Source organism: Mytilus californianus, unplaced genomic scaffold, assembly GCF_021869535.1.
Source record: "Mytilus californianus isolate M0D057914Y unplaced genomic scaffold, xbMytCali1.0.p SCAF_5, whole genome shotgun sequence".
In the NCBI taxonomy this organism is placed as follows: domain Eukaryota; kingdom Metazoa; phylum Mollusca; class Bivalvia; order Mytilida; family Mytilidae; genus Mytilus; species Mytilus californianus.
This window is the reverse complement of record NW_026262701.1, coordinates 118,230,641-118,352,536: the sequence shown is the minus strand read 5'-3', so window position 1 is coordinate 118,352,536 and position 121,896 is coordinate 118,230,641. Positions and strand designations below refer to the sequence as shown.

The 121,896-nt window shown below is 32.0% G+C and overlaps 2 protein-coding genes and 2 long non-coding RNA genes across 4 annotated transcripts; 2 read left to right on the top strand and 2 right to left on the bottom strand.

Annotated features, from left to right (window-relative positions):
* Window positions 1-900: 900 nt before the first annotated feature.
* Window positions 901-28,831, bottom strand: LOC127700842 (uncharacterized). Its single transcript, XR_007981738.1, has 5 exons — window positions 28,700-28,831; window positions 23,464-23,631; window positions 20,560-20,847; window positions 16,593-16,625; window positions 901-5,596 (listed from the first exon to the last, which is right to left on the bottom strand). It is a non-coding gene; the product is annotated as an uncharacterized LOC127700842 (long non-coding RNA).
* Window positions 28,832-49,104: 20,273 nt separating this feature from the next.
* Window positions 49,105-117,791, top strand: LOC127700839 (uncharacterized). Its single transcript, XM_052204524.1, has 11 exons — window positions 49,105-49,629; window positions 53,432-53,495; window positions 63,049-63,104; window positions 81,327-82,512; window positions 103,894-103,942; window positions 105,104-105,148; window positions 108,729-108,873; window positions 109,254-109,395; window positions 109,932-110,000; window positions 115,892-115,986; window positions 117,176-117,791. Exons 4-11 carry the CDS (start codon window positions 81,404-81,406, stop codon window positions 117,214-117,216), a joined length of 1,695 nt encoding a protein of 564 aa, XP_052060484.1. The 5' UTR covers window positions 49,105-49,629; window positions 53,432-53,495; window positions 63,049-63,104; window positions 81,327-81,403; the 3' UTR covers window positions 117,217-117,791.
* LOC127700840 (uncharacterized) lies at window positions 64,696-66,684 on the top strand. The gene is made up of 2 exons (XM_052204525.1): window positions 64,696-65,123; window positions 65,694-66,684. Exons 1-2 carry the CDS (start codon window positions 65,039-65,041, stop codon window positions 66,206-66,208), a joined length of 600 nt encoding a protein of 199 aa, XP_052060485.1. The 5' UTR covers window positions 64,696-65,038; the 3' UTR covers window positions 66,209-66,684.
* On the bottom strand, window positions 110,427-112,257 carry LOC127700841 (uncharacterized). Its single transcript, XR_007981737.1, has 2 exons — window positions 111,425-112,257; window positions 110,427-110,906 (listed from the first exon to the last, which is right to left on the bottom strand). It is a non-coding gene; the product is annotated as an uncharacterized LOC127700841 (long non-coding RNA).
* Window positions 117,792-121,896: the final 4,105 nt, after the last annotated feature.

The window sequence follows — 121,896 nt, the reverse complement described above, 5'->3', positions numbered from 1 at the left end:
AATTGTTACTTGGATGGAGAGTTGTCTCATTGGCACTCATACCACATCTTCTTATATCTAGTTATAATTCTTTCCAGTAAGTTTGCTACTACACTGGTTAAACTGATAGGTCTGTATGACGATGGTAAATTGTAATTTGGTTTATTTAATTTTTTTTATAAATTTGACATTTGCTCTTCTCCAATTTAAAGTTATAATTCCTTCTTCCCATGACTGATTAATGATTTCTAAAAGTTTGGATTTTAATTGTGTTCCACCATTGATGAAAAGTTCTGTAAAGATGATGATCCGACAAAAATGTCTAGCGGCTCTCATACGGTAGCGGAACCTTTTTGGTCACTATTTATTAGGGATGTCAAAAGATCTGAAATATAATACTCGGGTACTCGGTCATGATACTCGCGAGTACTCGAGTACTCGAGTACTCGGATAAATCTGTAACTTCCAGTGAAAAGTATTGATAATTTTTGGGATGTGGTATTTTGGTTATTACCTTTCAAAAACTTAATTATGATATGATGACATCGCTAGACATCTTAACGAAAGACCAACGTATTGTTGCAGAACTCAAACTGTGTGGTTACAAAAAATAACTCGATCCTTAGTTATGTGTATCGCTAGTCCTTTTTTTTTGTGCCAATAGAACAATGAATAATGCACCACCGTTTCTAAAAAGTAACCTATCATAATAGCAATTATTGTTTGTGTGTTCGCGAACCAAATCAGAAACATGCCAATGAAACCATCAATATGTTCATCAAGTCCGACTTGATAGAAAATCTGTATAAGCTGTTCCTGTGGAGTTTTCATATTACGACTTGTCTCATAATTTGTCAACAAAATATTGGACTTCAAATTACTTTTTTGAAACGATATTTAATTATAAATCAAACAATGATAAAATTTCAAATATGCATTTATTACATTAAATGTAGATCTCATACCAATCACGTTAACAAAGATGTCTTGATTAACAAACAAAGACAAGTAGTAATTAGATAAATAGTACTAAGTTTACAACTATTATTAATTCATGCAAGTGTTAATCCGTGTAGAAAGACCGTTACAAATGTCTCTAATCAGTTAAGTAAGGTTCACCGCAGGGCACTTTGATTTTGTTTTTGTACCCACAACTACAGATGAAAGATGTTTCTAAATTTTGTTACAACAAGTCCTGCACATGAAAAAAAAATCCTCTCGAAAGGAACGGGCTATGCTGGTACTGCTGAAACACGTTTAATTTTGCGATTATAGATAAAACTGAGATAAAGCTATAACACATAGGAGTAAGGATAAACGAATTTACGTTGTGAATAGATATTATTTTTATTAGTATTACGAAGGATATTCAAAAGGGAACTAAAGTCAGGGGAAATATATAAGCAAGATTTATAAAAGGCAAACGAGTATCCGAGTACTAAAATTGCACTCGAGTACTTGACCTTCCGAGCGAGTACTCGAGTACTTGTTGCCAAACCTACTATTTATGTGTTGCGTTTAAATATGAATTGTAACACTTTATAGTGACTGAACAGGTTATAAAATACTTTTCAAGAAGCAAAAAAAGAAGACATCTTGGAACAGCACCAGACTATGAAGGAATAAAAACTCAGATCGGCATAGCATAGACGATATGCTAGTTATACGACGTCCTTGTGAATATTAAGGTAAGCTACCAATAATACTGCAGAAAACGCAAATTTGTCGGGTTTTTCGTACATTTTCTGTTCAAATTTTCACACAATCGTTCGAAAAGGCTAAAATAACTTTTTCTGAAAGTTTCAAACAATGACAAGTGTTTTATTCACCAAAAAACTCGTGCGTTTCTGCGAAAAAAAATCACGCGCGATTTTGTGAATGAAAGGGAATTTGCGAACTGACCCAATAATTTTTTTATCACGACCTCTCCACTGATACTGACATTATCAGCGAGTACACATCATAGGGAAAATGCACAAATTACCGATAAATAGACTAAACTTTTCCCGTTTTAACAAAATATCATTATAGAAACTAAACTTATTTAGTAAGCGTTTCGTCTACATAAGACTCATCATTGAAGCTCGAATCAAAACAGTTGAAAGGTTAAATCAAATACTAAATGCAACATTTTATAAACACTAAATTCACAGAAAATGAAAATATTAATGATATATTACGTCAACAAAAAAGCACTGACTACTGTGATACTACTGGGACCGAAACAATCGCCAGCAGTGGCATCGTACCTGTAGTTGTCAAAAACGCAGGAAAAAATACCAGGCTTATAACTTGTTACACCGGACGGTCCTTTCGTCTACATAGACTCCTCGATGACGCTCAAATCAAACCGGTTGGAAGGTCAAATCAAAATCAAATTTGAAAAGCATTAAATATATGTACCCTAAATTTCATAAAAATTGATCCAGATACGAAATATATTCCGAACAGTACATTTACAGAAAAGGAACATATCAATGATATTTTATGTGAATATAAAAGTATTGATTACTAGACTGGTGATACGTCCACCAGCAGTGGCAATGACCCAGTGGTTGAAAAGCTCATCTAAAACACCAGTTATATATTTTGTTTCTTCTACAAAAGACTCATCGTTGACGCTCGAATCACAATAGTTGGATCTTAATTTAGCAAGCAAATTTGATTTTTATTGAACGTATCTGTTTACATAAAACAAAACAAAAAACACACAGTAATTGATTCCCTAACAATTACTGGAATTAATGTATATACAAACTCAGTGTACGCTATTTAAGTTATGTTTATTTATGCTTCAATTGATAAACAACTTCTTTTATCATTCAGTCTAAAAACTGTTTAATCATTTTAAACTAATAGATATAAAAACGAAACAGATTTATGCATTGCAAACAAACCGTACATAATAGTATCACAACCTTGAACTGTACCAATCTACTCTGGACATATTATAATTACTATTTGTGTTGACCACACTTTCTTTAATCACCCAATAACTTGAATGTCAACACTTTTGCACTTGGAATTTGTCGGTAGAAGAAAGAATGTAGGCATTCAAGGAATAAAACGCAACGTTGTTCTTAGGACTGAAAATGTGTAAGGTATATTAAATGTTTTTATTTCGAGCTAGGACTATTTCATGAGACAACTATCTATCTGAGTCAACTCATTTAAAGTAAAGAAAGGTACCCCGAACGCGTAATTATGCGTTTCTCTTTGTAAATAGACTTTTGGACAGGTGGGTAAAAAATGTAACAATAATGTAATTATAATTTTGAGACGAACAAAAGTCAAATTGAAATTTAATTTTGAACACAAAAGAGCTAAATTAATGATCTCCCTTCCAATTAAACACATCGATGCGAAACGCCTAATGAATCTATAAACTGTGTGGAGAGAGGATAACTAACAATCCTGTTATGTCACAGATGAATTTCACAAAAAAATTGTTCTGGAAAATAGTCATAATGAAAGCAAATTACAATGCAACAGTCTTATCATAACAGTGTCATGGACTTTATAGTCAATATAGACATATACCTTTATAAAATAAGTATGTTGCTATGCTATGAATGACTTCATACTTTAAAAGACCAACCTTTTATAATCTCTCTTACATTTTATATGTCACAGAAGAACGAAAGTATAGACCAGATTTTTTAAAGGAAAATATTACAATGAAAATCATATGATACGAAGCAGAGAATCAACTATTTCGTAATTAAACTACTATGGCAAATTGAATGAAACACCATACGCAAACATGATAAAAGTTTAGGCTTATATACCAAAAGAATTATTAATCAAACACTGAATGTCGCACTGAGATTGTAGCTGAGAACCACGTTCTCGGTCGAAAAAGTATCGATAATCTATAAGTCTTAAGATATGTAAAAAAGGTTCTGTTACTACGACAGTTGCAGGAGAAGAAAATATCAACCAGAAAAAGAGCAAGACGAACTCAAAGTAAAACTATATATATATATCCCTTTCTTCCAAGGGACACATAAATTATTAACGACTTTCCCTAATTTTTCAATTCAATTTACTCTTAATTATACGACCACCTTGCAGGTCTCGAAGTACCTGGCCCGGTTTGCGTAGTTCAGGAGTACGCGTTCAAACCCCTATTCTAATTCAAAAAGAAGGCTTTAACATTAGTGCCTGCTGCTTACCACACGGCAAACAACATGATGAAGGTTAAGCAAAATTAAGTGGTTCGTAGTCAGAATAATATGTCCGAATTTAAATTCTACGAATGTATCAGTCTATCCAAAGCTACTTCGCGGCAATTTATATTTACGATCTTTTCACTTTTTTGATATATTCATACATAGGAAAAATCAGAGTTTCACATATTCGCAACGATTACAATTCGCGTTATCTTTCTTCTCGCGAAAGTCGCGACAACTAGTTGGTTTACAGTATGTTGAGTTTTGTACATTTTGGACAACATTTCATTTGGAATTTTAAATCCGATAATTGATCAAGATGGTTCGATTTATAAAATATGTAGCCAAAATGATGTATTGAATATAAGTGTAATATTCCGTTAAGCTTTATTCTGTAGCAAACTTTATCATAGAGACATGATATCTTGGCCGCAGTTGAGCAAGGATTCAAGTTTCCTTCAATACACACATTTTCATGTATGAAAATAAAACAACTAATTGGTACAACTAGTGTTTTTTATGGTTATATTTATGTACTCCAGACGCCTTCTTGCCTCTCAAATTTCATTTTATTACTGTATCAATGCTCAAGACTGCAATTGCTGGTTTAATCCACAATTTGATACATAAGAAAATGTCTGTACCAAGTCAGGAATATGACATTTGTTTTCCATTCGTTTGATATGTTTGAGCTTTTAATTTTGACATTCGCTTAGGGACTTTCCGTTTAGAATTTTCCTCGGAGTTCGGTATTTTTGTTATTTTACTGTTTGGTTCTTTCCAATCTAAATCGCTAATGATGCAATTAAGGCCATTCTTACATGATTGATAGAATGATTTTTGTTTGCTCAAGGTAAATATTCAGTTTCTGACTCTTCTCTATATTTTGCCCAAAATACAAAAAATGGTGAAAGTCGAAAACGGAATGTAGAAACAATAGATAGAGCTGTCGAAGAATTCTTATAAAAATAAACAGCCTGAAAAAATTACTTAGTGGCATTCTCTATTGTTATCCTGGCCACCTCTTCTGTAGAAACATTGTGAAGGTTAGCACCGGGCTAGAAAAGAACGCCATAAGAATTATTAGTAAAAGCATATCAGGATTTACGGTAATAAAAACATATAAATATAACATTAATATAATACTTATAATAGAAGATGCAAACAATTCTCTCACAAGCAAAAATGCTTAATATAAGGACAACACAGGTCCAGGGACACATTCTACTGCATCCACAATTGGTTCTCAGGGGAAAAAGATGTGGAAGTTAATTTTTTTTATTCATATGGAAAAGTATTACCACCTGCACACATGATTTCTGCGTTATATTTAGAATGTTATTTTGATTTCCTCCGCTTAAAATAACATACTACTCCTATAGTTAGTGCTCCTATAATCAATAAAATAGGTACTACGATGCCAGCTATTTCTCCTTTTTTCAAACCTGTAAAATATTTAATATAATACAAAGTCATTAGCTTGTGGCAATATGAGGTTACTAGAGCTTTGTAATTATTGCATTAAGGGAATGCAATACACGAAAAATTTGCTCTTAATTTTTTCTTTTAAATTTCAACACGAAATATTTTTTGATATGCACTCAAACCCAAATATCATACCTCAAGCTAAATACTGACCAAAAACTCACGGACAAATAAATTCGACAAAGCACTACAAAATTACGCAATGAACTAATAATGTAAATAAGACAATTTATTGCTGTAGTTCAGTAATTTTGAACTTTACTAGAGAACTATGTAAACAGTACTGAAAACCGTATCAAATCGTATTGATTTTGACGATAAAACTATCATATATATATTGATCCATATGACTTTATGAAATATGAAATTCTATCGGAAAAATGTAAAGTAGACTTAACATGCTTGTAAATATTGTTTCATATTTCAAGAGTCCGCGAAGAAAGGCGGTTAAGCTGTTAATGAAATACTAAAATATATGTAACTCTCAGTTCGACGTCCTGTCTCTAATCGACGTCCTTCTGTTTAATCGACGTCCAAATCTGACGTCACAATAACATAAGATTCCAAATCGACGGCCAATTTTATACCTCTCTAATCGACGTCCAACTTTTAGCTTCTCTAATCGATGTCCAACTTTTAGCTTCTCTAATGGACGTCCGTTTTATGGACTTGCCGCAATGACGTCATAACTTTATCAAATGACGTCATAGATGTCTTTGAGACAACAATTGAACAAGACACAGTACCTAATGAAGGATATGTTTTGGAGAAAAAAAGAAAAAAAGGAATAAGCAAAAATAGATCCAAACGCCGAGCCATTTTTGGCCGACATGCCGTAGTATATGGAAATATCCAAAGCAAAGGAACAATACTGCAAATGAGGACCTAAAAAGATTATAACAGAACTAAAACATGGATTGTCCGAGAGTGTTTTGAAGACAATTCTTGGTTAATATTTTTACGACCAAAATGTAAATTCAATGTTTAGAAAATCTGTTGATTTAAATGTACACCATTGGAGATGCGTAAGTAAAATTGAGTTCGTGGATATGATCAAAGAAAATCACAAAAAATACCACAGAAAAGCAGATACTATATATACGAAGCAATACATAGCCAGAAATTAGTAGTACTTTTGCTAATTAATATTCATAATATGTAAATGAGAATTGTACCACGTGATAATAGTTTGAACTGGACTGGCTTGATATCATTAAAATCTTTAAAACACGGATATTATAAGTTACCCGTCACAGAGTCCTTGTTTATAATCACTCTGATATTTCCGTAAAGTTGTCAGGCGGTCAAAATCAAAACAATGAACGCGAATTTAGTGAATTTTTCGTGTTTTCGTGAGTTTATTCTTCTTGAAATAGGGTCATTTTAACTTTACGTGGACACCTAGAGTTCAACGACTACACATTCAAGGTTTGGACTTGCTTATTCTTTGGACATTCAAGTTTCAAGTTCCATCCCCGCAACCTGTTTTTGTAATGACCTTGTAAGCCAATTTTCAACACGAAGTTTGCAAATTTGACGTTTCAGCCATTTTAGCCTGTATTTTATACTGCAATGTTAAAATCCTCTCGCTTCGATTTTTAAAATAGCTCAGAAACCTTGATTTTTGCAACGACAGTCATTATGTTTCGTTTAAATGGTGTATATTATTGTGTATATTTATTTTCTGTCCCCGCAACCTGTCTATCACTTAAATTAAAGTTAAAACAGACATTCAATATAATTTCCGTGACCCGTATCCGATTTCTTTAGTATAATATTCAAATAAGCAAAGTGGCGTTGATTTCTGGATATGAATGACCACAGTGTTTACCGATGTCAGAGAAACAGTTAAAAAAATATTCAAAACAGAATTTAATGTCAACAATATGCAAGTGCTATTGAATTGCCAAAAACTACAACAACACGAAGACCAATTCCAGCAACATATCCAAACAGTTCGAACTGCTTGGAGTTCAGTATTTTTGTGATTTTACTTTTTGCTAGCAAGTAGATTTGAAAAAATGTCAGTAGTAAGAGGATTTTCATATGTATGCAATATAATTGATTGTTACTCAAGATTTTCTTTTAGGGGAGCAACAAAACCCAAGACTGCTAAAGAAATAGCAGATTTAATTTTAAATTTTAAAGTTCCCCTTCCTGTTACATAAGGAATTTTATATCTGTTTGTTTTGTTGTCAATATAATGGAATTTGATGCGACTGTCATATAAGTGAGAGGTTTAGCTAGCTTTAAAACCATGTTTAATCCACCATTTTCTACATAAGAAAATGCATGTACCAAGTTAGGAATATATGTTCTCCCATTTATTTGTATTGTGGTCCTGTCATGTGATGTTGTCGTTTTGGTGTTGTGTTTGACGTTGCCATAAAAGCGGGAGGTTTAGCATGCCACAAAACCAGGTTCAACCCACCATTTTTTTCTTAAAATGTCCTGTACCAAGTCAGGAAAATGGCCATTGTTATATTATAGTTCGTTTCTGTGTGTGTTACATTTAAATGTTGTGTTTTTGTTGTGTCGTTGTTCTCCTCTTATATTTGATGCGTTTCCCTCAGTTTTAGTTTGTAACCCGGATTTGTTTTTATCTCTATCGATTTATGAGTTTCGAACAGCGGTATACAACTGTTGCCTTTATATATGACAGTTGTTATCATTCGTTTGATGTGTTTGAGCTTTTGATTTTGCCATTTGATTAGGGATTTTCTGTTTTGAATTTTCCTCGGAGTTCAGTTTTTTGTGATTTTACTTTTTATAGTCTGCTAATGGAAAAGAATTTTCAAACTCCAACCTAGCAGATGTTATGGATCCCAAAAGCAAGGTCCGGGTAGGAAGGTTTAACAGGACGTTAAGGTGGTACCTAACACTACAGGGAGAAAACTCTGTAAAAATCAGCTAAACGTTTTATCACGTTGTATTATTAAGGAAATATTAAGCTTCTCAATGATCAAAATTAGTGTTTGTCAAACTGCTATATAACAAATGAAATTTTTCTGATAAAGTGGTTGTTACAAATTTTTTGAAATTTTATATCATTGTCATAGGGTCAAAGTAAACATTTTGTCAAAATTTTATGAAAATTAAACGAGCCAAATTAATATTAGTCAAGGTGTTGGGTACCACCTTAACCTATTTTTTTAGAATCCAACTAAATGTCTGAACACAAAGACTGGCCGTCTGAACTTTAAGACTGCAATAACAGAGTCCATAAAGCCACAAAGCCAGCAATGCCTTACAAGTTATTTTCAAACGACCAATTTTGACCCTACATTAGATGAATAGTTGAGTTTCGTTTATAGCTAATTTTTAATTTATAAGATTTACAACTATGCCGAAATACAATGTAACGCTATTTAAAAAAAACCGGAATATTGAATCCCATATTTGCACAATTATTGTGAATGTTGAATTTTATTTATTTACTTTAAATTAACTTTCAATTTACTTATTTCAAATGAGACTATTATTTAGACAAGCACAACTCATTTTTTGCATTTCAAAAATATTTAAAACAGTTTATTACAGAAATTTGTCATGTTTATACAGTGACATACATGTACCAAACAAAATAATTGTAATCCAAGATTTCACGAATGTTTTAACGTTTTTTGTGACAGACGCCCTTTTAAAAACAACTTTAAAGGCGAGTTCATGAAAATAATACAAAATTTTGCTCTTTTGTAAGACAAAATATTAAGAGAATCAGCATAACAAACTTAAAGTAAAAACAAAATGAATACTCCATAAGACAATAATTTCATTAAAGATATAATAAAAATATTGATAAATAAATTGTTTAAAATGTAAAAAGTCCGTATAATTTCATTCTTTCAATAGTGTCACATTTTAACTGAGTGCCAATGAAAACGCAACACTTGTAAATTTCAAATATTTAGAAAAATATAAATATTTTTTTTAAAAATAATTACCTTTATCGGTTTGAAAATGAATTGTCAGACTTCTTTCGACAACTTTACGCTTGAATGATTTTAGAAAAAAAGTTACGTGCTTGGTTACAGAAAAGGGAAGAGAGTCGAGTGCACCGCTATTTTACGCACAAGTGATTTTCTCATGTTTGTTTTGGAAAGCCTTGCTTAAGAATTGAAATTTCCCATCCTTTTTTTTGTAAGCCACTGCAATAAACTAAGGCGTAGATGCCAAGACTTTCGGACTACCAGAGACATGAAGTTTGGGGCATGGTGCAAGGAGGCATTTCAGTTCGTGAAATTGCACGCAGAATGCAGTGTTCGGCCTCAACAATTACCAGACTCAATGAGTCAACCAAACTGGGTCTCTGAATGATAGGCCACGTCCCGGAAGACAAAGAGCAACTACTGCCCAGCAAGACTGATACATTCGTCTTCAGAACCTGAGAGATCGTTTCCGTACGGCTGTCCAATCAGCACGAGAGACTGTCGGCGTCCATAGGGGACAAATTGGAGCAAACACGGTAAGACGCCGTTTGCGCAGCAGTGGATTAAGGGCACGACGGCCTTTCCCTGGTAACATGCTGACAGCAGTACGACGCCAAAATCGCCTTAGATGGACACAACAGCGTCATAGATGGTCACACAGGTAATGGACAACTGTCTTATGGACGGACGAATCAAGATTCCATTTTCGCCGTAGTGATGGACGAACTCGTTTGTGGAGACGAAGAGTAGAACGCTATGCAGATTCGTGTATCCAAGAGACAGATCGTTGGGGTGGTGGTAGTGTCATGGTATGGGGAGGAATATCGTTCAACCATTAAACTCCACTCATCACTATCAATTGCAATTTAAACGCCCAACGCTACATTGGTGAAGTTTTATGGCTGACCGTTATACCGTTTATGGCTAGGCATCAAGATGTTAATCTTTTTCAACAAGATAACACTCGTGCACACTCCGCACGACTCACAACTGCGTTCATCAATAACAACCATGTTCAGACATTACCATGGCCAGCCTTTTCGCCGGATTTGAGTCCAATTGAACACTTATGGGATCAAATTGGACAAGCCGTAAGACGACGATTATTTTGTATTAAAATGTTATTTTTAAAAAACAAAGTGTTGTGTTTTCATTAGCACTCAGTATATATAGGTAGATTCCATTTACAATCCTCACGCAGGAAGAGAGATTATGTTTTACCACAACACATTTGAATGCAGAGGATAAAGATTTTTTTATACATAGCACAGAAGAATCTACAGAAACCTGTCAGCCCGAGGTCGGTGATGGTTGCGCTAGTGAGCACATAAATGATGAGGTTAATACTGGTGAAGAAAATATTTCATTTGAAGGTATATTTTTAATACAAGGGTTTTAATTTAGTATACAATTTTTCAATACAGAGCAGTTTCATTGTACTAAACCTTTGCTAGTAAATTAATTCATTCTTTGTAATAGCTTTTGGATTTACTTTTCTTAGTTAATATAAAAACAACTCACAAATCATCCTTTAGTTATAAGCATTTTATAAAGATATATTAAACATTTACCTGTAAAGTACTACAACAATTGTGCCAAAAAAATTCTGAAGTAATCATTACACATACGTTAATACTTGATCGCGTAGCAACTACAATTACAACTGGTATGTTCCTGGTTCCCGTCACTACGTTAAAGGTATTAGCTGATAGCCATGCTGTTATATTTGCATACGTGTAACATACTGAATATTGCGATCGGGAACCAGTCAAGTACAATCATATCATTATATGCACTCCCTGTCGACGCACCTTATGATGGCTGTAATGCGAATACAAATACGGTTATGGCCACAAAATACACAAATATATCTTACAGAGTCCGAATTATAATACATGTACTCTCAAAACAATTGGCTTTACTTTTTTATTTTGTCTATTGTTGAAGACTGAATGTTGTCCTCTAGATGTCGTTTGGGTTTCTTTGTTCTTTGGAGTTGGGTTGTTTTCTTATTGATGTATACTAACATGCATGTCATTTATTATTTATTGATATTGGACATCGATTAGAGAAAACTACAATCAATCGGACGTCGTTTTTGGAAATACATGACGTCACATTGGACGTCGATTAGAGAATGTGACGTCAGATTCGGACGTCGATTTGAGGAACAGACGTCGATTAGAGACCGGACGTCGAACTGAGTCTAACATATATAAAAGGCGTACATTTCTTTTCCCCGTGTAGTTTTATTTTTATTCTTGCTGAAGCATTCACGTGTGCAGTGATGTGTATTTGAACTGTCGTCAGTCTCAGTCAAACGCCATAATGAGTATGATGAAACAGAAAGTGGAATGAATGAAATAAATGAACTGATGAATGACAAATCAAACATATTAATATATATATGACAACGATGACATAAGTACCTGCATTTGAGAGGGTTAACAGATGAAGTACTATTTCATTAAAAGGGACCAAAGAGAAATAACCAAATTTAAAAAGGGAATGAAATTTACAGGACCTAAATTGTACTTGTTCGGAAATACTGTCGAAATAATTGATAGTTTTAATGAAATATGATGCCTCCTTAGAGAGGACAAGACTGTTGAATAAAGCTGCATGTCTTAGAAGCTGACATAATAATCGGTTGGGCCTTTAATATGAATAAGATATGAGTCTTCGTTTCAACAAGAGCTTTTGATGTTTGATGTTAAGCAAACTTTAATGCATAACATAATATTAACAAAAATACCGAACTCAAAGATAAATTCAAAAGGAGGAAGTTCATAAAACATGAAAAAAATCAAACGGTCGGATTTGTCAAACGACGGAGCAAATGAAATACAACTATCTTATTCCTGACTATAAATCAATCCGCCAAATTTTGCCAATTATTCATTCGTTTATAAATCGACTATTACATTGCACTCTGCAGAAAAATTATAACAAATTAAATAGGATTGTCAGGAATTTGTTTTACATTGGACCTCATAACATACATTGCATTTTTTCGGGTTATGATAGACACCTATGCAATCTTTCTTACTTAGTCACAACAATGACACGATGACTTACACAGATTGATGTCTAGATTGGGTGAAAAAAGAGAACATACAGAATTTCAAAAAATCTGGTTTATCTCAGAGATTTTAATGAAATTAACTCAAATATGAAGTTTTATAAATATTACATGAAGATTGAGAAAATCCTGGGCCTTAACTATGATGACTCAGCATAAAGTCACAGTTTACGGTATGCATAGTTTACTTAAAGCCCTGAATGCAAAATAAATTTATAATATATGCACATTTGTAATTTAAATTGTTTAGAAAAGAGGGACGAGAGATACCAGAGGTACAGTCAAACTCATAGATCGAAAACAAACTGACAACGCCATGGCCAAAAATAAAAAGACAAACAGACAAATAATAGTACAGATGACACAACATAGAAAACCAAAGACTTAGCAACACGAACCCCACCAAAACTGGGGGTGATCTCAGGTGCTCCGGAAGGGTAAGCAGATCCTGCTCCACATGTGGCACCCGTCGTGTTGCTTATGTTATTACAAATTCGGTAAGTAGTCTAATTCGGTAGGTCACATTGGTGAAAAGGGAAGGGTATTGTAGTTACGACATAAGGAACATATCCGATATCATCTGTGAAACGGTTATTCCATAACGGTCAACCAACTCGTGATGGCGTCCGTAAAATTTACGAAGGGATGACTTCAACTTCACCATTTGGAACTCTTGGTTTAATAGCTTCCTTGTGAGCAGCAATCCTCTATCAAGGAAATCATGATAGGAAATACAAGCCCGGGAATATCGTATCAATTGGGAGATATATACTCCGTATGCAGGCGCTGCTGGAATGTTGCTACATAGAAATGGCAAGTTCACAATTGGGAAGCCGAAATCATCTCTTTTGTCGTAAAGTTTTGTTTTCAACAGACCCTTATTGTCAATTTATAGATGTAAGTCAAGATATGAGGCAGACTTAACTGTATTTGTAGTATCCTTTATCTCTAGCTCGATGGGATAGATTCGTTCAACATAGTCACCAAAGTTTGTATTATTTAGTGAGAGTGATCATCATCTATATAGCGGAACGTAAAGTTAAAGGATATTGCTACCTTCTTATATTTCTTCCTAAGAAGTTCCTGTATGAAGTCAGCCTCGTAATAATCAAGAAACAAGTCGGCAAGAAGAGGGGCACAATTGGTTCCCATTGGAATTCCGACAGTCTGTTGAAAAACACGTCCTCCAAACGTAACAAATATGTTGTCAATCAAGAAATCAAGCATCTTGATAATGTCAGTTTCAGAGAATTTTTTGTTTGAATCAGAATGATTCTTTACAAAGTAGGATTTATCCCTCCCCAAGACAAGATTCTTGTATCTACATTCGCCATTCTTTTTAATGAAACAAAGTAATACCAACTCTTTCAATTTGTCTTTTAGTTTGGAATGGGGAATACTTGTGTAAAGTGTAGAAAGTCAAATGTTTTAATACTATTGCAAGATGAGAGAGTCTTAGATTGTATGTACTCTAAAAGATCTTTGGAATTTTTTAGTATCCACATCTGATTCACGCCACCTCTAGAATAGGCAGTTTCACAATAACTTTGGAGCCCGGCTTTGATTGCTGATAAAGTAGATGAAAAATGCCTACCCCCTAGTTCATAAAACAGATAATTTAACTTGTAAATGCTATGATTTTATTATTTTAAAGGTCTTTTGTATAGAAAATAATAGCTGTGCTTGGAAGTTATGCAAAAATCAGATGTTAGCAGTCTATAATTCTTATATGATTTGTATATTAGGGAATACGTTGATATGATTGGTCGAAAAGACTTCCGGCAGTTGTTCTTGACGTTGTTTATTTTTCGATAGACGACGTTGACCGAACTTCTTTTTGTAACCAATGTAAACAAGATGGCGGCGATAATAACACAATCCGGCTCGACGTTAAATAAAATTATTTTCACTTCGGACTTTTATTTGTTTGTGAGTGAATTGGTCGAGTTTATACACCAATAAATTCCTTTAAAAAGGCGTTTAATCCTATAATAAAACTTTTAGTGAATTCATACATCAGACTGGTATTTTCATACATACAATTTTGGCAAATATGGCTTTGTTTAAACACTTCTAGTTCATATATTAGCTAAATTATGTTAGATATATGGTAAGAGATGATACTATTGTGACAAGATTTCTAAAATGACCATTTGAGGCAGAAATTGTGATCTTTCATTGACAAATAGGCATACAGTAAGATGTGGACTGGAGGCAGAGGCAGGATTGGATACTTTATATAATCTTGAATGTTGGAATGATTAACTACTAAACATTACATGTATAGTATACTGAAATGCTTTCAATTTGTTATCAGAATAGTTTCTAACAGGTTCTAGATTTTCTTATCAGAAAACATGCACATAGGGTAAGCTGGCAATAATTAAAGTCTTGTTTTCAAATTCTTAAAAAAATTGAAACAGGGGTGGGGGTTTAAAATGTACTGTAAAAGAAAACTTAGAGTATGTGCAGTGATTTCGTTAAGGCTATATTTCTGACAAATAAGTATTGTTGTGAGAAAAAGTGTTTTAGAGAGTTTTCTATTTGAATAAATGTTAGTATATGTTGCACTTTGTAAATACAGCTGTTTTTCAAACAACGCCTCTTTTGGGGAGATATATAATATTCATAGATAATTTGATTTGTTGACGTACTGGTTCCCAGATATGATCTCTATGTTTCATCTCATAGAGACATAACTTGTGACTGTTACCGGTATAAAATAGTATCGTTGCGGTGCAAATTGAACTCTGAAGTAGGCATAAAGTGGAGGTAGAGGTAGTCAGAATTTTAGTATAAGTTTAAACTCTAACAAGTTCGGGGCACATAAATGTTGAAAATATGCCGCACAGCCCTATGTTTTGACCTTTGAATAAAATAGTACTGCATATGAACTTTCCATTCTAGGATATAATTTTTTGCGAAACTTCATAGTAAAAGTGGCACAGTTTTAGCCGCAAAGGGAGTTCCTATGAGAAATTTCATTGTCTATATTTACAGAAATGCAACCTATAGGAGACATTACCGTTTTCTCGTGACTGTCACTTGCTTGTTGACACAATATACCTAGCTGAACACATTATATTATACCATATACTTTAAAAAGGTTACGTTAACAGAAATCGATCATCACGATAAAAAAAAATTGTTAACAAAAAAACTTGAAAAAGGGTTCATGTAGACAACTCATTTGACGAAGGAAAGTATATAAAATCATAAGCAATATTGCATCAATTGTATAACTGTATGCTGCATTGTCCCTTTTTCCCATTTTTCATGATTTGTATGCATCATAGATAAAGTTTTACTGGCATATTTAATTGTATATCACTTTTTTTAGTGTATTCAGTAAAAGTTGGAATAACACTTTTCATTATTTAAATAGATTCATGTGAAAAGTAAAATAACAAAAATACTGAACTCCGAGGAAAATTCAAAAACGGAAAGTCCATAATCAAATGATAAAATCAAAAGCACAAAACACATCAAACGAATGGAGAACAATTGTCATATTCCTGACTTGAATAGATGTTTCGTGTAATACATTTGTTATTGGTGTGATTATGTCAGTTTCCGAAAAAAAAATATAAATGAATATACTAGATGATTTCATTAAAACGTAATAACACTGTTATTTACACATGAAAATTTTTACTCGCTCAACTATCATTGGTTTCGGTTTCGGTATAGGTCTCGGTTTCAGCTTATGGTAACGATGACAATTATGATGTCAGGAATTGGAGTTATGTTATTATTTGTCCCTTCTACTATATCGTATCAATTAAGGGTCTTGTTTCAATTTACAAATCGTAAATGATTGTACATATTCTTTAAATAGATTTGCAGTTGTCTAAGAAATTTTTTTTTCTGCATGCAAACTGAGGTCTTTTTCTGACAACTAACAATTTTTCAGTTTACTTTCTATTAATTTTCAACTGTTCTTACCTGAAGGCGTCTGGCTTGATGAATGGGAAGAATCTGAAGCAGAAAATAAAAAGATATTAACATTAATTTTTAACACAAAAGGGGAACTTATTTAATGAAAGCTCACTCATAAAGCGATATGATTAAAGTTATTCTTAACAGATGACCGATTCGCACAAACATTTGCTTTCTTAGTTCTTATACTATGGGGGTGTTCGTTTATCTTAACTGTAAATCTTTTCGACACTGAACTCCCTTCCCTTGGAGTAAAATCAATATAATTGCATAAAAAGTAAAATGCAAAAATGTCACGGCGAGTTTTCCTAAGGGTCTAGTTTCTATCATGTATTGGAAATTTTACAGTCTGCAAGAACGAAAACATCTCACATAATAACAGTCAAGGATTTCGTTACCACAAATTAGTTTAAACCTTTACTAAATTATTTCATAGATACAAATATTTGGTTTGCAAATTGTGCTATAGAAAAACTTATTACAAACGGGATATGGAAATCTAGCATTTTCGTGGCTATTCAGTTTCGTGGGTTGCCAAATACTGCATACAACCTTATATAAAATGTGTCTTTCTTTGAACATTAAAATTCGATGTTCACCAGTACCAATGAAATCCACGAAAAAAATGGTATCCATGATGTTGTTCACCGAGTTGTTAACATCTACGTCATTTGGTCTCTGATAGATAGTTGTCTCATTGGCAATCATGATATCTTCTTATTTTTATATCCTCTAATTTCTAGTTTCGTAATTCTGTAATCAGCGATCAGCTATCGAAACGTCACTTAGACATGACAATTTTAAGATTCAAAATTAATATTTATTATTTTGAGTTCGAATCAAATTTTAACTAAACTATTAATCTGTTTAATGGTATTATTTTGAACTAAAGGGATGTTTTGGACCAAGTCCTAAAATATGGCCAGGTCCGTCGACATTTCCTCATCGACAAGGATGTCTTATCATTTTTGTGTTAAAATCTATATTCGAATAATCATCTTTCCGGCTATTTTTGAAACATTGAAGATAGATTAAGCATATGTAAAAAAATGTTTGCAATGAACACAAAATTTTTTTATTCAGAAAAAATAACCCCACTTTGGTTTTAACGAAGACGTAATCTAAGACCAGCACTGACGAGGTTCCTTACTTTAAGCAATTGTATACAAATTCGTCGGGATGTACTGAAATGTTCCTTTTTTATACCGACACCCACTGATCAAAAGGTACACAAAAGAAAATCAGAAAATAATAACATTAATTTTTTCCAAAATTATTTATTTTATAATTAATGGTGATTTCATTTGTTTTATTACACATCTTTACAAATGGATATTGGTAAACTATTAAGCGTGTAGATCATGATGTTGTCCAATTAAAATTGGATACCATATAAGTATATATGTCGTGTACAAGTTGCGATTTTGTACAGGTTATGAGATGTACAGAAATATTGTACATGTTATAATTTGTACAATGGATAAATACAAAAGTACCTCGTATATGTTATTACATGTTCAAAATATTGCTTGAAAATAGTTTTAACTTGTACAAAATTTGAAAATAAAGATATGTTTCAATTATTACAACACATGCAATTAACCTCAATACATTTTCATCATTTTCTTTTAATTTTCATTAATGTTATTGTGTTTTGTCCTTTTTGATACAGTTAATGACCAGATGAATAGTTTAATAATTACTTACAATACGAAAGTCAAAAAGTCTGAAAAGACCAATTTTTGTCTGAATTTGCATGAATTTTTACTCGACATTATTTCTTTGTCTAAAATATATTTAAAAATTCTTAACAAAGTCTGAATTAGTGTAATAAAGTTCTCGGGTTTTTTTTTTTACATATGTCTTGACAGTATTAACATTGTCTGAAATTTCTCGACTTTCTTTATCATCTAATAAGTGTCTTGATTAGTCTCGACCAATTCTTGACTGTCTTAAATTTGTCTCGATCAATCTTGACATATTCTTTACATTCTTAATAATGTCTGAATATGTCTTGACATATTCTTGACATTCTTAATAATGTCTGAATATGTCTTGACATATTCTTGACATTCTTAATTACGTCTGAATATGTCTTGACACATTCGTGACTGTCTTAACGCTGTCTGAATATATCTCGACACATTCTTGACGGTCTTAAAGATGTCTTAACACTATATCAACAGTATAAATTTCGTCTGAATTGTGTAAAGACACATTCCTAACAGTTTACACTTTCTTTTGCTGTTTTATACTCATTTCTATTATCGCTCAACTAAACTTAGAAGAATTAGTGTACAATAATACATTGCTACTGATAAAAAGCCACATTTTGGTACAATAATTGTTTATTTGCCATATTAACATTGAATATTATGCATGAACAATGCAATATGTCTACAGTATGATTGGTTTCAATCATTCAGCAATTATTTATAAGATTTATAAATCAACATATGTAATTATTTACAAACCCACATTTAAATTGGTTTATATCAATATACTCACATTTATATTTGTTAATATTTTAAATTTCATACCCATAATCGTATTTATAAAAATATTTATATAGTACCCACATTTTTAATTATAAAAATATTTACATGCCCAACTTTTGTTTTTGTTGTAATAAGTGTAACTTTAAATAACAGTATATTCTTTAAAGAGAAATAAAGATAAAGATATATCATGTATATTGGTCATGATTTGTAAAACTCAGAATTGTCAAGCCATACTGAGAAAAAAAAAAGAATGTCGAGAACCTGTCGAGAAATTTCAAGACAGCATTCAAATGTCGAGAATTTGTCAAAAATATTTAAGACAATATTCAGAATGTCGAGAATTTGTCGAGTAAATTTCATACAAATTTAATATAAATCAGAAATTGTCAAGAAAAATTTAAACACAAGTCATACTTTTGGAGAATGTCGAGTAACTGTGCATGCAAATTGAGACAAAAATTGGTCTTGTCAGACTTTTGGACAGTTGTAGTGTTAATACCTTTTAAAACAAACATGAAGCCGACAAACATTATTCAGTATTCTCATCTGGTGAATTATAATTGTGAGTTTCCGCTTAGAATGCAATAGTAAAGATTTACATCAGTTATGCTCAAGGCCAAAAAAGTTGAAGACCAGATTCAATATTTCCAAACTACAATGACCTGAAAACGCATTATGACAACATAAGTAGTGAAGCAATAAAAACATTCCTGAAACTTTGTGATCACTGTGCTCTTAAAAATGTTCTGAGCTTTTGATTATTGTTATTTATTATTCAATAATTTGCAAATATATATTCTGCTTCATTTAAATTTATTTATAAATTTTGTACAAGTTAAAACCATTTTTAAGCAATGGTTTGTATATGTTATAACATGTGCGAGGTACTTTTGTATGTTATAACTTGTATTTTTGCATTGTACAAGTTATAACATGTACAATATTTCAATATACACGTTTTGTTTTTTCGTTTTTTTTTTTCGTTTTTTTTTTTTGCAGTAATAAAATAGTTGAAGTACTCCGTATTAATATGAAAGATGCACGAGATTTCCCTTTGAACTTTTAAGTATGACACTTTGAATTCTGATCACTCAAAGCATATAATGATTTTTATCGATTATTTATTTAGTTTTAACTATTTACAATTAGTTTGTTCAATTCTTTTATAAAACGTAGTTATATTTTTTGTCTTACCTTTAATTTAAAACTAATATTTATTTTCTAATTATTAATCTTTTTTTAATTATAGTTATTGGTTAAATTTGATACAATATTTTCATTTTTTCATTTTTAATTTGCTATTTTCTTTTACGCCAATACTTATGACAGCAGTTAGGACATCCTAGCTAAGAAACTCCTATAGCTTCGATGTGCATGCTGAGACATGTCGTAAGTCGGTCCTAACTTTATCCTAATTTCTGTCCTAGGACCGATCTTGGGAAAGTTTCGATAAACAGGCCCCTGACACTCACCTATTATAACTGTATAAGAAATGTTCGCAGAATCATGAAAACACGTCCACGTCATGTGATCGTCTTTCTTTATTAGTGGATCTATTATCACAAAAATACTAGAAGTATTTCCAGAAAACTTGAAGTTGTCTTTAGTCTCTAGATCACAAAAACCTCCTTTGTGACATGTGATACGTTGCATGTTAGAATTACTCCATGTTGCTGGGCCTTCAAAGGAGCTGATTTGACATGCCAATAATAAATGCGAATTTAATTTGAGCGAGCCATATCCGTTGATAGAAAGTGCACCTGAAAAACAGTTTCAAAAAGATTACGACAATGTTTCTATACAGATATAAAATATCTTTTTTCGCTTTTCATTAAAAATCAATAAAAATTGTATTACGAAAGTTGAAAAGGAAAATAACGTTAAAAAGTAAAATGTATGCATTAAATTCAAAACTATAAGACATTGCTATTGCTAGTCAGTACTTCGGTACTAACATGATTTATAACAAACATTTCTAAAATTGTCCCGTTTATAAATTTATAAATTTTAAAGAAACTGAGGTTTCAACTCCCGCAGGCAAAGTTGACCTTAGATGAATTTAGCTATGTTAGCTACTCTTGGTCATATAGCCCTTCAACTGTTTCGATTCTTACACATCCTTGGCTTTCAAATATTCGGCTCTGAGCGTTCCTGATGAAGGTAAATCCAGAAAAGCGCTTCGGACGCATTAAATTTATATTGTGTTGTTTTCATTTTTTATGAATCGGCCAAACTCAGGTCAAATATGCTATCGCTCAATTCAACAGATCGAATGTGAGGAATAGTCATTGCTAACAATTAACAAATGCTTAGCTAGAAATAAAAGGTGAAATAACAAAAATATCGAACGCCAAGAAAAATTTAAAACTGACGAAACAATCTTGTGTTGAAGAAGTTGTTTCAATGAGTTGTAGTGTGTGGCTAACAGCTTACAAAAAGTAAAATAACAAATATAACGAACTCAAAGGAAAATTCAAAAACGGAAAGTCCCTTATCAAATGACAAAATCAAAAGCTCAAGCGAATAGAAAACAACTGTCATATTCCTCACTTGGTACAGGCATTTCCTTATGTGGAAAATGGTGGATTAAACCTTGTGTTATAACTAGCTAAAGCTCTCACTGGTATGACAGTCGCACAGAATTCCATTATATTGACAACTATGTCTACTTTAAAGGCCAACCAAAGTTTCACTCTCTGTTGGGACTGGTAGGACAATAATTGATTTACGTCGGATATCGGTAAATTGTTGAATACGATTTGGTAGTTTTCGATGGCGTAGTAGTCAAAGAATAGTGTCATGATTCTGATTCTATCTAACAGTTGTCGGAGAGTAAACTCGCAGCCCATCGTTTATGTGCATTTGTCAAAATGAATTCCTTTTGATTAGTTGCTTAGATTTAAAATTCAATTTATCATAAAAATGTGCATTGACTGCATTTTTCCATTTATGTGCAAAGATGGAAACTTGTTTTTTAAATTTCAATTATAAAACTCCAGTTTTAATTACTCAAATATTTTATGGAACTAAAAAGAAATTCGGAATCATGTGTTTTGTACATTTAAGATATCAATCGTACATTATAATAAATTTTACTTTTTTTAATGGTTCAATACCCCCAAAGAGTGGACTAGGGTATAGAAATGTTGTCATTCTTTGAATTCTTCGATTGAACAGTGATCCCCATGGCAAAGGGACGTCTGTTTGACTGTGCTAAATGTATAAATACACAGATGCACGTTCGGTAAAAACCAAGACGTTAAAGTCGATTCCGCAGGAAGGGAGAATGCCACGTACTCTATACGATCAATATGCCTCTTAATAACAACTCTTTATGCGCTCCTCAAATGGCGTATTGCAAGTCAAAGTTTCCGAGGCAAGACGTTCCGGTCACACTGCCAGTTAGACCACAGTCGTTTCGGTCATACTTTGCAAAATAGTTGTGGCCATACTTTGCAAAATAGTTGCGGCCATGTTGTTTTTAATTACAAAGGAAGGAAAATAGAATTGATTTTAGAAACAGACGTTAAGACATTTGTTATTTTCTTATAAAACAAGTTGCTAGAGAAGACCTTGCAGCATAAATGGAACTCAAAGGCCAAACTTGAATTGATTTTGTAAATTGGTGTTAACAATTTCGTATCCGTATATCGTGTCATTTTTATCCAAGTCGACCCATTTGCAGTACCAATCTATCTATTAAAGAAATCACAAATGCAGCTTCCTTCGCCTCATTTTAGACAAATACCTCGAATTTGAAATATATGACAAACGAGACGATTTCAATTTTGAAATATAAATTTTCCTCACCTTAGCAGCAATATTCCAACTTCACCCGTGTATTGAGCATACATTTCTCAGCTCAAAACGATATTCAAAAGTTTGCAGCTGATACTCAGACTTTGTAAAACGTCATCGGTGTATTGGCAAACAATTAATAAGACAGGGTTTTGTCAAGTGAATGTCTCATTTCATTGGCAAGTACCAAGACCAAAAACATAAATATTCACTGTCTGCTTCACAAATATTACGGGATGGTCTTGATCTATAGATTCTAGGTGCTGAAGTTGTGGATCTTTTTATTTACTTTACAATTTTCCCTTCATTTGTCTTTGTACTATTATGTTATTTTTGGTCGAATGAATCTTAAAGTGATTCGATATTAGTGCCTCAAACTATCGGGTATTTGGCTTTAACGTTTCTGGTGCGGTGGGTACAGAGGTACGATTCAGATGCATGAGGTATTAATAGTGTTGTTTTCATTTTTATACCCTGGTATTTATATTTTACTTATTTGTTCTTTATAGGGGAAGTGTATAATAAATTATTTTTTATTATACTGTATGTACATACGTACATTTGAAAGAAAAACTCACCGTTTATTGATTTCCATGTTAAAAAAGTAAATACGCAAAATTTGAAATAATCCATTGTTATGTCTTATTATCTCCTTTATGCAATGTCCAATTTATTACTATAATATCAAAATTTACAACACCATGGAACGCGTCTAGAATTTCTCCGTATACTCTCTGTGTAAAAGCCTGAAAAAATGCATGTAATATCATTAAATTAATTCAATATATTAACAGTAATCTAGCGCAGCAATGTAAGTTATGCTTAGATTGATATTTTATACCATGTCTACAGATAGAAGAAAAGAAGGGTTTAATAAATCGCTATAATTTCATTTGTATCCGTTGTTATTCTGTGGTTTACATGTTGTAGTGTACTATTGTATTATTTATTTATGTATTTCTCTGTCCTGAGTGTTCTTGCGTTTATTTGTACTGTATTCCTGTCACGTAGTGTTGTCATTTAAGCGGTATTTTTAATATTGCCATATAAGTGGGAGGTTTGGCTAGCCATAAAACCAGGTTCCACCCACTATTTTTTTTCTTAAAATGCCCTGTACCAAATCAGGAATATGGCGGTTGTTATCAAATGTTCCGTTTCTATGTATATAGGCGTTTGTTTTTGTTGCAGTTCAGTGTTTCTGTTGTTCCGTTGTTTTCCTTTTATAGTTGATGTGTTTCCCTCGGTTTAAATTTATAACCCGGATTTGTTTTCGCCTTATCGATTTATGACTATTGAACAGCGGTATACTACTGTTGCCTTTATATAACCAAAGCGTACGATACTTTCCCTTGTATAAGTTTTGTATTTGAAAGTTGATAAAACTATATAAGTGGTGAAGAAGTCCAAATTATTTAAATTAAATTTTGTAATTATCTGAATTAAAATTCATAAAATTGTTTTGCTATTTATTCAACACATCAAATTGCTGTTGTAGACAATTTTAAAGGGGCAATAGCTGTCAAATTCATGTTCACCGATTTGACTCAAATTCTCATATTTGATTTATATCAATGTAAAACATTTATCCAAACTATCAAAAGTCCAAAATAAACAATTTACAGGGCATGGGCTAAATAATATGTAGCTTCGTTTCGTGTGTATTTTAGTCCAGACGCCATCTAATTAATAATCGAGTTGACCTCCGATGACCATATAAGCGGTATAAACATAAATATATATATATATAAATAGATTAAGCGAACTCGTGCAATTTTATTTTTCTAGGTCTGCTTAGTTTCATATTATAGATTAAAAATATATGTTTTTCATCGTTTTTACCTGTATAAGAATGATTTTTGTGGATCGAATCAGTCAATCAAATGATTTACCTTTGTTTCACTTTCAATGTTGACATTCTTTTCCTTTAAATAATTTTACACGCACTATGCATGCGTTATCCATCTCTAGCTAAGGGGTTAAATTAAAGTTCACATGAATACGGATTCAATGAGGTCAAATTATTCACTTGCAAGTGAATAATTCGTCTTCAATGTTTCTTAGCTTATTTTGACACAATTGAACTATACTGGCTGCTAAACGCGAATAATTATTTCACTATTTCACTTTCAAGGATTAAACCAAAAAAATCATATTTGAGATTTTTTATATATCTCGTAGCTAGTGCCCCTTTAACAAAGTTAAGTTTTGCACAATTAGTAGTTTTCGAACGTTTTAAAGAGGACATACTGGACAGAAAAGTCTTGATTTATACCTGCAATGAAAGGCATATCTTTATTTTCCAAAAACAAAACTCGATGTACACAAATGAAACTGTGCATTTTAGTAGGAATTTAAAATGACCTTAAACGGTACCAAATGTATTGCACCAGACACGAATCTCGACAATTAATATAAGACACTCACTATACAAACGTTGACGAGCTGATATAACAGAAAAGAACCAAAAGTATTGCTATTGCTGGTGAGGTAAATACGGAGAAATTGGCGGAACCTCTTTACAACTTCGGGAGAGAAAAAAAAACACCAGGTTAATGATTATTATTTGAGATAACTTCGTGGTTTTATTCCAATCGCTCATTGAAAAAAAGTAAAATCACAAAAATACTGAACTCCGAGGAAAATTCAAAACGGAAATTCCCTAATCAAATGGCAAAATCAAAAGATAAAACACATCAAACGAATGGACAACAACTGTCATATTCCTGACTTGGTACAGGCATTTTCAAATGTGGAAAATGTTGGATTGAACCTGGTTTTATAGCGCTAAACCTCTCACTTGTATGACAGTCGCATCAAATTCCATTATATTTACAACGATGCGTGAACAAAACAGACATAAAAAGTAAAATCACAAAAATACTGAACTCCAAGGAAAATTCAATCGGAAAGTCCCTAATCACATGGCAAAATCAAATGACAAAACACATCAAACGAATAGACAACAACTGTCATATTCCTGACTTGGTACAGGCATTTTCAAATGTAGAAAATGGTGGATTGAACCAGGTTTTATAGCGCTAAACCTCTCGCTTGTACGACAGTCTCATCAAATTCCGTTATATTTACAACGATGCGTGAACAAAACAGACATAATAAATAAGATAGTCAAAATATGGGTACAGCAGTCATCACTGTGTTACAATATCAAAACAAACAATCATTTACAAAAAAGCACAAAAGCATCCATCAAATTAAAAACCACATTCATTGCTTCGCGTGTCTGACGTCAGAAAATGTAAACGTCACATAAGAAGAAATTTTGTCGTTCAATGTTTATTCAAAACAATTTTATAATTTCACATGGGGAATGTTGGTATACAGGGTTAAAAAATCAAAAGTTATGTTAGAATTAATTTCAGAAATAGACCGAGATTTAAAATTGTCCAGAAGTTCTTTAGAATTTTTAAGAATCCACATATGGTTAATACCACTACGCGAGTAAAATAAATGTGTCGTTTGTCGTTCAAATTATTTTCAAATTTATAATAGAACAATAACATAATGACATATAATAGAACAATAACATAATGACGGGATCTTTTAAAGTACAGAGTCACGTTACAAGAACCAAAGAAACACAAAAAGTCGCATATACAAAACACACAAGCAAAAATGAAAGATAATACAAACACATTGACGGGATGTATAAGTACCGAGCCACGTCAAATGGATATCACAGAAAACAAACCAAACAGTAAAAGTAATATTAATAATAGAACAAAGACAAATGAAAGAACAATATTACACGTTGTTAAGATGATAAACAACGTCAGTACGCAGAATCTATACTTCAAGACCATCATGTATTATTTGTGAAGTTGATACGGAATATTTATCAACAAGGTCTTGGTACCTTCCGATGAACTTTTTTTAGAAAAAGGACGAGACGTTCTTTGACATACCCCTGGTTCATCAACTTTCTGCTCAGACACTGGTGACGTTTTACAAAGTCTGAGTAGGAGCTGCAAGCTCTTGAATATCGAATAAGTTGGGAAATGTATATCCTATATGCAGGTGAAGTTGGTATATTGCTACTAAGGTGGGGGAAATTTATAATTATAAAATTAAAATCGTCTCGTTTGTCTTAGATTCTGGTACTGAGATGACTGTGTATGTCAAATTCGAGATATAAGTCTAAAAATGAGGCAGAAGAAGCCGTGTTTGTTGTTTCTTTAATTTCTAGTTCTGGGGGATATATTAATGGAACCCAATCAGAAAAGTTCGGATTGTTAATAGAAAGAACATCATCAATATATCTGAAAGTGAAATTAAAAAATCTGGCTTCTTTGATCTTCTTGTTTTTGACAAGTGTCTGAAGGAACTCCGATTCATATGAAAATAAGAAGAGGTCGGCAAGGAGAGGCGCACAGTTCGTTCCCATAGGAATGCCGACAATTTGTTGAAAAAGTCTACCTCCAAATTCAACAAATATGTTGTCGATAAGAAACTCCAGCATACTGATCACTTGTTCTTCTGTGTAGCATGTTTTACCCTTTTGTTCACTATTAACACAATATGCCTTATGATATCCCAAAGTAGTAAATTTATAGCGTATGCTACCATTTTTATGATGAAAGGCATTGTGGATTATTTCTTTCAGTCGATTTTTCAATTTCACATGGGGAATGGTGGAATACAGGGTTGAAAAATCAAAAGTTTTGATAGAACTAATTTCAGAAAAAGATCGAGATTTAAAATTATCTAGAAGTTCTTTAGAATTTTTAAGAATCCACATATGGTTTATACCACTACGCGAATAAACAGTTTCACAGTATTTCTGAAGACCCTCTTTCACTGCGGACAGAATTTTAGTCAATCTAATGGACAATTCTTTAGTGGAACATGCAGATGAGCCGGCAATGTACCGTTGTTTGTACGGAATTTTGTGAAGCTTAGGTATCCAATACAAACAAGGTAAGTCCTCCGATTTGGTGTTCAATGTAATGTTCATTGAAGCCATGAAGGACTTATGATTTGCTAACATCTCATCCTTGTCAAATGATGTCTTTGTATGTGGGATTACCTGAGTGCTCATTTATTCCTAATTCTTTAACAAGACATTCGTAGTAATACGATTTACATACAAAGACAATATTATTTGAAGCTTTATAATAGGTAACATTGTCAAAATATGGGTACAGCAGTCATCACTGTGTCACAATCTCAAAACAAACAAACATTTAACAAATCTTGAATAACCATCTTCGATAAATTCTAACAAAGCCAAACAAATCTGATCTTGAATATTAAGGTTCCGTGAAAATATGTGAATAATAAAAACTAATAACGGAAGGCATGAACACGAAAAAATGTAAAAAAAGATATAACTAACTAGCATTAACACAATTGGAAAAATTATGATATTATAGGTACATAAGAAAAGACTTCTGGTTCTTTTGTGTCGATTGAATGCCGCCCCTTTGACGAATATCCCCATCTAGTTTAATTCATATATAAAATTAAGATGAGGTAACAAGTATCCACCAGAGACCAAACGGCGTAGATGTAAGCAACTATAGGTCAACGTTCAGCCTTCAACAATGAGCAGATGTAGAATATTATAAATGTCAATCTACAATCTTAAACCATCATGAAGACCCCAAGATTAAGAAGGACTTTGAAAAACAGTATGCCCAACATAATGAAGTACACAGGAACAGCCTAACAAATATAATACTTATACTGAAAATAGAAAACAATAACTCAATTGTTTTATTTTGCAAGTTGGTTCAAATATTTTAAAAATAAGCTTGACATTCTTAAATCGTCCCACCTGGTAAAGTGTTTACTTACATTACTAGGGGCGTTAGAACAGTTAAAATAATATCCTTTCCAATCATTTTTTTTTTCAATTCTGAAAGTAAACCGACGAAACATAAACTGAATATTTGGACCAGGTAGCAATACCCATTTTAAAACGTTTTGTGTACGATACACAATAATCGATAACAGTAAACTAAATCATCGTTGCGTGTACAATGCATATAAACATATTCAAACACATATGTAAGTCGACATACCAATCTAATTTTTAAAAAAATCTTCTTGAAATATAAATTATAAATAATTGGCTCTGCCTACATTACTGGCTCCAATATCTATGTTGATTTGATATGAATTTGGTTAAATATACTTACCATGATTTTACATTTATATTATATAGAAAATGTTTGCCTTCATAACATGTTCTCATCGCAATTAACTAGGTGATTAAAAATACATACATGAGATGTACTCACCTATGACATAATTTACCTGTGATCACATACAGTAACTTCAGTTTTGATTTTTGCGTTCTTTTGCGTTCAAGTGAACGCATGTTTCTCGTCGACAAGGATTTTTAACAGTCCTACTGTTGAAAATCCTTATGTTTTATACAAATATTATTTGATTTTGGAATATCGTTTTACAATTAACTCAATGGAATTATCGTTTACACAACGCTTTTGATATGAGCATTTCGTCATTATTACGGACACTACGAGTCTGTAACAACGACGACCTAGAAATTAACCTTTGTTTAGCCGCCATTTTCAAACACTTAGACTGGTGCGAGGAACGGCAGAACATTTATGTCAAAATCAGACATGTTACACGAGTACTCCGTTTTAAAAAGAAACGGATGTTAATTTTCTTCTTCCATGCTGACCAAATTTTAGCTGTTTAGAGCAATCTACGAAAAGGGTCAAGTGGAAAGTTCGGAAAGAGTTGATTGCTTACATGACTCACGGTCATGAGTAAACACAACACTGTATTACAATCAGAATAGGTATTTTGACCAGATCTGATTATTTTACTGTGGATAACGTCCTATATGGGAGCGTAGACCATTATTGTTACTAGAACCTTAAGTGGTTAAATGTCAATCAGAATAGGGAATTTGTCCATATCTGATTATTTATTTGGATAACGTTTCTGTAGAACTATTAAAAGTAGTTATATGAATTACAATCGGAATAGGGAATTTGCCCAGAACTGATTATGTTTTTATTTGGTTAACCTTCTTTTAGGGAACATAGATCATCATTGAAAATAGAAAGTGGTTGATGCAACACAAATAAAATTAATCAAAATCAGAATAGGGATTTTCGCCCGGGTCTATATGATTAACGTTGACATCGTTTCATCCAGGGAACGTAAGTCTATCATTATTGTTACTAGAACAACATGCAAGATTTTGGGTCTACAAGTTGCATGCATTCTACAATACAGATTTTGATCTTACCTAAAAATCAGTTATTATTTTATTGCACATTGATATTTAGGGACCATTATTGGAAATAGAAACTTGAGTGGTTGACATAACACAAATAAAATTAATTAGAATCAGAATTGGGAATTTAGTCCAGATCTATCTGATGAATGTTGACATCGTTCCATCTAGGGAACGATGATCTACCTTTATTGTTTCTACAACAACATGCAAGAAGTCTTGAGTAGTTGACGTAACACAAGTAAAAATAATAAGAATCAGAATAGGGAATTTAATCCTGGTCTATCTTATTGTTGTTGACATCGTTCCATTTAGGGAACGTAGGTCTACCTTTATTGTATCTAGAACAACATGCTAACAAGTTGCACGCTTTCTACAACACACATTTTGATCTTAGCTAATTTTGGTTGCACATTGATTATTGTGATGAGTTCAGTCATTTATATACTCATATTGATAATATATTGAAAGTGTGTCTAGAAATGGTCAAGATTTGAAACAGTAGAGAGTTTTTAGTACTTACTGTAATACAAATGTGTATGTAGTTTAAACATGTCAATAAACAAAATTTATTATTATGTCCAGATTTTTTAGAGTATAGAAAATTCTAAGAGACCTGACATATTTTCTCTGAGCAGGAAATTGCTGTAGATTTTTCTTTGCATATAAATTTTTCTCCTACAGAAGTTAAAGAAACTACTGATATATTGAGGCAGTGAGACTAGCACACAGTTCTAAAACCTGTTGATAACTTGTGACAACTCATATCATATTATCATTTTTTTTATTTTCAAGGTCAGTTTATTAATGACAAGAAGAACATTGATATTATCAGTATGCACTGCTATGGCCAATTGGTTGTTTGTCTGCATTTATGAAACAAAAACTTTTATATGTATTTAAGTAAACATTAGTTTGTTTCTCCGGTTAGGAAGAGTTTAGGTGATGCCATTATGGTGCATTTCAAAAAGACTTGATTCACAAAATGGCTATGAATTTTGATAACATAAATCAGAGTGTACATTGCCAATGTATATGACATATATGATATGTACTTATATGCTATTTTGCATTAAGTACACTAAATGGTGGTAACATAAGACTAGGGTATATTTTACCCCCACTGATATGAGAATCACTGACGAATAATACATATATCTTCCAATTCTGAAAGGAAGAGATTGTTGGAAGTTCTTAAAAAGATAGTAAAATAGGCTTTGCGTCTTTAGTTTTCAAAGCAAAGACAACAAGTTGGACAAGATTAGCTGTTTGCTTTAAAGAGCCAAAACTGCTTTAACAGATTCATTGGATCTGTTTTCAATCTTAATGAGAGATGGTCGTTGAAACAGCTAATCTAACAGCTACAAGTTTCCCTGAGTTTATATTTAATCAGAAAGTTGAACTATATATGACTCAAATGTACTGATATATAAAAACAAAATTAGTATACTATTTATGTTTTGAGAATTTAGAATAAAAGCATATCATACAGATTTTGCACGAATTAATTATAAATAGTAAAAGATTAGAAAATGAATACAGAAAAAAGCATTGTTGATGCAAGATTCATTAAAAATGCTAGACATGCCATGGACGTAGAGATTGAAGTAGTTTACAAGATTTAGCAAGGAACTATCCAATACATCTCTTTATAATCTTCATTTTAGCTAGTCTTTACAAGACGCAGAAAAAGAAGAGGTCTTTTTGACTACACTGTTCAGATAAACATATATATTTCAATTTGTGCTCAAATTTTAGCATCTGTAAAAGCTGTTTGTCTAAGAGCAAAATACACAAGAAAAGCAGTTTATTTAAATGACTGATTAATAGTTAGCAAATAACATTCAATAGTCTGTTAGTGCATGGAAGTAAAATGCAATATAATAATTCCATGGTTAGTGCAAGACATTTATAAATATCTAAATTTAAAAATGTCACTGTTTATTTTTATTTTTGTGATTAGGTGTGATTTATCCCCACAATTGAGAGTATTCACAATTCAATTTTCATAATGATTAGTTAATTGATCAACAACATTTCATAATTATTTTAATGCATTGCAGGAAAAATATTAAATACCTAGAATAGAGTTAGTCTCTTATGCAAAAATGCAAGAATATACTAGACAAAATTGAAATGTGTTTATTAACAGTACTTTAAATTTTGAATTCAATATTGTTTTGAAATATGTGATTATATACAATCCAATTACTTTGTTTTGTCAAATCTTATGTCAATTTGGACAAATGCAAAAATTTTCTGAGTGATTTTTAGTTTAACCTAATGACAGTGTTGAAGTCACAAAAAAATACTACCAAAAGTGTTTTGGTGGGTATATAGGGAACCATATCAGAATGTATAGAATTCAGATAAGATGAACTGAGAGAGAAATGAAATGAGTATTTCTGATTGTGAAACCATTTCTGAAACAATTAAAAACACTTAATGCAAGTTAGTACAAGTGTTTTCTATAAGGTCAAACGTTTGTTTTCTTTAAATAGAGACAAGTTGCTTGTTAGTACAAAATGTATTTCTGGTTGTGAAATAATTTCTGAAACAAATAAAAACAATTGTCAAGAGCAACAGTTCAAGAGTTGTTCAATATGTCAATTTTTTGTTTCTTTTAATTTGGAACTGTGCATGGAAATTTATAATTCAGAACAAATTGTCTCCTTAAATTTCACATTTTTAGACAGAATAGCATTGTGTGATTTTAAAACATCATTAATAGAAAGATTTTTCATAGTTTGGGAAAATCATCTGTCAGTCACTCTTTTTTGCTTATTGAGGACAAAAGATTTTGGCTTGTACATGTAGATCAACATCCAAATGTTCTATAAAAGTATTAATGAGTAACAATTGGAAAACATGTATACTTAAATATATCCACTGATTTGTACATTTCTTTAATTTTACACTAGTAGTCTAGTACGAAATTCAAAGATAATGTTTGTTCATGGGTGGACTGGTAGACATTGTATTCAAAGGTTCTACCACTCTCATTGATTTTTTTTAATCAAACTTTAAAATTTAGTTGAATAGGAAAATTGTCAGGCCAACTGTAAAATGCATGACTTCTCTTGACAAAAAGAATTTCATTCTAGATCTGTTAAACTTTAGAAAGAGTAGTACATCTAGAAGGAAAAGTACACAAAGAGACTATTATTTCCAAACGTTCTATAGGTTGATCCATATTTAGCAAAATCATGAAACAACTTTTGTTTAAGTCTTTATTGCAGTTTTTTGTTAGACTGTTTAGAACACAAGTGATTTAAAAAGTATATTTGAATCGATTATAATTCATTGACAATTCAGCAGAAAAGGCTGTATTTTGAAAGATATTGATAATGATCAGGTTTTCAAAAGTTGATCACCAATCATATATTCTCTGTTATTATATTAAACTATAGAGAAAACAAAGAAAATTAGGCGAGAAGCTAAATGTTTTCAAATAAGTTTCGAAAACTAATACTTCAAAGTTGAAAAGTAATTATAATGATAAAGGCAAGATGCTACTAAATCAGATAAGGTTTGTTTAGTTCTTGTAGATTTGTACAAGCAATAAGAACAACCTATTCACATGACAAATCAAATACAAATGCACATTTAATGTTGCAATATTACAACACATTTGGCTCATAATGAAGGAGCTTTAATAAAATAATTTCTATTCTGCAGATTATTTATCCAAGGCTATATTTGCATAGTTTTATTTATGCAATCTGCAAAGTTTTGCCATAAAGTTTGGTTGATAGATTAATAGTCATACAACATAGCTTTATTGTGTAATAAATATAAATTTTGTAATTTTAAGTCTTTACTAATTACAGTATTTACCAAATTTAGTGGAGTTATATTTTTAACAATTTTGACATAGTTTTTATATGTTGTAAATTGTATATATGTGAGAGAATTTATCCTCCACCAAGATCAGACACTGCTTGGTAATCAGTGAATATTCTATATAATATAAATGTAAATTCATGGTAAGTATATTTAACCAAATTCATATAAAATGGTTATTTTTGAAATCTCAAGAAGAGATTATATATCATGAATTTATAGGGTTAAATATACTTACCACAATCCACCACCGCCCCTAGAATAAATTCAGTTTTTTGTTCACACAATTGTAATTATTCAATTAAACGATGAATTAAAACTGAAGTTACTGTATGTGTCCACAGGTAAATTATGACGTAGGTGAGTACATCTCATGGATGTATTTTTAATCACAAAGTTAATTGCGATGAGAACATGTTATGAAGGCAAACATATTCTATATAATATAAATGTAAATTCATGGTAAGTATATTTAACTCTATAAATTCATATAAAATCTCTTCTTGAGATTTCAAAAATAACCATTTTTAAGATACCTTCTGGATAAACAAAAATCAGTATACAAAGGTCAAAAGATAATTTTTTAAATTACATTGCCAAAAAACATGTAAGACAAAGTTAAGTATATTATATTGAAGGTATACTTTTTCCATGATAACAGACAGACGGTTCTGAGTTCTGAGTCAATTTTATTATTGGAAAACATGTGGGATACATTGTCCATGTGCCATAGCCTACACCAACACGTTGAGATTGGTTAACAACGCGCTAAACAGTGGAAATTCGACCAATCATTTTCACTATGGTGTACAAACAATGAAATCAACCACAATCATTTAGGTTTTGAAATGGCGAAATGTATGGCAGTAACAATGTGTTTTGCTAAACTCAAATGTCTTTTTTTTTTATTATTATTCCTTTAGAAGGAACGTGATTGGTGAATAAACTCTTGCATTCCACTCTACTCTTGTAAAAAAGAAGATCGCAACCTCCTTATAAATGCAAAATGGACCCTAGACCGTTTTGTTTTTTCTTTATATTGTAACATTTTTATATGTGAGGTCAAGTGTGTTGTGTAATTGTATCAGGCTTACATACAATTGTATTTTCACAAATAGCCATTTAATACAGTTAGCGATCATCAGAGATATTAAATAAGAGTTATATTTAGATTTCTTTGTTTGACTAGTGAGCCCTAATGATTTGCATATTGTGCCCTAGTAAATTTATGTAAGGAGCACGAAACAATAGGAGCCCGGATTACCGGAGCACCCGGATTTCCGGAGCACGGAATACACGGAGCCCGGTTGCCCTAGTAGTCTATATTTGTATCCGGGCTTGTAGGAGTGATATAAAAGAGAAAAAGAGCGTGAGATAGAAGGGGACAGAGAGAATTTATAGTGAGGAGAGGACAGTTACGTTTATAGTAGAGAGGAGAACCGTATTGTTGAGCCTGAAGTTAGATGTACATTTTGTTATACTTGTAACTTTGTTATAGTCGGGTGATTTTGATAATACAGTATTGAACTTTTATTCGACTTCGTGTTTATGTTCACTATCAAGACTTCGTTCACACCAGGACCCATTTATTTATTTATGTGACCAGGATTCCCTTAATCACGCTACCAGTAGATTTCTAGGGTAACCCTGTTAAGAGTATACTTGGCATTTGTCGTCCGTGTACGAGTGAAAGGCACGACCTGAAACTTTTACACCCAACAACACAGCACAAACACACGGATACGCACTTTTATAGTCAAGTTGTATACCCAACTTTTCGTCTCAATATGTCCCTTTTTTATGCTTTAAATGTTTTATATATTTCGTACTTTCCATCTCCAGCGTAGATGATCAAATCTATTTCACAAATAAACAATGGTCTCGAATTATAAAATCTGTATCATATGTTTAATTACTGAAGTGTATAAAATAAAAAATAATCAAAAATCAATAAGAGAACAGCATTTCAATATCCACCGCGTTGCACTTATTTAATCAGCCGACTGAGAATAACTAAAACAAATCTTTCAAATTTTTATTAAATATCTTACAAAAACCGTAGACATGAGATGTTATTATCCGTACATCCAAGGGGCGTAACTCCTGTATAATAGTTGATTGGCACTCTTTCAAGACCTTGTTGATATCAGCTTTTGATATAATCTTCATAAAAATTTGACAAGAAATGCACGTATGAGGGTGCTTACAATGCAAGGTTTAACATATCAACTCCTGTCAAAAAAATGATCAGCACTGATATTCGAATTCACCCAAGACATTGCGGATATAAACCTACGATAAATTTCATAACACTCCTACAATAGTTGTAGGTATGAGAGTGCTTAATGTGTTCAAGGTCGTTACAAAACTCTAGTAGAGAGTGCTTAATGTATTCAAGGTCGTTTTGTAGAAAGTGCTTAATGTATGCAAGGTCGTTACAAAACCCTAGTAGAGAGTGCTTAATGCGTTCAAGGTCGTTACAAAACCCTAGAATAGAGTGCTTAATGTATGCAAGGTCGTTACAAAACCCTAGTAGAGAGTGCTTAATGTATTCAAGTTCGTTACAAAACCCTAGTAGAGAGTTCTTAATGTATGCAAGGTCGTTACAAAACCCTAGTAGAGAGTGCTAAATGTATTCAAGGTCGTTACAAAACCCTAGTAGAGAGTCTTTAATGTATTCAAGGTCGTTACAAAACCCTAGTAGAGAGTGCTTAAAAGTGTAATAACTGTGTGTTGGATACTGATACATTTAATCAATTAACGTATTGTTTTGTATTAAAGCCTATTTAAAGTTTACAATATTTACACATGTCACGCTATTTTTATTGTTGAATATAATGGATCATGCACAGAACTATATATAATGTTCAAATCTTGCATTTATTCATAATGATTGTTATACAATGACTTAAATTAAATTTGTTTGTGAAATTGTTATTAAAACGAATGTATGAAGACTACGTGTATCTGCACAAAAAACCAATATAACTAATCATTAGTTCTTTTTAATTCCTGAATATATCTGCACTTTTTTCTTTTTACTAGATAAAAGGTCTGACTATCTTTCATGAAATTTGATTAAATGGACTTTTCTATGTTGATCTCATTGGTTTATTTTATAACTATTGCTGTTTTTTTTTTCTTTTTTTTTATTTGCATTATTACTTCTGAACTCTAAAAATATAGTTAGTTAGGGACTTTTGCAAATTATATAGGAAATTTTCCTAAGCTATTTAGGAAGAACTTATAGCAGAAATAATGATCTAATCATTGTTCTGGAAATTTGAGAAAATTGGAATTAAATAAAATTCAAGAACAAATGCACGTCATGGATACATCATCTTGCTATATTTAAACTGACAAGAAATTTAAATCATCTGGCAGCACCAGCTTTCAGAGCATGTGTTTTTACAATATATTCCTCTACGATCTTGTCTTCAATAGAAGTACTTAGGTATGTACGTATACTTGAATAAGTAATCTAAGTCTGAGACTACTATATATTTTATAGTAGTCTCAGTTTCAGTATAGAGCTTATGTAAAACACAGACATTCTTTTAACATTTTTTTCATTTTAATTTATTTACATGTAAGGACCAGAATATTTAATGTGGAAATCATGCAGTCTTCATTAAAATGTCCTTATAATAACCAAGGCATGTTGATATATCACGTATGGCAACCTGAAACTACTATTAAAATTTCAGCTTCATCAAATTAGAACCATCATATCTTTTTGACGTCTATAGGTCCCTTGTACTTGAAAATCAAGTTATTACGGGTCAAAATGCGGCCAAAAAAAAAAACCTTTAATACTTGAAATTTAGCATTGAGTTAGTTTTATCCACATTTAAAAAAAGATACAGTCAAAGAAAAGGTATCAATATTGGTATTATGTGACCCAATCATCTCTAGATAAGGAATATTTCTAAAAAAAAAATGAATTTGCGGTAATTTGGAGTTTCCCGCCAAAATACAATTCAGAGTAATCTATGGTACTACAGATAAAGATTAAAAGGACGATACAAACAGAGACAATGCGCCAATATTGATATTATATTGACCCAATCAGCGCTGAATAAAAAAATGAATTTACGCCGTAATTTGGAGTTTCCCGACAAAATAAAATCCAGAGTAATCTCCAATGGTAATATTACAGATTATCCAGATTCAAGGGACGATACAGACAAAGACAATTCACCATGAGATTTTTTTTTAAATAAAGAATTTGCGGTATGTATTTAGAGTTTCCCGCCAAATTAAAATCCTGAGTAATCTCCCATTGTACTACAGATTCTCTGCCAGGTATAAATTACAAATTTTAATAACTAGTACTACATACTGCATTGTCCGCGAAATCATTTTAAAGACTTTAAATGTTTATCATTTCGAATCTTCCTCAGTTGATTCAAGGAGACAGCAGTTGCAATGGGCTTGGATACTAACTATTTTGATAGTTTTTAAAAAAGTGTATAAATTGAACTATAGAGTTATCTCCCATGGTACTGTTACTTTCTAATAAACTAAGCCAAAGTTACTGCATGGTTTGTCATTAAAAACCATTTTTGAATAGTTTTATTGTGTTCTGTAATTTCTATATTGATTAAAAATTTCAGATACCCAACGAGTTGTAAACATACATAAGCATAATGATTATAGGAGGGTCTGGAAAAGGGGGGGAGGGGGGTTTCGTTTCTCTTTTCTTTGATTTATAGTACATTTTCGTATTTTTTTTGAAATTTTGGCCGTTTTCCTCTGTGCTTTATTTTTTTTTTTTACTATTATTCTCTATTTTGTTACCCCCCATAATACAGAAGATTTATATCTGAAGGTGAATCCAGGGGGTGTCACCGGGAGCACATGACCCCCCACTTGAGGTTGGCAAAAATGGTGCACCATATAGAGTATAATTAAAATTTTTATTAATTGATTAATTAGTCTATCATTAATAAAAAATAAACCTGTTATTCTATTTCCAATACAATTGATAACCTCTGGGCAAAATAGAAAAGATGTGCCTTTATGGACAATAATTCAAAGTATTTTTGAACAATAAACTTGTAATCATCGACCTTTAATTTGATTTAACATTTTTTTCCTTCTTTAATTTTATATATTTATATTTGAAATGTTTAGAAGTTATTTCCATATTTTCCAAAAACAAATTAACTTTTTTTGCCACTGTAATGCTAAAATCTGAGTAATTTTTCATTGGTACTGAGTATAATCAAGTTCAACATCCTAAATTTTATTCATTTTTTACTTTCATACATGCATTCTTTGATTTTTACCCATTCTTCAGGAAAAACCACAAATCAGCCAAATCTAAGTACTTAAGAACCTTAATGGAGCTATATATAGCATGTTGACTTGTTTAGACAAGAGATCTTTCTTCCGAAGTTAATATGTGACTATATTTCTGGCAAAATACTTAAGCGACATTGCCAAATTTAGCAACTGAAGGCATAAAGAAATTCAACAAGTTTGACCATCCAAACATCAGTGTCTGATTCTTAAAATTGTCAGCACAAAAGTAACCAGTTGCTAAAGTGAGCATTCAAATAGTTAGCTTATATTCCTAAAAATGATTTTACCTGCAATAATAGGCAAGACATGATTATACAGATAAGCACTGATTCAATGCATTATGTTATGACTCAGACCTTGATATGATTGTTTACACTTTTGCTCGTAGACATCAAAGAAAAAATGATGATGATAATGATGTATGACTGTTTAAAGTCCAGTGGCAAATTGGTGTGCTAGTTCATAATTAAACAATCTGCAGTAAGACGTCACCCTAGTAGGACACGTTGTTCTTACTCAGAGTCAACCAGTCTTTACTCTTAATTCTACTGCTGAGGAGAAGCAGGAAATACCATTTTTCAAGTCTTTAGTTTGAGCCAACGGGGTTCAACTCTCAACCTCCTGCACTCTAGACGATCACCACAAAACCACAAAGAAAATTCGGAAGAAAATGAAATTGGAAACTTTTGTATATCATGTGTTACCATTTGCTTTGTTACAACCTTAATGACCGTAATAAAAAAAAAAAGAAATTGAAATATTTTGAAAGTTTGTTTTGGTGGCAGCCTCTTGAAACATTTCTAGATCGGCCTCTGTGATTGTAACCAATGTGTTATTAAATTGATGACAATTACATCATTGATTGATAGAAATGTGTTAAAGTTTAATGACAGTTTCACACATAAGTGTTTATTATAAATCAATATCTTTTTTCAGGTTATAAATGTGATTACATTGGTTTTGATCAGAAAAAAAAAGATGAACTTGAGCTAAATAATGGTTAGCTGTGATGGTAATATGACAGTTTAATTTTTTTTATAACATATTTTGTGTTGCCTTTAATTTGGTATTTAGAATTTCTTTTTATAGTCATATATTTCTTATTTTTCTTTAATGTAAGAGATGAAGTCAAGGAAAAAAGAATTATAACCAAAAACATTTAAAAATATTTCTTAAGTACAAATCATTATACATTTGTAGATACATATATATATGAATAATTGCACACTTTAACCTACTATTATACCAAATTTTTATTACTGTCAAAATTTAAGGATTATGTAACCTTTTGTTGTTTTGATGGAAATTTTATAAAAATCCACTGCCTTTCCCTGTGTATCATTATATTTGACAATTATGTACTAAATAGAAAGTGGATTACTGCATGCAGTGCTAGCAACGTTTTCACTAAAACAAGTCTTTAGATAAAGATATTAGTTAAAAAAAGTACAAATATGGACCCATTCAAGTACACCTTTTAGGGTGCCCCTTGACTTTAATGATTCAGCAGGAGATTTTTTGTAAACAATAAACGCTAGCACACCATGGATTAACTAGTGAGTAATCTAGGTTTCAAATATTTTAATGGAAGTCTCTGTAATTAAGTCTGGATTTTCTGTAAAAATATTTGCTTTAGTTGACACAAAACCAAATTTTCTACTAAATGCAATAAGACAATAGACATAATTTCTGTAAACCAGGTTTCCCTTTGGTTTATGTACAAAATGGTATGTCTCATCTTTTCAGTATTTTTGCTGGTTTGATATTAATACACTTTGAAAATTTCGTAATACACAGTGCTACAGAAGGGGTCATAAACCTTAATGTACAAGTTTAAGTATGAAATCAGCAGCCACCATGTTCTAGACACTAAAACTATGTTTCTTTTTTGTTAAAAATTTCAACTATGATAAAGGAAAGTAGATGTGGGTCAGATTTCAATGAGAGAGTAACTTACCAGTATATTATTTTCTATGCAGTATAAAAAAAAACTCATTATAAATAAGTTAAAAGATAGACCCTAGCTAGAACCCAGCTTATTTTCCTGATGCCTAATTGGAATTAAAATTTAATTGTATAGATTTCACCTTTTGTGCATTAGAAACACTTGTGAAATTTTATAACAATAAGCATTGAAAACTGTATAAATATCTGTAAATGACATTCTGATATCAAGCAGCTATAAATATGCTGATTATTTCCAGTAATTAATGGGGAAAAAAAACTGTACAATTTTTATGGTTACTGCCAAAATTCCAAATGTTTTCCTAGGTAGAAAACTTATTCGTTCAAATTCTTGAATTTTGCATGTTGATTTAGCACATCAGTATACATATAAAAAAAAATTGTTTATTTGTACCCTCGCTTTTTATACGACCGAAAAAAAATTTGCGGTCGTATATTGGTATGACGTCGTCGTCGTCCGAAGACACATTGGTTTTCGCACTCTAACTTTAGTTTAAGCGAATGGATCTCTATGAAATTTTACCATAAGGTTCAATACCACAAAAGGAAGGTTGGGATTGATTTTGGGGGTTATGGTACCAACAGTTAAGGAATTAGGGGCCAAAAATAAGCATTTTTGTAACTTCCAGACATAACTTGTGTGTTAGTGTATGGATCTCTCTGACATTGTACCACAAGGTTCCATATCACAAAGGGAATGCTGGGATTGATTTTGGGGGTAATTGCCTCAAAATTTTAGGAATTAGGGGCCAAAAAAGGGGCAAAAAACAAGCATTTTTCTAGTTTCATGACAATAACTTGTGTGTAAGTGTATGGATCTTTCTGAAATTGTAATTTAAGGTTCCATATCACAAAGGGAAACCTGAAATTGAGTTTGGGGGCAATTGCCCAAAACATTAAGGAATAAGGGGCCAAAAATAAGCATTTTTCTAGTTTCCAGACAATAACTTGTGTTCAAGTGTATGCATCTCTCTGAAATTGTTCTGCAAGGTACCATACCACAAAGGGAAGGCTGGGATTGATTTTGGGGGTTATGGTACCAACAGTTAAGGAATTAGGATCTTTATGAAATTGTATGTAACAAGGTTCCATATCACAAGGGGAAGCTGGGTTTGAGTTTGGGGGTAATTGCCGTAAACGTTTAGGAATTTGGGGCCAAAAAGGGGCCTAAAACAAGCATTTTTCTAGTTTCCAGACAATAACTTGTGTTCAACATGTTCAAGTGTATGGATCTCTCTGAAATTGTACTGCAAGGTACCATACCACAAAGGGAAGGCTGGGATTGAGTTTGGGGGTGATGAATCATAAGGGGGTTCAAAAAATTTGGGAGAGGGATTTTTTTTAACTTTTTTTCCTTTTTTTCTTTAAAATTTTCCATTTTAAATTGGTTATTTCTGATTAATATATAAAAGCAAATAATAATGATATGGTTTGAATAGGTAAATTAAATTTTTTTAAGTTCATAGACCACATTCATTCTGTGTCAGAAACCTATGCTGTGTCAAATATTTAATCACAATCCAAATTCAGTGCTGTATCAAGCTTGAATGTTGTGTCCATACTTGCCCCAACTGTTCAGGGTTCGACCTCTGCGGTCGTATCAAGCTGCGCCCAGCGGAGCATTTTATTAAACTTTAAACCACATAATCATTAAAATAATTGCCAACAATATATTTCATATTTGGCATACGTTTTCTTGAATAACTGACTGTTGAAAACTTGCCACTACCATATATAAGCATACTTCAAAAAGTAAAGAACTGTTAATTTCAATTAGTTTTTCATATATCTTTTTCTTGTTGCCAAGGAATGTAAATAACTTACTCATTTATACATGAAGTGAAATGTAACTAAACTATTTCAATTTAGACAAATTATTTAAGGATGATGATGATGATGACCTGTGGTCATATTTTTAGTTCATTACCAGTTTTTTCATTGAAGTTTATAAACAGGCTCTCTGTGCAGTACAGCTAGCTCATGCTGACACAGCTAAAAGAAGACATCAGTACATTGATTAATCATGGCTTGAATTCTTTTGCTTTGATTTGATTACAAGGACAGAGACATTAGTTACACTTTTTGATTGGTAGTTTGTTTCATAACTTACTCCAGTGTAACTGATGAAGGCTTTTTTCAGAACACTGAAATTGATATTGTTTATGGATAAGATGTTTGGTATATGTCAATGAGATAGCAAACCAACGACTTATTACATATATATGATACTTTTACTGAGTTGATTATGTTGGTAGTGGAGAATTATTATTTCATAGTACCATTTGCCCAGTAATCAATATTTTGGTAATGGCATGTTTTGAATGGTACATAATTTTTTGCCCCATCCAATCAGTGTCCAGGGATTTAAATGCTACCCACATCCATTATTCTGTACTTCCTTTCTTCCAAAATCCAACTGTTGTTTAAACTTTTTCCATTATGCCTGTAGATAAAGAGCTTATTTTTGTCTCAAAAGCAACAAATGTCATAGAATGATTCTCAGGTAGCAGCTGGGATGGGTGTGTAAATATTTGTATAAAGCTTTACATTTCGGAAGGTAGAAGACCTTGATCCTTCATATCTTGTATGCAGATGCCTTATGTCTGAAGTTTTTGTTTGGTGTCAGTGTCCTTGACCTCATTTTCATGGTTCAGAAACTTCAGTGGCTGTTTGAAAAAACTAGTTTTTTAATCACATGATTTTCTAATTTATTATGAAATATTTGGTAACTATATTTGGTATATTGAATCATTTTCCAAGGTCTACACTGGTCTACATGTCTGTCAGACAATCTTAAACTGACATTTTGATCAGTTTAAATATTGAAATAACAAAGATGTCACGGTATGATCGCCAATGAGGCAACTCTCCACCAGAGACAGAATGACATAGAAGTTAGCAACTGTACCGCCTTCAACAATGAGCTAAACCCACACCACAATAGTAACCTATAAAAAGCCACAAAATGACAAATGTAAAACAATTCAAACGAGAAAACTTATGGCCTGATTTATGTACAAAACAATAAAACAAAAAACAAGTATGATATACAGCAACAAACATCAACCACTAAATTACAAGCTCTTGACTTGGGATAGGCACATACAGAATGTAGTGGGGTTAAACTTGTTTGCTGGCACCAAACCTTTCCCCGAACCTGGGACAGTGGTGTAACAGTACCACATAAGCTCTTTTCAAGTTGATTTGGTCTGTTTCTCAGATACTATAATCAATAGGTCAATTATATTTGGTGTACAGAAGGAAAGTAAGGTGCACAAGTTGGTCTAGCTGGAATGCAACCATCTTGCAGTCCTTTCAATAGGTGCACAAGTCAGTCTACCTGATATGCAACCATCCTGTAGTCCTTTCAATAGGTGCACATGTCGGTCTACCTGATATGCAACCATCCTGCAGTTCTTTCAATAGGTGCACATGTCAGTCTAGCTAGAATGCAACCATCCTGTAGTCCTTTCAATAGGTGCACAAGTCGGTCTACCTGAAATGCAACCATCCTGCAGTCCTTTCAATAGGTGCACATGTCGGTCTAGCTGGAATGCAACCATCCTGCAGTCCATTCAATAGGTGCACAAGTCGGTCTAGCTAGAATGCAACCATCCTGTAGTCCTTTCAATAGTTTGCAGTAGTCTGCATTTTTTAATGTGCTTTTAGAAATTGAACTGAATTTTATGTATAGTTTCATTATTTCTTTTCACAAAACTCTTGCACAAAACTGTATTATCAAAATGTTTCTTTGGTTGTAGATATTGACCATATTTTCCTTGTAGTTGTTTATTGGTGACTTTTAGATTTGATATTTTGTTTTGCTTTGAGTGAAATTCTTTTTACAGAATTACAATTTCTTTGATTTAAAATTTTTTATGGAATAGCCTGGCTAAGGGCCTAATACACAGCACCATCTTCTGTTAAGAAATATGTTCACAAAATTTGGGTTTCTTCTACTTGTTTCTAAAAATTGTGTTGGAAGAAAGGTTGTTGTCTAATGATTCAGCCAAAATTCTGTGGCAGTTAAAAAATTGTAGGTAAAAACAACCAAATGAAATTTGTGAAAGTACTTTTTGGGGTTTATTTTGCAGAGTTATTCAGAACAAAAGAAAAGTAATTAAAAAAAAAAAACAGACCAGCAATTTTGCACATTTTTTCGCAACTATTTTGGCTACATTAGGATTAGATCTCATGCATGGCCCTAATCGATTGCTTTAGTCTTGCCTGCGACAAAAGTCGCAGTATGCAAGAGTTAGGTATTACTATCTGTCGGGCGGCAGCAGGGTAAACTGTTTGTGTAAAGCTTTATATTTCAGAAGATAGAAGACCTAGATGCTTCGTATCTTGTATGCAGATACATTGTGTTATGAAGTTTCCGTCTGTCATATGTCCATTGTCCTTGACCTCATTTTTATGGTTCAGCGACTTCTTGAAAAAAAAGATAGTTTATTTGTCATGTGTATTTCTCACTTATTATGAGTATTAGGATAACTATATTTGGTATATGGGTTCCTTGCAATGTCTACATGTCTGCCAGACAAGGTTCACCTGACCTTAACCTCATTTCATGGATTAGTGATCAAGGTTAAAGTTATGTGATTAGGTTTTCTCAAATACTATAAGCAGTAGGTCAACTATATGTGGTGTATGGAATGATTGTAATGGGTACATGTCTGTCTGGCAGGTATCATCTAACCTTGGCCTCATTTTCATGGTTCATTGGTCAATATTAAGTTTTTGTGTTTTGGTCTGTTTTTCAAATACTAATAGTAATAGGTCAGCTATATTTGGTGTATGGAATAACTGTAAGGTGTACATGTCTGTCTAACAGGTATAATCTGACCTTGACCCTATTTTCATGGTTTATTGGTCAATGTTAAGTTTTTATGTTTTGATCTGTTTTTCAAATTACCAATAGTAATAGGTCAACTAAATTTGGTGTTTAAAAAAATTGGAAGGTGTATATGTCTGTCTGACAGGATTTATCTGACCTTGACCTCATTTTCATAGACCTTTAAAAATGTTAAGTTTATGTGATACTTTTAATAAAACCTTTATCTTTAAGACTTTCAACATAAAATCAATGGTCAGTAAAGCAGGCGAGACATTTCAGTGTGTGCACTCTTGTTAAGTTATTAGATATAGACACAGAGTATACTTCCTGCTTCAATATTTTTATTTTTTTTTTTAATTAGAACTGTGCTTCATATAATAAATTAATAATTATGACTTGATGAAGAGTAAAAAAAGTCAATATTATGAAAAATTGCCATTTTCCTAATTTATAACAAGTACATTTGTATTTCATGGCTGTATATACCGGTATGATGCTTGAAATATAATTATTATATGACTATAGAAATTCTCTTTTCTCATTGGTTAAAACATATTGAATCTTCTTTGACAAAACATTATATTCACAGCGGGAAAAATCATGAGAGGTTACCCGTAATATAAGATTTGGAACAGCTAATGTGTACCTATAAATAGTTTTTCCTAGGCAACATCGTGCACCTTGTCATTTTTCTTCTTCTCCTTTTTTCAATGTTATTTTTTTAATACATTTTATTGAATATTTCAACCTTTTAAAGGTTAGGCAACTGCCAAAGCAGATGATAATTATTTAGTATGAAAGGATAAAATATCTTGAGAAAATACAAGACATTTAAGATGGATTAAAAAAAGTAATATACTGTAAATTCAGAAATTATTGCGAGGTTTTTATTAATGCGAATAATGCGACTTGGTGATCATCGCAATAATAAGAACTCGCATTCTGATATCTGATACAAAAATCTGTATGCAGATTTTCCTGAAATCGCAATAATAAATCTCGCATTTTAGTCCATTCTTTAAAAATCGCAATAATAAATGCACGCAATAATTTCTGAATTTACAGTAATAAAACAATTGTTGACTTGTTGGTGTCAGTTAATACAATGATTTATCAACCCCGGAGATATGACATTCACACTAGGCAGTAATGGCCTTGGTGAATATTATATCTCTGGGTTTGATTAATCACTGTTTCGTAACCTCTTTAAAGGTCAATAATTCTATAATGTTTTACTCCAAAACTGGACTTTTTTGTATTGAAATGAGTCAACATTTGGAGAAATTTTGAAATATTCTTGATTTGTTGGCAAATTTGAGCAAAAATCATACTGTCTCCTTTTTCTGGTATCATCATGCTATATTGATGGTTTCATGATCTGATAACATAATAAGCCAGAGAAGATGTATGCATTTTATGGATAGCCTTTGTTCTGATTGTTATTACAGAATTTATGCTATAATTGATGTAACTTACTTGAAAATGTTTATATGACTACATGTACGTAACTGATAAACGGGAAACTTCAGACACAGCATACAATAAAATAAATAATTTTATCCCGTCAGAAAACTTATCAGTGGTTAATGTGTTTTGCTAAATCTTAATGTTATTGTCAATTAGGGAATTGTTATTGATAGCATGTATCGTTCTAGACACAGGAACATTTAGAACTTGACAAATTCGGTATAGACATTTGTTTATTGTAGAAGAGTAAGTTTATCGATAGTAGTTTTTTGTTGTTTTTATGTCATTGGGGGTTGCTGTCTCATTAGCATATACCACCACATCTTCTTTAATTATTATTCAGAAGTATGTTTATTTGATATCCCTCTAATTTTACATAATTTCTGTTACATCTATTGATATATATAAAGTGACTGTTTTGTGTATCTTTAAGCATAAAGACATGCCTATGAAAATGTTTAAACTCGCTGCATTTGTTTGCACCTGTCCTAAGTCAGGAACCTGATGTTCAGTGGTTGTCGTTTGTTGATGTGGTTCAGAAGTGTTTCTCATTTCTTATAATTTTAGATTAGAACGTTGGTTTTCCTGTTTGAATGGTTTTACACTAGTCATTTTTGGGGCCCTTTATAGCTTGCTGTTGGGTGTGAGCCAAGGCTCTGTGTTGAATATATATATATGACCTATAATGGTTTACTTTTACAAATTGTGACTTGGATGGAGAGTTGTCTCATTGGCACTCATACCACATCTTCTTATATCTAATTATTACAAATGAAACAACAAAAAATTTTGTTTAGTTTCAAAGAAAACCTATAAGATGCCTGGTTTTTGTCCTTGTTGAATTTGAGCAAACTGGGTACAATTACTGTGCAATATGGGTAGTGTGACGTTACATGTTTTATACAGAAAGCATCTTTGAATATTTGGAAAATTCAATTATATTTGAAAATGATTTGATTTGATTTTTGGGCTATTTCATGGTGGCCAGTATTTATTGGTGGAGGAAGCCGGAGTGTCTGGAGAAAACCACTGACCTTCGATAGAAAAACTGACAATCCTAGTCAATTAAGATTGGAGTCAAGTGCACCCGCACAAGCGGGGTTCGAACTCATAACCTCAGTGTTGACTGGCTAGTGATTACAGTAGTAACTACTTAGACCACTTGGCCACCGAGGCCCCTTATTTGAAATTAATTAGCATTACATAAACAATAAAAATCAACCATTTTTGAAACTGATTCAAAATGTGAAATGAAAGAGTTTGTCAGTACAAAATTATTGTAAAGATCTATAAAGCTGATGTTAAATTAGTTACTAACTAGTGCACCTACACAGTTTTTCCAATCACATATAAATGTTTTATTTGTTATCTCAGTAAAGAGGAATAATTGTCATCGGAATAATTGTCATCGGAAAATCAGTAATGCAGAAATCAATGAACTACCCAAAAAAGTGTTTTTATACTGTTAATTGCATGGTATTCATTATGTACTCGTCATTTATAAATCAGATACATTAATAATTCATCTATCAGACACCTAGCAGAAATTGATTAATTGAAAAAAATACTGTGATAAACTGAATGTATTTCTTTGAATTGAGCCATTTATGTTTTGTATCTTTGTAAGATTATTGATTCAGTACAAACTCGATGGTATATTGGACAAACTGTAACAAACTGACAAAGCAGATAGCCTTTATTTCGTGCCATTGGCCTATGAAAGAGAGGAGTTATAAAGCACAAGGATAGTTTTGATTATTTGGCATGGGCTGGTCAATACAGTATTGATCTGTCTTCTAACATTACAGGTTTGGACGTGCAGGCAATACTTTTAATGGTTTTTGGAATATCTATTTTAACTTTCTATTTCGGAAGGACTATGATTGCTATATGAGCTCTTTTAGGAAATTGGACAATTACTTGATCTTATATGTGGGGGAGAGTGTAGTCTGACGATTTAATTGTTCATCGTTGTTATTAGATATTATTATGAGGAAAGTTTGAAAAAGCTATTGAGAAAAGGTCTCTAAGATTACAAAGATCAAGCTTGTGTTCCTTAGAACTGACGGATCTAGGTAGTTTTACTTACTGGTGAGTATTATTACATTTTATACTTATTAATTTGAAGTTTTTTTCATAGGTATGATGTAACTTTCAAAAAGATCAAAATGACTACAGGTAATTGTGTGAATTTCCTATTTTCTTAGAAATAATTTATATGTTAAAGGAAAAAGAAAAACCACTTTAAATAATAAATTGTTGCTAAAAAATCCATTTAGTAAACCATAAACAAGTCCATGGGCAGATCTTACAACTTTTGGAAAAGTCTGTTTGTGGGTTTATACCTAGGGAAAGGGAGGGAACTTTGCCAGTCTGTTTGTGGGTTTATACCTAGGGAAAGAGAGGGAGCTTTGCCAGTCTGTTTATGGGTTTATACCTAGGGAAAGGGAGGGAGCTTTGCCAGTCTGTTTGTGGGTTTATACCTAGGGAAAGGGAGGGAACTTTGCCAGTCTGTTTGTGGGTTTATACCTAGGGAAAGGGAGGGAGCTTTGCCAGTAATAATTGTTCAAGGCATTTTTTTATGGCTAAAACAATGTACTAGCCTATATATCTACCAGACAATGTAAGAAATTCTCAAAACATCATCGTAAACATACAAAAATAAGCATGAATTTTTATTTATGTTACAATAGATTTGAGTCAATATTCATTGGGATTTGTTTTTTGAAAGCCTGTTTAAGCTAGAAACGTGTTCTCATGAATGTTGGGAGTTACCTCCACTATAGGCTGATTTTACAGTTCATTATGAATACGTGAAATAGACTAATATTGTATAATTTGTACAAAGCTTCAAATTTGAAAGTGTATCCCAAATAATAAATTTCTTTGATTTCTGAAATAAATCATCCTTACATTCCATCAGAATATAGAGAGAAGAAGAAGCCTAATGATTTTTCTGTCATTAGGTCAAAGGTCATCTCACTGTTACTAAAATAGTCAAATTTTGGAAAAATTGCTACAGGATGGTAACTTGAGTCTCCCTTGCTTCATTGTAATGACACTTATAAAGATGGAAAATATAGGGAAGATGAAGACGCCTTTTGATTTTGGGGTCAAAGGTCAAGGTCACAATTACAAAATAAAGAAAAATTTGGGAAAAATGGTTTCTGGATTGAAGCTGGTTTTTCCCTACCTTGATTGGATGAACAATTTATACAGATGAACAAACAAGGGAAAGGGGTAAAAGCCTATTAAATGTGGGGTCAGCAGGTCAAAGGTCAAGGTCACTGTTATTCTAAAGTGCCAGCTTTTTAGTGTTTTTCATCAAAAACTGACTGTAATGTTTGATGTAAAAAGGGAATTTATATGCTACATTTTTATGAAGTCATTAAAAGCTTCTGACTTCTGACAATGAAGTTAGACTTTTAGACCTTTAATGAGACTTCATTGCAATATTGTTTATTAAGTTGGTATCTTTTTTCTTTATCATATTTAAATATAAATGTAGTATAAGAGCAGTGAAGTTGAAATATTTTTTCATTTTTCATCAATGATTTCAATGTTGTTTTCAGACAGACAAATTGATTGCAAGCAATATTTATTGTATCATTACCGTTAGATGTCTTCCAATGTTAGCATAGGGAAAAATATTACCATTAAAACTATCAATATTCCTATAGTTTATATTATTTTGTCTCATTATAATCATCTTTCAACCTGACACAATTAATTTTAAGTATTGTATGGAAGTTGGAGAGACTTTCCATGATAATTGACTCAGATAGATGTTTGATACACATTCTGATTTATTTGACCTGAGCACATTTTGACTTTTATCGTCCTTAGTCAGTAGAAAATGGTATATATAGTAGCTAGACATTTTATTGTTTTCATTTCACAAAATTTGTTCGTCAATTGATCCTGCAGTAGAATTATCATATTTCTATTTATCATCAGAATGGTTTGTCCGAGAGCACTTTGAGTAAGTTTTTATATTTTCCGTTATAATTTTTTAACATTTTTTGCATGAAAAAGCATCTTTTTTTATTTGATATTTTTTAGAATAACAGGGTCAGATATCATGGAAACTTAAGATAAACATTTGGTAAAATTTAGCTTTTTTAAGAATTCTTTATCAAGTCAAATTGCAATAATAGTTGCAACTTGCAATGGAGAAATATATATACTAATACTTGGTTATTTTACTAGGATGTAAAATCATGTCTATAATCTTGTGTTATTTTTGTGAATTAAAATCTAAGATTTAATCCTTGCAAGATGGTAGATTTCCAGTGTGAAAGAATCAATATTTCAACAATCATTAAAGTTAAACTGACACTAAGTAGCTGTCCTAGCTGTTTATGGATAGAATTAGTCAACAGATTTTTTTATCCTTTTAAGAATTTGTGTTAATGGAAGATCTTTGATAGTCTATAATGCATGTATTTAGAATTGAGATTGAAAACAGGGATCATGTCAAAGAGACAACAACCTGATCAAAGGGCAGAAAACAGCCCAAGGCATAAACAGTGGGTCTTTAACGCAGCAAGAAAATCCCACAGCTGGAGGCCAGATTCAGCTGTTTATATTTGGGACTATTGATAGCTTTAAATTTATTTACTATAATTGTTGAACACTGTTTGTTGTCCACTAAATGTCTGGTTTTATTGTAGGATTGCTGTCTTATTGGTGTATTATTATACTCTTTTAATTTATATATAATCAGCAGTTGAAGCTTATCAAAAATTTATCATTTAGGCCTTGAAATTATCTATTACACAATTTACTCTACAGACCATTATTATTTTGGGCCTACTGTAAAAAAAAATTGCAAGTAGAAATAAGTTAACGTGAATACGAAATGTAGCAAATTTGTTAAACTTGGAACTTTTTTTATATAAATACACCTACTATGTTAAAAAGTTGTGAGAAAATAAATTGTAGCTACTTCGCCTGATAAGGACTATAAGCAACAACAAACAGTGTCCACAAAATTTTTTTTTACAGTAAATCTTTTGTAGAAAATAGTTATAAAAATAAAAAGATGTTTGATTTTCAAAGATAGCTACCAAAAAAAGATCTATGAATGAGAAAATTAACTTCTACTGAACACCATGATGTTCATGGTCAGTCTTCATAAAACAAATACTGTAATGTAAGCTTTACAAAGCACCAAGAAAACAAATGTAAACAATTTAGCAGAGACTTCTAATAGTTCAATTTTAGTTGATAGCATTTTAAGAAAAAAAAAATGCAAAATAAAAACCAGACAACACCTGGACTAAAAGGCTGCTGACTTGTCAAGTAGGAATAGACATGCAATAGAGGTATTATCACTAGTATGCAAATTTGTCCGCCATTACTTAAAATCACACAAGTTCCCATAAAATTGGACATCACAATTTAGAAAATTTGAGTGATAATTAAAAAGTGATTGTTGATTGACGTCAGAAGGTTATTCAGAGACAGATCTAAGGTCATTTGGAGACAAAATTCAGCTAAATACATTTATCAAAACAATGAACTGTAAAACCAATTGAAATGATTTTGAGCTCTAGCTAACAGTTGAAAGGAAATTGACAGGTACATGTATCAACAGTTTCAAAAATCAGTTCAAAATCTGATGTTGAACTTTAAGAGTGTAAAAATTTGTAAAGAAAAATATAAACTTAAGATAACTTATACTCTAGAGTCTAGACTTATTGCATGATTGTGTTGTTGGGTTGCTGTTTCATTGATGTATACCCCCACATCATGTTTCTTTTATGCATACCTGTCAAATCAACTTTTTTTAAACATTTATTGTGTTTACTGGAATACAGGTATCATGTTTTCCCTTGCATTGATGTTTCCTGAATATTAACCATTCTTTTTTCTTTTTTATACATTCCAGACATTCCGATAAAGGAAACAGGATCTGATACTCCTAGCTTAGAATCAGTGTGAAAGCCTGAAAGGTAATTAGTCATTAAAATAAATTGTACTTTAAGGGAAAACAAATCTCTAAATCGTTATTCTAGAAGCTTAAGTTATGTTTATAACTGCAAGAAAATCTTAATCACAATACAAGATTAAACTTTTACCCACATAATAAAACACTGCTATTTGCTTCAAATTAGTCCCTGATTTCATACAAAATAAAGTTGACCTTTCCTGAACTCCCTTTTTTAAGATGTAAAATTGAAGCACACCAGTTATGACCTACTCTGATTGTAAAAAAAGGAAGAAATGATGTAATTCAACATTTTTCTGTGTGTTTTGTTGTTTTGAAATGTCAGAAATCATTATCACGTAAGAAAATGACAAAATGACTTTTAACCATGGAAGCCATTGATTCTCCAGCAATCTTAAGTATGTTCCACTTTTATGCCAAAGTACAAAAGAATTGAAATGACTATGCCATATTAGAATGTTGAATAATTTAAGTAATAATTATTGCAGTGAGGTTCAAAGTAGATTTATGTTTCTATAATTTCTTTACAGGTAGGTTCAGAAGATAATCACAAAAACTTGTAAAATGAGGCTTAATTTTTAGACAATATTTGATAAAAATAGACTGATGTGCTAAGTAATTAAAATACAAAAAATGACAGTGTTTCAGATGGAAACTTGTGAGTATACCCGTATGAAAAACATGACACGTACTCCAGCCGGACAGTAGCCGTACTGTAGCCGTACTGAGAACCGTACTTATAATATTCATTTGGACTTTTCTTTGAATTGCTTATAATAGATACCCCGGCTGGACTTTCAGCGAAATTAGCCGTAAACCGGCTCGAAATATTTAAATTAGCAGGAGTCCGGTTCATGAAATCCAGCTGGACTTTAATAAAAGTACGTCTGAATAAAAATCCAGCCGGCATTTATGGCAAAAATATGGACTCTATAAAGTTCAGCCGGACTTTACAAAGTACGGCTGAACTTTAAAAAGTCCAGCTGGACTTCAAAAAGTGCGGTTTGACTTTTAAAGATGATCTCAGCAGGGGCAAATCCTGCCATTTTCTTAAGGGGGGTTCCTAACTCAGGATAAAGGGGGGGGGGGTGGTCCAACCCCCGGAACCCTCCCCCTGGATCCGCCACTACTCAGTTTTTCTTCAGATGGTTGGTTCTTCTGATTTAATTTGCATCATGCATCCCTTGCTATAATCTGAAAATACAAAAACAACAGATGACATTATGCATATATACTGGTTATTACTTTTTCTTTTTTGTACTGTCTTACTGGCAAAACCAAGAAATGGGGAACTGAGAAGCTAAATGCTAACTTCTAATAATTTGTGGTTATAATAGCCTAAATAATTTTAAAGTGGCTAAAAATAAAATAAAGTTGGCTTTGAAAATCACTTAAAGTGTAGAAATTAAAAAACTTTCATAACAACTCAAATAATAACCATTCCTTAATACAGAGGGAATAAAAAATATAACAAATTTTTTTACATAACCTGATAACAATTCAAAACAGGAAGTGACAGTGACATAACAGACAAGATGAAAATTATTGCATGAATATAAATATTTGATGTAGGTTTTTTATTCTTTTCACTCTTCAAAAATAAGAATTAAGCTATTTATAATATTGTAATTATTCTATTTATATTTTGAATAAAAAGAGCATATCAGATAATACCACCAAAATGGTGGAATTCAATTTATTGTACTTACCAGAATATACAATCCAAAACACATGCAAACAGCAATCTTCCTAAATAATTTTGTCATTGATGCCAGTCAGAAGGATCCATCTTCTCTATTTAATGTGAAAAGAACTACTTCCAAACATTTGCTTTACACACAATTATGTAAAATTCTCATTTTGTTCAAGAAAGAAGACACATCTTCCTGTTTATTCCAAAATCAAATTGTGTTGTATTGCAATACATGAGGTTGTTTAAGGAGTTGTTTTAAATGTTCCTCTTATGACTAATTGCATGTGCCTTAATTTTGAATATGTGATAGATTAAAAAAAGAAAATCAATTATAAATTTGTTTAATTATGAAATTTTTAATAAAAGTGATAGTAATTGCAGAAATATGTATTTCGAAATGTGTTCTCCTACATATGGCCTCAATCTCTGTGGAGATAGTACTTCCTGTGACCTGTCCAGACTGAGGTTAATTGAAAACAGATGGCACATTTCTACAAGACTAACTGCTATTAAATCACTGTTACATGGCTCAAGTTTCTAAATTCCTGCTCATAAATGAATGTTAAATTTTCTAAGACAAAAATCCTGCTGATCATATTACAGAAAGGAATAAATTTCCTCAAAAGTCCAGCCGTGTTTTTTTTCTTGCCAGCATTACAAAAAGTGCGGTTGGACTTTTAAGAAAATACCGGCTGGCAAATAACCCAAGTATAAGAAAAAGTACGTGTACGGCTCATGTCAGACTGGACTTTTCAACGTCAGACTGGAATACGTCTCAAGTCCAGCTGGAGTCCAGTTGAACTCCTGTTGAAATTTTCATACGGGTATTGAAGATATGATTATATATAGGGCTGAACTTGGTCAATGAAAAAAATTAAAACATGCAAAATATTTGTTGTTTCAAGCTATTATAAAAAATTCTTATTAGACTCTTAGAATATTGTAAAGCTTCTGTCAACGCATATTCACTGAGAAATTGATATTTTAAAATAATAGACTTTCTTAATAGAAACTTAGGTATTTTATTTCATTATCTTCATTCAAAATTCAACTGGAAACTTTCCTTGATGACAATTTTTTTAATGCCTTTCATGTTTTCAAAAGGTAAAGGTTTAAAAAAAAAGCTTGCATGCATGCATTCATTTGTGGGTTTATTTTATGATGAATGTAAAAATAAATCAATAAAATAAAACAAATTGAAATAAAGAGCTGGAAATAAAAAAAATATAATGATAAAACCAACATGTTTTTGGACATGAAATATTTTGTTTGGTAGGTTCGTAAAAAGAGATTTACCATGACTGTACTATTGAATGAATCTGATTTATTAGCCATCGTAATACTTTACAAAAGATGAAGCTTTACACATGGGTAGTTAATTACTATGATTGCAGTCTCTGATTTCAATTTACCAAGACTACTGAAGTATGTTATCAATACAGCAAGAATATGAAATTTGATATGAAATAGATTTCTTATTGATTTAATAACTCACTAATGCAAATGAATGCAGAAAATCACAACACTGATCCCAACAGTATTCCAGCTATCTATATAGCTCATTTCAATTGGAGCTTTTAATCAACTATTGGTAAAAATATAATCGGCCTAACACATGGCAAGTTTTATTGCCAATATTTTGAATTCGTTTGTCTATTTTGGTATTTATATATTTCTGTCTATTTTTGTTTTTGTATTTATGCATACTCTGGGAAATTCAGGAAGTAGCTTGTACTTTTGTTGTGTTTTCAGTATTATGCCTCGTTCAAAGGTACATTTAATTCAAATTGAGTTTGAATCAAATGCGAATCGAATTCGCTATTCATGTTCACACACTTTTTTTTTAATTCGAATCTAAATTCGAATTGCATAATTTGCATCATCCAATTTGCATTATAAATGCGTTTTCGTTAATGCAAATATAGTTAATTTGCTTCAATTCGAATTAAACTGTGGTATGGAAAGAATCACACAGTTAAAAATATTACAGCCTTTTGAGATCCTGCCTTTTTATTTCAAATTTGATCCTAGCACCTTCCATAAAAATCAAATGGTCGTTCCCTAAAGGAGAAATTTTTTAAGAAGTGATAAATCTAGGCAAAATTTCAAAGACAATTCAAAAGATTTTTTTTTCGTTTAGCAATGGTTTGTGCAAAATAACAGGAAAAAATTTTCTTGGAAAAAATAGGAAAACCCTAGCCCTGTTATTGAAATGAGTAGGAATAATGATTCCCATAAATGCCATATCCGATCAAAAGAGTAAGTTTGGAGATGTAATTGTCTCTAAAATGGTTGTTTTGTTTTAAATTATAATTAATTAATTGATCATGTGAATTAAAAGTTTACATCGTTCGGACAGTAAAGCGAATTTGACACGCATTGCCATTCGTATTAAAATTTACATTCAGACGTAAAACATTTCGAAAGTGAATTAAATTAATTTGAATTAGTTAATGCAAATCAAATTTACATTACGTGTGACCCCAGCATTAAGTAAAGGAAAAGTTGTGATTTGGAGTCAACTTGGCCTTAAAACCAAAAGTATTTCAAAATATCTTTTAATTCCAGAATTCAATGAGGAATATATGTACTTTGATATTAAACACTAAAGTTTTTGACTGTTAATTTATTGCTTGACACATGCAGAAGTAAGAGAAATAATGTAGAGTATATTTCTCGTTCAAAAAAATCTTCACATAGGAATTGTAATTGGATTGGTCTATTTCCTGTATTTGCCAAAAATTTGATAAATCCTCCAATAAACATTGTAATGAAGTCACAGTCGAATCACTATGCCTAAGCTAATACTAACATTTTCTGAAAGTTTTCATCCTGATTCTGCAGTTTGCAAAGTGTGATTTGTGACAAATAATAAACTGAAATTGGGCCGTATGTTTAGTTTGTGGATGATATCTTTTGAACAATATGTCCATCCTTCTCATACCTCATGACGTACATGTTCAGGGCTTGAAAATGCTCCTTGGAAAGACCCCTTATTGATATTTGGGTCAGTTGGTCAAAGGTCAAGATCACAGTGCCTAGTTAGACTTAAATTTTTGGGAAGCAGTGTTTCTAGGTGGTGTTACCAAAATGTTACAAAAGCATGGGTTCAAAATAAGTATAATGCACCTGCTAAGATGAATGAAGGGCATACTGTTTCATCTCTGAATTAATTTCTGTCCTTCTGCATACAGCATGTACAGGGTACATGATATTAAAAGCCTATTGTCACTCTGTTCCAAGTTTTAAACTAGTAACTTTTTTAATATGAATTCTTATACCAAATGTATGCATTATTTCGAAGATTGATACCAAATTGAACAATTTCTCACTATACTTATGTCAGTGATGTACATGGTTTGTGATGTGAAATGATCCAACAGTTTTTACTTGCAAGACAGTTCATGATGGTAATTTATAATCTGCCTTAGATGAACTCGAATTATCTTAATGTTTAAATATTTTATAATTTTTTCTCTAATTCTCAAAATTTCAGTAAAGTTGTGTAGAAAGAACATTCTTAATTATATATTATTGTTGTTAGATCAGCGCAAAATACATAATGGAAATAAGTTACACATATTTAGACTGTTTAAAGATAATGTAAAAACTGAACCGTATGTTTGCCTAAATATTGCCAGGCCTGAAAGACGTACTATGGCTCTGTTATGGTCCGGTGGCCTATGAGATTGGCAGGTACTCCAGGCCGCCAATCCCGATAGAAGAAAGACTCTTGTGTTTTTTGCAACCTTGGTTGTGTAGAAATCGAAAAACATTTCCTTCTTGAATGCGAACTTTATGGTGACTTATGTTATAATTTATTTTCCAAATGCTCTAAATATATTGATCACTTAAAAATCTTGATATGGAGGATACATTTATAAAAATCATGAACTGGTTCAAATATCCAACACTATTTTTGTAAAATATTATATAAGTTTTTTATTCGCAGAAAGTTATTTTCATAGTATGTATTTTATTTAGAATTTAAATTAACTGCTCTTAAATGCAAATATTTCTATCAGTAGAAATTTTCAATTACAGACACAATTTTAAAGCTTGTTACATGCCTTTTTCAACCATAGTCAAGACATTTTTATATATATATTTAGATTTTATTTATTATAACTTTCTTCTTTTTTTTTTAACAATTTTACAGATATAAGAAACACTTTTTATAATTAGCAGTGTTTAGCTGTTTTAACTTTGATAATTATTGTATAAAGTTTTATACTGTCAGTGTCTCATAAGTCAGATTTTTATGGCTGGATATTGATTGTTTTATGTGTAAATATTACAAATGTTTTAAGACATTTAATATGTGACACTTTAATAAATAAATTTATTATTTTATACCTTTGCTATATTACTTAATACCTATGATTAAGGATTAATGCAATTTTCTTACAGTTAATAATTTCTTGATTGTTATTATACCAGTTAATTTGGTTATTTTAAGTTATTAAATTAGCTGCTAAATTTCCCTTGAATATATAAGCAGATTTAGCACCTTTTAGTTAAAGCTGTCATTTTCTTTGAGTAAAACTGTTTTGATTATGTAATTTGGTTAGGTTAAAATCAATGAATGTTTGGTTATATTTCAAACTGCTATTGCTTGACTGGGACTAATACACATATATTAGACCATCTTCGGGGGTCATATGTGTCTTACAGGCACAAGCATTTCAAGTAAGTGTTGAACATACTAAATGAAAATACATTACTTATACCATGTATAAAGTTCATACTGGGATGGGGATATTTTTATGCCCCCGCCATAGGCGTCTGGGGCATTAAGTGTTAACCTTGACCGTTTGTCCTTTCTTCTTTCCGTCTTTCAGTCCTTCCATCTTTCCGCCTTCGTCTGTCCCATTTTCGTTGCAAAGTTTGAGCGGGGGCATTTGTATCCTCAAACACATTCTTCTTTTATTTTGTCTCGTTTTTCTCTCCCCTGCAACAAAAGTCCTCAAAGTGAGACCTAGACATGCTGTTTCTTACTTTGGCAGCGTCAACAATTGTTAGTGTTAGTGATTTGTCTACAAAAGTTAGACATACTAACAGTTTATTGTACTGCATGCGACGCATAGCAGGGGACATAGAAATACCAGGCGTCAATCTCTGTCTGTCCCTCCGGTCTTGTTAGCACTCTCACATGTACAATTCTTGCCAGATTTTTATAATGTTTATATCATAGGTTTATATCAGCATTGTGGCAGACAATTGAGAAAATCAGTGCAGATCAACAATTTTTAAAAGAGTTATGCCCCTTGGAATTATTAATTATGTGGAAATTGCATTTTTTTGTTAGCACTCTCATGTGTACAATTCTTGCCAGAATTTTATGATACTTTTATTATAGATTTATGTCAGCAATGTCTTGGACAAGTAAGAAAATCAGTTCCGATCAACTATTTTTGAAAGAGTTATGCCCTTGGAAATATCAATTATATGGAAAATTGCATTGTTAGCGCTCTCATGTGTACAATTTTAGCCAGATTTTTATGAGACTTAAATCATAGGTTTATATTACCAATGTCTCATACAAGTTCCAAAATCAGTATTTAAAAAAAGTTATGCCCCTCTGTTCTTTTGTTTATTAAAGGATTTGTGTATCCAATTTTTTAACTTTATTGATAAGCACTTTATTCCCTTATGGGACAATGGCTTATAAACGAACATAAACAAACAAATGAAAATTACATATAAATCATACAATTATCATATTTATGTTAAGATATATATACATTTATATTCAAAAAAATTGTGACTGATTCCTTACCCTCAACCTTAGTGAACGGAACCTATTTCGTGGTCATCCTGATAATAAGGTATAATAGAGATCAGACATGTTCAACTCCAGATACAGGATTCCAGGGATGAATTTCCAACCTGACTATGAATTTTTTATTAAATAAATGATAGGTAAATTGCATGGGAAATGAAGATTTGGGCTAAATGATGTTTCATCTGGGCTAAGTTGTGCTGATCATATTCGTGTTTGTGGTAAGCCAGAATATCAGTCTATATAACGGTAATGTAGCTGCTGATAGTTATGACAAAAACATTACAATTGGAATTGACACATCTCCCTGATATACACTTGTATTTCCCTGATATACACTTGTATTTCCCTGATATACACTTGTATTGACACAAAATGAAAGGAAAGTCCACTCTTCCATTTTGCTACACTTTTAGATAAAATAGTGACTCGTTTTATATTCAACTGTTAAACAAAAAGATGAACAATACCTGATAGCAATCATTTAACAATATCCATACTGTGGGCAGATAAACCACTTTAAACTCATCAAATCAGTCAAGTATGAAAATTTCAGAAAGTACATGTATTTGTTTTGCATTTTTATGCCTCACCTACGATAATAGTAGGGGCATTAAGTTTTCTGGTCTGTGCGTCCTTTTTCGTTTGTCCGTCCCTCTGTCCCACTTCAGGTTAAAGTTTTTGGTCAAGGTAGTTTTTGATGAAGTTGATGTCCAATCAACTTGAAACTTAGTACACATGCATGTTCCCTGTGATATGATCTTTCTAATTTTAATGCCAAATTAGAGTTTTGACCCCCAATTTCAGGGTCCACTGAACATAGAAAATGACAGTGTGAGTGGGGCATCCATGTACTATGGACACATTCTTGTTTAAAATTACATATAAATAAATGTTTTACATATTTTATATCAAACATTAATAGAGATAGATTTTACCTTTACAGGTAGACAGAATTTTTTAGCCCTCGACTCCAATTTTTTTTAGCCCAAATGATATCATGATCACTTTTATGATTTAGCTTAAATGTCTTGTGCCCAATTGCATATACACAACATTAGCATCATACTGTTACATTATTATGAAGTGACACACTTAATACCTGCGTATTAAACTGAAAAATGGCAATGGGGAGTTTTAAAACACAAAAGGATTGATTGATTGTTGCTTGCTTCTAATGTTCAGTGACAAATATTTCATGCACATTCAGGATGAGAACAAACTAACAATTAATATAATAGGCAGATTCTGCAAGGAAAAACAAGACGAGCCACTATGGATTTGAAGAGTATATTGTGCTTTAATTTCATTTTAACTCGTTCAAGAGTAAGATCAATACCTGTCGTGGGGGAAATCCCCCATAAATGTGGAAAAGTTGGCAGTCACTACGTTGATTCAGATATTACCATAATGTAAAAATCTATTTCTTATCGAAGATTTCCTTTGACCTTGAATTCTAGTTTGTGTGATCTGTTTTATTTTCATTAAATTGATTTGAGATATAAATATCAAATTTAGGTGCAGACCTATAAACAGCAATAAAACCTTGAACCTAAAATAGGCACTTGTATACTTAACCGAAATATTAAAAATCCTATTTAGCTGACAGCACAGATATAAACTATAGACCTTGAACTTGTTCCTTAAAATAAGTTTAAAAGTTGAAATTAACATAAATATGATTTATTACAATAACTGAAAAATCTATAATCCACATATGTTTATAAAATGAAAGAGCTAATTGAAAAGCTATCCCTATACAATTGTGATAACGAGATGTCCATTAATGCATTGACCACTACCTACAGGCTAGTTTTAGAGATAACACGTAAATTTTTCAATAAAAACAGTTTTTATGGTAGTATCTATTTTGTCATGGTTGAGGGATTTTTGATGATACCTGTATTTGACTATCAGGCATATTATTTGTTAAATGCATGGTAAGCTTTATTTATTTTGTATGTTCTATTGATTTTTAACAGTATTGTGATTGGTAAACAATTGTGTCAATGTAAGGATATACTAGCATGAGTCTTATCAGTTTCTCACAGAATTATGCATATTTATTGTCTTATCTTTCAGTCAATAGCCACAAATTGTCTAAGGAGACTCATCAGTGCTTATCATTGATTCAATAGGTAAGTTATTATTTAAACTTTCACTTAATTTCTTGTATATTTGTTGTACCGGTACAAAATTCTCATGATGTTACGCCTAAATCAGTTCAGTTCTAATGTAAATATTTATGTTAAGACTTGTTCCATATATAGAATTACTGGGTCCATAAATGGAATATGAAAGTAGAAAATAAGTACTGATTCAAATTGTATATGGTTATATTTATAATCCATGTGGGTAGATTGATCAGGAATAATGTTTTACTTTATGATGGTCAGGTCCTTTGAGGTCAGGTAAGCCATGAGATATTAAAAATTTCTTGTTCTTATCTTTTTTTATTATTTAGTAAGGGAAAAAAATCATGTTTAAATCTAAGATTTTCTTATCTTTTTTTATTATTTAGTAAGGGGAAAATCATGTTTTAAATCTAAGGTTTAGAACCAATCTTCAGATGAGGTATTAAAACCCCTCAATTGGAAAGGATGTAACATTTTTTATGAGGGTCAAACTTTAAGTGATTATAATATAAAAATGATAATATATACTACAAGGAGATGTGGCGTAACATGTCAATGAGACAGCTTCCCAACAACAAAAGACATCTGATTTTATATGTAATGTGTTGGAAAATTAACCAAGTAGGGAACACACCTTACTTAGTCTAAATAATTATACGTCTTGAAAGGCTATTTTAATTTTTTGCTGTGACGCCTTCCTGCCACAGGTGTCACAGCAAAAAATTAAAATTGCCTTTCAAGACGTCATAATTATTTGGACTACACCTTACTAAACTTTCTATTATATTCCATGAACAAAGGTGATAATAATATAATTGACATTTAGCAGTAATTGTTTGAGGATTAGGGAGAATTTCAATCTAAGCTTAGTGCCCTTCCTAATCCCTAATTATTGTTACAAAATTAAGAAAAAGCCAATTATACAAATATTATTTATATTAAGTCCTATGGAATTTAGGAATACCTTTGATTAAATTATGTGTAGCCTTATTTTATCAATTTTCAGGTATCTTTAAGAAATAGTATAATTGGTATCTGCACACGTAAGTGTAGATTATTTTTTGTGTGAAGTTCACATTTTTTATACGCCAGTTTACGGGACGTATTATGATATACCCTTGTCCGTCCGTCCGTCGTAAACATGTCGGACAATAACTCAAAAACGCTTTAACTAATTTTCATGAAACTTTGATGAATTGTTTATATCTATTGACGTAAGCTCCCTTTCAATTTTTAAAGGCAGTGCTTTAATGCCTTTCTAGTTGCCGGGTTAATCCTTCCTTCCGCGATATCCAACTTATCCAACTTATCTACGTGGGGGGTCATTAGACTCCAAGTAGATCCGGAAATGTTGAATTCTCTCCTCTTCTTATTGCGATATAAAATGTTTTTTGTTTCATTTCATTTACATTGGGAAAAAGAGAAACGATCATTATGTTTTGTTAGTTTTAAAAACTTTTGATATATTAGTATTTTGCATTATAAGCAGTCAACCGATTGACAAACTAGAATTATTTGAATTCCGTGTGGAAAGAGCTCGGGTTAATTTCGAGTGTTATCTGCAATCTAGATGTTTATAAATCATTTCAGTCGTTGATATTATAATTGAAGGTCGACTGAACATGAATTATATTATACAATTTAAAGCGCATTTCTGTTTATGCACGTGAACCCGTCTAACGTTATTTTCGCAGTTATATAAAGTAGCAAATTATCGTTCCTGAATAGGTGGCGCCGTGGTAGCGGATCCTGTTCCTCTTCTTCCGGTTTCTGCACTGTGCAACTATTTCAGTTATATTTTTAATTAACGATGCCAAGTACTTGTTGTTGTGTACCTGGATGTCATTTAAGAGGAGGACATGCATTTCCAAATGACTTAAAAAGAAGGAAAAGTTGGATCAACGCCATGGCCCATACGCAGATTGGACGAGAACACGATGATATCGTGGAGTCCATCTCAATCAGCTGTTGTTTGCAAGGCACGTTTTACTGAAAAAGACTACGTGCAGGAAACTATTCATGGTAAAACTCTATTTTCTTTGTGAAATATATAGTTATATATGTAATCTCCATGCGAATAAACCAAAGTCTGTTTACAACCGCAATTATCGTTTTAGAATAAAAGGGGGTGGGTAATTCAAGACGTCATAATTTTTTGGATTACGATTCAATGTGATCTGTTTGAGATTTTTTGGTGATTGCTACAATTATAATGATTTCTTACAAGAGGTATATCATACTGAGAATTATTTTAGCAGTAATTATGCTAATGTAGTAATGACAGGAATGCATAAGCTATGCCTCATAGACTTTCTTGAAAAATATCAATGACAATGTTAACAGGAACAAAACAATGACATGCTCTCATCTATATTATAGTTTTTTAGGTACAAACAATGTACGTTTGTTGCATAAGTCTCTCATTGTTTGTCCTTTGGATTTACATAACATACATTGAATCAGGCAAACATAGTTTTATCCAGATTGTAATGAATAAATCTAGTTAATATTTCGCCAGGTAGTACAAAGTATACATTGCTAATGGAAGTTCATTTAATTATAAAAAATCTAATGTTTTATAACCTTTTTCAGGGCGCAAACCCACCATACAGAGACTTAAATCTACTGCAATTCCCAGCCTATTTTCCTGGACCAAGCAAGAGACTGAATCGTCCGCAAAAAGAAAAATCAGGGCAGTTTTCTGTGAAAACAAAAGAACTAAACTTGATGAATATTGTAGTAGAAATCTAGAGGAAAGTTTTGATTGTAAAGTTGGTTTTCCTGAAGAAGTCATTCATACTGCAGAAAGGATTTATGACTGTCCACCACCAACTGCCGAGCTAATGTTGAGCTTCACAGATGGAATTACGCAAACACCATCAATGACTATGTTTTCAGCAGAGAATTTTGAAATGAAGACACGTGACACAGCCATGCATTTTTATACCGGTTTAGAGTTGTATACTAAATTTTTATTTGTTTTGACCACACTTGGTCCAGCAGCACATTGTTTGAGATACATATATTTTCAAATTGATAGGGTGTCAGTTGAAAATCAGTTTTTCTATGACTTTGATGAAATTGAGGCATCATACAACCAACTTTGAACTGTCTAGATTCTAGATTGAATCTAGTGTTAAGAATATTGTGTATACATGGATTATTTTTATGTCTTAACAGTGGTGTGAGGCTAACACTTGGCCATCTAGTGGTTTAGTCAGGTATTTTGCACCATCCAACTTCAAATTAAAGTTTCCTACGACTTGGATTATTATTGACAGCACAGAATATCCCGTGATAAAACCTAAAGCTCCTAGAGCTCAGGCAACCTTTTCATCAAATAAAAACAGAAACACTGAAAATTCTTGAATGTTCGACACCTGGTGGTTTAGTCAACTATCTATGTCTCTATGTCACATAGAGCGAATTATTGGACTTGGCAAAACATACAAAATTCTAATAAATCCTATGAATGAAACTGAAACAAAACTTTCATCTGAAATAACATTTAGTTGTTGTATGTTGTGTAATTTTAGAACTTGTATTGTGCCAAAGGATGCATAAATAAAAGTGACGCAATGAATTTTGTTCTGATATATATATATTTACAATAACATGCACATGTAAATTGTAATGCATATAAAAATAAGGAGATGTGGTATGATATTCTGTGAGTTTATCAAACTAAAGTGCACAAGAAATGGGTTTAAGCAGTTACAGGTGTTACTGTCACCGTACAATCTCCAACAATGAGAAAAAACTCGTACCCTGTAAAAAATTTCAGAGATCTTACAACTAAGTTTTGTTGTCTCACCTTGACTTTGGTGAATTTTTTTATATCTGTTGATGTAAATATAAAAAAGAAGATGTGGTATGATTGCCAATGAGACAACTCTCCACACATGCACAAGAGACCAAATGACACAGAAATTAACAGCTATAGGTCACAGTACGGCCTTCAACAATGAGCAAAGCCCATACCGCACAGTCAGCTATAAAAGGCCCAGAAATGACAATGTAAAACAATTCAAACAAGAAAACTAACGGCCTATTTTATGTAAAAAAATGAACAAATATAACAAATATGCAACACATAAACAAACGACAACCACTGAATTACACTTTTATAGGCTCCTGACTTGGGACAGGCACATACATGTACATACAGAATGTGGCGGGCTTAAACATGTTAGCGGGATCCCAACCCTCCCCCTAACCTGGGACAGTGGTGTAACAGTACAATATAAGAAAGAACTATAAAAATCAGTTGAAAGAGGCTAAACTCATCAGATGGATAAATACAAATACAAGTGGACGTGGTCGGGTAGTTGTACATCCAAACAACAAAAAGACACTAAGTACAAATCTGAGAGTACTCGCAGTTACTGACAGCTAGTTCAAAGCCACTAACAACTGATAAAAAAATCTTGCATCTAAGACTAAATTATCAATCCGTAAGCACCCTTTAGAATTTTATAAATTTTAGATTTTACATTTCTGAGTTATGGGGTTTTATTCATTAAAAAAGGTGGGATTTTCCAGTTTTTGGACAACAACTCAAAAATGCTTTAAGCAGTTCACATGAAACTTTGGTGAATTATTTATAGCTATTGATGTAATCTCCCTATTGATTTTCATAAATTTCAAATATGACATTGAGAAGAAATTGAACTTTATTTGTTTATAGTCTGGCAACAGATTTATTATGTATTGCACAACAGCACAGTGTATTGCACAACAGCAAGAAATCTTTAATTGAATATAAATTCAATTCATATAACCGATTTCAAGTTCATTGACTACATTTATTCAGAAACTATAATATGTCAAATATTTAATTACAATCCAAATTCAGACCTGTATCAAGCTTGAATATTGTGTCCATTTTTGCCCCAGCTGTTCAGGGTAGTACCTCTGTGGGTGTATCCAGCTGCGCTCAGCGAATCAGTTTATTTCTTAATTAAGAACTTTTTATACGACCGCAAAAAAATTTTGTGGTCATATATTGGTATGACGTTGGCGTCGTCGTCGTTGTCATCATCCGAAGACACATTAGTTTTCGCACTCTAACTTTAGTTTAAGTGAATGGATCTCAATGAAATTTTAAAATAAGGTTCAATACCACAAAAGGAAAGTGGGGATTGATTTTGGGGGTTATGGTACCATCAGTTAAGGAATTAGGGGCCAAAAATAAGCATTTTTGTAACTTCCAGACATAACTTGTGTGTAAGTGTATGGATCTCACAAGGTTCCATATCACAAAGGGAATGCTGGGATTGATTTTGGGGGTAATTGCCTCCAAATTTTAGGAATTAGGGGCCAAAAAGGGGCAAAAAACAAGCATTTTTCTAGTTTCATGGCAATAACTTGTGTGTAAGTGTATGGATCTTTATGAAATTGTACTACAAGGTTCCATATCACAAAGGGAAAGTTGGGTTTGAGTTGAGGGTTAATTGCCCTAAACGTTTAGGAATTTGGGACCAAAAAGGGGCCAAAAAACAAGCATTTTTCTAGTTTCCAGACAATAACATGTGTTCAAGTGTATGGATCTCTCTGAAATTGTACTGCAAGGTACCATACCACAAAGGGAAGGCTGGGATTGAGTTTTGGGGTGATGAATCATAAGGGGGTTCAAAAAATTTTGGGGGGGGATTCTTTTTCCATTTTAAATTGGTTATTTCTGATTTATATATAAAAGCAAATAATAATGATATGGTTTGAATAGGTAAATTAAATTTTTTTAAGTATCTTAGACCACTTTCATTCTGTGTCAGAAACCTATGCTGTGTCAAATATTTAATTACAATCCAAATTCAGTGCTGAATCAAGCTTGAATGTTGTGTTCATACTTGCCCCAACTGTTCAGGGTTCGACCTCTGCAGTCGTATCAAGCTGCGCCCCAGCGGAGCATTTTATTTCATTCATAAATTACTTTATGCTTGGAAATATAATTTTGCTTGGAGTTGAAAGAGTTGACATGTTGCAATGTACATTTACTCTACATAGGTCGATGGTACCAAATCAAAAGTTTATATAAAGAAAGAAGTCAAAGGTTTCCCATAATAGTTTAGTTACATACATTTTTTTTGTACCTGAGGTCGTTGAATATAGATCATTATATAAATAAGGAGATGTGTTATGATTGCCAATGAAAAAACTAAGGATTTTCTTATCCAAGGAATAGATTTCCTTAGCCGTATTTGGCACAACTTTTTGGAATTTTGGGTCCTCAATGCTCTTCAACTTTGTACTTGTTTGGCTTTGTTACTATTTTGATCTGAACGTCACTGATGAGTCTTATGTAGACGAAACACACGTCTGGCGTATTAAATTATAATCCTGGTACCTTTGATAACTAATTTGACTATAAACATAGATAAAAAAGGTACAAACTGGACATAATGCACTAGTTCATAAACAAGTGAGAACAATCGCCTTCATATAGTGCTCAGAATATGACATTCATAAAACTTATTCAATATCATTAGAGAACTCTAAATCTTAAATACTGAAAGCCACCTCTGATAAGTACACTGTACTATGCAAGATAATGATATAACTGGACTTAAAATACACACAACCTGTAATTAACTGCCTTTACAGCGCTTTCGTGCTTTGATTATAAATTTTAGATTTTACGTTTCCGATTTATTGGTTTTTATTTATAAAAAAAGGGAGGATTTCCAGTTTTCGGACAATGACTCAAAAACGCTTTAAGCAGTTTTCATGAAACTTTGGTGACTGGTTTATATTTATTAGAATAAGCTCCCTTTAGTTTTTTTTTTATTAATTTCTGATATGACATTGAGGAGTTTTGGAACTTTATTCGTTTAAAAAGCGACAGGCGTATCATGCACTCATGGCGCAGCTCCTTATTTCTGAAGTTTTACCAAGCAGATAGAGTACTTTGGAACACTTTATTTTGTTTATGATCATAAGGATCAGTAGGATATAAGATTCATGAATTCATATTGGTTCAGATTTCTGTGCATTTCTCATTATAAATTTGATTGCCATTTTCTGCAAATTATATACCTCCCAACTTACAAGATTTTGGCTTGCACTACATGATATTGACCCCTTCTATCTCAATTGCATGATCCTGAAAGTCAGTTATAGTCTTAAACATGATTTTGGAAAATTTGCACAAAAATCGTGTTGGTTCCCAATTTTGACCTCCCTATATTGTTAAGAATGTCAGAAATTGTTAAAATGGTCAGAAATTGGTTAAAACTATATAATGTTAAGACGTAACGGATTATGAGCAGTCATGTGATTTCATGTAAGGGATGGTTACAAGCATATATAGGTCTGAACTTCTTAAAGTTTTCTCTTAGGGTTTGTTGAAACATTTCAACTTTTTATCACTCCATCATCATATCACTGACTAAAATTCTTCCCCCTACAGCGAGATCATGGTTGTATACATTGAGCATTATGTGACTAATTAAATGAAATGTACTCTTGAATTTGAAAAAAAAAATAATCACATACTAGAACTAAATAATTTTGGAAAAAGATAAATTAACAAAAATATTACTTGTGCTGTTAGTCGCTCCATTTATTGAGTTGATAAAGTGGACTCGTACACTGTATAGTTCAATACAAATCTAAGAAATAAACATAACTACGCTGAAGTTTGTTTATTTCATTCTATTATTTTTTTGATCATTGAATGCCATATCAGTCTTTCAGGGTATAAATATGCATTTCAAATAAATAAATAGATTTGATATGTATTCAGAAATGCCATGCCTTGTTTGTCAGATAGGAATAGAAGATATACAGTTTACTGAAAGAGACAGCAACTAATAACTTTAAAAAAAAATACAACAGAAAAGGCAATTAGAGGTCAGCGTAGGGTCTTCAACGATACATAGTCCTGAACATGCATGAAATATTTGCTACTGGATGTCAAGCAACCAACAATCAATCAATTCAACAATACATATTATTATAATGCATGTTTAAATAAAGTAGTCTTTTTGTTTGAATGGTATAACATACATATGTTTAAAGTTTAGAAAGTCACAACACTTATATAGGGAAAAATAGTACTATGACATTTTCCCAGCATTAGGTTGGCATTTTGTGTACCCAAGGCAGGTGAAGGAAGTCAACTTAGGAGCGCTGTGATTGGATGTAAGGGTACAATATATTTTTTTATTTATCTATGAATAACTGCATTGTGTATATTTACAATATAAATTTTGAAACCCATTGAAATATTTTCTAGAGAATTATTCGAAAAGACTTCCAAAATTTCATAAATTTGGTGTAAAATGACGGTGAGCATGGATAACATAAACAAGCTCCATTGGAAGTTGGTCATGATACTATTTGGCTTCAATTTTTAAAACCGAATAATAAAGTACTAACACCACACATAACTGTTTTATCCGGGTTTTTATTATAAAAAGTGTAAAATTTAGAAAATGTTAGTATTGTCGCCTATGGCAGAATAAATAGTACCGTTTTCCCTATATATATATGTAGATAAACACTAAAATCTGGTATGATGAATGTAAAAATTAAAAATTAAAATAGAATAATTCAACTTCAACTCTACAGTTTTTGGTCCCTACAGTTGCCTTCCATACCCCCTCACTTACAAAAAATGGAAAAGTTTCATTTCCTTTCTATCTAAAATCTGAACTCAAAGAGTTACAGTATCTTGTAATTGAAAAGCTGAATTATTGGTAGTGATCTGAACATTAGTATTGCATACTGATAATAACGTAACGTGATACTGTGAGCTGCAAGCCCAAATTCTTTTTTATATAATTATTGATACAAATGCGTCGGAAGTGAGGTCATGAGTTGAGAGTGTTAAACACCAGTAATACATACTATCTAGCAAGACGTTAAATTGCTTTATTGTGACAGTGTCACCTTGCATTACTGTGGTGGTATTGAATTAATGCTTCATCTGATTGTTATGTATAGAATTGTGAAGGCATTGTAACTGATGCCAGACATTAAAGTCTTTCCGTTTGTATCACGTTTTATTCAATTTGTTGGAAATGAAATTTATTTTGTTTAACTTAATTTTCTTTCTTGAACATTTAACTGCAAAGATTGAAATGGAATTATTTGTTTTATTTGTAAACACTTCTAACTGATGTCAGTATCAGTTTTTTAATTTAGAAAAAAACTTTAAATATATTGGTGATAGTTTAGCAGTTTAAAGAATTGGTAAAAAATTATTGTCATCATTTTAATTTTGAATTAATTTTAAGCAGCACTCATCTGGAAGAGCCTTTCTGTATTTGTAGTCAAGTTCATGAACTTTAATAGAATGTAACATTTCCATCTATGTACCTCTTATAGTTGTGGACAATTCTTATCTTTTCATTTTAACAGAATTGAGTAGCGGAAAGATTTTTTTAGTCAAAAACAAGATTTTTAGTTCTCTCTGTGCAATAAGAAAAGAGGAATTGGGCATATACACGAATTTAATCTTGTAAATTAAACAGAATTTAATCTTGTAAGTAGATCATAAATGGGAATTAGGTGTAATATCATCAAATGTACAAATACTTTTAATAGGAGGTAATTCCACGGAAGTAAAAGTGTATTGATCTACAGTAAAGAACAAACGAGGTTAAAGCACACTCAGGAGTAAGATCTAATGGATATATCTATTGATTTAAGATATATTTATAAATTGTAGGTTTTGTTTCACTGTAGAGATCCTCAAAGAACTCCCAAGTCACACATTCTGCTGTTTCCTTACCGTCTTGTTCAGAACCTCATTTTAGGTCAAAATTAATTAATTAGAAGTAGACTGTTACGTTTGGTATCAGATGCCATTTGCTGATTTGTTATTTTGACTGACATCTGATATATGATTTTAGAAGAGATCATCTGTGCAGTAGAATTGCATTGTAACTTTGTTGATGGATTTTCTAGATTCTCAGTGTCCAACTTTACAAGAAAATGTTGATAAATCGGCTTACAATTTTGTCGATATTTGCTGTTTTTGTCTAGCCTTGACGGAGTCAAAAAGCGAGACATAGGTATGCTGTTTCTGGGGGCGGCGGCAGAGGTGTCGACAATGTATTAGTTTGTGATTAGGTCAAGTTCACGGCGAACCACTAGTGGTAGGTCAATGATATTTGGTATGCAGTTGTATGAGCATTGGCACATCTCATTACCATGGAGATTATTTGGCCCCGCCCCCTCAGTCAAGGTCTATTGACTTTGAAACTTTGCTTAGTTTACATGTATTAGTTTGTGATAAGGTCAGTTTATGGGGAACCACTAGTGGTAGGTCAATGATATTTGGTATGCAGTTGTATTAGCATTGGCACATCTCATTACCATGGAGATTATTTGGCCCTGCCCCCTCAGTCAAGGTCTATTGACTTTGAAACTTTGCTTAGTTTACATGTTCTAGTTTGTGATTATGTCAGTTTATGGGGAACCACTAGTGGTAAGTCAATGATATTTGGTATGCAGTTGTATAAGCATTGGCATATCTCATTTCCATGGAGATTATTTGGCCCCGCCCCCTCATTCATGGTCTATTGACTTTGAAACTTTTGCTTAGTTTTCATGTATTAGTTTGTGATTAGGTCAGTTTAAGGGGAACTGTTAGTGGTAGGTCAATGATAATTTGTATGCAGTTGTTTAAGCATTAGCACATCTCATTTGCATGGAGAATATTTGGTCCTTACCCCTCAGTCATGGTCTATTGACTTTGAAACTTTTGCTTAGTTTACATACATGTATTAGTTTGTGATTAGGTCAGTTTAAGATGAACCACTAATGTTAAGTCAATGATATTCGGTATGCAAACAAATGTATTGGCATTTGCAAGTTTCTTTTCCATGCAGATTATATAACCACACCCCCTAATTATGGTTCATTGACTTTGAAACTTTTACATAGTTTACAAGTTAATGTTTGTGTTTAGGTTTGTTTAAAGGGAACAACTTATGAAAAGTCAATGGTATTTGGTTTGCAGTTGTATTAGCATTGGCACATCTCATTTCCATGGAGATTGTTTAGCCCTGTACCTTCAGTCATGATTCATTGACTTTGAATATTTGCATTACTTACTAATTGTTAAAGTATTGCTATTTTAATTTCAACATTTACATTATCAAAATAACAAATAGGTGAGACATATCTCTGTGTCAACAGTTTTTATTCATAAAGTTTGATGTGTGCAGATTGCAAAATTTCCAGCATATTTCACAATTATCATATAAGAAATAATAATCAGAGAACAACTGTATATTTAGAAATTAATGTGAGCTTTTATTAATGCGAATATTGCGACTTGGCGAGTATCTCAATAATAAGAACTCATGTTTTGATATCTGATACATATATATCTGTATGTAGCTTTTCCCGAAATCAAACTAATTAATCTCGCATTTTTATCCATTCTTTAAAAATCGCAATAATAAATGCACACAGCAATGTCTGAATTTACAGAATATAACTTCTTGTTACAAAGAAACTTGTTCCATCCACCAGGTAACTCTAGAATGGTTAGTGTTTGTCAAAGATTTTATTTATGAACAGGGAAAATAAAAAAACAATTACAGTTAAAGAACTGAACTTCTATGTTCATAGTTCCTTGAAAGCATTTAAGAAGCTAAATTGGTAGCTGTAATTGAAATTGAAATTATTGAAGTTAATCTCAATTAAGTGCAATTAAGTAATGTAAATGTGATCTTTTTTAGCTCACCTGACCCAAAAGGGTCAAGTGAGCTTTTCTCATCACTTGGGGTCCTTCGTCGTTGTCCGTTAACTTTTACAAAAATCTTCTCCTCTGAAACTACAGGGCCAAACAAAACCAAACTTGGCTTAAATCATCCTTAGGGTATCTTGTTTGAAAAATGTAACCAATGACCCCGCCCATCAACCAAGATGGCCGCCATGGCTAAAAATAGAACATAGGGTAAAATGCAGTTTTTGGTTTATATCTCTGAAACTAAAGCATTTAGAGCAAATCTGACATTGGGTAAAAATGTTTATCAGGTCAAGATCTATCTGCCCTGAAATTTTCAGACGCATCAGACTACCCGTTGTTGGGTTGCTGCCCCTGAATTGGTAATTTAAAATATTTTTTGCAGTTTTTTGGTTATTATCTTGAATATTATAATAGATAGAGATAAACTGTAAACAGCAAAAATGTTCAGCAAAGTAAGCTCTACAAATAAGTCAACATAATCAAAATTGTAAATTGACCCCTTAAAGAGTTATTGCCCTTTAAAGTCAATTTTTCACAATTTTTCGTAAATTTTTGTAATCTTTTACAAAAATCTTCTCCTGAAATTACTGGACAAAGTTAAACCATACTTGGCCTAAATCATCCTTAGGGTATCTTGTTTTAAAAAATGTATCCGATGACCGCGCCCACCTACCAAGATTGCCGCCATGGCTTAGAATTGAACATAGAGGTAAAATGCAGTTTTTGGCTTATATCTCTGAAACTAAAGCATTTAGAGGAAATCTAAAGGGGTTAAAATGTTCATCAGGCCAACATGACCAAAATTGTCAATTGACCCCTTAAGGAGTCATTGCCCTATAAAGTCGATTTTTCACTATTTTCCTAAATTTTTATACGCCTGTCAAAATTTTGACGGGACGTATTATGGTATACAAATGTTGTCTGTCGGTCTGTCTGTCCGGCGTAAACATATCGCACCGTAACTTGAGAACAACTTATCCAAATTTCATGAAACTTAATATAGTTGTTTCTTATGATGGTCAAACGATCTGTATACTTTTTGATAAAAATAAGATGAAAACTTTTTGAGTTACGGGACTTAGTAACTAAAACAGGTGTGTGTTTTTTCTTTTCACATGTCGCACCGTATCTCAAAAACAATTTATGATTATTGCTGAAAACTTTACACACTTCTTAGTTATATTAATCTTAAGATCTGTATACTTTTTGGTGATGATTCAAAATTTTATTTTTTGAGTTATTGAGTATTTTGTAAAAAAAGGGGAAGGGGTTTTTCACATGTCGCGCCTTATCTCAAAAACGATTTATGATTATTGCTTAAAATTTTACACACTTCTTAGTTATATTAATCTCAAGATCTGTATACTTTTTGGTTTTGATTCAAATTTTATTTTAGAGATATTGATTTTTTTTTTTTAAAAGGGGGGTTTTCACATGTCGCGCCGTATCTCAAAAAAGATTTATGATTATTGCTTAAAATTTTACACACTTCTTAGTTATATTAATATAAAGATCTGTATACTTTTTGGTTTTGATTCAAAATTTTATTTTAATCATTTTAATCATTTACAAAAATCTTTTCCTCTTAATCTACTTGGCCAAATGGAATTAAACTTAGCCACAATTATTATTAGAGTATCTTGATTAAAAAATGTATCCGATGACCCTGCCCTACAACCAACATGGTCCCCATTGGTAAAAATAGAACATAGGGGTTTACTATAGAATGTAAATAAACAATTTCAAATGGTCACAACTTAAAAACTAATTTAAATAATGAGAAGGGGTCTTCAGTAACTATTGTAGGACTACAATGGGATGACTTGATTTTTTTTCCAGAGAGTGCAATTTTTCAGGGGGGGGGGGGGGGTGCTAATAATTTCTCCTTGATATGTTCTTTCGAATGATTCAGTGTTACTTTTTTTATAAACCATTATTATATTTTTTCTTTCAGCATACTTATATTGGGTGAATGCCCCTTAGACTTGGTGGGTTAGTCGAGGTCAGGGGAACCCCTGCCGAAATATTTTTTGAAGGGTGTTCCATAAAAACATTTAAAAGGCATTTTCAGCATTATACAGGCACTGGATGAAATAAATTTTAGAGCGGAGGAAAGGAATTCTTGAATTTTTTGTTAATTATCTTGAATATCATTATAGATTGAGATCGATATACTGTAAACAGCAAAAATATCAAGCAAAGAAAGATCTAGAAATAAATTAACATGACCAATTGGCAATTGACATCTTATTTGAGTTATTGTCCTTTAAAGTTATTTTCTTCAATTTATTGGCATTTTTTGTAAATCTTTTCAAAAATCTTCTGCTTTTGATTTAACTACTGGGCCAAATTAATCCAAACTTGGCCTCAATCATTATTAGGGTATCTATATGATTTTAACCTTATTTTACATGATTTCTAAAACCACAGTACATACAGGTGAGCGACACAGGCTCTTGAGAGCCTATAGTCTAAAGATACTATTTCCATATAAAAATAAGGAGATGTGGTTTGTTTGCCAATTAGAATTTAAACATAACAGTGCACTCATTGACTGTTGTATACAATATTTTAGTACTGGAATATTACTTTTAAACATAACAGTGCACTCATTGACTGTTGTATACTATATTTTAGTACTGGAATATTACTTTTAAACATAACAGTGCACTCATTGACTGTTGTATGCTATATTTTAGTACTGGAATATTACTTTTAAACATAACAGTGCACTCATTGACTGTTGTATACTATATTTTAGTACTGGAATATTACTTTTAAACATAACAGTGCACTCATTGACTGTTGTATACTATATTTTAGTACTGGTATATAACTACTTTATAGAAGAAGAAAAACATAATTTGACTATTTTCTCAATTAGCACTTTGTAGATATTATATTATTAAAGATCTTATCTTTTCTACCTAAGATGATCATAATTTCTCTGTATTGGTCATCAAAATAGCAAAAGTCATTTAATTGCACATTTTAGTTTCCTTTTTTCGTAAAAGTTTCAGATTATAAAAATATAAAAAACTTATTGGAAGAAATATGTATTACTATTTTATGATAGAAACAAGCCTAAGGCTAAGTCAGTGCTTTAGTGAAATAAATTAAATTAGCATTTGGGAAGTTTTATTCATGTCTGTCTGGGAAATATATCTTGAATAACATTCTGTTCCCTGTTGTGTGTAACATTTAAACCTTTTGTGATCTGAGGAACTTGTATAGTCAGATAAAGACGTATGACTGGTCTGGGAATTAACATGCTACAAGATTTCAGATAGTTTCTTAGACAATATAGATACAATAGTGTTGTTTAAGAAAAAGTTGGCACGTTGACAGCAATAAAAGACATTTTGATGGAAAAACTATTGTTTGAAATTACTAATAATCAACAGAATGAAGAGAAGTTCTTTAGTTTGATTTCCACTCATATAGATATAATTCAGCTTACTTGGCAAAATATTCATTTAAGATTTCTTTTTAATTGGTAAAGTTAAAAGATAATTAAATGTCATTACAAGTTTAAATTCTTCTTATGGCTATAAATAGTAGCATGTGTCCATTCCAAACTCTCTTGGAAATCCCCATTTAGAAATCTTATTGATAAAGGTTTGCTTACTGTCCAGTGGCAAATATTTCATGCTTATTCAGACCAGAACAAATCAACAATAAATCCTACAGTCAGGTTTTGTACTGAAGTTTAACACGAATGAAGGTAATAATGAACAATTGAGGGTCATTGGAAAAGAGGGTTTTCTGACTATACCTCAAAAATGCCTTGAGCAATTTTAATGAAAATTTGGTGAATTGTTTATATATATTGACTTAAGTTCCCTTTCGATTTTTTAAAATTTCTGATTTTATTTTATGGAGCATTGGGACTTTATTCATTAAAAAGGGGGGATTTTCCAGTTTTTCAGACAATAACTGAAGAACACTTTGAGCAGTTTTCATGAAACTTTGGTTACTTTTTTATATCTATTGAAAGAAGCTCCCTTTTTTTTTTTTTTTTTTTTAATTTCTGATATGACTTTGCAGAGTTATGGAACTTATTCATTGAAAAATTGTTGAAAACTGTCCATTTTTTACACTTTGGACGGTTATAGAATTTATTCATTCAAAAATCCAGGACACAAACTAAGTTAAACTTGAGAAGCCTTGATAGTGCCAATTTAATTATTTGTGTTTAGTGTCAACGGGTACCACTGTGTGTGCATATTTTTTGTTTTGTCTTTTTTTTTTGGGGGGGGGGGGGGGGGGGAGTGTCTATTTGAGCAGTGCTCACAGTATTTCTTGTTGATCCTATAAATTCATTTAAAGCATAAAGATGAGCTAAAACGGTGATGGGCGTATCATGCCCTAGATGGCTCAGTTCTTTATTTCATTAGTTTTTACTTGATTAGCTCAACTTGCTTTCTTCCTTTCTTTTTGTCATGTATTGGAACTTTTTTTTATTATCCCCCATATGTACATGTAAATATTCATGCTGTCTGTGCAACAACATACTTAATCATGGATATCTGTATCCTCAAGTCAAATTAGAATTTTTGCATGAAATATGTTTCGCTTGTCATTTGTGAAGGTCTCAAGGGAATGCATTTTAAATAATTAATTCAATGACTTTTAACTGTAGCCTGACATGAACTGTGTTTCCAGTTGTTTTCCATTCCTTCCATTGGTTGATAAAGTCTAACGTTTGATTCTGTCAGGTTTTATGGAATTCCCCCTTTTTGATACCTTGGAGTTCTGTATTTTTGTTAAAATGATTTTTTTCATCCTTAAAAATTGAGTACTCCATAAGATATAACAGTATATTATTAATCAAAATGATTGTCAGCTATTGTTGAAGGTATAGGTTTATTGAAATCTTTGTCTATTGTTGAAGGTATAGGTTTATTAAAATCTTTGTCTAATTTTTCATTAAGTGAAAGCAGATACATGTAGTTGACGTTAATATTTTCTTTCCTCTTCCAAAAAATTGTTCAGGAAGATAAAACAACATTTGAAGGCTGAATGGTGACCTATAGTTGCTTGCATCCATGACATTTGATCTCTGGTAGTTGTCTTATTGGCAAGCATACCACATTTTGTTATACCCAGGAGCATTTAGTTCTACATGATATAAATTTTGTTCATTGTTGAAGGTTGTACAGTGTAAGCTATAGTGGTTTACATCCTCATCATTTGGTCTCTGTTGGATGGTTGTCTCACTGACAACTATTTTTATATCTTTTGACCATTGTCCCTAATTGTAGTTAGTACTTAAATGACCATGAAATACAGAATTAATTTTTTGTGAGGGCATTCAGAGTTATGATCCTTAGAAATTGAGGGAAAGAATAGTTTTGATATTGTGATCTCTAATTGAAATGTCAATACAAATCTAGGTGTAAGAAGAAAGAATGAAAAACATATATGGCAGACAAGCATACAATAACAACTACTGGATTACAGGTTCCCCTGGCTTAGGACATACAGGCACATAACAAATGTGATGAGGGTTAATATGTTTGTGTGCCTAGTCCTCACCCTAACCGTGGACAGGGGTGTAACAACACAATTTAAGAACAAATTTTATATTAAAGGAACAAATTTACTAAATCATTTGATTTTTTATTATATTTCATGGTCACAACATCACTTTGTAATTTATCACTGTTAACAATCCAGGGCATTAAATCTTCACCAAACATGTTACATGGTTCCACTTCTTGTCTATGACGAGGTTTAAAGGTCAGTAATTAAAGGTCAAGGTCACAATACTGAATATGAAATTAAGGCTTGGCACCTTGAATCTCTTGGTCAAATGCTTATATAGGTATTGGTAGAGCATATTCCCTATTTCAATGCAAGGTCAATTAGGACAATTAATGAGCCATATCATGGCATTATGAAAAATCACCCATTATTAACCCTACATCGGGGAATGCTTTTCTTAGCAGTGCTTAATGGAGTTGCAAGTTAGCTTTTTATATCAAGATAGTATTTCTTGAATATCTGCAATGCATCTCAATGCTGACGGATTCCATCTCAGAGTCAGAAGATGAATATAATTAAGGCTTTATCTTAAAACTAATATCGTTATAAAAGTCAAAAATTGTTGCAAAATAAAGTAGGTTATTGAGTCATAACGGTAAGATTTATTTATTAGAATTCACTCATTCATAATTCCTTTTCTTGAAATGATGAAAGAATGATGTCAGACTCGAATAATCATCTTACAAACTATTGACTTACACCGGAAAAAAGTCTGTACACATTCACATGAGCCTAATGAAGATTTCATAGTAACAATCATTAAGTAGAATAGATCAATGAAACCATTACCAGAGTTGTGAAATCTATATTTATTCCAAATATTTGTCTTCCATTGTATTTTGTGTTACCTCATTGATTTTATTAGTGGGATCCTTCTTTAAGTTGGCAGTGCAATAAACAGTAATAATTAGTTATCAATTTAATTGATTTACTGTTTTGTTCCGTCTATTAATTCTATCATGCATTTTCAGGAGTGCTGAGCGCCATAATTTTAGACGAACGTTGTGTGTTTTACTAAGATAGCCACAGGAATGCAAAGGATTTGAAAATGGATTTTGTTCGTAGAAGATTATCCAAAGGAGGGAGCGATGATGAATCGTCATTATCATCAAGTTTGTCCGAGGGCACAAGTAGATTTTTCAGTTCAATGGTTGCAAAGAAAAATGGATTGATAAACAATTTGTCAAATAAGTTTGATAATGTGATGAAAACTAGTAGTAGTAGCGATAGTTTTAGCAGTGAGGAAGGTATTCCTAAACTGACCAATAGATTTTCTAGTGCTGATGCTTATAATTATGGTACAAATGTATTATATGATTCAGATCAGGAGCCTGAACAGCCAAATACAAAGCATAGTCCCTCGGGACATTCCGACAGTGGTAGAAAAGAAATTGTTCAACCACGACCTTTAAATATGAGTTTTGAGGAACCTTTGTATTCTCCAACTTTAAAGAATGATGCTTTCAAATACAATAAAACTAATTCAGTTGATGTGAAAACTTCATCAAACCATGTGGTACAGCCTAATACCACAAATCATGAAATCAAAGCTGATGTCCATGTTCCACAGTCGCAGTGTATTGGAATAAAAAAAGTAAACAATGCAGATGTTGATCCAATACGAAAACAAAATGGTACCGTGAATGGTACATCTGACAAAACAAATGAACCAAATGAAAGTAAAAAACCCCCAAAGTTAAAACGAAGGTCAAGTACTGTCGATGAAATGTTGTTTGATGATTATAATCCCCCTGTTGAAGAAGAAGAAGAAAAATCGGAAATGGTTGATGAATCAAGAGATACTGTTGGGGAAGACTTGATACCGCATACGAGAAAGACAATAGCCGTCATGGGTGACCTTATATCATTTGATGATGATACAGAACCGGATGAAAATGAAAATCTTTCACCAAAAAAGAGGTCACCCTTACAAAGTGTTAGTAGTACTAACAGCTCAGACATTAATTATTTTGCTGGAAGTGTAGATTCCTCAGAACCAGAATATGGTGATTATCAAAATGAAATGCAACGATCTGAATCAATGGGGTCAGAAATCTCTTGGACATCATCATACAGTGTTGACAGCCAGCCTGATGAGATTACCCTTGAGTGTATGGAATTCATGAAACACTTTGTTGAAATGATTTTTGACTCTAGGTTTGTATATATATTTGATGTCTACTTTTTCAGTTTCTTAAAATTACAAACTTTGAAGAAAATTTGGTAAAGTTTTAGCATACAATTGAAAAATTCTATATATTTTGAATTTCACCAGTGATTATAGTTTTCAACAAATTAATCAAAGTTCAGAATAAATGTAAAATGTTTTTGTTCAAATTAAAGGACCTCACAGTAAGATGAAAGGGGCCAATTTCCCTTGAATTTATTTCACACCATGTAGGGCTATTTTCAAAATGTCTTTCAATCTTTACTTAAATTCACAGCATCATAACTGCATGTGTTCCCTTTGAGGTTTTTCCAATATTATGGCCTACATGTATTTCTAAGCAAAACAGTAAATTATTTCTTTTGATAGTTAAAAAGAGCTAAACAATTGTCATGTTTATTCAAAGTACCAAAAATCAGCAAAACGAAAAAATATCCTACCCATACTCATTTTTAAAAAATGAAACGTATAAATTTGACTGACCATTAGCGCTATACTTTTAGACAATGAGCTTTTTATTTTCAGTACAAGAAAGAGATTGTTTGATGCGTAGGTGGTTAAAAGAGGTGTGATAAGAGTTAAAATAATTGTCAGATGCTAAATAAACACCTCTCAACTCTAAATTAGATAAGTCAGCATGCATTGCTACACATTTACTTATTGCCAAGAATATCAGTACTAAAATGGATCATTTCCAAATATACATTTTAAGGAGTTTATTTTTAGTTTAAGTGGTCATTAATTTGACAGGAATTGCAGCTTACAGTTTTCAATGAATGATCTACAAGTAATATAAAAATATTTACAAATTGCAGCTTACAGTTTTCATTTGAAAGCTATTTCCTGACAACAATGCACTGAATGAAATTTTTTTCTTAGGACCAATTGATGTTTCTATAAATAATTCAAGATGTCATTTATAGCTGAAACCCTGTACTTTTAACAATTAATCGTTTTATTTATAAATATCTTAAATTTAGCACTAAGAAATCTTATAAAGACATGATAGATATTAATTTAGATAAAGTAATTTTGAATTTAATGACGTCAAATCATGTATAATTAAAAATTTTAATTTGAAACAAACTGCAGAACATCTAAATAAAACAGACAATATAAAACTTGCTCCGTAAGAAAAGATTCAAATTTCTAGGAACATTGCATTTGATTCATTCAAATTCAAACTTTGCTTATAATCTGACAAATGGTGTCAAGGAGTTATCTGGACATCAAGATTTTAAGCCCTAAACTTGGTTTGAGAATTCCCCACAGGGTAAAGAATACACCAATTTGTTTAGGGGTCAGAAGGTCAAAAGTCACAGCAGCTAAATTTGGCCAATTTTTATGCCCCCGCCGTAACAGAGGGGGCATTAAGTTTTACCCTTATCAGTCTGTACGTCCGTACGTCCCAAAATTGGTTTCCGTTCTCTAACTTTAGATTGCCTCAACCAAATGTTATGAAACTTATACACAATGCTTAATACCTCTAAACACAGATCAAGTTTGAATTTTGGTGGCGTCACTTTTACTGTTCTAGAGTTATGCGGAAATTTTCGTTTCCGTTCTCAAACTTTAGTTGGCCTCAAACAAATGTTATGAAACTTATGTGCAATGCTTATTACCACAAAACACAGATCAAGTTTGAATTTTGGTGGCATCACTTTTACTGTTCTAGAGTTATGCCCCTTTTACAAATGGAAAAATTGCCAAATCCTTGTTTTTATTCTCTAACTTAAGTTTGCCTCTTCCAAATGTTATGAAACTTATACACAATGCTTATTACCACAAAACTCAGATCAAGTACAAAATTGGGTAGTGTCACTTTTACCGTTCTTGAGTTATGTCCCTTTATAAGGTTATATGCAAGCTGGGGCATCATCTGTGTCCCATGGACACATTCCCCATTTATTTAATATTGTCTTTTGAATCATATTTTCTACTTCTACCAAACATGGTTTGATACTGCCCATTGGGTTAAGAAAGACTAAGAATTGACTGTTAGGTCATTGGATCACGGTCACAGCAGCTATTAATAAAATTGAGAATGGAAATAGACTGAAATTTGTGGAAAGTTTTGTTTTTAGATGTTATTTTTTTAACCGTGTATGTTTGATTTGTACCAAACTTGATTGATAATGCCCCATGGGGTGAGGAAGACCCCTATTGATGTTGTGGTCATTTGGTCAAGGTCACAGCAGCTATTTGATAAATATCACATAGAAATAGTTGAGATATTACTATTAATACAAAATGATCTCTTTTTGGCACCTCACATTATAAATTACAAAGTCACTACCCTTAATTATGCATTATTTATAACAGATTTTAGCTTGAATTAGTCTGAAAGTTACATATCCCTAAACGCCAATGCTCAATGTTTAATTTATCTACTTATATATTATTATTCTTTATAAGCTATTCTTTAAGTCACATATCCCTTGCCAGCCATCTTGCAAATATACTTGAAGCAGACTACAGTCTTCATTACCAAAACCAAAAAGAAAAATTCTGTTTCCTCTATATATATATATATATATATATATATACAATCCATTATTATCTCAACCATCACTGAACTAGTATACATTATTGTTTAGGGGGCCAACTGAAGCACCCTCTCTGGGTGTGGAATTTTCTTCCTGTGTTGAAAACCCATTGGTGGCCTTGGGCTGTTTTCTGCCCTTTGGTCAGGTTGTTGTCTCTTTGACACATTCCCTGTTTTCATTCTCAATTCTATTTATTGTCTAATGCACCCATGGTGTTTCTGTAAATGTTTTTTTTTTAATATCAATGTTGATTTGTGAATGCATGAAATATTTGCTACTGGATGTTAAGGAAAAATCCACAACCAATCCTGTTTACTGTGCTGTATTATCATATAGATTATGAAAACGAATGAATTTAAAAACAAGGAGCCTTTTACTATTCAAATTTTATTAAAAATGCAAATCAAAGTAAATCCTTGAATAATAACTGTTACTCTCAAACATTTTTGTGATTGAAAAATAACAAAATTTGACAAAAATTTCTAAACCAGGAGTATTATAGGTCATTTAAAATATTCAAGATTTAGAAGCACAAAAATAAAAGAAAATTAAATAGAACAAGCAATATAATCTAGCAAACCAAAAGTAAGAATATAAAAAAAGTCAAACAAAAACATTTCAAACCACACGATAAAACTATCCATCATAAGTATGCAAATTCACAAGGAATTATCATAATCAATGAAAGGTTGATTTTTCTAACTATAAGTCTAAGTTCAAAAAAGTCTGATCATGATATTGAAAGCCATGTTTTGACATTGCTTGATTTTTTTCACACACCAATTCTTCACCTCTTTGTACCAGCATCTACTTCCTTTAATGTCAAGGATCTGTCATGAAAACAGTCCATCAAATATCCAATATATTGGGCTGTCTTTGAAGTCTACCTTGTAAACAAGCACCTGCTGTTGACAAGAAAGGATGAAGATTTTCCTGTTAATAAATTGTTTTCTCCATCCTGATTAATTGTTCATAGGATATTAATTGTTTTTCCATCATGACAAGAAGATATAACCAATTTAGATATTTTTATAAAAGGTTAACAAACTATATGACAAACAATTGGATCATGAAGATTGTTTACTTTGTTCCTGTATCGGGAAAATAATTTCTTGTGTAAACAGATGCTTTGTTTTGATTGATGAAGTCCCTATGAAGACTATATTGAGCAGGAAGCAATTTCCTGTCTTGATGATTTTAGCTCTGCCTGTATTCTTAACTGTCTTTATGTTAGAATTTATGGAGGGTCCTTGGAAATCTAGTCTGCATGTAGTCAGCTGTCTATGTTACAATTTATTGAGAGTCTTTGGAAATCTAGTCTGCATGTAGTCATAGCTGTCTTAATGTTACAATTTATTGAGGATCCTTGGAAATCTGGTCTGCATGTAGTCATAGCTGTCTTAATGTTACAATTTATTGAGGGTCCTTGGAAATCTAGTCTGCATGTAGTCATAGCTGTCTTTATGTTACAATTTATTGAGGGTCCTTGTAAATCTAGTCTGCATGTAGTCATAGCTGTCTTTATGTTACAATTTATTGAGGGTCCTTGGAAATCTGGTCTGCATGTAGTCATAGCTGTCTTTTTGTTACAATTTATTGAGAGTCCTTGGAAATCTAGTCTGCATGTAGTCATAGCTGTCTTTATGTTACAATTTATTGAGGGTCCTTGGAAATCTAGTCTGCATGTAGTCATAGCTGTCTTTTTGTTACAATTTATTGAGGGTCCTTGGAAATCTAGTCTGCATGTAGTCATAGCTGTCTTTATGTTACAATTTATTGAGGGTCCTTGGAAATCTGGTCTGCATGTAGTCATAGCTGTCTTTATGTTACACTTTATTGAGGGTCCTTGGAAATCTAGTCTGCATGTAGTCATAGCTGTCTTTATGTTACAATTTATTGAGGGTCCTTGGAAATCTAGTCTGCATGTAGTCATAGCTGTCTTTATGTTACAACTTATTGAGAGTCCTTGGAAATCTGGTCTGCATGTAGTCAGCTGTCTTTATGTTACAATTTATTGAGGATCCTTGGAGATCTAGTCTGCATGTAGTCATAGCTGTCTTTTTGTTACAATTTATTGAGGGTCCTTGGAAATCTAGTCTGCATGTAGTCATAGCTGTCTTAATGTTACAATTTATTGAGGGTCCTTGGAAATCTAGTCTGCATGTAGTCATAGCTGTCTTTATGTTACAATTTATTGAGGGTCCTTGGAAATCTAGTCTGCATGTAGTCATAGCTGTCTTTATGTTACAACTTATTGAGAGTCCTTGGAAATCTAGTCTGCATGTAGTCATAGCTGTCTTTATGTTACAATTTATTGAGGGTCCTTGGAAATCTGGTCTGCATGTAGTCAGCTGTCTTTATGTTACAATTTATTGAGGGTCCTTGGAAATCTAGTCTGCATGTAGTCATAGCTGTCTTTATGTTACAATTTATTGAGGGTCCTTGGAAATCTGGTCTGCATGTAGTCAGCTGTCTTTATGTTACAATTTATTGAGGGTCCTTGGAAATCTAGTCTGCATGTAGTCATAGCTGTCTTTATGTTACACTTTATTGAGGGTCCTTGGAAATCTGGTCTGCATGTAGTCATAGCTGTCTTAATGTTACACTTTATTGAGGGTCCTTGGAAATCTGGTCTCATGTAGTCATAGCTGTCTTTTTGTTACAATTTATTGAGAGTCCTTGGAAATCTAGTCTGCATGTAGTCATAGCTGTCTTTATGTTACAATTTATTGAGGGTCCTTGGAAATCTAGTCTGCATGTAGTCATAGCTGTCTTTTTGTTACAATTTATTGAGGGTCCTTGGAAATCTGGTCTGCATGTAGTCATAGCTATCTTTTTGTTACAATTTATTGAGAGTCCTTGGAAATCTAGTCTGCATGTAGTCATAGCTGTCTTTATGTTACAATTTATTGAGGGTCCTTGGAAATCTAGTCTGCATGTAGTCATAGCTGTCTTTTTGTTACAATTTATTGAGGGTCCTTGGAAATCTAGTCTGCATGTAGTCATAGCTGTCTTTATGTTACAATTTATTGAGGGTCCTTGGAAATCTGGTCTGCATGTAGTCATAGCTGTCTTTATGTTACAATTTATTGAGGGTCCTTGGAAATCTAATCTGCATGTAGTCATAGCTGTCTTTATGTTACAATTTATTGAGGGTCCTTGGAAATCTGGTCTGCATGTAGTCAGCTGTCTTTATGTTACAATTTATTGAGGGTCCTTGGAAATCTAGTCTGCATGTAGTCATAGCTGTCTTTATGTTACAATTTATTGAGGGTCCTTGGAAATCTGGTCTGCATGTAGTCAGCTGTCTTTATGTGACAATTTATTGAGGGTCCTTGGAAATCTAGTCTGCATGTAGTCATAGCTGTCTTTATGTTACACTTTATTGAGGGTCCTTGGAAATCTGGTCTGCATGTAGTCATAGCTGTCTTAATGTTACACTTTATTGAGGGTCCTTGGAAATCTGGTCTGCATGTAGTCATAGCTGTCTTTTTGTTACAATTTATTGAGAGTCCTTGGAAATCTAGTCTGCATGTAGTCATAGCTGTCTTTATGTTACAATTTATTGAGGGTCCTTGGAAATCTAGTCTGCATGTAGTCATAGCTGTCTTTTTGTTACAATTTATTGAGGGTCCTTGGAAATCTAGTCTGCATGTAGTCATAGCTATCTTTTTGTTACAATTTATTGAGAGTCCTTGGAAATCTAGTCTGCATGTAGTCATAGCTGTCTTTATGTTACAATTTATTGAGGGTCCTTGGAAATCTAGTCTGCATGTAGTCATAGCTGTCTTTTTGTTACAATTTATTGAGGGTCCTTGGAAATCTAGTCTGCATGTAGTCATAGCTGTCTTAATGTTACAATTTATTGAGGGTCCTTGGAAATCTAGTCTGCATGTAGTCATAGCTGTCTTAATGTTACAATTTATTGAGGGTCCTTGGAAATCTAGTCTGCATGTATTCATTGCTGTCTTTATGTTACAATTTATTGAGGGTCCTTGTAAATCTGGTCTGCATGTAGTCATAGCTGTCTTTATGTTACAATTTATTGAGGGTCCTTGGAAATCTGGTCTGCATATAGTCATAGCTGTCTTTTTGTTACAATTTATTGAGAGTCCTTGGAAATCTAGTCTGCATGTAAGTCATAGCTGTCTTTATGTTACAATTTATTGAGGGTCCTTGGAAATCTAGTCTGCATGTAGTCATAGCTGTCCTTATGTTACAATTTATTGAGAGTCCTTGGAAATCTAGTCTGCATGTAGTCATAGCTGTCTTTATGTTACACTTTATTGAGGGTCCTTGGAAATCTGGTCTCATGTAGTCATAGCTGTCTTTATGTTACACTTTATTGAGGGTCCTTGGAAATCTAGTCTGCATGTAGTCATAGCTGTCTTTATGTTACAATTTATTGAGGGTCCTTGGTAATCTAGTCTGCATGTAGTCATAGCTGTCTTTATGTTACAACTTATTGAGAGTCCTTGGAAATCTGGTCTGCATGTAGTCAGCTGTCTTTATGTTACAATTTATTGAGGGTCCTTGGAAATCTAGTCTGCATGTAGTCATAGCTGTCTTTTTGTTACAATATATTGAGGGTCCTTGGAAATCTAGTCTGCATGTAGTCATAGCTGTCTTAATGTTACAATTTATTGAGGGTCCTTGGAAATCTAGTCTGCATGTAGTCATAGCTGTCTTAATGTTACAATTTATTGAGGGTCCTTGGAAATCTAGTCTGCATGTAGTCATAGCTGTCTTTATGTTACAATTTATTGAGGGTCCTTGGAAATCTAGTCTGCATGTAGTCATAGCTGTCTTTATGTTACAACTTATTGAGAGACCTTGGAAATCTAGTCTGCATGTAGTCATAGCTGTCTTTATGTTACAATTTATTGAGGGTCCTTGGAAATCTGGTCTGCATGTAGTCAGCTGTCTTTATGTTACAATTTATTGAGGGTCCTTGGAAATCTAGTCTGCATGTAGTCATAGCTGTCTTTATGTTACAATTTATTGAGGGTCCTTGGTAATCTAGTCTGCATGTAGTCATAGCTGTCTTTATGTTACAACTTATTGAGAGTCCTTGGAAATCTGGTCTGCATGTAGTCAGCTGTCTTTATGTTACAATTTATTGAGGGTCCTTGGAAATCTAGTCTGCATGTAGTCATAGCTGTCTTTTTGTTACAATTTATTGAGGGTCCTTGGAAATCTAGTCTGCATGTAGTCATAGCTGTCTTAATGTTACAATTTATTGAGGGTCCTTGGAAATCTAGTCTGCATGTAGTCATAGCTGTCTTAATGTTACAATTTATTGAGGGTCCTTGGAAATCTAGTCTGCATGTAGTCATAGCTGTCTTTATGTTACAATTTATTGAGGGTCCTTGGAAATCTAGTCTGCATGTAGTCATAGCTGTCTTTATGTTACAACTTATTGAGAGTCCTTGGAAATCTAGTCTGCATGTAGTCATAGCTGTCTTTATGTTACAATTTATTGAGGGTCCTTGGAAATCTGGTCTGCATGTAGTCAGCTGTCTTTATGTTACAATTTATTGAGGGTCCTTGGAAATCTAGTCTGCATGTAGTCATAGCTGTCTTTATGTTACAATTTATTGAGGGTCCTTGGAAATCTGGTCTGCATGTAGTCAGCTGTCTTTATGTTACAATTTATTGAGGGTCCTTGGAAATCTAGTCTGCATGTAGTCATAGCTGTCTTTATGTTACACTTTATTGAGGGTCCTTGGAAATCTGGTCTGCATGTAGTCATAGCTGTCTTAATGTTACACTTTATTGAGGGTCCTTGGAAATCTGGTCTCATGTAGTCATAGCTGTCTTTTTGTTACAATTTATTGAGAGTCCTTGGAAATCTAGTCTGCATGTAGTCATAGCTGTCTTTATGTTACAATTTATTGAGGGTCCTTGGAAATCTAGTCTGCATGTAGTCATAGCTGTCTTTTTGTTACAATTTATTGAGGGTCCTTGGAAATCTGGTCTGCATGTAGTCATAGCTATCTTTTTGTTACAATTTATTGAGAGTCCTTGGAAATCTAGTCTGCATGTAGTCATAGCTGTCTTTATGTTACAATTTATTGAGGGTCCTTGGAAATCTAGTCTGCATGTAGTCATAGCTGTCTTTTTGTTACAATTTATTGAGGGTCCTTGGAAATCTAGTCTGCATGTAGTCATAGCTGTCTTTATGTTACAATTTATTGAGGGTCCTTGGAAATCTGGTCTGCATGTAGTCATAGCTGTCTTTATGTTACAATTTATTGAGGGTCCTTGGAAATCTAATCTGCATGTAGTCATAGCTGTCTTTATGTTACAATTTATTGAGGGTCCTTGGAAATCTGGTCTGCATGTAGTCAGCTGTCTTTATGTTACAATTTATTGAGGGTCCTTGGAAATCTAGTCTGCATGTAGTCATAGCTGTCTTTATGTTACAATTTATTGAGGGTCCTTGGAAATCTGGTCTGCATGTAGTCAGCTGTCTTTATGTGACAATTTATTGAGGGTCCTTGGAAATCTAGTCTGCATGTAGTCATAGCTGTCTTTATGTTACACTTTATTGAGGGTCCTTGGAAATCTGGTCTGCATGTAGTCATAGCTGTCTTAATGTTACACTTTATTGAGGGTCCTTGGAAATCTGGTCTGCATGTAGTCATAGCTGTCTTTTTGTTACAATTTATTGAGAGTCCTTGGAAATCTAGTCTGCATGTAGTCATAGCTGTCTTTATGTTACAATTTATTGAGGGTCCTTGGAAATCTAGTCTGCATGTAGTCATAGCTGTCTTTTTGTTACAATTTATTGAGGGTCCTTGGAAATCTAGTCTGCATGTAGTCATAGCTATCTTTTTGTTACAATTTATTGAGAGTCCTTGGAAATCTAGTCTGCATGTAGTCATAGCTGTCTTTATGTTACAATTTATTGAGGGTCCTTGGAAATCTAGTCTGCATGTAGTCATAGCTGTCTTTTTGTTACAATTTATTGAGGGTCCTTGGAAATCTAGTCTGCATGTAGTCATAGCTGTCTTAATGTTACAATTTATTGAGGGTCCTTGGAAATCTAGTCTGCATGTAGTCATAGCTGTCTTAATGTTACAATTTATTGAGGGTCCTTGGAAATCTAGTCTGCATGTAGTCATTGCTGTCTTTATGTTACAATTTATTGAGGGTCCTTGTAAATCTGGTCTGCATGTAGTCATAGCTGTCTTTATGTTACAATTTATTGAGGGTCCTTGGAAATCTGGTCTGCATATAGTCATAGCTGTCTTTTTGTTACAATTTATTGAGAGTCCTTGGAAATCTAGTCTGCATGTAAGTCATAGCTGTCTTTATGTTACAATTTATTGAGGGTCCTTGGAAATCTAGTCTGCATGTAGTCATAGCTGTCTTTATGTTACAATTTATTGAGAGTCCTTGGAAATCTAGTCTGCATGTAGTCATAGCTGTCTTTATGTTACACTTTATTGAGGGTCCTTGGAAATCTGGTCTGCATGTAGTCATAGCTGTCTTTATGTTACACTTTATTGAGGGTCCTTGGAAATCTAGTCTGCATGTAGTCATAGCTGTCTTTATGTTACAATTTATTGAGGGTCCTTGGTAATCTAGTCTGCATGTAGTCATAGCTGTCTTTATGTTACAACTTATTGAGAGTCCTTGGAAATCTGGTCTGCATGTAGTCAGCTGTCTTTATGTTACAATTTATTGAGGGTCCTTGGAAATCTAGTCTGCATGTAGTCATAGCTGTCTTTTTGTTACAATTTATTGAGGGTCCTTGGAAATCTAGTCTGCATGTAGTCATAGCTGTCTTAATGTTACAATTTATTGAGGGTCCTTGGAAATCTAGTCTGCATGTAGTCATAGCTGTCTTAATGTTACAATTTATTGAGGGTCCTTGGAAATCTAGTCTGCATGTAGTCATAGCTGTCTTTATGTTACAATTTATTGAGGGTCCTTGGAAATCTAGTCTGCATGTAGTCATAGCTGTCTTTATGTTACAACTTATTGAGAGTCCTTGGAAATCTAGTCTGCATGTAGTCATAGCTGTCTTTATGTTACAATTTATTGAGGGTCCTTGGAAATCTGGTCTGCATGTAGTCAGCTGTCTTTATGTTACAATTTATTGAGGGTCCTTGGAAATCTAGTCTGCATGTAGTCATAGCTGTCTTTATGTTACAATTTATTGAGGGTCCTTGGAAATCTGGTCTGCATGTAGTCAGCTGTCTTTATGTTACAATTTATTGAGGGTCCTTGGAAATCTGGTCTGCATGTAGTCATAGCTGTCTTTATGTTACACTTTATTGAGGGTCCTAGGAAATCTGGTCTGCATGTAGTCATAGCTGTCTTAATGTTACACTTTATTGAGGGTCCTTGGAAATCTGGTCTGCATGTAGTCATAGCTGTCTTTTTGTTACAATTTATTGAGAGTCCTTGGAAATCTAGTCTGCATGTAGTCATAGCTGTCTTTATGTTACAATTTATTGAGGGTCCTTGGAAATCTAGTCTGCATGTAGTCATAGCTGTTTTTTTGTTACAATTTATTGAGGGTCCTTGGAAATCTGGTCTGCATGTAGTCATAGCTATCTTTTTGTTACAATTTATTGAGAGTCCTTGGAAATCTAGTCTGCATGTAGTCATAGCTGTCTTTATGTTACAATTTATTGAGGGTCCTTGGAAATCTAGTCTGCATGTAGTCATAGCTGTCTTTTTGTTACAATTTATTGAGGGTCCTTGGAAATCTGGTCTGCATGTAGTCATAGCTGTCTTTATGTTACAATTTATTGAGGGTCCTTGGAAATCTAGTCTGCATGTAGTCATAGCTGTCTTTTTGTTACAATTTATTGAGGGTCCTTGGAAATCTAGTCTGCATGTAGTCATAGCTGTCTTTATGTTACAATTTATTGAGGGTCCTTGGAAATCTGGTCTGCATGTAGTCAGCTGTCTTTATGTTACAATTTATTGAGGGTCCTTGGAAATCTAGTCTGCATGTAGTCATAGCTGTCTTTATGTTACAATTTATTGAGGGTCCTTGGAAATCTGGTCTGCATGTAGTCAGCTGTCTTTATGTTACAATTTATTGAGGGTCCTTCGAAATCTAGTCTGCATGTAGTCTTAGCTGTCTTTATGTTACACTTTATTGAGGGTCCTTGGAAATCTGGTCTGCATGTAGTCATAGCTGTCTTAATGTTACACTTTATTGAGGGTCCTTGGAAATCTGGTCTGCATGTAGTCATAGCTGTCTTTTTGTTACACTTTATTGAGAGTCCTTGGAAATCTAGTCTGCATGTAGTCATAGCTGTCTTTATGTTACAATTTATTGAGGGTCCTTGGAAATCTGGTCTGCATGTAGTCATAGCTGTCTTTATGTTACAATTTATTGAGGGTCCTTGGAAATCTAGTCTGCATGTAGTCATAGCTGTCTTTTTGTTACAATTTATTGAGGGTCCTTGGAAATCTAGTCTGCATGTAGTCATAGCTGTTTTTATGTTACAATTTATTGAGGGTCCTTGGAAATCTAGTCTGCATGTAGTCATAGCTGTCTTTTTGTTACAATTTATTGAGGGTCCTTGGAAATCTAGTCTGCATGTAGTCATAGCTGTCTTTATGTTACAATTTATTGAGGGTCCTTGGAAATCTGGTCTGCATGTAGTCAGCTGTCTTTATGTTACATTTTATTGAGAGTCCTTGGAAATCTTGTCTGCATGTAGTCATAGCTGTCTTTATGTTACACTTTATTGAGAGTCCTTGGAAATCTGGTCTGCATGTAGTCATAGCTGTCTTTATGTTACACTTTATTGAGAGTCCTTGTAAATCTTTTCTGCATGTAGTCATAGCTGTCTTTATGTTACACTTTATTGAGGGTCCTTGGAAATCTAGTCTGCATGTAGTCATAGCTGTCTGAATGTTACAATTTATTGAGGGTCCTTGGAAATCTAGTCTGCATGTAGTCATAGCTGTCTTTATGTTACAATTTATTGAGGGTCCTTGGAAATCTAGTCTGCATGTAGTCATTAGACTAAGCTGTCTTTATGTTACAACTTATGGAGGGTCCTTGATAATCTGGTTATATTCTTTTGATTTGGATGTGTTTTAATTTGTATTAGAATGTCAAAAGTATAAATGTATGATTTTTGCAATAAACAATTGTTTTCATTTCAATTTTTTTACAATCATTTTAAGATATTAAAGTAAGTGAGGTCAAATAGCTGAGTTATCTTGGATTTTTTTATATTGACAATGATGTATGAAAGAAGATAAAACCAAATATTACATTTTTGAGGTCAAAGATGTCAAAGGTCAAGGACACTAAGGATATACTCAAATGATGCATTATCAAAGATCTTGAAAAATAACCTGTAGGTTTCTTAAAGACAGGAAGTAACTTTAAATTTCAGGGTCAGCTAAAGTTAGTGGTCATTTTTTAACAGAACAACTATTACCCATTAAAAAATTAGGATATTGAAACCTCATAAGAGCAAATATGAAATTTGAAGATTTTGTGATTATAATGTCATGGTCAAAGCAAGTTCAAAACTTGATATAAATGGTTCTGACATCCTGATCCTTTTTATTTAATCTTTTGACTTTTCTGATAAAGAAAAGTTGACTTTTCTGATAAAGAAAAGGACTAAACATATTTGAAAAGAAGAAAAAAAATTTCAAGCGAATTCCCATATTCAGTTTGTTTTTAGTAAAAGAAGTTGTGCTGAGCATCCTGATTGAGAGATGTTGAAGTAATATGCTGAGAAGTATTTGTAATCCTTAATTCTGAATCGATTTCACATCAGGTGTTTCTAAGTCAGATTGAAATGTTTTACATCTTCCTAAATCATACCATTTTGTCAGAGCTTTGTTTCAGAATGCATGCTGCAACTAGGAGATTCTTTGATGCAAAGACGTACGTCATAAAGTTAATATCAAATGAACCTGTGTTCAGACTTGCATTAAAACTATAATAATTTATTGTTCTCTCTCATGAAAGGAATAACAAATAAAGACAATTGTCAGTGCAAAATCATTAGAATTATTTTTAAGTGAAAATTAGTTAATATTTTATAAAGAATCATCCTGACGTACATACATATTGATTTGTTTTACGATTGTACAAGTATACCTAACATATCATAAGAATGATGTATTTTATCGTAACCCACACAAATTCTTTATGCAGACAATATTATTGGTTTAGAAATGATATTTGAAAGTCGAAATAAGGATTGTTGGCTATATAACAACTGACCAAATTTATTATCTTTCGATTTTAGTCATCTATAATAGCAGCTTGTCTATTGTAAACTATTAATGGCTTTTATTTGTAAATGTCAATGTAAACACTGAATGGTACTGATGAAGTGTTGTCTGAGGGATTGACCAGTTATAGTTGTCATTTATTGGAGGTGATATTTAAGCAGATTTTAGCTTAATATCGTTATAACTGATAATTTCCTTTTGAAGATATCAGGATTTTATCTTAGTTTTGGGACACTAAAATTTGCATCAGCAATTTTTTATTTTTATAAAAATACTAAAAAATTATCTCACCCTGAATTAAATAAGAAAAATAATATTGGTAACAAATGAGTGATATTTATGATTTTACTTTGAAGAAAAATTATTTTAAGTAAATTTTCATTGGAAACTTCCATTTTCAACAACTCTTTCCTTAAATGAATACTAAAATGTCTTCAAATAGTAAGCGACTAAAAGATAATTAAAAAACTGTATATTCTTTGCATTCAAGAAATGTGATTATTTAAATGTTAAATTCATTTTAAACTACTGGTTCTTTACTTGTATTAAAGTCTCTAGAAATTTTCTATGTCACAATAAGTGCATTGAAGATCATAAATATAACTTTCCGTTCCGTAAGAACCATATAATGCAAGTTAATTTCTTTTCTTTGATGGCCATGTCTTATTCATTAGCCATGTCATTATGGGTAACAATTTATGTTCGAGGATCGTACAGGATTAATCAGTTTGATTGAGTCAAATACTTGTATCCGTCTACAGGGCATTTTCAAAAAAAACATTTCCCTGATTAAATGAATTAATTGTAAAATTGGCATTATATTTCGTCTAAAGTCAGGAGAACAAACTGGAAATCTATAAAAGGTTACAAACTGTAATGAAAATATATTTCTATGGCTTTACCAATCATTGGTGCAGAATTTTAATTTGTTGTAGTTCCTATGATTACAGTGACCATTCCGTCTCATTGATAAATCGAAGCAATCCTATGATATCATATAGAGTTTATCCAGTATAATGCTGTCATAACGGATTGATTACCCATGATTCATAACTTTCTTCTTAAATTATCGTAGGAAGTGGAACAGGGGTCAATCTAAGGATGGGAACATTAGGCCAAGTTTTTTGCTGCCCTTCTTATCAGAAAATTTTTTTTTTAATAATCAGCAATAAATCTTCAAATACTGTAAATTGTCCTTTTGTATTTCCCTTTTTTTTTTGCAGCTTCAAACTTCTTTTGTTTTGCATTATTTAAAAAGCCTTTGTTGCCTATTGTCTGGTCCCCTGCAACCTTTAGAACTGGTGTTGTATCAAATACATACACTCACTATACTGGTAGCTTCAAATCGATCCTGTGGACGACAAGCAATTTTCCAAAGTTTTACCTTTTTCATGTTAAGTTTAATGTACAATAATAAAGAACAACTATCAGATACTATAGACTGACTGAAAGACTTTACTACAATTTTGTGGCAGCTTTATTAAAAGTTTGGGAAGCCCAAATGCATAAGAATGTTTTGTAGCATCAAAAAATAAAAAGGGCCTTCACAAGAGTGAAACACATCACATGCCAACTTTTTTTTAAGGTGTATCATCATTATATTTAGTACTACTGTAAATTCAGAAATTATTGCATATATTATGCGATTTTTGAAGAATGAACAAAAATGTGAGTTTAAATGATGGCTACTCATTATTGCAATACTCCATGAGTCTCAAATGATGGCTACTCATTATTGCGATACTCCATGAGTCTCAAATGATGGCTACTCATTATTGCAATACTCCATGAGTCTCAAATGATGGCTACTCATTATTGCAATACTCCATGAGTCTCAAATGATGGCTACTCATTATTGCTCCATGAGTCTCATTATCTGCATTGATAATATACTCACAATAATGTCGTAATTTATAGTATCACTTTTGAACCATTTTAGTCATGTTTTTAAGTTATAGAGTTTGAAAAGAGTCATGGAGGTTGTTTAATATGAGAAATTTTGTTTTCAACAGGTAAAACCCCTTTAAAACAATTTTTAAGACAAAAATAGATTTGAATTAAAATGTGAAGAAAATCAGTCAACATCTGAGTTGTCTTTGTGATAAGTTGCAGTATTGTTAAAAGTCTTTCAAACAGTACAGTGCATGACCATAGGTGAGCAGGCTTCGGTTCAGACGGGGGCGCACCCAGCGCCCTCCTCTCTAACATAAGGTGGGAAAATTAATTTACTGTTAATATTACATTCATTTTTTGTCAAAATAAGGTCCTCTAACTCCTTATTCTCAGGAGCTGCCTAATCCCCCAACATCAAACCCGGATCAGGGCCTAGGTGATTCAGAGCACACAACAATATGCACGAGACATATTGAATAACATGATTAAAATGTAAGAATGCTGTGATCTAAACTCCTACTCATTTTCTAACTCCTTGTTCAATTAATTTTGTCAGAATGTTGTAATCTTTGGTGAAGCTGCCACATTAAATTTCATCTTTGTAGCAATTTAATGGACCTTTTAATATAGATTATTAAAAGATTCCAATTTCATTATTATCTCCTGCTGATGAGGTCGATATCTGTTATAGTGTACTACTACAGACATTCTCCAATCCCAGTTGCTTCTAGATAATAAGTGCTTCATGACTAAAAATGTTTTGACATTTTTTCCCATCATTAAGCTTCAATTAAAAGGATGAAGCATATTTGTATACTTTACAGCTTTATTTGCATCTATTTGGAAAAGTTTGAGTGTTTTATCAGGCTGCATTTTAGTTTTATTTCAAAGTTCTGAATCGGAAAAAAAGGTTCTACAACTAACCCATTTAAACTGTCATGTTTTAATTTAGTTGTATCCATTGTGAAATTTAAAGAAGGTTCTAAAGGCTTAACACTTGACTAAATCTATTACATTTCAAATGGATTGTTTAAAAAAAAATGGAATTTTAAGTAGCAAATTTCAGATATAGACTGGTCTTGATGAATGGATATAATTTTTAATTTCTCCAATTTCCTAAGTGCAGGAAAGTTTTCTGTTTTGGAATTAATGCAATTCAAAGTTTTTACTCATTAAAATAGCATGTGGGAAATTTCTTTCAACATTTCAATAAATCCTTATAATTGAAATGATTTTTTTTTTGGTATTTTGAGAGCAAGGGTCTTATTTTTAAGTCAATCATTCAAAATTTTCTCATCGAAATTTTGGATGATTTTGAGGATGTGAGATTTAGATAGATATTGAATTAATTGAAGGGTGAAATGTTTTGAACGATTGCATAATATTTTATGTTATTTTTCAATATATGTTGTCATTGGAGATTTAAAGTAAATTGAAGCAATTGATTACAAGAACATAAAAACCTAAATATATATTGAATTAGTGACATTTTCTTGTGTTGAAATAAAAAGTCAGAATCTAAGAACAACTGTTAAAATTATATTGCATACACTGTGCTGGGCTTAGATATAGCAGAAAATGATAATTAATCAAAAGTTTTTGAAATGAGGCTGTAGATAGATGGGGATGAATATCTGTATATGTTTAACAATCATCATATAAGCTTAGGGCCTACCAAGACAGATAGTTATATCCATGTTGGATGCTCAGACTAAATATAAACTTTGTTTGTATGTATGTTTATTGTAGTAGGTCCAGTGTAAGATTTTTACATTTCTGCTAATCCATGGTAGTCAGTTTTTTTTATGTGTATGGGGTGAACTGGATTTCCATCAAGTAATTGGCAAAATATGCCATATTCATACTGAGCGCCTTGCCATTTTTGAAAACAATGAAGGAAGCAGATGACCCAAACACCTACTGTTGATATTATAAACTGGAGTTCTGTTTTCTGTTCAGATAAGATGTCAGCCAGCTACATAGACTACTCTGAAATTGAGGCAGCTGGCTGTTGTATAGGGAAGATACATTACTCTGTCAGTGAAGCAGCTGGCTGTTGTATAGGGAAAATACATTACTCTGGCAGTGAGGCAGCTGCCTTGTCAATATCATGGAATTCTAAGTGACTATCATACAAGTGAGAGGTTTAGCTAGCTATAAAACCAGGTTTAAGCCACCAAACATAAGGAAATGCCTGTTCCAAGTCAGGAATATGACAGTTGTTTTCCAGCAGTTTGATGTGTTTGAGTTTTTGATTTTGCCATTTCATTATAAAGGACCTTCCGTTTTGAATTTTCCTTATATGGGGAAGATACACTACTAGGGCAGTGAGGCAGCTGCCTGTTGTATGTGGAAGATATAATAGTTTTTGCATCTAATTCTTGAAAAGTAGTATGATTATAAGATATTTATTGAAGAAATTACAAATAATCAGTTATAATGATGACGCAGGTGACTTACAACGAAGTTCTGAAAATAAAATAAAACTGTTCTTAGGCTTTCAAAATTTGTCCGATTCCTTATTGTATCACATTGAGTGTGGATTCGCATGGCTGATTATGCATTTATAGAAGAAGATACTAACCCTGGTGATGCACGCAGTCTCTTGTTTTGGAGTTCATGTGATTCCCTCAGTTGTTTTTATTTGATTGATTTGTATATATCAGAATAGATTTTGAGGTTTACGACATAGGTTATCTACTGTTGCCTCTAATTTCTCAATATGAGAATATTTTGACTCTAAAATGACAGAATTTCAAAATTTTACAGCCATGATATCAATTGGCCATTTAATTTTATTCTTAAAATAGAAAAATTGTAGAATAAAATAAGGCTTAAGACAAAAATTCTAGTGACTTTATCATCTTCTGAAAATTGATTGCATCCCCGAAGTTCCTGTAAATTTTAATTATCAGTTACAGGCTTAAAATTTAGTATCCTGCTGGTAAATCTTGACTCCATAATTGGTGATAAATTTTCTGTGGAATCTTAAAGTTTATTTGAAGATATTTTCGAGTTATTGATTAAGTGAAATGTCAGTTAATGTGGAGAATAAAGTAAATAAATGTTTACAGCCTGTTATCATGTAAATGCCTTGAGAGATAGAGTCTCAATCTTTACACTTCCTTGTAAAATGCATAGTATGTTATAAATGTTCTTTCAGGGTAATCAATAATTCAAGATAAAGATACTAAGAGCTTGTTTAATTATTAAAGTGAATCAAAAGAAAATATTTGCGGTATGGTTGCAGTGCATCAATAAAAATTGCTGTGGCAGCTATGATATAGCCAAAGTTTCTGATAGTTGCGACAACAACAAACAAACAAACTAAACAGCCAATTATTTCAAGTTAGCTATCATGTTTATACTAAATATTTTAAGTCTTTAAGAAGCATTTCTGTAAATATAGACAATGCAATTTTCCATAGGAAATCCTTTTACAGCTAAAACTGTGCCACCAAGTTTAGTACAAAATTATATCCTAGAATTAAAAGTTCATATGCACTACTATATTTTTCAAAGGTCAAAATATAGGACTGTGCAGCATATTTTCAACATTTATATGCCTCCTGAACTTCAAAGAGTTCAAACTTATACTAAAATTCTGTACTATCCATTCCTTCACTTTGGATTTTCCTCAGAATTCAATTTGGCCACTATCCATGTATTTATTCTAATAAAGTTGTGTCTCTATGAAATGAAACATAGAGATCATATCTTGAAACAGCAGGTTAACAAAATAAAATATCTCCCCAAAAGAGGTGTGGTTTGTGAAACAGCTGTAGTTACAAAGTGCAACCTACAGTAATTTTTCTTATAATGCATCAAAACCACTATCCATCTACCAGAAAATAGTTTTAATATAGCTAAAAAACAATGATAATATTTTCTTTTGTTGACCATCATTTGTTTTCTAATTTTCTTCTGTCATTTATTCCTACCAAACACATTTTCTTTTAGTCCTGGTTATCTACAGATAATTGGTTTAGTTTGTACGTTCTTGTATTAAGGAATTTTACAGATAATGAGGGTTTGTGTTTTTTTCCGTTTAGTTTTTTTTTTGGTGTGGAATACCTGCACTTAGACATGGATCATTTCATACAAATTTTACTTGCTCTTTACACTCTTGCTGTGTTGTCCCTGCTTATACAGAGGGGATTTTCATTGTCCCTGCTTATACAGAGGGGATTTTCATTGTCCCTGCTTATACAGAGGGCATTTTCATTGTCCCTGCTTATACAGAGGGCATTTTCATTGTCCCTGCTTATACAGAGGGGATTTTCATTGTCACTGCTTATACAGAGGGGATTTTCATTGTCCCTGCTTATACAGAGGGCATTTTCATTGTCCCTGCTTATACAGAGGGCATTTTCATTGTCCCTGCTTATACAGAGGGGATTTTCATTGTCACTGCTTATACAGAGGGGATTTTCATTGTCCCTGCTTATACAGAGGAGATTTTCATTGTCCCTGCTTATACAGAGGGGATTTTCATTGTCCCTGCTTATACAGAGGGGATTTTCATTGTCACTGCTTATACAGAGGGCATTTTCATTGTCCCTGCTTATACAGAGGGCATTTTCATTGTCCCTGCTTATACAGAGGGGATTTTCATTGTCCCTGCTTATACAGAGGGGATTTTCAGTATGCAGCTCTTTTAATTTGATATTCAAATACAGTGTTTGAATTTCCTTTATCTATTGTACAAATATTGTAAGTTAAATAACCAATCTTGGAATTTTGCCAGTACACGTTAAGTAGCATATTTTGTGTCAACTCAACTAGTTTCAAAACCAGTCTAAAAAGATGGTTTTCTCTCAGATAGAAGAGATTTATCAGGCTATCCTATTCTGTAACTCTTTATTAGAGAATAATGAACTAAAATGGAACCATTAAAACCTCTTATACACATTCTTCTGTAAATGAAAAGACATCTGAAACATTGATTTTATTAGCAAAATATGTTCTTTGATATTGTTGAAAGATATCACGTAACACTTCTATGAGCAGCTGAGTTAAGCTATGATTACAAAGAACTAAATATTGAAGAAATCGTTTGAATAACGCGGTATGGTAATGACACCGGAGAGATAGTGGCTGAATCCCTTATATGTTTTAGTCTTCATCTTTTGCATAGATAGGTTATTTGAACCAATGGTATAGATTTGATTCCAAACGTCATTTTTGATGATATATTTTTTAAGTTTTGAAATTGACTTATTGAATCTCTAAATTGAGGAACAGTGGTTAAGGATATAATTTTCTACTTTAATTTGTAAAAATATAATGAGTATCTATTAAACCAGTCTGTCATCACAAAATTTAGACTTTCAAAAACACTTTAAAAAATTTAATTAATGATTTTAGTTATAAAGGAGAATTAACAAACTCAAATTCCTGTGTTTACTCAAAATTGTAGCTGGTCTTATTAGAGAATAAGTCTTGAGTTTATTTTAGAAATATATGGATGGTTGTAGCAAAAATTGGAACATGATGTATTTAAAATGAAAACATTTAACTGAATTAACCACTTTTGTAGACCTAGAATGATAAGCTTTCCATATTGCATAAATACTTGCCCATTGTTGAAGGCCACATGTTGGTTTTTATTTGTTTGTATTGTTTGGTTGCTGTCTCATTAATTTAACATATACTCTGTATTTCTTTTTATTAATCATGCTAACTTTTCCATTACAGTAAAGAAATAACACAGACAGAAAAGGCAAAGTTTGGTGAATTATGTCAGGTAATTTTTGTGTAATACACATGTGTAAGTTAATAGTTTGGTGAATTATGTCAGGTAATTATTATGTTAATACACATGTGTAAGTTAATAGTTTGGTGAATTATGTCAGGTAATTATTGTGTGTTAGATAATTTTTTTGCAGACCATAAAACATTGTGAGAAATTGCATTGTTAAAAACAGTATTTTTACAAGAATCTAAACAATGTAATATTAATACCTGTAACATGTTGCAATAAATCAATCGTTGTTAAACTAAAAGTATTTACAGAAACCTTGATAAGTCTTATTTAATTGCACCAGATAAGAATGTTCAAATTATTGGTGGTTTTGGTCATTCAAGGCCATTGTGAATTTGTGTTAATGGTACATAGTCTTCTATGATACTACTGTTGTATGTAAAGTTTTAACTTCATATGTGCTGAATATAGTCATATAAGACTATATTAAACTTGATCTATTTAATAATTCTTTTGATTAAACTTTTGATTTCATCTATCGATCATGAGATGTGTTACAGTAAGTAGTTTACAGTTATGGATGGAAAAATATCTGCTATTGATTATGTTGTACTGTAAACTATTTTATGTGTATCATTTTAAGCATATGAGCGATTGAAGTATTAGAGCAATACTAATCATAATGATGGTTAATACTGAGAAACAGTTTATAAGAAAAACCAAAAGAGCAAGTTCATCAAGAAACCCAATTTAGTTTCCAGAATATAACCTTAAAACTGATAGAATGATTAGGGATGAACTAAGTAGGTGCCCAGTAGCCCTTAGCTCCTAAAATTTGACTTAGCCACTGATACCTTACTGTATATATCTGCATAATGATATAACAGTTTACTATAGAAAATACAAGACTGGGCTATTGCATGAAAATTTCTATGTTATAATATTTCTCTGGTTAATGTTACAATTGCTCCACAACATAAGATCAATCAATATTATATATCAACCTATATCTAATGTACACTTAAGTACTGTTTATGCCTGAAGCATCACTGCTTGGAGAGGCATTAGTTGTTGAAATGCATATCTGGTGCGGTAAAATTGATACCTCAAATGTTATATATACAAAAATAAATTTGATATCTAAAATAATTAATTTTAGCAAAAGAAGTTTTCTAATTTTAAATATTTATGCATATGTTTCAGTATTCTCCAGGAAGATTGTGGTTTGCAAGATATGTCAATTCACAGGTAATTTACATATGGCATTTTAACTACATAAGATTGGTACAAAGTTAAACTTGATTTGATTGATTTGATTTTTGGTGTTTTAACGCCACTTTTAAACACCGCTTTTGGGCTATTTCGTGGCGGCCAGTTTTTATTGGTGGAGGAAGCCGGAGTGCCCGGAGAAAACCACAGACCTTCGATAGGAAAACTGACAATCCTAGTCAATTAAGATTGGAGTCGAGTGCACCCACACGAGCGGGGTTCGAACTCACAACCTCAGTGTTGACTGGCTAGTGATTACAGTAGTAACTACTTAGGCCCCTAAGTTAAACTTGATATTTTTTAGATAACTTCGATGTCTTTCTAGTTAATGCAAAAATTGCAACAGTATTATATGTTTCTGTTATAAAAAATAAATCATTTAATATCTTACTTTTGTTCTTCAAATTTTTACAAATATCAGAACTTCTGGGAATATCATTTATAACAGTTTGTGGTTGCCTGAAATTGAATTTACAATACAGGAAGAGTTATCTCCCATAACAAAATTCAAATGTGATTAAAAAATATAAAAAGCCCAAGTGAGATGTGAAATCAAATAAGAAGAAAGGTCACATAAAAAACAATTTCAACCAAAATCATTTGAGTGCAGGGAATATTTAGTTTTTGAGAAATAGTTAAAGGTAGTTATGCAACTGAAAAAAAATTTCTATTAATATTTATTGTATTTTTAAAACAATTTTAAAAACTCGTCAAAACTCTTCCTTCCCTTGTTTAAGACAATTATATAAAGTAATAAATATGTACTTTTTCATATAAATGAAAATGTCGTGTTTGAGAAGCCATTGAGATTTGGAAGTCAATCAACACACAGGCTCTGTATATGTCATATGTTTTGGAAAAGCCAAGTTATTCATCAGCTTCACTCCTACTGAATGCCATTTATTTCATAGAATTTGGATTAAGCTTGATGGAGCAATATTTTACATGCAACTAAACAGCATTTGATTGATTATACAAATAATGGAATATAGATAATATAGAAATATATAAATGGACGAACTTGATCAGTGTTACAGAAACATTAGTTGATCATCGGCACAAACCAAATATACATTTCTCGCAGATCGAATCTAATGAAGCTTGAATTATAAATAGATTGCTGCAGGCCAAAAAAATTGTATTGTGAGAAATGATATGATTAACATTTAGAATTCTCACTCTGTCAAAAGACTACTAGTATTGCCAAGGGAGTCAAGATTATTTAGAATTTTAGGATTTATTTCTCAAATCACTGAGTAATTGACATTTACCAAAGTGTGTGAAGTACATACCGGTAAATCCATTAGTCGACAGATCTATATTATTGAAATGTCATAATGTTGTGATGGTTGCACCAGACACCAGATTCACAATTCTGAGAAAATGGCTAATTTATTGTAGCCAACCAGTATATAAGGTTATATGTATATACTTAGTCTTCAGAGTTACAAAATCATTATGTATAATTACTTAGCAAATCAGACAGTATCTTCACAAAATTTTCATAAAGCTAAGTGTTTCATGACCAGGCTTCATTTTAAGTTATAAATGAATAGACGGGATAGATGAAGTTTTAAATCCCTGAGGAAATTTATCATTATTACTCTGGGAGCAATCTTCTGGATTTGCCATCTTCAAAAATGCTTAGAGAGGAATGTTTAGGAATGTAAGGGTAGGATTTTAAACACCTTGTAGTAGTATGATTTCAGCTATTGCTAAAAGAAAACAAGATGGTTTGATAAAATGACAGTGTTAACAAAATAAGAGAAATCTTTTCAATATAGATTCTACCACCATACTATATGCATCTGCTTGAGGTAGTTGAGTTTTCCAATTTAACATATAGTGTGTGCTGAGCATTATAAAAATTTTAAATGTGATTATTGAGAGTGGATAAATATTATAATTAACAAAGTACTGAGATGGAATCGGCTCCTTTCATGATTTAATGAAAACCTCTAATGTATAGTATTGTGACTAGTCTTGGTTGGAAATCACAAGCGATAATTTGATCAACTTTTGCTTCATCAAATATATATCCCATTGGTCAGAACCAGTTTAAATGCATGAAGAATTAGAAAAAGCAAAAATGAAATTAGCCTATGACATGTCTGAACACTTTAGTTTCATGTTGTGCTTTAATAGGTTTCTCTTTTATATTGTAACTTCCATTATGTGCTGCATATATAACTCTTGATTGCCTATCAGATAAAATTTGAAATATAACCATGCTAAATGACCATAAATGGCTAAATTATACTGGACTTGATGACGGTTTTGACCAGCATGGAGATAATATTGCTATAAATTTGTGGTAATTAGGTATAATAGATAGTGTTATATGACATGTAGGTTAAACATACACTATTGACCAATCAAAAGATAGATAGGGATATTTCTATGACAACCTCAGATCAAAATGAGCATGCTCTGTAATTAAGTCAGCTTTTCATTACTTTAAGGAGGAAGCATTTGGGCTAAAGTGGATGTTCCAGGAGATAAATAGAATAAAAATCAATTTTGTGTCACTTTGAATAAAATAAAGATTAAGAAATTAGACTGCAATTTACTGATAAAACATAAAAGTCATTAACCATTTAAAACAAAATAAATGTTTCATGAGAGAATGAAAATAAACAGTAAATTCAGAAATTTTTGTGATGTTTTATTGAGTCAGGATAGGTTTTTTTAATGCTATCAAAAGTTTTAAAAAATGCATTTCAAGTTTGGTAGTATTATTTGTATGCAACTTTTCCTAAAAATTTAATAAATAGTCTCACTTTTAAGGCCAATTAGAATAATAAACGAAAACAACAAGTCTGGAGTGCTTTTCTGGAATTTCCTCCATCAGGAATGCTGAAAGCTGAATATTTGAAAGCCAATATATTGACAATTATAAAAGTATGCAAACATTTTTTAATTTACAGTATTCATAATACACAATAAGATGGTGAATGCTATTGTTGCCATTTCTACAGTATTTTACAGGGGTCTTTTTATGATAAAAGTAGCATTTTCTTGAATTTTGTACAGTACAGTCAATGGTATTGTAAAATAACAGCCATTTCTCAAACTAATAAAAAAAATTTCATTTTTTGCTGTTATGGTAAAGGAACTGATTAGTTCTAATCTTTTATGGTAAACATTTATCTTTTACAGATATTACACATGGTACACATGGTAGCAGAAGAGATATTTTTTCCATATAATAAAGTATTTCACATGCATTTAGTGTAAATTTAGGTGGTTTTTTTTCAGAGAACACACAAAGATGGTTACAGAACAGCTATTCATCCATTATGAAGCTATAAAGAATTTCATAATTGTTTAGTTATAAATATTGTTTATATTTTTTAGAGAGTACACAGTAAGATGGTTACAGAACAGCTATTCCTCCATTATGATGCTATAAAGAATTTCATAATTGTTTAGTTATAAATATTGTTTATATTTTTTAGAGAGTACACAGTAAGATGGTTACAGAACAGCTATTCCTCCATTATGATGCTATAAAGAATTTCATAGTTGTTTAGTTATTAATGTTGTCTATATTTTTTAGAGAGTACACAGTAAGATGGTTACCGAACAGATATTCTTCCGCCTTGTACAATATTTTGCAGTGGTGCTATTTGAATGTAATGAGGCTGAAGATTTCTCTCCTGCTAAATCATTAATGAATATGTGTTTTACATTTTATAGTCAAAGTAAGTACCACAAAAAGATTTGAAATAATTAGTAACAAACCAAATGTATCTGTTTATATATCAAATTGGTCCTGTAAAAATTTAATATTTTCAAAGCATTCTGATATGTTATTTCTTATTTTGGTAAATTTTTGAAAATGGAAAGATAGTGGAATCATTTCTTTTGAAAATTGTAAACGATGGTCATTTCCAGTTAATTTTATTATTTTTACTTATAGTACAGTTGATCAATGACAATTTATGAAAGTTTTCTTGTGTTGCTGGGTTATAATTGCTGTCGCTGACAAATACCCCACATCTCTGTTTATTTCAATTAAGATGTGCTTTTAAATATATTTGAAATAATGATAATAAAGCAATTGATATTTGTTTCTAATTAGTACCTTGTGGTAAGAGTGTTGAGAAGAATTTCCTGTATAATTTCCTTTGTGACCAGCCTATCTGGCAATCATTACGGTTCTGGAATGCTGCTTACTTTGATGCTGTTCAGTGTGAGAGAGCAAGGCGACCAATGACAACAAGGTACAATAATGTAAAGTGAAACCTGTCAAAACTACTTCCTGTATAAACTGAATTTTTGAGAGAGAAAAAAACAGAATATTCTTCAGTAATCTTCTTTTTTTTTCAAAAATTCAACACTTTATTATCTGAACTGAACTGTCTCTTTCAAAAAGGTCTAGTTAAAACAAGATTTTCTGTAATATGCAATAACAGTGAAACTTATCTAACTTGTTTGAACAAGTATTGCCAAGAGTATTGCTTTCAAGATTTCCTTACCAGACCCAGTAGTAGTTGAAAATAGCCTCCACTACTGAACATATTTACACAGTAACAAATCGGGAAAGTTTTTCTAAAAAAATCTTCATTTTCTATGTGATAATATTTTCAAATCATAAATGTTTTGCAAAAGCCAATTTTATAACCAACCAGGAGGAGGCTCAAGCATTCTAATTAAGTAATGCAAATACATGTACTCACACTGTGATGAATTTTTTTTTTTTGTACAGAGAGCTTCATTCACAGTTATACATTCACAATACTTTTGTTTCTAATTAAAGGAATGATGCAAGAGATGACCAAAAGGATGACAGACGATTCCAAGAAAACATTACATTTGGACAGTTAGGGTATGATATGATAATTGTTAAATAGTTCTTCAGAAAAGTCATCTAAACTTTCTGTTTACCCTTTATTCTTTATTTTATTTTAAATAAAAGAAGAATATTTCTATGGAACACGGATGCCCCCGCTTGTAAATATACAGCAAACTTAGCAATTTTTCCATGTATAAAGGAGCTAAAATTGAACGTGAAAGTAACACCACCCAAATTCAACTGGATCTCTGTTTCCCCTAGCGGCGGGGGAATAAAAAGTAATTGTAAGTAAAATCATGCAGTTGTTGTAATACATGTACAGATGTACATTATATCCTTGCAGTTCTTTAGTGTTTGTTTTATCTAACAAACCATAAATTTCAGGTTCTTTAATATTCTTCATCAAACCACCCGTATGAAAAACATGACACGTACTCCAGCCGGACAGTAGCCGTACTGTAGCCGTACTGAGAACCGTACTTATAATATTCATTTGGACTTTTCTTTGAATTGCTTATAATAGATACCCCGGCTGGACTTTCAGCGAAATTAGCCGTAAACCGGCTCGAAATATTTAAATTAGCAGGAGTCCGGTTCATGAAGTCCAGCTGGACTTTAATAAAAGTACGTCTGAATAAAAATCCAGCCGGCATTTATGGCAAAAATATGGACTCTATAAAGTTCAGCCGGACTTTACAAAGTACGGCTGAACTTTAAAAAGTCCAGCTGGACTTCAAAAAGTGCGGTTTGACTTTTAAAGATGATCTCAGCAGGGGCAAATCCTGCCATTTTCAAAAGGGGGGTTCCTAACTCAGGATAAAAGGGGGGGGGGGGGGGTCCAACCCCCGGAACCCTCCCCCTGGATCCGCCACTGCTCAGTTTTTCTTCAGATGGTTGGTTCTTCTGATTTAATTTGCATCATGCATCCCTTGCTATAATCTGAAAATACAAAAACAACAGATGACATTATGCATTTATACTGGTTATTTCTTTTGTACTGTCTTACTGGCAAAACCAAGTAATGGGGAACGGAGAAGCTAAATGCTAGCTTCTAATAATTTGTGGTTATAATAGCCTAAATAATTTTAAAGTGGCTAAAAATAAAATAAAGTTGGCTTTGAAAATCACTGAAAGTGTAGAAATTAAAAAACTTACATAACAACTCAAATAATAACCATTCCTTAATACAGAGGGAATAAAAAATATAACAATACATTTTTTTACATAACCTGATAACAATTCAAAACAGGAAGTGACAGTGACATAACAGACAAGATGAAAATTATTGCATGAATATAAATATTTGATGTAGGTTTTTTATTCTTTTTACTCTTCAAAAATAAGAATTAATTAAGCTATTTATAATATTGTAATTATTCTATTTATATTTTGAATAAAAAGAGCATATCAGATTATAAATACCACCAAAATGGTGGAATTCAATTTATTGTACTTACCAGAATATGCAATCCAAAACACATGCAAACAGCAATCTTCCTAAATAATTTTGTCATTGATGCCAGTCAGAAGGATCCATCTTCTCTATTTAATGTGAAAAGAACTACTTCCAAACATTTGCTTTATACACAATTATGTAAAATTCTCATTTTGTTCAAGAAAGAAGACACATCTTCCTGTTTATTCCAAAATCAAATTGTGTTGTTTTGCAATACATGAGGTTGTTTAAGGAGTTGTTTTAAATGTTCCTCTTATGACTAATTGCATGTGCCTTAATTTTGAATATGTGATAGATTAAGAAAAGAAAATCAATTATTAATTTGTTTAATTATGAAATTTTTAATAAAAGTGATAGTAATTGCAGAAATATGTATTTCGAAATGTGTTCTCCTACATATGGCCTCAATCTCTGTGGAGATAGTACTTTCTGTGACCTGTCCAGACTGAGGTTAATTGAAAACAGATGGCACATTTCTACAAGACTAACTGCTATTTAATCACTGTTATATGGCTCAAGTTTCTAATTGATGTTAAAGAATTTTCTAAGTCTAAATTCCTGCTCATAAATGAATGTTAAATTTTCTAAGACAAAAATCCTGCTGATCATTTTACAGAAAGGAATAAATTTCCTCAAAAGTCCAGCCGTGTTTATTTTCTTGTCAGTATTACAAAAAGTGCTGTTGGACTTTTAAGAAAATACCGGCTGGCAAATAACCCAAGTATAAGAAAAAGTACGTGTACGGCTCATGTCAGACTGGACTTTTCAAAGTCAGACTGGAATACGTCTCAAGTCCAGCTGGAGTCCAGTTGAACTCCTGTTGAAATTTTCATACGGGCGTGACCTACTCAAGACTTCATTGACATGGAAATACATTTTTGGTTTCATTTTGCATTTTACAAAAAACTTTATTGATATTTTAATCATTTATTTACAAAAAGCAATCACTAAAATATACTAAACATGAATTTGAGAAAAATAAAATAAATTAAGGTGAGAAAATGGTGTCTTCCCGATTGTCCCACTTTTTGAAATTACAGGTAAAAAAGTAATGAAATTTTGTGGGACAATCGGGAATATGTTTGTGGGACAATTGGGAAGCTTAAATGTGGGACAATCGGGAATTGTTTTGATAGTGATTAATTTGTTTTTATAGTGCGTAGCAGGTATAGTTACAGGTAAATAATCAGTGTATTATAAAATATGAAATAAAGATGAACAAATAATCATGAATACTTACATTTTTTTTTTGCAAAGAATAGGTACAATTGAAGTATCATCAAACATATAATATAATATTAAGTCAAAAAATGTCACATATCAAGCACTACTCAATTCTCCATTAATGTGTACTAAAGAGTTGCAATTCAGCACACATGATAAACAGCTGAATACAAGAAAGCCCAAATAATAAACAGCTTAATTCATAAGTTCAACAATAAAGCACGCATAATACATAAGTACAACAATAAAGCACACACAATACATAACATAAACATCACAACACAATACATAACATAAACATCACAACACAACACATCATACAATTGCAACAAATTTAGTCCAAGTGTAGCAAATGAGAGGCAACGTGTTAACATACTGACAAACACTAACTTCGCCACTCTGAAGATAATCTTTGAGTTCTTATGTTGCGTTGATTGAGTTGTACCTGCATTTTCTTCTCTTTTTTGATCGTACTATCCCGCCTAGGTACTGAATGATGGTCACTTCGTTTGCTGCCTTCTCTTCTTTAAGCGTGTATATGTTTGGGTGTGGTTCTTAGATCACCATGTTCAAGTTACTGTGCCATCCTTCGAGGTGGTTTGTCGTCATTGATCCTTCGGTTTGGTAATGGTTCCATAGTGCATTTTGCTTTCAATCCAGTATGTTGTGACGTGGTCCGTAAACGGAGTGGTATTTGCTGTTGAATCCGAATGTTCCAGGTCTTTTGGTGCATGGAACCATACGTCTTTTATTTATGCATATGGTACCCGAAAAAGAACTGGTGTCCTGTGTATAAGTTGATGATTGTCTTGTTCTCCTTTATAGTCGGTCAAGAGTCCTGTTGACTGCACTTTACGCTAAATACACTGGGTAAAGTGAAAAAAATTGTGATTCCTGGAAAGGATGACTTGGCAGAATTCTTGATAGCAGCTTTTGTTACCAATGAAGCAATTTTTGTTGGGTTTATGTGAATCTGACTTTGGGTGTAAGGGTGTCTTCAGTAGTGATAAAATGTAAATGGCATCTGTCTTCCCTGGTAAAAGTGCAAAGACTTGTGGAAACATCTCTCAGTCAACAAATGCGTGTTTAGTGCACAGTGTAAATAAGTTTAAATTTTTCTTTATATTGCATGCATTATTTCTAAATTTATTTAAAAAACTTTAGAAAAAAATGTAATCAAAATTACAGTAATGATATTTGTTTTATAAATAAACGTAACATTATTGATATATTTAAATAATTCACAAATGTTATATTATTTAATCAAAAGATGGTTTACAAAAAAAATCATATTTTATACTTTTATACTTTTATAAAATCTATATAAAATAATAGTTTGAACATCAAATAATTAATTCTTGTTTATTTAGCAAAACAAACAATAGCTACCTTGTTTATTTAAGAACATTTTACTTCATAAAATAATGTGGGACAATCAGAACTTTTCATGTGGGACAATCAGAACTCTAAAAATTTAAAAAGTGGGACAATCGGGAATAAACCGAGAAAATTATTCTGATTAGAATACAGCAATTAATCATTTTTATCGGAAATCATTACTTTTGTGTATTCATATCTGTCAGAAACAGGGGGAATACTTATTTTTACAGTCAATTTATTGTCTGGACTGATAATTAAAGCCTGTTAAATGTCAAAGTCAGATTCCCATAAGTTGTTTTTTTTTATCTGTTTTTGAATGATATGTAAAGAAAAAAATATAATTGTAGTTGTACTAAATATTTACAAGATAAGCAGTCCATTGGAGAAATAATTTTCTAGCAACTGATCAATCCAAATGTAAATTTTATAAAAGCTATTTTGTATTAAAAATCAATTTTTACTGCCATGAAATGCTAAAGTCATGTGATCATTTTACTTCATTATAGAGCTACACTGAGTTCAACCAGTTTATTTTCAACACATGATATCTGTTGAAATGTAAATTTTTACTTCTTTGCCAATTGAATAATCAGCTATTTATTTTTATTTATAAAAACAACTTATCTGACTTTCGTGGCTGGTTAGAGTTAAATAATGAAATGAAAGTAGTTTTGTTTTGTTCTCTGATTTTGCTCAAATGATGTCAAAGAAACGACAACCATAAATGATGCTGTCAAATAGACCACAGTACTATTTTGTAGATCACCTTTTAATAGCATCTTAAATATTATCTGTAAATTATTTTAGAACCAAATTATACCAGGGTCAAAATGTAGGATAAATGTTACATTTCACTATTTCTGTTAAAAAGATTTTCAAATATTTAAAACACTGTGTAAGCTTCTTGTAATTATATTTGCAGAAATCTAGCTAAATATGAAAATTTTCAACTAAACCATTGCATGTGAATATTTATTTAAGAAGTTGTAGCTGAATGTGAAAATAATGCCGAGTATTACTACCTGTCGAACAGAACAAATTTGCAATAAAAAGAAAGCAATGTTTAATTGTGTTTTACTACAGACAAATACATTTAATTAGAATGGTTTTGTCTCTTAGTCAAATCAACAGTACTTTGTCATACTGGAAATAATATGTATAACACAGCCTTGAGAAGGTAGTCTTGATTACTTCCTGAGATCACAGCTGGAAGTTCAATTGATTTAAAGATGAATATATTGATTATTACACAAAGTTCAAAGATAACTGAACGAATAAAAGAGCAAAAAACGATAACTGGACAAGTCCTGTGATCCAGTGTTTCAGGTTTTTTGTGCCCTGCCGTCACCGGAGGGGGCATTAAATGTTATCCTTGTCTGTCCGTATGTACGTCCCAAAATTGTTTTCTGTTTGCCTCCACCAAATAGTATGAAACTTATACACAATGCTTATTACCACAAAACACAGATCAAGTTTGTATTTGGGTGGCTTCACTTGTACCATCCTGGAGTCCCTTTATAATTATGGAAAAATTGTTGATTTTTTTGTTTCCTTTCTCTTACTTCAGTTTGCCTCAACCAAATGTTATGAAACTTATACACAATGCTTATTACCACAAAACACAGGTCAAGTTCGAATTTTGGTGGCGTCACTTTTACTGTTCTTGAGTTATGCCCCTTTATAACATTATATGCAAGCAGGGCATCATCTGTGTCCCATGGACACATTCTCCATTTATTTAAAAATTATTACAAGATTGAAAACTAAAAAACATTGCTTAAATCTTGAAACATAAATTGGCAGTTACATGCTGAATTGTATTTTTATGCATTTGCTTTATCACACAGTGATCATGTTATTTCAGGACCTTTTCATCCAACATGAGATCGTTTGGACTAGGGAAAGATTTATGTTTGGAGTTCCTGAGAAAACAGTCTACTATAGGAAATTTGAAACCAGGTTAGTATTGCTTATAATAGGCTAATTCATATGAAAACTTAAATATGTTAGCCTAAACAATCTAACATAATAGGCATATGACTGTTGATCTAAGAACAATGAAAACACCTTTGATCATTGTAACTGAACAAATTAAGATATTGAATTATATTGTTTTACTAAATTCCTATCTTAGATAAACTTCCAATGCAGTTTAAACCTTATTGTTTGTTGTAAAACTTTCTTTTCCACCAAGGACCAGCTTGAAACTTGGTTTGGGAAGATTCGTCTTCTGTAAACATAAAATAAGTCTAACACCACTTTGACAAAGTACACTTTAAGTCTATTAGTATATATTGAAGTTTGTTATTGACACCAAAAAACTTAGTGTCATGTAATGAACCAATTCAGAAGTGGGGTTGCATTACTTTAACATCACTGATTTAGACGTTCTATTCGGTCAAAGCATCATTTACATGGAGACTCCACTTCAAAGTATATCAGTACAGGAGTTGAATTTCTAAATTGATCCATTAAATTTGTATTTAAGTATAGAAAATTGCATTAAATTCATTACAAAAAGAAATATTCATTTGAAATTGGTGATTTTACCTAAAATCAACTAGCCAATACCTGCTGATGTGACATCAGTCATAGGCATGAATGGCACAGTATTTGGTGACAATCGGTAGCAATGTAAGCAGTATCCATTTGCCTCTTTCTCCATAAAATTGCAAGCATATATTGGACATAAGGCTGATAGCAAAACTATATACTTAGCCTGTAAATTTAGGAATGTACTGTCAAAATGACTAGTTTACTGTTTTTATGCCCCACCTATGATAGTAGTAGGGGCATTATGTTTTCTGGTCTGTGTGTCTGTTTGTTCGTCCGTCCGTCTGTCTGTCTGTGTTGCTTCAGGTTAAAGTTTTTGGTCAAGTACGTAGTTTTTGATGAAGTTGAAGTCCAATCAACTTGAAACTTAGTACACATGTTCCCTATGATATGATCTTTCTAATTTTAATGCCAAATTAGAGTTTTGACCACAATTTTACGGTCAACTGAAACATAGAAAATGATAGTGGGAGTGGGGAATCCATGTACTATATGGACATATTCTTGGTTTTTTTTTATAAATTTCAAAATTTAGTCGTAGAATTCTATTTACAATACAATGTATCAGTTGATTTTAATTTCATTTACATTTCAGAACAAATAAGAATGTTGAAAGATAATATAGAGAAATCATGACAAAAGATGTGAAATCACACGGAAACGACATAATTATTTGGTGATACAAGTTACTCTAACATTCCTGAGTTTGATTGGTCAGCCAAATGTTTGCCAAGTGTACTTCCACTATATATATCTATGTTGTCATAGAAATATGGAGCTTTCAAATGTTCTATGTAGAGGAATTTTTAGGACTTCAGTCATTCTCATTATTCAGAAAAAAATAATGGCAAATGTGTTATAATCACATATAAACTGAAATTTTTTTAGTCACCATGGATTAGTAAAGAATTTGGAATTCCCATAGTATAAAATCCATTTAAATTTTTCTCCCCCCAATTGTTTGACAAAAAGTACTTGTTTTAAATTTGGTATTTAAAATCTTTGAAATGTGCTGTAGTTAAATGATCCCTTTGAAAAGCATTCTTATGATATTGTAAATTCTGAAATTAATGCAATGTTTTTATTAATGCGAACAATGCGACAGTATCAGGTTTGCAAAAAATAAAAACTCTCATTCATAATTTCACTAGTGCTTTTCCTTCATTAAATTTTTGCAATCACATTATTACAGTAACCTTTTAACTTACTGTAAAATCAGAAATTAATGCATGCATTTATTATTGCAATTACGACACCACTCACAAATATTATATTTCGCATTTTTGTGAGTGGTGTCGTAATTGCAATAATAAATGCATGCATTAATTTCTGATTTTACAGTAAGTTAAAAGGTTACTGTTTTTAAGACTTATTTTTGCTGATATTTTTTTCATATACATCCCTCTCAAGACAATTTCACTGCAATATATATTGTGATGTGTTATGGATGTTTCCTTATTAGAGAAGATACAAGTTTCATGTATTTGTGTTATTTTTCTACTCCTTGAAATAGATCACATACAAAAATGAATGGTTAACAGTTATACTTTCCATCCTGCAGGTATACAAAGCATAATTGACCACATGATTATTTTAAAAAGACTTGATATTTCTATGCAAAGCAAACAACATGACATTAGCAAAGACAATGGCAACACTTTAGAAACACAGAAACACCATATATCTAGTAACAATATTTTTTGAGGATTTAACTCAATTCCACTTTTTCTTACTATGAAACATTACATTGGCCTAAAATAAATTATGTACAACATGTGGATTAATTAATTAGATTTATAAGTGTTTTAGGGCAATTTTGATAATAGACCTATAACAGCTTTTATCTTCCTCATCTGCACTCTGGTGGATAGTTGTCCCCAAGGCAACCATTCAACATCTCCTTATTGTTATATTGAACACATTTAATCTTCAATTTTGCATTAAAATAAAAGCAGATGAGTTTTTATTTTCTATCTGTTCTTGAATGCTTTCTTTACCACATTTTTCATTTTTTGAATGGTCTTTAAAGTTGTTTTTTGGTCAAATTTTGGTAGACTAATTATTACTTATGTTAGAACTGGGGACATTATATGTTTCTCAGTCTGAGACACATTGGATTTCACTTAATCAAACCTGACATGAAATTGAACGTAATACAATAAGACGTTCGATACTGTCTAATAATCACCAGTGAATGTACACATACAAAAATACTTTGTCAACAGAATATAAATATTTAATGCCAGACCAAACATTAATGGACAACAATTAATTCTGGAGATCTGCAGGACAAATGGAAATTCAACCTAACCTGCAAATACATATGACACCTCATTCTGTAGGTAGGAATCTCAATTTTTTGCACAGTTCTTCAATTAAAAAATGGCAGTCTCAAACTGAACTCTTAGAACACATTTACTGTGCAAATATTAAAAAAATGTATGTATTGTAGAACTAATACATTTATATATAGGTCCCAGATAATACTGATGTTTACATTTAATTTTCACATAAAAAAATATTATTGTCAAACAAGACTGACAAGGGAGGTAATCTTGCCAAGAATAATTAGCATAATCCCATTTGAAATGTCTTAAGTAATTATGGAATTAAATTGCATGTTATTAATAATTATTTGGATAGAAGCTATTATTATATACTGGTATAATAAATATAGCAGATTATTTTACAAAAATTTAGGTATACTTAATATAATGGCAAAAACTGTTACTTATTGAGAAGTACTCTTTCACCCATGTCAATAGTCTTAATTCATATCATTTCAATTACCAGAAAAACTCTAAATATAGATTGATTTTTTTCGTCATGAAAATATTTTTTGTTGCAAACTGGATCCCTGGTGCATCCTTGAACTGACAAGGTAATTGTGTTGTACATTATTCGACCCTACAGAAATAGAAATTTTTTCAATTTATCTAAGCAGATATGGAAATTATCCCAATAAAGAGACTCATCCCTTTACTCAACATACTGTCATAGATTTTATGCCCAATAGATGCATGAATGATGTAATATTACATCATCTAAAATTAAATACACTGATAGAGAGATAACCATTGGAATCGTGCATGTTGATTAAATTCATATTTAATTGGTTTATGTGTTTAAAGATCAAACTAGTCTTTGTTCAACTGAAATCGTGATGATGATGTCATTAACTAATGTTTGTTAAAATGAAATCCTAATGATGATATTAAATTGATAAGATTTATGTATAGTTTTACTGCTTGAAATAGTGCAATAATGAATTTTTTAAATGTGCAATATTGAATTAGCTGAAATCCACTGTGTAGTTTTTTTCACTTATTAGTTATTTCATAGAAGTGCATGGTATAGTAGATTGTTAAAAGTGTTGGCACATTCGATTATAAATTCACTTTATGTTGCATATTTAATCACTATTTTAAAAAGTTCTGGAGTCTGGAGTCAATTTTGTTTCTTTAATATTCATAACCATTTAAAGCAGAACAGTTTGAAGTAATATGGATTTATATATAAAAAGTGACTTGATCAAACGTGCCAACATTATGGTCACAGACTTTATAAATTCATTTTGTATTAACTGATATTGATGTATGATCATGTTTTTATACATATCTTGTAAATATAGTTGACTATAATTTTGTTTTTTCATGCAGATGTTTATGAAATGGTAGAGGGTTGTTCAATTTAGGCCATTTAAAAAATACAGTTGGTTCTTGTATACTGACTACCATGGCTTGTGTCTAATATTTATAATTTTTTTTATCAAAATCTATCTTTCTTTATTTGCATTTCCATAAGGTGGATGAGGGGAGATAACTCCAAATTGTTTAAGCAAGTCCAGATGAGCTCTAAATATCAATGTAACAGCAACTTCTATCCTCGAATCTCTTTTTCAAGTTCAAAACATATTTTCTTCAGATCTTTTTTGTGTAAGTTATAGGATATAAGCATTTAAAAATTTGAGTTTGTCATTTTAGGAAATTAAAGAATAAAACCTAAAAATTGTCCAATAATGTTTTATTGTCAGAACAGAAAGAATTTAATTTAACAGATCAAAAGTGATTGTTTTTTAAAAGTAATTAGGTTGACTATCCTAAAATTAAGTCTGTCATATTTAAGTATAGAAACTTGAAATTTGTTAATAGCACCACCTGGTTCTTGAATGGATAATGTTATTACAATAGAACTCTTCATTCTCAAAAAAACTGGTTTCTATAGAGATAAAAAAAAATTATGATAGGTTTCATATTAATCTCAACCAAATAAAATTCCTCAAAAAAATTCTTAAGATAAATACCCACCTGTCAAAGACTCTTTATTAGAGAACCATAGAATTGATTTTGCATAGCCTAAGTTTTGTTATTTTTTGTTGTTGATTTATTTAAAGTTTTTATTTATAAACTATGAAATGTAGCTAGTATATATTAACAATGTTGAATCACTGTCTAATATATAACGTTATTTTTCATAATATTTAATCATTAATGATTTAATCATTTTATAAGATTAGCAAAAAAAATTGTATTAACTTCTGCATTTTTTTTTTGTGATATTGGACTAGAAATACTTTTGAAAAAGAAAGGGTTTTTAGTAGAAAATGTTTGTATTTTATAAATATTTTCCAATTAAATTTTAATGGAAATGTCAAAAGTTTTGATTTTGTGTGTGATTTATAAGTTTATTGAAGTATCTCCATTTTCAAGAAGATTAATTTTGCTACTCATGATGTTGTAACTAAGGCTATGTTTTTAGTAACAATTTCTCCAGGAGTGCAAAAAGTGTGCATAGCACAATATCCTGATGCCTGCACAACCAGTCTTTCAGCTTGAATACTCCTACATGCAGAATGTGTTGTGTTGTAGATCAGTTATCCTAAACGCAGAATGCTTTGCGTTGCAGACGAAAGAACCACATTAGTTTTGTTTAACCTTGCAAAGATTGAACCCAATGAGGTCCTACACCTTAAGAATTTTAGGTTTGAGCGTTCGTGATGTAGGTTAATCCAGAAATGCCTTTCAGACACCAAATTTATGAAATTTTATTTTAAATTTTAAGGTGACCACAACATTAAAAGAACTTTTAGGCAATTCCCTCTATATTTTTAACCACTTAAGTCCAAAGTGATTCCCTTTATTTATCAACCAAAGTAAGAATCGGAGAATATCCTTTTATATAAAAAACATGAATATAAACTCACTGACAATTTAACCATGCAATTTCTTTTTTGGCAGTTCTAAATGACTATAAAAAACAAATAATCTTGTCTCTTAGATTTGTGAAAGGCTTTGTACAGGATGATAATAAACTACA

Excerpts from the sequence above, each read along its gene's own strand:
- LOC127700839 (XM_052204524.1), top strand. The coding sequence starts at position 81,404 with ATGGATTTTGTTCGTAGAAGATTATCCAAAGGAGGGAGCGATGATGAA. Across the intron at positions 105,149-108,728 it reads CAAGATATGTCAATTCACAG|AGAGTACACAGTAAGATGGT; the intron begins GTAATTTACATA and ends TATATTTTTTAG. Across the intron at positions 108,874-109,253 it reads TTTTACATTTTATAGTCAAA|TACCTTGTGGTAAGAGTGTT; the intron begins GTAAGTACCACA and ends GTTTCTAATTAG.
- LOC127700840 (XM_052204525.1), top strand. The coding sequence starts at position 65,039 with ATGATATCGTGGAGTCCATCTCAATCAGCTGTTGTTTGCAAGGCACGT. Across the intron at positions 65,124-65,693 it reads CGTGCAGGAAACTATTCATG|GGCGCAAACCCACCATACAG; the intron begins GTAAAACTCTAT and ends AACCTTTTTCAG.